Source organism: Musa acuminata, chromosome BXJ2-8 (assembly GCF_036884655.1).
Source record: "Musa acuminata AAA Group cultivar baxijiao chromosome BXJ2-8, Cavendish_Baxijiao_AAA, whole genome shotgun sequence".
In the NCBI taxonomy this organism is placed as follows: Eukaryota; Viridiplantae; Streptophyta; class Magnoliopsida; order Zingiberales; family Musaceae; genus Musa; species Musa acuminata.
Window position 1 is genome coordinate 48587304 of NC_088345.1, and position 121896 is coordinate 48709199.

Consider the following 121896-nt stretch of genomic DNA (forward strand, 5'->3'; position numbering starts at 1 on the left):
GATAAGTTTTGGATTACACTTTTCCTAATTCCAATGATACATATCTAGGAATTCTGATGTTTTCTTTAATCCAATATATATATATTTTAATATAATTGGACTAATTCAATCAGGAAGGAGTATTTAGAAAGTAAGATACTGATTTAAGTTATGGTCCATATAGATTTGGCTGCTTAATTTAGAATAGTATCTGATTATAGTAGATGACAATATCATTCCATTTCTATTTTGCTTAGAGCTTAAATTTCTGCATTATAAATAAGGGTATTTAGTAGATCGGCCGGAAATCAATTGAAGTTTTGAGCCTTTTGATGGCCTACTGACCTTATTATTTCCCTTCTCAGCTAATTATCACTCTTCTTTGCTTTGCCTCCTCTTTCTATCTTATACCACATCTCTGATACACCAACCTTTTTCACCAGAGTTGGTACACTATCCTTAGTTTTCGTATGCAAGTTCTCTACCATGACCAATGCTCTAAACTCCCATATAATCGTGATTAGAATTTTTTTTAATTGTGTATGATTGAATTAAACACAAATGCACATTTTGCATTGCTATCTTTTCAACACAGAAGTAGTAACAAACTAGGAACTAACAAAATACTGGCTGTCTTAGGTTGCCATATTTCAAACAATAGAAGTATAAGCGCAAGGGACCGAAGGCACTAATTGCCTTGAGTTCCATGTAACTGTATCATTTGCTTTAAAGACAAAACATGTTGTGTGTCAAACTTATTTGTTATATGTATGATAGACCACAACAGAGAAAAGCAGAATAGAAGAATAGAACATTAAAGCTAGCACAAGGCAAGCAATTACCATTTGCTTGAAAGGTAAAGCATGTCATACAGCACACTGTATACTTTTGTTTATATATATGATCGACCAGAACTGATAAAGACATAATAGAATAATATAACATACTATTTACCCTCAGACAATCAATTTCAAGATGACTTTGTGTCCTTGTTCTCCAATGCACAGTATGGGGTGCTACTATGGTGATACTGCAAGCTTCTCCAAATAGATAACCATGGTTAGCTATAAAGTTTAGAATTTCTTTTTTAATTTTTGCATATCAGTAGCTAAAATCTTTGATTTGTATAATTATTCCTCATGTTACATATCAATTGCAGGAAAAAAAAAAAAACCAGATCACACATTACAGCTTATAGTAGTCAACCATGGTATGATCAAGAAACGATGGAGATGAAGTTACTTTTACTTCTCAGTTTTGTACCTAATTTTGCATCCTATATGTCCCATTTACCTTCCACAGCTTTAATAATTGTTCAAACAAACTTGAGGAAAAGAAGATATAATACTTTTCCAGACAAGATTGCATTTGAATCCAACTAAGCAACATCACCGGTGCCTTTTCTCCGAATTCAAATATTTTTCTTATCGAATAAACTCTATGAGAAATGAAAGGCCAAAGGATAAAAAGGACAGAACATATCATCAATGATCTGGATGATGAACTCAGTCAAAAAAGAATACCAAAATCCAAATAAAAGAATGAGGAAAGTTCGTACTCGACTTCTCCTGCAGCAAACTCCGCCCGGCCGATCCACGCGATTCGAACACATCGCCTACCCAAACACAAAAAGCCGGAAATATCAGAGCTTCTAAGCTCGAAAAGAGGGAAAAATCGAATCAAAAGTGAGAAACTTTCTTTCAAGATCGAAACCTTCCAGGATCCTACCTGAGATGAAGGTAGAACCGGCCGCCAATCCCGCCAGAACCATAATAAGAACAGCAGGCAAGGAAATATTTGGACTCAACTCCATCTCTTCCTACAGCCTCCGAAACCTCCGCAGCGTGAAACCGACGGGAGAAAAGAGGATAGGTGGAAGCGGAGGGGAGGTAGGAAGAGTAGGAGGAGGAGGAGGAGGAGGAGGAGGAAGAGGAAGAGGGGAAGGAGGATGCTTCTCCGCCGCAGAAGACGGGAAGAGTGGTGGTCACGATCCATTGCGACAGCTCCAGTTCGGGAGAGAGCGCCAAGTCACAGAAATATTTTGAGCAAAATTAATATTAAAACTAAAATTAAAATTATTTTCAGATAAACCCATTATAAACAGATAAGTTGAATTTGATCGTCATCCATTTACTTGGCAGACGATTAAGAAACAATATGATTTGACGTTGTGAGTCAAGAAATTTAACTCAAGAGGATCAAATTGAGTTAGGCTTGGGTTGGATGAGGATGGTTCGATTTTGATCGATCGCCCAATGCCACGGCCATAAATAGATCCTAATAATTCGAATTTGATCGTTAGCGAATGCTAATTGATTTTAGAACCCTAAAACTAGAATTTATATAGGAGTGAAAAGGGAAAAATAGTGATCGAAACAAAAAGAAAAAAGAATAAAAGGCCCCCAACGGTCTCCTTTCCAATGAAAAGACCCTTATGACCCCCCGATCTCCTCGAAACTACTCCAATTCGACCGTTGGGACTTTCCTTCCTTTATACCCCCCTCGAACTGGTCTCTCTGCAACATCTCATCCTGTCTCTCTCCTCTGCCTTCCTTCTTCTCCTCAGTCTCTCCTCCTCCTTTCCATTACCAACTCAAACCTTCTCTCTATCGCTCATTTGTTTCCCAATTAGTCGTCATTCCAATCTCTTCTTGCGGTCGCTCGTTTCCAATTATAATGGCAGAGCCTCGCGACACTCATGTCGTCGAGATCCCTGCGGCCGCCGGCGCAGAACCCCGCCGGCATTCCGACGGAGACGACAACGCCCTCGCCGTCATACAGAACCACCCGTTGACCCAAATCTCCGAGAGCCCCGGCCACCTCCTCCTCCTCAAGCTGTGGCAGCGCGAGGAGGACCTCCACGGCCGCCGCGCGGCCGCCCTCGAGGCCCGCATGGACGGCGCCAAGCGCGAGGCGTTCCACCTGTCATGCCTCTTCCTCGCCTTCCACGGCCTCTCCCTCACCCTCCTCTTCGCCGCCTCCGTCGCCGGCGAAGCCTGCAGGGACTGGTGGGTGCCCTCCTGCCTGTCCCTCCTCACGTCGCTGGTGCTGGTCGGCGCGGTCCACTTCCGGGTCCGCGCCTACTGGGGACTGTCGCGGCTGCTGCAGCGGGAACGGGCCGACGGCCGGGCGCTCGCCAGGTGCGTGCAGGAGCTGCGGATGAGGGGCGCCAGCTTCGACCTGTCCAAGGAGCCGCAGACCTCGAAGCGGATGAAGAGCTCGAGCGTGGAGGTGAAGTGGCGGCCTCTGCAATGGTGCTCGCAGAATCTCGTCACCATTTGCCTTCTTTGCGTTGCCGGGATCGTCTTCCCGGCTTGCCGTTTCATACTCTGCGGCTAAAACTTACGGCCTCCATTTCTTGAAGATTAGATCGAGGCTCAGTCCTTAATTTTTATGTTGGTTTAGCTCGTTCTTTTGTTTCAGCTCTGTTTTCTACTTCTTATGATTACAAGTACACCGAAGAAGAACACCTTTAATCGTGTTCTTGTTTGCTTCGTAGTCTGTACTCGATTCCCCCTCATTCTTCTTCAGTGAAGCACATGTTTCCACTAAACACTCTAATTTATCTGCAAACACTGTTTGTTTCGTCAAACACTTCCTCTCTTACAAATTGTTACTGCCCTCTATCAGGGTAGAATTCTAGTGATGCTGTAGTCTATCAATCCATTTAACACAAGTAATTAGGTGACTCATAAAGTCAAAAACAACTCAATCAAAAAATGAACCACTCAATCACTATTTCAAGCATCGGCATACCACAGAATTGAATCTAAATTAATTCCTGTGCAAAAGGATGGTGCAATATCCACCACAGTGCAACAAACTAGTAACCACAGTATGTTAATTACGAGGAGTCCAATAGCTAATGAGGAAACAATGCCAGCAGCAGGACCTTATTACTCTTGCAGTAACTCTCAGCTGCAGCAGCCACCAGCTTTAGATGAGGACACCTTCCTACCCCCCTTTGGAACCCTCTCCCACTTTGAAAGCCTGACTGGTTCATATCCAACGTTTCTTGCATACTGCAAGAACTACAAATGGGACAATCACTAACAAATAAAGCGTGGAGTCATAATTAGCTGCATGCATGAAAATAAAGATTGTAAGATGAGAGATTATAATATAAAAAAGACAGGACAAATTATGTCATGGAATCATATTGTCACCAATACACCATTATGAACAAGGAAATAAAATGCATAGATTTTTGAAGTCTTAGATCACATCATTGTCATCCAACCTCCGCTTCTCAGGATTACAAGGTTACAAAGGTGGGATGGTACAAAAAAGTCTATATTACAAATTTTCATCATTTTTTTCTGCCTTTCTGAGTCAACAAAAAGAAGGCATCTGGTTTATGCATAATACAATTACAATCATATGGAGTTCAATAAGTGTCTTTTTATTCATGAGGAATAGGAAGTTGATGTGATGAAGCCTATATTTGTTGACTGAATGCAAATTCATGAAACCCACTGTCTTGCTGGTTAGACTTATTACATCCTCAGATTATGGCAGCATGATCTTCATCATTTTAAAACTCAGGCCCAACGTTATCAAACTCACCTCGTCTAATACATCAGACCCTCTATCCTCGATATTTTCGCGTATTGCTGCTGCTGTGTTAATAAATGCCTGCAAGGAAGACAGATAATGTAATGGACACTGGATTAATTGAAGGATGAGAGTACAGTCTGGACAAGGAAACAAGGCTATCTCACCTCCTCAACGTTCTGTGCAGTTTTCGCTGAGGTCTCCATAAAGTACAATCCATGGTCTTCGGCAAATTGTACTCCTTCCTCAGTGCTGACAGCTCTTCTGCGAGCCAGGTCGCATTTGTTACCGATCAGCATAATTGTCACATTAGCACCAGCATGTTCACTTAAATCTTCCAACCAGCTTGCAAGATGATTGAATGTCTCCCTCCTGATATTGGATCATGAATGAACAAAGTTAACACCTCAGCAAAACCTTATAAACAATGCACTCCAAATGTAATCACTACCTAGTGATGTCATAGACAAGCAGTGCACCGGCAGAATCTCTGTAATAGGACCTGGTGATTGATCTAAAAGTTTCCTGGCCAACCTGTAGTTTTCAGACTGCGAGTCAAATGATATATCATTGTGGTTGATGAGGTAAATCTTATATCAAGCGGAAAAAAAAAATCATAGTAAATCTTTTATCAGTAAAAATAATGATATCAGTTATGATCAATGCCACTTCCTGATTGGTTATTGCCATGAACGACTGTCCCGATCAAGCAACTAAACTGATTACAAATTTATTAATCCATATTAATTAAGATAAGTTCAGGTCAATTATATCAATAGATAATTTCCTTTTTCTCTGACTAAACACCACCGTAGTTGCACTTGCCAATTTAATTTTATCAAACATTAGAAAAATTAAGCCATCAAACAGAATTACTTAATATCACTAATTGTCGTGAAACTGTTAAGAGATTATGGTACTATAAAGTTACTAGATATGCGCACAATTTCCTGGGAAGAAATGGCAGTGAAGACAAGTCTCTAAACAGATGTCGGATGGAAGAAGGCGAAAGACAGTTAGGCAACATAGAAACAGGAGAGAGTTCCCTTGTGAAATACACCAAGTGTTCTTATACCAACTCCAAATGACTCCAATAATGCAGAAAAAGACAGTTCAGTAAACAACACTAAACACTAAATGCATTTATAAATAAAAGAGAGAATGCGACTAACCGTGTCCCAGATCTTCAACTTTATCGGCTCATCGTTGATGGTTATCATTTTGGCTGCAAATTCAACATTAGTTGTCGAGCCATTTGCAGGTTGGAAGCGCTTTTCTGTAAACTGCAAAAGAAGAGATGATTTCCCCACTCCTATAAAGATAAAAGCAAAAAATGAGATATCAGCGCAAAAAATGTTATATATGAATCTATCCAATTTGATATGTAACACAAAAAAGAACCATGAAATTCTATAGGACTGATTTATCAAATTTAATTTTGTGAAAAACAATATTGGATCAAAACATGCACTATCTTCCCATGAAACATATCTAGACATGAGATTAGCAGAGTGACAAGTACAAGCTACAAAATATCAGCAAATGCATAGCTTATTGAAACAACGAACTCCAATCTTCTTATGAAACAAATCCGGACGTAAGAGACTAGCAAAGTGACAAGTCCATACAACCAAATATAAGCATATGCATAGCTAATTTGCAACAAGGAACTCCAAGCACCATATCAAAAGGCATTAAGACTTATTATCAAGATAAATCATGATGGAACAAAATCACAAATGCACACAAAAGCAGAGAAGGAAATCGGAAAATTAAAAAGAATTTGCGCTAATTTCACAGATTGCCAACAGTGGACTCGGAAGCCATGAGATATTACCATTCTAGCAAACATATAAAGAGTACTCAAAATATAGATATATACTTCAAGAGAAAGAAAACGTCACAATTAAGTGGAGGAGATATCGTTGAACACAGCAGTTCGCCCTGTTTCTTCTGAAGCTCGCGAACCGAGAAGAACTCACCTGTATCGCCGATGATGATATACTTCAAGGTGGAAGGGCGGGGCATCTCCATCGGATCCCAAATCCCGAAACCTCCCCTCCAGGAATCGGTCGACACGAGGAGGCCACGAACAAAGAGATCGAAAATCGAGAGCTCTCTGAGAGCAAGAGAGATCGAATAGGGTGAGGGAAGAGATGGAAACCGCCAAGGGTTGTTCCTCTCGGTTGCTCTGTGTGTGTGGGTGAGAGAGACAGAGAGAGAGAGAGAGAGAGGTTGACGCGTCCGCCACCCTCGCTTTGTTCAAATATAAGGAGGTCATTCGCGGTCGCCGAAGCCGACCGTAGCGAGAAAAGAGTCTGAATCCCGTCCAGTAAAAGCACGTCCCGTTCTGGATCCCATCTCCCATCTCCCATCTTTACCCTTCATCTTTCCCACAATCAAATCAATACCGTCCGTCTCCTTTTTAGGTGGGTCCCGCCCTGTTTCCTCCCGTAACGTGACCGGTCAGGATATCAAAGATCGGAGACACGGCTGGTAAGATTCCGTCCAACTTGGGCGAGCACAGTATGTGAACCCAACTGGCGACTCTGCACAAGTCGGCAGAGCCCTCTTGAGTTGGCCACCGCAGAGGGACGGGACGGAGCGGTTCTCTGATCGCGACGGGTCTCCTCCTCGACTGACGGCGGCGGAAAAGATCGTCGCCGCCCTCCTGCTCTTTTCACGACTCTCCGTCGTCCCCCTCAAGATCGGTACGCTCATCTGCACACTCCGAGAACTCTTGTGATCTCTAAAGCCCTAATTGCCTCCGCGCATTTTGATTCGGTCCATATCGTTACGAAAATGGGCTTATCATCCGCAACTTGTGTTGCTTCCAAGTTAACATATGCCAACATGTTCCTCTGACTATGCTAATTGTTTAAATATGTTCTTCTCAACTTTCTGCTGGGAAAATTTGACTATTATGATAGTTGTGTTATAGATTTTGAGAGGGGTATCTCCACATCATGAACTCATCATGAAGACACAGAGGCTCATTTGTAATTAACTCAGACTTCTTCAGCCTTGTCAACAGAGCTTCTATTTGTATCTTTTAGGAGTACCTTTTTCTCAAAGCCCTTATTAGAGCTTAAGCAAGGATAGTCTTGCCCAATGTTAATGAAAATTTAATTGAATAAATTGATGGGAGTGATTGCCAGGGAATTTGCATTTATAATTGGATAAATTGTTTTATCGACTAGCATTTATATAGAAAGGGATGAATTATAGAGTTGTCATGGGAAAAAAATGGACATTTATATCTTAACACTTGACATGAATGAAAAAATTCTCATACTATAATAATCTCTTTAGTATATTCAAACACATATGCTTATATAAAATATTAACTCGTAATAGAAGAAAAAAGAAGTTAGCAGCAAAGAACAAGAAATAGAGGTTTAGAACAATCAGAAGCATCCTTTCTAGTGATTGGAGGTCAACAAATATGAGACTTTTCAGAAAAGAAATGCAATATTAAATACAATGGTAAGTTTAGTTCTGTTTTGACTTTTCTGAGCAATTATATACATGGAATGTCAAAATAAGCAAAGGATCTTTTTAAAGGCCAGCAGAGACCTAGAGTGTCAAAGTAGGAATATAGAAAGCTACAGAAACTTGTAAAGAAAGAAGAGCAAAGGCTATTTAGGGCACAAGAGGGGAGGGGTCCTTTCACTTATGGGGTGGTGACTACCCCCTCACACCTCTACGGCTCTACCTCCCTCCTTTCCTGGGCAGTATCTCATCCAATATTTCATGTTATAAGGTGTGCGAACTGAAATAAGGAAGTGGGTTTCTGAAACAAATTGACCTTTTAAAAGAAACATCTTTGTGTGACCTCTTGGTTAAACTTAAGATTCTTGCACTACTTTGAAAGCAATAAGAAACGGCAACATTCATATTTTATAGAAATGATATATTTTTTGTGCAGCTATGAGAGCTCATGATGGAACGATTTAATGCCAAAGCATATGTTACTTTCAATCAAGGTTTTAAGCATTGATCTCTGCAGATACATAATTCTACATATATGAATCAGCCACTAAACCACATAGCATAAACCATATGATACTAGTGATACACATCCACATACTCGGACCGTGTATATTGCAGCAATATGGTTGGTGGAAATGTGCTGACTCAGAAAATACCTTATTGAGATGCTACCATTTGAATCAGCACTTGTGTGATTGTAGAACTTAATTATTTAAATATCAATCTGATACCTAATTTGAGTTACAACAATCTATTAGACTAGGGTGTTACCAAGATGCTGAGCAAGATGCCGGGTTACACCACCTGTTCTCACTGAATAAAACAATAAAAAAATAAAAAATGGTTAGTATACCAAGCAGTACTGGGTTGATGGTTCATTACCAACACATGGAAGGATTGGTGCATACCAATGTTATGTATTGATTCGTCCGTTATTTTAAACCACACTAGAACTAGCATTAGGAGACACCAAAGGATTTACTCTTTTTGACATGTAGCCTAGTATGAGACTTAAAATTGTGGTTTGGATGTTGGTTCCTCAAAAAAATAAATTCATACCCAATCTTAATGCTGTCTATATCTCATTACAGGTTTCTCTAAGAGCCAATATTGCAAAGCATACTCCGAAGTTGTGATTTACAAATTTGAAAATTATAAGCTTGGAATCTCCATGATATTATTATCTAGGCTACTGAAACTTGGTATGTACATCTCATACTATAGTTCTCCCTATTTTGGTTGTAATACTTGCATTTGGTGCTAATTGTTGTTGCCATAAATTTTCTTTTTCCAGTGACAGACCATGCTGAGTATTTATCTTGTCTGCATGGTTTGATGCAGTGTCCATGGTGAAAAGTAGAAGCCAAGGGCATGACACAAGCTCGTGTTACCTGAATAAAATGTACTGGCTTGTATGCCTTGGTACATCTGGTACACATCATTCTTGGTTGATGCAAGAGAAAGTAGCGAAGATAAGCTCAGAATGTTCTACTAAAATGTTATTTCTGCTTGAATAATGGGTCAGTCATGACTTCTATCAAGCTCTATGCCATTTCTTTAGTAGGTTGTATTGCTAGTTACTACCCCTTCAAGAGTAATTTTGATTTCATAATAGTAATTCAAAATTGTTGATTTTCAGTGCATCAAATTAGCGTTAAAATCTTTAATTGGCAGACTTCATTGTACATACTTTGTCAGCGATGCTCCAACTGTGCGTATGTGCAAAGAACCAAAAGAGGATTAATAAGGAATTCCATCTTTTAAAGTTAAATGTGTGTGTTCATTGCCTTTTTTTTCTGAAGTACTCTGATGAAAATTTTCTGTCATTTTCACACTTGATCCCAAGACTGATTATTATTTTATCCCCCTTTGAATATTCCTTGTTAAGTAGCTGAAGTTTGGAGTCTGTACTCTGCACTTGGAAGTCTTGCTTAAACTGTTTGATTTTGCTGAAGAACCAGAAAAAATGCAAGGTTGCTATGCATGCTGCCATAAAAGCCGGCAAGAAGTTTGAATAGAAGTCTACTGCTCTTCTAACCTGATAATGAATGGTCTTGCTCTGGGTTGACATATCTAATTATGTTCAAATTGTGAGAACTGGAACAGATGATGTAGATGTTACGTTAGTTTTTTTCTCAAGGTCAACTTGGTCTGTATATTGATATTGCATTACAATGTACAGACTGCAGAGTTTCTCAAGATCAACTTGGTCTGTATATTGATATTGCATCACAAAGTACAGACTAGAGAATTATTTTTATTGCCTTTCATAACATTTACTTATATTTCTTGCAGCTGTTCTTCAAATCACGATTGGTATTAGCAACTTCAAATTGGAAAGTGCAAGGATTTTTTTCTGAGTGGCTAAAGGATGAACTAATGGAGTAAATTTCCAGATCAGGCTTCCTTTTCTAACAAGATGATCATCAGCAAAAGGCTATCCTGGGGAGTGGAAATTACATAAGCATTTGCTTGATCAGCAGTTGGGTTGGAGTACACTGCTCATCATGTGCTTTGAAGACTACCTTGGCGAAGGAACTATGACTTTAAAGATCCATCAAGTGAAAAAAACTTTAATCCTTAATTTTTTATGTTGGTTCAGCTCTGTTCTTCTTATGATTACAAGTACAGCAAAGAAGAACACCTCTAATCTTGTTCTTGTCTGCTTTGTAATCTGTATTGGATTCCTCCTTCTTAGTGAAGCAAAAACTTTCTACTAAACATTCTAATTTCTCTGACACATTAAGTTGGAGAAGAAAGTGGAAGTTCTAACACAAGCAAGAATCTCTTCCATTTATTTGCCACTATTTGCTTCAGAAGTGTTCTTAATATTGACCGAATGCAACATAATTTTTACTGATTAGAGAATTAGATTAGAGGAAGGAACAAGGTAATTAAAACCGCTATCTTCTTATTGACTCCATAAGTAACATTTGGTTATGGACTTCTCATGTTTGTAACAGCAACAATATTGTTTCCTGCATCAAGCAGTCTTACTACTGGTTGATCACTGTTTGTTATTCTTTATGAACACTTTGATCTCGTCAAACACTTCCTCTCTCACAAATTGTTACTGCCTTCCTCTATCTGGGTAGAATTCTAGTTATGCTGTAGTCTATCAATCCATTTAACACAAGTAATTTGGTGATTCACAAAGTCATAAAAAACTCGATCACTATTTCAGGCATCAGCATATACCATAGAATGAGCCGAAATGAATTCCTGTGCAGAAGGATGATTTTATATCTACCACAGTGCAAAAAACTAGTAACCACAGTGTGTTAATTATGAGGAAGCCAACAGCAAACAAGGAAAAATCAACAACTCAATCACTATTTGATGCATCGGCATACCAAAGAATGATTTGAAATTAATTCCTGTGCAAAAGGATGATGCAATATCTACCACAGTGCAACAAACTAGTAACTACAGTATGTTAATTATGAGGTAAGTCAATAGCTGATAAGGAAACAATGTCAGCAGCAGGACCTGTTTACTCTTGCAGGAGCTCTCTCAGCCGTAGCAACCACCAGCTTTAGATGAGGACTCCTTCCTTCCCCCCTTTGGAGACGTGACTAGTTCAGATCCAACTTTTATTCCAGAAGACTGCAAGAACCACAAATGGGGCAATCACTAATTAAAGAAAGTGTGGTGTCATAATTAGTTGCATGCATGAAAATAAAGATTGTAAGGTGAGAGATTATACTATCAAAAAGACAGCGCAAATTATATCATGGAATCATATTGTCACCAATTCACCATTAAGAACACAGAGATTTCGAAGTCTGAGATAGCATCATTGTCATCCAAGCTCCACTTTCTCAGGGCAAATGTGAGACAGTAAAAAGAAAGTCTATGTTACATATTTTTCATCATTTTCTTTTGGCTTTCTGAGTCAACAAAAAGAAGGCATCTGGTTTCTGCATAATAGAATTACAACTATATGGAGTTTCAATAAATGTACTTTCACTTCATCATGAAACCCACTGAATTATTACATCCTCAATTTATAGCAGTATGATCCTTATTATTTTAAAATTCAGGCCCAACATTACCAAACTCACCTCGTTTGATACATCAAGCATTCCATCCTGGATTTTTTTGTATATCGCTGCTGCTGTGTTAATAAATGCCTGTAAGGAAGACAGATAATGGAATGAACACTGCATTAATTGAAGGATGAAGGTACAAACGGCAGAAGGAAACAAGGCTATCTCACCTCCTCAACGTTCTGTGCAGTTTTTGCCGAGGTCTCCATAAAGATCAATCCATGCTCTTTGGCAAACTGTTCTCCTTCCTCAGTTTCGACAGTTCTTCTGCAAGCCAGGTCGCATTTATTACCAATCAGCATGATTGTCACATTAGCACCAGCATGTTCTCTTGCATCTTCCAACCAGCTTGCAAGATGATTGAATGTCTCCCTCCTGATATTGGATCATGAATGAACAAAGGTAACACCTCAGCAAAACCTTATAAACAATGCACTCCAAATGTAATCGCTACCTAGTGATGTCATAGACAAGCAGTGCACCAGCAGCACCTCTGTAATAGGACCTGGTGATTGATCCAAAAGCTTCCTGGCCAACCTGTAGTTTTCAGGCTTCGAGTCAAATGGTATATCATTGTGGTTGATGAGGCAAATCTTATATCAACCGAAGAAAAAGAAAAATCACAGTAAATCCTTTATCAGTAAAAATAATGATCACAGTTATGATCAATGCCACTTCCTGTGTCCATATCAAGCAACTAAACTGATTACAAATTTATTAATCCACATTAATTAAGGTAACTTCAGGTCAATTATATCAATAGATAATTTCCTTCTTCTCTGACTAAACACCTCCTTAGTTGCACTTCACAATTTAACTTATCAAGCATCAAAAAAACAAAAAAAGGCCATCTAACAGAATTACTTCATATCACTCATTGCCGCAAAACTGTTAAAGATGAAGGTCCTATAAAGCCACCAGATATGCACATAGTTTCCTGGGAACAAATGGCAGTGAAGACAAGTCTTTAAACAGATGTTGGATGGATGAAGGCGAAAGGCAATTAAGAAAAATAGGAAACACATGAGAGTTCCCTTGTGAAATACACCAAAGTGTTCTTATACCATCTCCAAATGACTCCAATTACACAGAAAAAGTCGGTTCGGTGAACAACACTAAATAGTAAATGCATTTATAAATACAATAGAGAATGAGACTAACCGTGTCCCAAATCTGCAACTTTATCGGCTTGCTGTCGATGGTTATCATTCTGGGTACAAATTCAAGACCAAGTATCGAGTCCTGTGAATGCCGGAACCAATTGCTCGTATGCCGCAAAAGAAGAGATGTTTTCCCAACTCCTACCAAGATATATCAGCCCCAAAAATGTTATATATGAATCTATCCAATTTGACATGGAATGACACAAAAAAGAACCAAGAAATTCTCTAGGATCGATTTATCAAATTTGATTTTGTGGAAAACAATATGGGATAAAGACATGCACAATCTTCTCATGAAACATATCCAGACATGAGAGACAAGCAGAGTGACAAGTCCATACTATAAAATATCAGCAAATGCATAGCTTATTAAAACAACGAATTCCAATCTTCTCATGAAACAAATTTGGAGATAAGAGACTAGCAAAGTGACAAGCCCATGCAACCAAATATAAGCATATACATAGCTTATTACAAGGATGAACTCCAAGCACCATATCAGAAGGCATTAAGACTTGTTATTAAGATAAATCATGATGGAAAAATTACAAATGCAAACAAAAGCAGAGAAGGAAATCGAAAAATTCAAAACAATTTGCTCCAATGCCACAGCCTGCCAACAATGGACACAGAAGCCATGAGATATTACCAATCTAGCAAACGTATAAAGAGTACTCAAAATGTAGATACATACTTCAAGAGAAAGAAGATGTTACAATCAAGAGGAGGAGATATCGTCGAACACAGCAGATCGCCGACTTTTTTTCTTAAGCACGAGAACGGAGAAGAAATCACCTGCATAGCCGATGATGATGTATTTGAATTGGTAAGCGTAGCACATCCCCATTAGATCCCAAATCCCGAAACCTCCCCACCTGGAATCGGCAGACACGAGGAGGCCACGAACAAAGAGATCGAAATTCGAGAGCTCTCAGAGAGCAAGAGAGATCGAAGAGGGTGGAGGAAGAGATGGAATCCACCAAGGGTTGTTCCTTTCAGTTTGCTGTGTGTGTATGTGTGTGAGAGAGAGAGAGAGAGAGAGAGAGAGAGGTTGACGCGTCCCGCCTGCCTCGCTCTGTTCAAATACAAGGAGGTCATTCGCGGTCGCTGAAGCCGACCGTAGCGGGAAAGAGTCGGGATCCCGTCCGGTACACGCACGTCCCGTTCTGGCTCCGATCTCCCATCGTCACCCTTCATCTTTCCTACAATCAAATCACTGCCGTCCGTCGTGATCCCAATCTTGTTCCTGGTGGGTCCCGCCGTGTTTCCTCGCGTATCGTCAACGGTCAAGATATCATGATTGGACACATGGATGGTCAGGATGAGACCCCGTTGGGCAACTACCGGAACTGAAGATAACTGGAGACACCGTGTAAGTCCGCAGAGCCCCCACTGAGTTGGTCACCGCGGACAGACGCACGGCTCCTCCGGTCGCGATGGGTCTCCTCCTCGAATGACGGCGTCGGAAAAGATCGTCGCTGCCCCCCTGCTTTTTTCACCCCTCGCCGTCGCCCCCCTCAAGATCGGTACGGTCATCTGCACACTCCGAAAACTCTCGTGATCTCTAAAGCCCTAATTGCCTCCGCGTATTTTGATTCGGTCCATATCGTTACAAAAATGGGCTTATCATCCTCAACTTGTGTTACTTCCAAGTTAACATATGCCACCATGTTCATCAGACTATGCTAATTGTTTGAATATGTTCTTCTCAACTTTTTGCTGGGAACAATGTATGATAGTCATGTTATAGATTTTGAAAGGGATATCTACACATAAATTCATCAGTTAATTTGTTATTAACTCAGACTTCTTCAGCCTAGTCAACAAAGCATCTATTTGGTTGTATATTTTAGATGTATCTTTTTCAGATAGTCTTGCCCTATGTTAATGAAAATCATTGATGGGAGTGATTGCCAAGGAATTAACATTTATAATTGGATACAGTGTTTTATTGACTAGCATTTATTTAGAAAGAGATCAATTATAGAGTTTTCATGGGATAAATATGGACATTTAAAGCTTAACACTTGACATGAATAAAAAAATTCTCATACTATAATAATTTATTTTGTATATTCAAGCACGTATGCTATATCAAATATTAACTCATAACAAAAGAAAAATGATGTTAGCAATAAAGAACAGAAAATAGAGGTTTAAAACAATCATAAGCATACTTTCTAGTGGTTGGAGGTCAACAAATATGAGACTTTTCAGTTTGAAGTGCAATATTAGTTACAATAGTAATTTTAGTTCTCTTTTGACTTTTCCAAGTAATTATATTGAGTGTCAAAACTAGCAAAGGGGACTTTTGAAGGTCAGCATGGACCTAGAATATCAAAGCAGAAATATAGAAGGCTGATGAAACTTGTAAAGAAAGAAGAGCAAAGGCTATTAAGGGCACAAGAGGGGAGGAGTCCTTTCACTTATGGGGTAGTGACTACCCCATCACACCTCCACCTCCTTCCATTCCTGGGCAGTATCTCAACCAATATTTCATGTCATGAGGTGTGTAAATTGAAATAATGAAGTGGGTTTCTGAAACAAATTTACCTTTTAAAAGAAACATCTTGGCGTGACCTGCTGGTGAAACTTAAGATTCTTTTTTTTTTTTTTTGTAAAGGGTAAGTGGTGAAAGCAGGATTTGAGCCCAAGACCTTGCGATATACTGTCAAAGTCTTTACTGGCTAGCTGACACCTTCGAACTTAAGCAAAGATTGTTGCAATGCTTTGAAAGCAACAAGAAACGGTAACTTAGATGATTTTATAGAAACAATATATTTTTTATGCAGCTATGAGACCTCAAAATGAAACCATTTTATGCCAAAGCATATGTTACTTTCAATCAAGGTTTTAAGAGTTGATCTCTGCAGATACATAATTACATATATGAATCAGCCACTAAACCACATAGCATAAACTGTATGATACTCGTGATATGTATCCACATAATCAGACCATGTATATTGCAGCATAATGGTAGGTGGAACTGTGCTGACTCAGAAAATACATTATTGAGATGCTACCATGGGAATCGGGACTTGTGTGATTGTAGAACTTAATTATCTAAATATCAATCTGATACCCATTTTGTGTTATGACAATCTATTAGACTAGGTTGTTATTACCGAGCTGCTGAGCAAGATTCCTGGTTACACCACCTGTTATCACTGAATAAACAATAAAAAAATGTATGTACTGATTTGTCCGGTATTTTAAGCCACACTAGAACTAGCATTAGGAGATACTAAAGGATTTATTCTTTTTGACATGTAGCCAAGTATGGGAATTAAAACTGTGGTTTGGATGTTAAACTTGATGCTGTCTCCATCTCATTACAGGTTTCTTTAATAGCCAATATTGCAAAGTTTACTCTGAAGTTGTAATTTACTAATTTAAAAATGCTAAGTTTGGCATCTCCAAGATATCTAGGCTTCTGAAACTTGATATATACATCTCATACTGTAGTTTTCCCGATTTTGGTTGTAGTACTTGCATTTGATACTAATTGTTGCTGCCAAGAATTTTCTTTTTCCAGTGACATACCATGCTGATAATTTATCTTGTCGGCATAATTTGATGCAGCCCCCACGATGAACAGTAGAAGCCAAGGGCACAGCACAAGCTTGTGTTACCTTAATAAAATGTACTGGCTTGTATGCCTTGGTACATCTGGTACAGATCATTCTTGGTTGATGCAATAAAAAATAGTGAAGATAAGCTCAGAATGCTTTACCAAAATGTTATTTCTGATTGAATCATGGGTCAGTCACGACTTCTACCATGCTCTATGCCATCTCTGCTGTAGTTGTATTGCTGGTTACTATCTCCATTATTATGGCTTCCTATTTTCTTCTCTTTTTATGTCACTGCAAAGAACACTTAACTGAAGATTTCATCTTCTGGTAGGGTGTATGGAGCTTCTGATAATAAATTCATTTAGCATTTTCCAGAAAAAGTGCAACAAAATGAAAATAACATTGAGATTAGTCTTTATTGCTGTTACATTATAATATGTTATTTGTGTTTCTTTTCTCTAATTTGTTGGAAGAGGAATTTTGATTTCATAATAGAAATTCAAAATTGTTGATTTTGAGTGCATCAAATTAGCATTAAAATCTCTAATTCATAGACTTCATCATACATACTTTGTCGGTGATGCTCCAACGGCATGTACGTGCAAAGAGTCAAAAGAGGATTAATAAGGAATTCCATCATTTAAAGTGAAATATGTGTGTTCATTGCCTTTTTTTTTCACCCAAGACTGATTAATAATTTTTCCCCCTCTGAATATTCCTTGGTAACAAGTGGATGTTTGGAGTCTGTACTCTGCACCTGAAGTCTTGCTCACACTGTTTGATTTTGCTGAAGAACCAGAAAGATGCAAGGTTGCCATACACACTGCCATAAAAGCCAGCAAATTCATGATTGGCGGTTCTCGGAAAGCAAATGGAAGTTTGAATAGAAGTCTACTGCTCTTCTAACATGATAATGAATGGTATAGCTCTGAGTTGACATATGTAATTATGTTCAGATTGTCTGAACTGGAACAGATGATGTAGATGATCGGTTTTTTTTTATATTCTCGAGATCAACATGGTCTGTGTATTGATATTGCATTACAATGTACAGACAACAGAATTTCTCAAGATCAACTTGGTATGTATATTGGCATTGCATCACAATGTACAGGCTACAGAATTATTTTTATTTATTTTCACAACCTTTACTTATATTTCTTGCTGCTGTTTTTCAAATCACAATTGGTACTAGCAACTTCAAATTGGAAAGTGGAAGGATTTTTAGAGAAGTAAATGTTAGAATTCTTAGTGTTAATCTGAAGACCAACAATTTTAGGATAAGTGTTAAGAGCATCGATAATATCATCATAGGATTTATCATTAGCTTTGAAGGTAATAATGATGCCATTAATAAACATGCTGAGCTTAACACCCTTAATGTTAAAAGGTGTGAAAATCAACTACTAGCAAAATTAATAGGAATACTATTTATAGGACAGAAAAATTGGGAGAAGAGATATAAGCGTTAATCCAATTGATAAATTTAGAGAAAAAAATTCATTCTATACATAGTGAAAAATATGTTGTCCCAAAAAAAAAGTAGTCAAAAGGCCTTGGAAAGATCAATCTTTAATCGAATTAAAGGATTATGACTATTAAAATTATACATCCAACTCGTAGGTTAGAGAGATATCATCGTATATAGATCAATCAGTCAGGAAAACTGATTGAGATTCGATTATGATATCGGGAAGAACATTTCTAATTCTATTTATAAAAACTTTAATAAGAATCTTATTAGAAACGTTGAAGAGGAAATACCTTTCGAGGTATAAAGATTAAATTGGAGTTCACTTTATTAGATTGAAAAGACATGGGCTCCATCAACTGTTTGAAACGTCTCCTACCCACCACGACTGTGTCACTATTTCAATTAAATTTACCATCACAGTACAGTAATTAATACAACCATTTATCATTAATTAATGTGTAAAATAATATTTATATATTTACTTTTAATATATCACATTTGTCACCACAAGTTCTGGGAATACATAGGTCATATTTGTCATGGAATTGTATGTAGAAGGTATATGCTTGAGACATTCTGTGACATAAATGTTGATCTAAACCTGGCTCTTTTATGAATTTGAAAATTATTTTCTAAACCTTTTTTTTCACATGGAAATAGCAACTATAAGTCTGAAGCGCCGAGTAACATTGAATTTCGACTAGAATGTTAATAAAAATATAAATTATATTTATTTTATGATATGATTTATGTTATTTATTTTTGAATATTACAATAAATAATATACTCATATTTACGATAACTAAAATTTGAATTTAAATATAGAATTTAAATGTTAATATATTATTTCATAATTCGATTGTTAGGATAGATATGAGCTCATTGTAAGTTAAATATAAATATATATGCTTTGAAAATATAAATATATATGGATTATGATGAAAATATTTTTTATGCATGCATATATGTTGTGGTGTGCCGTATGAGAGTACATATATATTTTATGATATGTGATATAGAAGTGCACATATATGTTATAACGTACGGTGTGGGAGTGCACGTATATATTATAGTGTATGATATGAGATTGCATGTATATATTATGATGTACAATGTATGAGTGTATGTATATATTATGAGGACGTGTCATATGGGGTGTGCATATATATGTTATGATATGAGGTGTAGAAATATGTGAATTTGTTATATTTTCTACATGTGTATATTAGTATTTCGAATTATTTCAACATAAACTTTTATACTCTTATGTTGCTCATGCTACGTCTAAGATTAAATGTTTTATGCCATCATTTTGAAATACTATATATATATATATATATGACATGATGCATGCCTACTTAATTAAAGCTTAGGCTTATACTTATTCAGTAAATTACTTATTATAGACTTTATTTTATAAGTAAGGATATTAAAACCTCATTGAAATGATTAGGTAGGAAAATGAGCATGTACAAGTCCATGCCAATATAAATATGGACGATGACCTATGGACAAATTTTGTATAGAGAATTTCTGACATGTTAAACTTGGGTTGTTATGTTTAGTTCAATATTATATAATTTTGTACATGTGTCAAAATGAGTGTGAATAGGAAATCCCATTGTTTTGTTTAAATATTTGTATATTTTAAATTTTAAGATTATATACCTTTTCATTGCATTCATATTAATAGTAATAATAATGTAAATGAAAGAGACATTGATGTCTCACGGCACATAACATATATATATGAAACTATGAGTGAGGTGTTAAAGAATTAAAGAAGATCCAAACTGAGTGTTAATTATATTACAAAGCATAAACATAATGATGGTTATGTTTGATGAAAGAAATTTCTATAATGATTTTATCTTTGATGAACGAAATTTAATCTCCCTAAAGAAGAAGGGAGGAAATAAATCATGTTTTTGTTTGCCTTATTCTCCACATTATGATGGTTAATTGCTACATCCTATAAGAAGCTCTGATGCTCTTATATCTGCCAAAATAAGTTTTAGTATAAATCATATATCCATCCAAAAAATCAGATTCAATTTTCTTTTAATATGAGAAAGTATTTAAAATACTCCTAATTTTTTTAATCTCATAGTAATTTTTCGGAAGGTTTCAATGTAAGTTAGAATTTTAAATAATAATTAACTTATAGTAGCCAATGAAGATTAGTAACAGTGAGATAGGAACAGGGCATATTTAAATGGATGAGTACAACATTTACTGACTTTTGGAAGATTTCAAAAACTAGATAAATAAATTATAAAAAAAATATCAATTTTTTTTTCTAATTGTAATCGTAAATTATCCTTTACGATCCAAATATAGAAATTAAAGCAAGAAAGAAATGAACAGAACAACAGTAATAGAAAAGATGGTTTGAAGTGATGCTGTCGGTCCAAGTCAGTCAAGACATAGATGCATTCCAGCTTCACTCTATCTAAATGATTTTGCCTTCTTACAGTGGATTAGAGTAACTCTGATCAATTACACAGTTCTGATACCAAACCAAAGTGTAAGATCAGAAAGTAATGATCGAGAGTATGTATATTTCCCTTCGAGTGACCACACAATTATCTAGATGACTTCACGTATTTCGAAAAATCAAATTAATCAAGTTCATTTTCCCAAGGAGATGGACTATCATTTTGTCTTTAAGACCATTCCTGTTGTCAATCATGATCATCTTTCATGCCATATTTATGATCCTGTGCACCATGAAAAGACGAGTGAGAGAGAAGTTTGGATTGGGAACAGCGTGTGAATATACATGCATGCATACAGAAGAATCGAAGTTTTAAAGTCTTCTGTACCTTTTCTCTCTCTCTCTCTCTCTCTCTCTCTCTCTCTCTCTATATATATATATATATATATATATATATATATATATATATATATATATGTGCACCTGTCTTTCATGGAAGGAAGTTGGTCCTTCTTCTCAGACTGCCTTGGGAGATCATGAAGGTGTGTATGCATGTTTGTTGCTCTTCTTTGCAGTCGGTTAATTCTCTCCAATCATGCAGCAAAAGATAGTGATCAGAGTGCAGATGAACTGCGACCGGTGCCGATCGAAAGCCATGAAAACTGCTGTGGGGAACCATGGTGAGTGCCCTGAGAATAACTGCTTCGTTCTTGCAGCTTTTCATATGAGAAGCTTCTCATCCCTTGAACCAAATGATCGAGGGATGATGAGAAGCTTGGCATCGATTTAACGATATATGTACTCGGTCTTCATGTATGTTATATACAGGCATTGAAACAGTATCGATCGAAGGAGAGGAGAGGGATCTTTTGGTGATCATCGGGGAGAGAGTCGATTCGGTCGCGCTAGCCTGCTCTTTGAGGAAGAAGCTACACTGTGCAGATATACTGACTGTGGAGGAAGTGAAGGAGAAGGAGAAGGAGAAGGAGAAGGAGGAGGAGAAGCCAAAGGAGAAGCAAGAGGAGGACAAAAAAGATGTTCCACTGCCTCATCCGGTCATTAACCCTTCGTATCTCCCAGCATATTGTGTGATTTTTGACCCTGAACCAAGTACTTGTTCCATCCAGTGACTTCACTGCCTCCGATAGTGCCATGAACACATTGTTCCATCAATTAATAGGCACTGTTAAATTGATGCTTGTGTTGGATATTTTTTTTCTGATGAACTGAAGCTGCTGATGAACCTGCAGTCACTCTTTATCTGTAACTCTCAGTAGTAAGAAGCATATATGAGAAAGATCCTGCTGTAATCAGTAAGGTCTTCCTGGAATAAAACAGTTTTAGCACTAAGTAGAATTTTCCCTGGTCAATCAAGCAACAATGATTATGTTAGCACTACTTAACCCATTTTCCAAAAGCACTAAGTAGCTAAGTAGCAGCTTTCAGAAAGGGATTAAGACAAGGAATCACCTCCAAAAATGATTATGTTACCCTCAACAATGAACTTTCCCTGGTCAAGAGTGTTAACCCATTCTCCAAAAGCACTAAGTAGCTAAGTAGTAGCTTTCAGAAAGGAATCTTGTTATGGAATGTTGTTACCATTACACTTTCTGTGGATCTCTTCAATTTTTGTGGCATTTAAAGCTGTATATTCAAAAGAAAATACAAGCATGTGAGAAGAGAATATAGGAAATCCAAGTAAGGAAATGTTGGAATGTAGCATGTGGCTAAGCATTGGAAGACTATACTGAGAAAGAAGAGAGAAAAGTTGCTTTGAGGATGTGAGATATGAATGATGTCCTCTCTTTGAAGCAAATAATGCACATAGAAGAATTGAAGGATCATGCTCTTTCTATTTTTAAAATTTTTTATTCTCTTAAGTATTCTTTAAATATCAGAAGGGTTTTTATCTGATACATCACAATATAATTTTTACCGAAACATCCATCCAATCTCTCATCTCTTCAATATTTTGTGACTAGCTTTGAGGTTGATCCATCCTGATTGGATCCGAATCGTTGACTCGATCATTTTAACGATATGAATAATCAAAATCAATTAAAGAAAGAGCGAAATAAAGATTTTTTTTATTAGGCAATCATTAATCTCAAAATCTTAAATAAACACTAACAAAGGAGATAGATAGAGAGAGAGAGAGAGAGAGATAAATCGCTCTACATTGACTTGGAGCTGGTCAAGTCAACACAAACCGACATTTCAAATCCAACTCCATACGAGTCCGAGTTGGAGTAAGACAAACTTCAAATAAAAGTTTGGCGATCATCAAATCAATCACATACGATACTAATTTTGTTGTTCCAACCCATTAATAAGTTTGGTTTCGGTCCCTTGCTATCTCCCCCACAGTTTAATTTTCTCAATTTTTGACAAAAAATAAAAAAAATATTGCTTAATATTTTTCAACCATTAACGTAAGAAATTGATTAACTCGAGTTGGAATCCTATTGGGAGGTTCTCTAAAAAGAGAAGATATATATATATATATATATATATATATATATATATATATATATAGCATTTAGTAAAATTTTTCTTAGGCTCCCTCTCATTTAACCTTACTGTTTCTCATTGTACTAATATTAATTATCTCATAATTTTTTAAGATATTATCAAAATCATCTTAAATGTTACCCTCTCAATTTATCCTCTATCTATTATTTATAAATACAAATATTTTTTTTAATTACCTTCATACATCTATAGAAACATATATTTGTGTATATAATTGACACTTCTCAACCGTCTTAACGTATTAATTGGGCCGAAGGTGTTGAGGTTAGAAATGAGGTTTTAAGCCCAATACTTTTCTAAATGGGCCTAATTGACAGGCCCATGAGATCTCATCATACTCCGATTGTGCGGAAGAACGTGTTCAGATCATGGCTAAAGGAAACAGACACCTCTTCTTTTGATCTCCCAGCCAATTGGGGCGATGCTCCATGACAAGTCCTGCGTGAGATGATATGGTTACGAAACGGGTTCTTGCCTCGTAGGCCGCTTAGGTTCTGATGCGGCAGTCAGATTTGGTCTTCGGCCTTGACGTGAAGGTCAGATGCTCGACAAAATGTGGCTGAAGTAAGTGGGAATCCAGTAAAGGAATTGGAGTTGTGACTTGAAACAGCGGGATGAAAGAATGCTGTGAAGCTGAGAATTTCAGAACTAGTTGTGATTCTTTTTAGTCTGTGTAGCAGAACAATCGAAATTATAGCTGAGTCATGGGCTGGACTTCGCAGCACTGTTCTTAATGGCTTTGTTCAGGCAGTGTCGATGAGTGGATTTCTTCTCCAAAGTAGGCTGAGGTACGCAGGAATTTGTTATTGAGTTCTGGTTCATGGTTAATGCAAGGACATATATCATATTAAGCAAACTTTCTTGTATTTGCACTTATATTTTCAACACTTTAATGGGAATAAATTTTTAATTTAAATTTAGAGCACCCTTGATAAACCAAAAACTGCTGAATGTGCTCAAATATTACTAATTAAGATATACTTAGTGAAGAGAGGAAATATTACTTACCATACGAAAATAAGAGTGTAGATAATTCTAGCTTCGTATTCTGTCAAGATGTCTTTGAGCATACCAAACATTTATTCCTCACCTGTAAGTTACTGGGAAAATTTGGGACAAATTCATGGGTTAACGTAAAGAGGATCCCTGTGTGTGAGTATGCATTTCATATTAAGATAAAACTTTATCATCCATAATGTTCGAGATTCCATCAAATCTCATGTAGCCATGTTGTACTTCACGCTTTTGTTTGTTGTTAGAGCCTCTTCTAGTGAAGAGGTGCACCAACCGCTGGGCTAAAACTCACTTGATGAAATGCTATTAATATCAATTATGCATTTTGGAGGCTTTCTTCATTGTTACTCTCCAGTCCTTTTTACTGAATAGACAAGACTCACTAAACATGCTAGTGACAAGGTGGGTTACTTGAATGGTTGTGTTGTGTGCTGACTGATATGTTGAATTAGAGATTGTTATATTAGTTATCAGTCTAGAACAACTCATATATTGAGTCAAGTCCACCTAAATCTTGTATACCTGCACTACATCACTTATGTTCAGCATTTTGTCAGAGTAAATGTATCATTCACAGGCTAGACTTAACCTTAAATCTTTGTAGGTTATGAGCTAAATCTATCAACATGGCTGTTTTGAGGTTATTTAGGAAGGAATCTGCAAATTGGAGTCACATTAGTGGAAAAAACTGGTGGAATGTGTTTAATACATATAAAACTTTTGGTGAACTAACCTTTTGAGTTGAGTGGGTTTATCAGTCTGAGTCTGTCCGACCGAAGCTGAATGAAATCAATCAAAACCAATGAAAAGTAAATCTAATTAGGCAAAACCTGCAGAATCTATGAAACCTTATTCTGAATCTCATATAAAACTGAACCAGACGGCAGGTCTTTTTTGGGATTTGTTATGCCTATGTCACATCTGTTTTGGATGAAATAGTCAGCCACATGACTAAAATTCAAGATATTCAGAGAGTATCAATACAAATCCAAACATTTATATGCTAGATTTACTTTTACAATCTCCAGCATAGATAACTCCATTGTTGAATATGATTTGTGCTTGCAAGTCTTACCTTCGAGCAAGTATGTCATTGATGGAAGTAGTCATGCCAAATTTGTTACAGAATTAATACATGCCACAGCAATGTTTTGGATAACGAGAATATCTTGAAGGTATTACGGTGCAATAGAAAACCAAGTATTGTATCTGAGAGAATAGCATCCAAATAAAAGACGAACAATAACCTCAATGGTTCTCAGACATGATTTTCAAGAAATATCTTTGTTGTGATGCACAGCTAAAGGCAGAAGATTGTCAGATCTGTACAGAAAATTCCTTAAATACCTTTTTGTGCAATCCTGGAATAATAGTACAGTTAAAAGATAGAACTCATTTGATATATTTGTTGAACTAAGACAAGAATAACTAGGAAGCATAAATGTGCATCCAAGATTATGACAAGGTTTATTATATCATGGATTTTTGGTAGAAGGATATGTGCTATGATAACCGTGCCTTTTTCTACCATATCAAACTGGTTTCTTAACGAGACCTTGCATGAGTCTTAAATATTTGATTCGAGCCATAGAAGCATGATTTGGAAGCTTAAATGTGTAGCAAATATAAATCCTAATATTTGGAATTTTGATTCCATCTATCTTGTGCTATATCCATGAAGAATTCGGACTAAACTAGCACTACAAGATCTTACAAAAAAGTAATCCAAAAGCTTTTTGGTCTTGATGCATATTTTTGTTATCAAAGAAAGTCGATCCATTCAAGACAGAACAATATAACAATGTTACCAAAAATTTGAGCTTTTATTATTATCATTTTTGATATAATTGAACTGATAATTTAGGAAGGCCAAAACATTCTAAGCTAAGATACTAAGCAAATTAAGGGATTCAGTGCATATCATGATGCAAAAAGTCCATACCATACTTCCCACATGTGACATATCAAATAAGGCTAAGCGAGCTTCCTTGTATCACACTCATACTACGTATGTCTAAGGCACTTCCCAGTCTTACATTTGTAAATGTTGCCACTTTCTCTAACTGCACGTGTCCAAAGTCATATATACCTACACCAACTTCAGGATTCTTGCATCTCTACTAGTGCTGGTAAATTAGAAACCCTCTTAGTGAAAGCACTATATTTTGGTTTTTTACATCAAAAGTTGGAGATCAATCCACCATGCTCCACATATTCTATGGTTTGTATTCCATCACAGAGAGAATAACATGGAATATCTGCATTTCCAATTGTACATATCTTAATTCTTATTATTCTTCAATGCTTTTTTCATATTTGTTGAGAAAATGAGTATGAGATTTTGTAAAAGTGCATATATTAGTTTTTTGATGTTTCCTTTTCAATAAATTAAATATTCATTTAGGTTCTCAAAATTAGGTTATGATAATTACCATCATCTTAAATGATGTATATTGATGTCAAATTTGGTTTTTAAAGAGCCTTTACTTTATTAGTTTGTCAAACACCATCAAATGTCTTATAATACGTAAAAGAGATGAAATTATAACAGAGCAAATTACTAAATAGGTTAACCTACACATTCAATTAATTTTGATATGTCATAATTGTAACTGTAAATGAATTGGACCAATTCACATCTTATGGATGCTAGAGTTATTTATAAAGAAAGGAAATTAACCATATTGGTAGGAGCATGAGTTTTCAAAGTGACTCACATATAATCAACTATAAGAGAAAATAAGCCTTTTAGCTTGGGCAACTTGGGATCAACTATATTGATCCTTTTTTGTCATTGAGCCATACTAAGGCAACACCATTAGTCAAATAAAGGACAATGAGTTCCTTTTTATAGTTTCTAAAAATTCTTCAGAGATTTTCAACTTACCTCATCCAATCGACACACTTTTAATCTTCTTTAAATATATGTTCCTCGGTTGATTTACACCTAATAGTTCTTGGAGTAAAATAGCATTTTATTGTCCTTGAACGATAACTTGATAGTCAATTTAGTATCCAAATTGTTAATTTTTTACACTTCTAGTCCTGGGTGGTTGGGCCATTAGTTTTGCCTATGTGGCTGATGGATTCTATGGGTTCAAAGTTCAAACTGAAAGCCTTCAAAATAATATGACCTCTATTTGTATTAATTGTCACTAGTCTAACCTGGCAACTTGAGTCATCGGTAACATGGCATAAATTGATAACATGTTCAGTAACCCATGACACTGGTGAAAGAGGTTACATCATCTAAACAAAGCGATGACATTTTCGGTAAGCTAGCATATGTGACTGTCAAAAAAGGTCACATCATCGTTCTTCACAAATCCCTAGGCTAGATATTAAATGACTAGGAAAATGAAGCATCATACTATCTTAAATTTGTTGGAAGGATGATGCCAACCATGTAGGGACAAATTGTAGCTGAAAGGACTTGCAATGGCGGAAGTAATGATACAAGGACAAAATTGACTAAATATTTTGTACATAAAATAAATTTACTCTCAAGACTGCACAGGGACCAATAGTGATATTAGGTTGAATTTGTGTTAAAAAACTCTCTCTCCCTATTCATTCATGAGGGAAAATATTTATTACTATTGCTAAGATCACCTGACAGTCATTAGGATTTTTCAGGTTAATAATTGATCCACAGAATTTCTTGGTTATTATTGGTTAAATAAATTACTTATTTTCTTCATGTCTATTTTTCTTGTGATTTTGAAATGTTTTTACAAGATATCTTTGCTAAAAGCACCTGATATTCATAAGGATTTTTCAGGTTAATAGTTGATCCACAAAATTTCTTGGTTATTGTTTAAATTATTTATGTTCTTCATGTCTATTTTTCTTGTTATTTTGAAAATTTTGTACAAAATTATTTTTGCTCATTCTTGGTTATTATGTATTTCTAAATAAAGTTGATCTGAGTTGATTTAGACTACATATTCACAAAAGATACTGAAATTTACCAAAGGACCTTACAAATATTTTATAAATGACCAGATAAATTTATAGACCACATTTGGCAAGACAACATTAATTAGGTGGCTATAGAGAACTTATAATATGTTTCAAGAAAAAAGGAAAACTAAAATAGCATAAATAATTATTTTTAAAAGCTGAGCTTAGTGGAAGAGAAGACATGGGCACTCACCGAATGATCACTTGAGTTCCTCCTATCGTGCTGGCTGTCAAGTTCTAAATTTCTTCATACATGCGGTTTTCATTATCATAAGATCTTATAATTGGAATGTGACTAACTTTCTGATGATCCATCCCTCCAAGCCTCCGTAACCTTTGCACAAACACCTCAGGCATATCAAATAAATGAAGTTCCTTGAGATTTATTAGTTGCTCAATCCCTGTAGGAACCATTTTTAACTGCATACATGATCTGATGTACATCTTTTGCAGGTTTGGCATTGCACCATCCACAATAACATAGTTCAGGTTGTTCAGCCGTTCTAAATCCAATATCTTAAGCTTTTGAAACCCTCCTTTCTGACAAACTAACTTGAGACCATCGTATGCATGGATTAGTGTGAGTTCAATTAGATTTGGAAGAGCTTCAAGAATTCCAAGCGAGTTCTCTTTCAATCTGGACCACCTAAGCCGCATCCTAACAAGGTACTTTAGTGAGGAAATCCAATTTGGTAAAGTCTCCAAGGGTCCTCGCAAATATAGACGTTGAAGAAGTGGTGGGGGGGATTTCAAAGATTGCAGATTGAGAAACTCATCCATGCCAATAGATGTCACTGAAAACGATCGAAGCAGTTCCATCTTCTCAATGGATGTACAAAGGCCTGGTCCATCTTCTCTTCTTAGTTTCACTATGCCCAACCTCTTTAGTTGGGTTAGGTTTCCTAGCTCACGAACTATGCCACTGTCTTGATCTGTCTCTAAGTATGTGAGCTTCTGTAGTTCTCTTAATCTACCTATTCCTTGGGGCAACTTCACACCGTCTGCATGGTAGAAAGGTGGGTGATTACCAGTATAATAGTGGTAAGCAAGAATGTGGCGCAGTCTCTGGAGATTTATGATAGTTTTTGGTAATTCAGTGACATAAGTACCTTTCAGATCTAAGGTTTCAAGGTTATTAAGCCTTCCAAGAGACTTTGAGAGTTTGTTAATCCTTGTATTTCTGAAGCTCAAGTACCTCAAATGGGGTAGTTTTCCAAATTCCACAGGAAAGCTATCAATTGGTGCACCCTCCAAATCCAAGATTTTCAATAATTTCAGTCTGTTAAAAAGGTTGCCCATAGAAGAGATAGAAAAGCCATTTTCTCCAAACACAAAAAAAGCACGTAGGTGGGACAAGTCTATAGTTTGTAATAGATGCTCACCAGTGTCATGTGTGGATAAACGTCGAATTCTTCCCAGAATTCTTCCCTGAATCTCTCTGTTCTGTCTGATCAGAGCTGTGCTAAAATTCTCCTCCTTTGACTTTAGAACAATAAGATCATGGATAAGATCGTGAACCCGGCAACTTCGGACTCTTCCATAGTCATAATGCTCCGCCACTTGAATCATGCTTCTGTCAATAAGGTCATTAAGATATTCCACTGCAACCCTCTCCATAGTCTCACCTTTCTCACTTTCTATGAATCCTTCAGCAATCCATAGTCGAATTAGAGTGATGCGCTTGACTGAGCACTCTTTAGGAAAAATGCTAAAGTACAAGAAACATGACTTGAGGAAGTAAGGTAAATCATTGTAACTCAATAACAGTATTCTCTTGATAGTTTCAAGTTTAGGATTGTTGGCCAACTCAGCATGAAGATTATCACGCATTGTTCTCCATTCCAAAACACCTTCCTTTTTGGACAAGAGACCAGCTATTGTCACAATTGCTAGAGGTAATCCTTCACAGACTCGTACAATGTCTTCAGAAATTTCCTGCAACTCTGGTGGGCAAACTCTGCCAGGAATGGATCGGAAGGCCTTCTTGCAGAATAAAGACCAAGCTTTTGTTGGAGGCAGTGGTTGAAGTTTGTAGACATGACCAGGTGTTTCTAGGCATGAGATACCCACATCCCCAATTCGTGTGGTGATCAGAATTCTACTACCACAATCATTATTTGGGAGTGCATACTTTAAATCATCCCATGCGTTTATATGCCAAAGATCATCTAACACAACTAGATACCTCTTGTCCTGTAGGAATTGCCGTAGTATATCAATTAACTGAATGTCCCCCATATTTTCAATTCTACCAGGAAGTACCTCATGTCTTTCCTCGTAGAACTGGCTTATGATGCTTTTAAGAAGCTCATTAACTTCGAATGATTGTGTGACTGTAATCCAAGCATGGCTATTGAACCATCCTTTAACTTTTTCATCATCATAGATTTTCCTAACAAGAGTGGTCTTCCCCAAGCCACCCATACCAACAACTGAGATCACCTTCAGATTGGATTCTCCTTTCACTAACCATCTGATGATGTCCTCTTTAGGTTTGTCAATACCCACCAGTTCAGCTTCCTCAATAAAAAGAGCAGCCACATGACGATCATGCAATCTCTCCCTAGATGCAATAGAATTTAAGTTGAAATTGTACATATTTCTTCTCTCTGAGATGTTATGTACCTGGGCTTTAATGTCTTGTATTGCAACACCTATCCTGTGTCGAGTACGCAAATGCTTGAGGTGGTGAATACCTTTACTCAGGAAGCCCAAAAGTCGATACTTATGAGGTTGGCCAAAGTGAATCATGTACTCCTCAAGAAGATCCTCAATGTCATATGCTATTTCTCTTAGTTGTTGCATCCATCCTTTTATTCCATCTCTGTCTTCACTCACATCAGTTTCCCTTAGAAACATTTTTAGACTCTCAAGCTCATCCCTGATATCTTTGATGCCGGTGTTGACCCCTCCGAGCAACTGTTGTTCTCGTATGAGCAAGGAGTCCAACTTCTGGAGAGCAAATTGTAGAGCAGCAGTAGCCATTTTCCTCGATTTTTCTCTCTTCTTCTCTCTTTGAAGATGTCTTTTGAGGGGAATGTTGAACTGTCAGATTGCAAAGATTAAGTAGGTTCTGAATAATCGTGTACTGTTATAATATATAGAATATAGAGACGTATGGTGGCTTCTTTATGCTTATACAAGTCTGATCATAGTCTGTGGCCAGGTCAAATTGCAAAGTTCTGCATCATTATGTACCATAATGTGTATATGATATGGATAAATATGGTGGTTGCTTTGTTATATTGTGGCTCAATTATTCTTTGTTGACCAGCTTTGTTCTTGCTGTGAAGTTTCTTGGACTCAATTAAGATTTGGCATCTTGATATTTCATTCAGATTTGGAACCAGTGAATTAATTTTGATTCCTGCCCATACACAGATTCATCATTCTGCACCTGTATCTCTTGCTATTAGGTGTAGTTCTGAGGAATTGTATTTAGGGGCAGTTGAGAGCACATCCAGAGTAGTATTTTTTGAGTCTCAAAGGCTGTGTTGTTTGTTAGTGGGTATTTATGAGGTTAACTTTTACAGCATTTATCTTATAATTACACTAACATGCAGGAAACTTTGATAGAAATGAAATTTTAAAGAAGCACACTTGACCAAATCATCATATTCATTCCTTTATCTTAATCAATTCTTAATCTTGCCAGTTCAGGTTCTATACACCTGATGTCATCCCTGATATCATACTAGTTTGAATAAGAAAACTTTGAACCATTCAATTTGACCATTCATTTTTGGGTTTCTTAAGCTTGGCTACGCCGCCAGCCAGGATGCAGGTTTGGGCAAAGCTAGAGTTTGGATACTCGTGGTATCTTTTCTTTTGAAAGGGCAGATTCATGCATTATTAGATATGAATATCTTGCTAACTTTGTTTATTCAAGTTTGATGACTTTTGGCAAATAATTTCCACCGAGACAGATCAAACTTGTTATTTATGCAGATTTGGTGATCCAACCTCATGATTGATTCTTACTTGGTGTAGGAGAACCATGATTTCTGGGCATTGAACAACTCAAGTATGTTGTTGTTACCTTCCAGTACACTTGGAGCTCATGGTTGGACCTGTTCCATTTTGCAGCTTAGAAAATGCTTCAGAAGGAAAGAATAGTCAACTGGGATTTGGAACTTGGAACTTGAAGGTAACTATTTTGTCTTGCCTGTTACTTACTTGATGGCTCCAGGCTCGTCTGTTCTTATAGCCATGTTTCTTTTATTGCTTTATCCTGTCATGTTCTTATAAACAAATTAACTGGACTATATAGGATCCACATTCTCATCCAATCAGGAAGTGACAAATCAGCAGAGATAATGCACCTGTGCCCTGTGTCACAGTTGTGCCTGCTTGTTGAGTGCAATTACTTGATATATTACTTCAGAATGGACAACTAGATGGTGCATTTTTTTCCAGACATGTTCAGTCTCTCAATCATATTTAATTGAGTCTGCACTAATTTGTTCTTGAGTGCCTCAGCAAATGAATAGGACCAGAATCATTATATTCCCAGTCAAGTATCTCTTTTCTTCCTTTTGTTTTTGTTTCTGTTTTTTTTTCTCAAATGAAGACTTAAGTTGAGCTATATTTGTCTTCCAACACTCGACTTGATGTAAAACCAACTATATTGTATAAATTTAGCTAAAACTAATAAACAAGTGTCGCCAAAAGATGGAGTTGTAGTGCACAATTAGCTCTTTTGTTCTTCCCTACATTTTATCCTCACTTATAAATGACGTGTCCCAATACTCTTTTGTTTCTCTTTAGTTCTTGCCAAGCATCCAGGATAATATTATAGGATAATATTATGATGATCCTAGAAGTTGCTCATTCCATAAATAAGACCAAGGGGAAAAATCCTTTAGTCATCATTATAGTTGACTTAGAAAAGGTTTATGATAGATTGTCATGGAATGTCATTGACAATGTGTTGAGGGCTTTTAACTTTCCTGAGGTTTTTGTTTCCTGAATTTATGCTTGTGTCTACTCCTGAGCATGCATGTTTGATTAATGGATCTCCTTCCCATTTTTTCAAATATGCTCAAGGTATTAGACAAGGTGATCCACCTTCACCTTATCTTTATATCTTAGTGGCACAATTGTTGTCCCATTAATTGGACAAGGCTACTCGAGATGACAAAAGCTTATCCCTTTTGACTTCAAGCACAAGTATAAGCTTACTCACATGATGCATGCCGATGACATAATTCTGTGTTTTAGAGCAAACAAAAAGTCTTGCAGAACTATTATTGAAAATTTTTGGGATTATGAAATTTTTACAGGCCAGTGTTTGAACCATACTAAATCTGAAATTTTCTTTCCATGTGACATTGATCAAAATACTAAAACTTCAATTTGTAATTTTTTTGAATATTTAAAAAGATAAATTTTATTTTAAATATCTTGGCATCATGATTTTTCCTCATCTGCTACCGATTTCACCTTTTGATGATCGTGTTCATGCTATTCAAAAAAGCTTAGTTCTTGGCATGCAAAGTTTCTGCATTACTCTTATAAAATCTGTCGTGTTGGCTTCTTTCACATGCTTTCGGTGGATGCCTATGCATATTTTGAAAACCATTAATAGAAGTCTACAAATGTCCTTTGGCATAAAGCCTCTTCTTTAAGGAATCTGCATTTGCTTTCTTGGAAACTGTTACTGCTCCCAAAGATCAGGGCGATCTTGGTATCCAAAATATAAATCTCACTTCTGTTGCTTTGCGGGCTAAGAGAGTTTACAATTACTTAAACAAAGCTGACAGTATATGGTGTAAAGTGATTTATGATAAATATGGATAAATATCTCATTGGCAGATTGGACATTGCTCTAATGCAAGTTGATTCTAGCATCTATTTACTCGGGCTATGTGGGATTTGTGTTCTGCATTTTCCTGTGTTATTGGTGATGGTCGTTTTGTTAATGCCTTGGATCATAGTTGGATTTTTTTTTAGATGCCGATTTCTTTCAAGCCAACTTTTCTTAATATGGAATGTTTGCGTGAAATTTCTACAGTTTCAAGCATGATTTCGGATCAAATTGGATTTGTCGAGTTTTTCCTCTGATGACAAGTGGGTTCGGACGCCTGAATCCAAGGGGTAATCATGAACCAAGGCTGCATATGGCTTTTTAGCTTCGCGGTATGCTACTGATCATATTCATCCCATTGTGTGGTCTAATCTTTGGAAAATTCTTGTTTTCCCCATACAATCTTCTTCTGTTGGAAACTTTTGCATGGTAGATTGCCTACTTCTCAGTATCTGGTTAATCTATGTATTAGGAAGGTTGCGACCTGTTATCTATGTGGTTCGAATGATGACAGTTCACCTCATCTTTTGTTTGGATGTTCCTTCACACAATCTATCTTTTCAATTATTAATTAAACATGAGTTAGACTTTTCCTCTAGGTTTTATGATCGGTGGCATACTGGTGCATGGCTGAGGGAAGCAAATGATTTGGTCAAACATACTTGTAGAATATTATTCTGGTTAAGATATTGAGCAATGAAACAGATCCCTCTTGGAACTTAATTGTTAATCATGTTGGTTCTAGCGTCTATACATGGGCTGTATCTTTCACTTATTTTCGACCCAAATCTACCCCCAATATACTGTAATTGGGTCTAGATTTGAGATCCACACCTCTTCTCTGCCGTGGAGGATTCAGGTCAGCCCTTGTATATGGAAACAGGGACTGCTCCATTTGATCTTCCAGCCAATTGAGACGGTGTGCTATAATGAGTCGTGCATGAGAAACTGATGCAGCCGCCATGTTTTGGTCGGAGCATCCACCAGGTGCTCGACAAAATGTGCCTGTGGTGTGAGTTCTTGTTCGTTCGTGGAAGTTAACCAGGTTGAAATAGTATGATTAATGAATGTTGGGAATCCAGAACCGGCTGTGTTCGTGGCAATTGGGCTTTACTGTTGCACCAATTTTACTTGCTAAGTAGTTCTTATTTGATAGTTGATCTTTCTCATGTTTTTAGTTGGGATTGTTTAGGGAATGGTATTTCTTTTATTATCCAAGTATACCCCAGTTGTGGGAAATAACTTTGAGTCGTGGCCTCGAGGCCGACGCGGCTCGGTTCGGGCCCGGATGACGGGGGATCTTCTCGAGACAGTCTTCGAGCCTGTCGAGGTGCTCGGATGCGATGGTCGGGACAGGGTCGTCGTAGCCTCCGGGTAGGAACTCCTCGTCTTCGCGTCCGGCGATGGGGACCTTCAGTTTCGCACCTGCACAAAGGTCGGGTCGAGGTGCTCGGCCCGACCCCTCTGACGATCAAGTCGGATGATAGTTGTTAGGGGCGTCTTTCTTTTTCTTTCTCCTCCTCTCTTTCCCGTTTAGAATGTGAGGGTATTTATAGGGAAGCTTACTATTTCCTGATGTGCCCACTTGTAGGGGGCAGGCTCGTACTCCTGGTAGCGTCTGACACTAGTGTTGGCATGGCGTGAAGGACCGAGCCTGAGCAGGATATTTAATGTGCCTCGGTCGACGTTTTGATCCGTTTGACCAGGTGGTGTCAGGTCAACCGAGGCGTCATCTGGGACAACTGATGTCAACCCGAGTCTTATCGTCATTATTACCCTCATCAACCCCCGAACGTCATTGTGACTTTAAAGACATGTAATATATATATATATATATATATATATATATATATATATATATATATATATATATATATATATATATATATATATATATATATAGTATTTTGTGAAGATATTCAAAATATTATAGAATATTCGAAAAACACCTAAACCAGTAAAGATGCCTATTTGAAATTTTGATGGAGGTATAAAAAATTTTATATTTATTACAAAATAATATAATTGATAATGTAAATCTTATACACTAGGAATTTGAGTGATTCATTCTAATGAAGGTGTTTCAAGAATTATGATAGATAATGAATGAAGGGGCTATCCTTTGTCAAATATTCAAAAAGAGTAGCATAAAACAAATCTAAAAGGATTTTGTATTGTGAAACCTAATTGAAATTATGTTTGTATATATGGTGGCTGTTAATTATAACGAGACAGCAATCCCACAATCCCACCCACCATACACCCTCACGAGAACAGCAGCACATAATTAACGCAAGAGCAAAGTAGAAGCGGAGGTGCCACACGACGGACACCGCGACGTGTGCCGCCCAAATCGATCCCCAACCCCTAAAGCAACTTCAAAGGGAATCCGCTCCCGCTTTTGGACACGTCTCCGCGACGAGCCACGTTGCCTTCCCAACGCTCTCGATCTCTCTCTCTCTCTCTCTCCGCCGTCTACCCTCATCGTCGTCATCTTTCACCGTCTCGGCTTCCTTCCGTGACCTGGAGAAAGCGGCCGCCGCATCAGTAAGGCCGAGATGGAGGTTCCCAGGGGCATCATGGCTACCCTCTGGAGCTTCATCTCCTTCCTCCCTTTCTTCTTCTTACTCCTGGCTCTTGGCGTCGTCAAAGGTGCGCACATAACGTCGTCCCGTGGTTACTTGGGATCATCATCTCATGGTGTAGATGCGTTCATCATCGCATGAAACATCAATAGTTGAAGCATATTGGCAACAAAGCATAGGTTGATATGTAGTTTGGTATGATTAGTTTAGGCGGTTGATGGAGATGATTGGAAGAGACAACCATCATTTAGGTAAAATAATATTATATGGAAATGCAAGGTATATAAATTAAGAGAAAAGCACAACATCATCCTATAGATTATGTTTCTTCTGATTACATGTGATGGCACAATGCATAACCATCTGTAGATGGTAAAACGTTGCATCAGAATTGCAGAGAGAGAGAGAGAGAGAGTGAGAGGACTACACTCAATGAGAATGTCAATTCTGCTGAAATTATTCGTCATTGAATGATTGAAACGTTCTTGCAGCAGCTGCGGTCGGCCCTGTCGTGACTGTTGTAGTTCTTGTCGGGAATTCTTCTGTGGTCATCGGCATGTGGCCAGCACATTTCATCTGGACTTATTACTGCGTGATGAAGTACATCATCTTATCTCTTTATATTTTGGGAATTAGCATCATAAACCAATTAGGCTAGTAGAACAAAGACTAGGTTTATGATTCTTGTATCAGTGATCAACTAATATGCTTGGTAATGTTTTCTTCAAACAGAGATAAATATGCCAGAAGGAATTTTCCTTCCCCCAAAAAAATTGCAGGATATACACAACAATGACATTTTTTATGGGGGTTGTTAATTACTGTAAATTGTTCTTTGTCCATTGTCTACAATTGCAGGACTAAGAGGCTTGGGCTGGTTCTCAAAACATTCTTGTTGGTCATGCTGCCTCTGCCATTGATTCTGTGGCCAATTTTAGGTATTCTGGGCAGTCTTGTGGTGGCGATAGGTTATGGCTTCTTTGCTCCTTTAATTGCAACCTTTGAGGCTGTTGGAGAGGGCTTCGTTGACAAGCTTTATCACTGCTTTTCTGTAAGTATTGCAGGAAGCACCACACGTCTTGTTGTCAATCCACAGTAAAACAGAACATATGTGGTATGAAATAGCATATTTTTGTAATTCCATTTCTTCTATCACATTCGATAAATTTGAGAAGAGACAATTGAAGAATGGATAAACATGGCATCTGCTGTCTGGAGAAACAACACTGTCCTGCCACTTGAAAATAAACATGTAGACATTATGTCTCGTCATTGGAAATATGCTGTGTCAGCAGCAATATGTCTAAACAGTTCATGATGCCTTGACAGGGTGGATGCGTGGACACGATCAAGGGAGCTTGCACACTGGTCGTGGACTTCACGGACTTTTGCTTCCACTCATACTTCTCATATATGGATGACCTTTGTGAGAAAGTCGCAGTTGGTGAAACACCAATGGATGTCAAGTATGAGTTACTAACCCTGCAACTGCTACAAAATGTCAAAATTTTTGTTTTACATTACCAGAATGTATTACAATTTTTAAACTTAATTTGGATCCTATACAAACCAAATTTAAAATTTTGATACTTCAAACAGTAAAATTCACTCAAATTTAGTCAAGTTTCTGAACTCAGATGATGTTTCTTTAAGCTGTGAGCTACAAAAATCATCCAAGTGGTAGATTATATATATATATATATATATATATGTATGTATTTTAAATCTATATATGGGTTTTTTCCCCCCAAATTCTCATTGCATTTTAAAACAAAAAAAAAGTATGTAGAAGAATCTTATGGAGTTGCTGTAAATTCTTATGCTGAGAAATGCAATTCTTATGAATTTTCATAGACCCATATTTTATTTTATTTTATCTTTTACTGCTAGGTTGACAAAGCTACCAAGTTGTTTGCTGGTTTGTCTGCTTGGTGTCCTATTGGATGTGCCCATGATAAGTATTGTGGCACTATGCAAGAGCCCCTACTTGCTACTGAAGGGTTGGCACCGCCTATTTCATGACTTAATCGGAAGGGAAGGACCCTTTTTAGAGACCGTTTGTGTACCCTTTGCTGGCTTAGCTATCCTGTTGTGGCCATTGGCTGTTATCGGGGCACTAGTCTCTGCATTCCTGTGCAGCTTCCTTCTAGGACTTTATGGTGGTGTGGTCGTTCATCAGGTATGTGTTGTTAAGTTATTAACAAATTAAGATTTGTGACAAATGATTTCTGTTCACTTTCGGCTTCCAGAATCCTTGACTTGTTTACATTTGTAGGAGGACTCTCTTCGCATGGGTCTTGCATATATTGTAGCTGTGATCTCAATTTTTGATGAGTACACTAATGACCTACTTTATCTGAGAGAAGGATCTTGGTTGCCAAGGTATCAGATCGAGTTTTTACTCATAAATATTTCCTTTTTTGTAACATATGTTCCTTAGAGCACAAGATCTATGTAATTAACCAACTTGTGGGGCTAGTACAAATGTTTGATGAGATAACTAATGCTCTGATTGCTAATTGAAGGCATTTTTTGTAATATATGTTCCTTGGAGCACGAGATCTATGTAATTAACCAACTCGTGGGGCTAGTACAAATGTTTGATGAGATAACTAATGCTCTGATCGTTATTTGAAGACTTCAAAGATTCTGAAAGTTAATGCTCACTGACAGCCAGGCCCAGGTACCGGAAATCTCAAGTTGATCAAGAGCATCGTGAGCAGAAAAATGAGGTTGAGCAGAACAAGACCAAAAATGGGAAAGTTCTATCTGGCTTGAATAGAACAAAGTTGTCTTCGGAACGATCAAGGACGATGAAAAGGGCAATACAACAGCTGAAGCCCATTCAAGTCAGAAATTCTCTTTCATCAGATATATGCATATACTTATAACAGTAAAAGTATATATGTGTCATCTGCTCTCATCTAAGATATTTCTTTCTTATAGATATGGGACTGGCTCTTCAGATCTTGTGAGATAAATGGAAGGATACTACTTGGTGAGGGTCTCATCACAGTTGCAGACATCGAAGAATGTATTGTCAAAGGAAAATGCAAGAAATTAAGCATAAAATTGCCTTCATGGTGTATTCTGCAATGTCTGCTACGGTCTGCAAAGTCTGACTCGTATGGATTACTTATATGTATGGCATTCGGCTTGCATATTAAAGATTCTCCACTAGCTGTGAGTGCAGGGTACAGACCATCTGACTGATATCTGTTTGAACTTTGAATTCTTCAGCTGATGAAGTGGAAGTTAGTAATTTTAACTGGCCAAATGATAAAGTATTGGATTGGATTCTTGGACCGCTTCTGATCATGAAGGACCAGATAAGAAGACTACAGCTGGATGAGAATGAAGAAGCCTGCTTAAGGAAGCTGATACTGACCAGCAAAACTGAGAAACCCGAGGACTGGGATGGAGAAGGATTTCCATCAGATGACAACATACGAAAGGCTCAATTGCAAGCAATATTTAGAAGGTATGTCCACTATCACTCTGGATAATTTCAATCTCGAAAAGTTTGAGACAATGCATCAGATGCACACTCAGGTGTGCCATCTACTTTTATTTCTGATGACAACTAGAGATTGTTTGAACTCCTGTGGCAGAGTCTGTTGTAAGTCTATAGATTTTCCTCTTAACATTAAGTTTTTAATAGTTCAGTGCCTACCGGATTACAAAAGATTAGAGAGAGGGAAGAAGATAAATTTTGTTTAATCTATTTGAAAGTCTTGACATTTCTTGCATCCTAATCACTCAAAACATAGTGATCCTGATATCAGTTGTCCATTGTCTCCTACAGATCTTATAGCAATTCTTGCCCTCTGGAACTAGTAAACCAACTGTTGGTTGTAGCTCCTATAAAATGCATCTACAAGTAGGAAGAGAAAAAAAGAGAGAACAAAAATCATTCAGATGAGAAAATGAGATAATTTCCAAAGAAGATGTTTTAACGTTGGCAAGTGATGCAAGTAATGAAAGAAAACCTATTTGAAGGGAAGATTTTCTAAACGATTATGACTCGTAGTCTAATTATTTGTTAATAAACATTTGAGGTTTTTTTAAAGTTTGATTGCAATTTCTGGATGAAAATTTGGATCACAAGTGGATAATTTGAGAAGATTTTTGTTTGGTACAAAATGTATACGGTTGTGCATATAACTGAATAAGCCTTGGAATATAAACTTTGTGATGTTATTATGAGAGTCCTATGATCAAGTCTCACTATGTATTGTGAGGTTCACCTTCATTTACTTTTGAGTTCCATATGTTACGCTAGTGAACGAGATTGTTAGAACATATGTGCACAAGCTTAAGACTGGATAAAATGTTGCATAAGAAGCTAGGCACTACTGAGACACCACACTTATCGTCTAAATTATGTAGTGACCAAGACTCATGTGATAGCCAATTATGCATGATCATTTATGAATTGCCCAAAGACAAACTATTTACTTGATATATTGACTTCTTAATTTCAGTAGTCTGCTAAACTGATATTAGCCTATGAAGGCACTTTTTTCTTCAAGATGTATTATGTGTGCAGGTTGCAAGGGATTGTAACAAACATGTCTAGAATTCCAAGTTTCCGACGACGGTTTAAAAGTTTGGTGAAGTCTTTGTATCTGGAGGCAATAGAAACTGGTGCATTGACTGAAGCCCATGGCGGATCTGCTTCTGGAAGCAAGACCAGTGATGGCAGGAAAAGGCAAAACAAAAGCATAGCAAGATGGAGTAGCCTAGATGTTGGTGGTAGCATAGTGTGATGGATTTTGTTTGGGAAAACTAATCACTTCAGTGTAATGTGAGCATTAATATAAAATGTCGAAATGTGGTTATCTTGTCCTTTGTTTCCAAGTCCATTACAGGACTTGAAAATGTGATGCCCCTACAGAAGAAAACTACAATCTCATGGAGTCATCTTCCAATGCTTCTGTTCAGTTCTCTAGAGCAAAAGACAAGGTACAAGTTATCAGCAGCTCCACATTATGCTCAACATGATCACCAATGAAAAGTGTGTTACACTCCACTGAGGTCAGTGGACTTCTTTTGAGTTCCAGTGCTAAATTGCTGATAGTTGCATTTGAGTTTATGCAAGTTTTAGGAGTGTGGTTATTTCTAGATAGCAAGATTTTAATTTATTTTGATATTTCTATGATTTTGACCAAATCAAAATATATCTGATGCCTGTTTTATCCATGTAATGTGGTGCATGTCTTTTGAAAAGACCTAATTGGTTGCACTTATTAGTAGCTCATGGCATTGATTTAAGCTGAGGTCAGTTGTAGATGTGAGACTAAATTGGAGTTTATAATTTTTCATATTTAAAATATTTCAAAATCAATGTTTAGTATGGTGCACCTGAAATTTAACCCAATGTTGATGTTGACTTTTTGAATCCTATATCATAAGGTGATCAAAATAAAATAATTTACTATGAAGGTCAACTAAAAAGTATAAGATGATTAGTTTTTTCATGACATTTTCTTGAGCTATGTGCCTGACAAGTGGACTCCAAAAAAACCACAACACTTTTGGATTAACTTATGAGCTGAATTAATTGATTTGGAATGATATGAATGCACTCAAAATGGCTGCATTTGGTAAGTGGTGGTGTGATGTCACTGTTTTAGCTTTTTTGACCTGTTTTCCAAAGAACACAATGCTTTGGATGTCTGTGTCCTGAATTATCTGAATTAAAATAATCTGAATGCCCTCAAAATGGTTGCTATTAGGTAATGAATGTTAGGTCATTTGACTTGGTGGTGTGATATCACTATTCACTTTCTTGGCTTGTTTCTGTTGCAACTTTGGACTACATACTATTGTGTTTTTTGGCTTCACCACATTTATGATATATGGATGGATCCGAATTTTCCAACCATCCATCATGCACCCAACTTCTTGTAGGTAGGTAATATGTACCTAATTATGCCCTTCTTATTGGTCATGGATTCATCGAACATGACAATACAATAAGCGAGATAGTGCAATTTGCAAGAGCTGAGACACATCAAAGAGTATTTTCTTCATATCATGAGATTATATATATATGCATGTATGGATTTTATGTTCATTAAAGAATCAAAAGTATCCAATGAGCATCCCACCCACTCCATTGGAGCATATGTAGCGAATATGGTGCTTAAGCATCATGCTTATGGATGTAATTAAGTTAGTGATTAAATAGTAGTCTAATAATAAATAGAAAGTTAGTGCTAAAGCATCATCCTCTTTGCTGCTCTCTTTATGGATGAAAATATTGATCATTTACTAATAAATAGCAACATCGATAAACCATCATTTATCACTTGCTTGTATATGAGTCGCAAAAGAAAAATATTATTTATTCGTCTACCATGATAGATTATATCTTTTAGTTCGATTGTGACTATATCTTTATTAAGAATTTATATAAATGTAAGAGGAAATGTAAGCTTTATTAGATTTTTGTATATTAGCTTGTCTTCAATTTATCCAAGCAAGAAATTCTTGTCATAGTGAGATTAAAAAAAATTCTTGCATTGATATTTTTATATAAATAAAAAAATAAGTAGAAAGATAAAGAGGAAAAAAAAATATTATTATGATCATTTATCTAACTGTGGACTAAGAAATATTCAAGAAAACTCATAGTCATAGACTTTGTATATTAGGAATGAGAATTAAAATATTACTCCATATAAGGTTCTCTATTTTTTATTGAAAGTCAAGACCAAGAAAATATGATTATATAATCATATATCCCAATTATTTAATGTCTGATATTTTTATATAAATAAGAAAAATATAAGTAGAAAGATAAAGAGGAAAAAAACAAATATTATTATGATCATTTATCTAACTGTGGACTAAGAAAAATTCAAGAAATAGTGCATCTCATAGTCATAGACTTTTGTATATTAGGAATGAGAATTAAAATATTACTCCATATAAGGTTCTTTATTTTTTTATTGAAAATCAAGATCAAGAAAATATGAATGATAAGAAAAAATAACCAACAAAGTGTCAATTATATAGGACTAATGCGAAGACAAAGTGTCGATTGTATAGTAGAGAGAAAAAGACATGACGAAGAATAAAAACAGAAAAAACCAAGTAAAAGATAGTATTTGATCCAAAATCATCTTAGAAATAACTCGTCACGGTCGCCACCCATGTTTTACACATGCAATTATTGTCTCTATCATACCGGAAGAAAAGAATAAATCGTAGAGTCTTTATTTGAATATTATTAATAAAAAATAAAATTTTAAATTAAAATTAATAATAATGTATTCATCATATTCTTATAAATCAATCTTAATCTTTATCAACGATGTATAACTATTAAATTTTGATCGAAAGATCGACTAATAATGACAAAAATGGCACTAATCTTAACCAATTGATACATTACATAAATATATTCTGAATAGAAAATATTTTCTTTTATCGGTAAACAAATAAATAAAAATTTGAATGAAATTACAGTTTTTAACATGGATCGAAATCGGAGTCAATCAAGCTGATCAACTCACTAAAAGATGATCTCAAAGAACACGAAGAAGACAAATAATAATAATAATAATAATAAAGTCCCACAGTTCGATCCAGAATTCTCTGCAACTCACGCGAAAGATGATCGATCACAAAGGACACGTTTAGCATGTGCGAGCTGTCTCTCGTAACACCAAAATGAGGTCAACCAATACACGTGTTCAAGACCGCCATTGCTCCCACGACAAACAAGCTCGCAGCCTCAACCAAACCCACCCGCAATAAGCACGGCTTCCTCATGGAAACATGGCGTGACCGCCGCGGCAGGACGACTCCTTCGAGGCCATTGCGTGCATGTCCCTCTCTCGCAAGTCGGTCAGAGGCTCCGAATCCCGCGGCCCTCCCACCACTCTCGCGTCTGCTCTCCCCGTCATTGGAGGCAGGTGGCGAACCTTATCATCTTCTTCTCCACCATGCGTCGCGCGAGGAGACCAAGCGGTGGCCACGTAGAAGACAGCATTTGGTGGGAGTCATGGGGATGGGGAGCAGCGAAGTGGCTACAGTTGGAGAAAGGAGAAGCATGATGAGCTCAGAAGAAACAAAACGCATGCAAAGATGACATGGCATATCTCTACCTTCCTCTTTTTTATGCACCAAATCTGGCTTGGGTGCCTTATTTTTCTCATTGGAGACAGTAAGTAAATTATGGTGATTGTTCCACCACAGTATAAACTCGAGATGATTAATAATTAACAAGAAATATATTTTGATGAAGATACTTATTGATGATTACTCCCAATGGCAATAATAGGAGGAGTCATGTAATTATCAAGTCCTAGGAATCATATTTTTGGCCTAAAAAAAGCAGCGGAAAAAAGAGAGGTGCCAGAGTTACCGGTGGTGATCTTAACCGGTAAAGTTGGCGAAGTTCCAGAAGGGCGAGGCGGCTGCGGGAGTAGGGAGTACAGAAAGGCAAAGCGGTAAGCGGATTCCCCGTTGCCTCCGACGAAGGATTAAATCTATAAATGCAGCCACCGGGCTTGTGCTCTCTCCCCCCACTCCGCTTTGTCCCCTCCGGAGCTCGAAGAGGAGCCTCTTCGAAGAAGGAAGGGCGGAGATTCGCAGGTGTGGTTAAGTTAGCTTTCGGATCTATTCTCTTTTGTCATGTTAATCGTTGCAGTTCCACCGATCTGATGGATTTTAGCTCGAAGACGCGATTTTTTTTTTTTTTTTTTTTTTTTCTGAAAGTTTGATTCTGTCGAAAGGTTCGACCTTTTGACAGCGTCCTGTTTGGTTTGTTTTTCGATCAGTTCTTTGACGTGGTAAATTGCAGTCTCTCCTTGTCCTCTGCTATATCTATTCTGGTGCATGTTACGGAAACCGCGAAATTTTCTTGTTCGTCACATCTTTAAAGCTGATCTGAAGGAACTGGGACGAGAGAGTGATTTTTGTCCATGTAAAAGCCCTTTTCTTGTTGTCATTTTTGGACTTCGATTGATGTCTAGTCATTTTAGATTCCTGGTTCTGGTTGTGGAGTTCGACTGCAACTTTTCCCCCAATTTTTTTTGGGCGTCTTATGGACCCCAATGATTATAGTTCGTGCAATCAAATTGCTTGGAGCTCAAAGATGGGGTTTTTTTTTTGTTTGTTTGTTCTGGAAGTCTGTTTCTATCGAGAAGTTCGGTCTTTTCTTGACTGAACTGTACTAAACACTTTGGTCTCAGCGAGTTTGATTGCGGTTGGTGTTCTTCTAGTTCGATAGAAATCCATCGTTCTTGTTGTCATCGGTCTGATTATGGAGTTGGACTGCAACTTTTTCCCCAATTTTTTGGCTTCTTATGGACCCTAATGAATACAGTTCGTGCCATCTAATTGCTCGGAGCTCAAAGATCGGTGGTTTTGTTTTGTTCTGGAAGTTCGTTTCTACAGAAAAGTTCGACTGAACCGTATCAAACACTTAGGTAAGAGTGAGTTTGATTGCGTTGGTGTTCTTCGTGTTCTATAGGGATTTTGGTGTGTCAACAGTGATCATTGGCGTCATAGATCGTTCTTGTTGTCATTAATCTTACCATGGTAGGTCACCTCACATTCTCCGTCCTTTCTTCACTGATTTCGTAGGAATATATGTGGGATTTTGGATTAGTGTGCATTTTGTTTTACTAAAAATTCCATCTTTCGGCAAGAAATCCAAACTCAACTCGAATCTGACGCTATGTTCTCCTGTCGCAGATCGAAACAAACTGCTCGCCTTGGGGACGGAAATCCGACCGTGGGATCCCGCAATCCGACGGACATGGGGCTCTCCAGCCTGCCGACCCCATCCGAGAGCGTGCTCACTCTCGTTCTCGTCAACACCGCCATCACCGTCTCCATCTTGAAGGAGCTCCTCCGCTCCGCCCTCCACCTCCTCCGCCTCCGCGCCACGCCGCGGCCACAGCCGGCACTCGCCTCACCGGGGCCGCCGGAGCCCAGCCTCGCCGACCGGTTCCGCAGCCAGTCCAGCCCGATGCGGTTCGGGTCCGCGCTCGGGCTCCGTCGCCACGCTTCCGCGGACTGCCGGGTCTGCCTCGCCCGCTTCGACGCCGAGTCGGTGGTGAACCGGCTCCCTTGTGGGCACCTTTTCCACGCCGGCTGCCTGGAGACGTGGCTCGACTATAGACATACCACGTGTCCACTCTGTAGGACCCACGTCCTCCAGGAAGAGCGCCCCGCCGTCCCCTCCTCGTCCTTTTTGTCTTGGCTTTAGCTCCGCAAGTTTGGTGTGGCGACCACTGAAAACCTCCTCTCCCCTTTTGATCTTTTGTTTTCCTTTTCCTTTTTCCCTGTAAATATTGAGGTGGTAATATATGTATTTCTATTATGTAATCTAACCTATTTTATCTCACAATCTAGCTTAATGGCATTATTGATTCGTCAGATGGTAACTCCTAGCTTATCAGATTTGATCCAACAAAATGAATTCATTTAAAATTCGCAAATATATCCTCACCATGATCAAGATCAACATATTTTGCCTCTATAAATATTAACATAACATAAATATCTCATAAAAATTCAAAGCTATAATATTAATCATTACTAACTTTGACTACCAGTAGATATTTTTGAATCACAATACATAAAAACATAAAATAATCAAAATATAATATATAGTACTTTAAAATAAGTGGTTTTTGTATTTGCTCTTCCTAATTGAAGTGTGTGTGTATATATATATATATATATATACCAATTGATATTAATATATTTTAAAAAAATATTATATAGATCCTTCCTTAAGTATTTTCTAAATACATTTCCTTAAATAAAATTAAAAATAATATATACAGAAAAAAAAATTAAAAATAGAAATGGGGATGAAGGAAGAAAGAGGCGTGGTGTGGCTGCCTTCCAAGTTCCAACGCACGCCCCTCAAATCGAGCGGGGTAGCTCCAATTCCTTCCCCCCTTCCCCCTTCTCTCACCCCCCTCTCTCACCCACCCATCCCCGAGAAGCTCCAGCTCTCCTGCAGGTAGCCATGCTAAGATGTCGCCCTCCGGTGCTTGGACTCGGAGCCGTCGGCCTTTGCTTCCCTACCAAGCGGTGTTTGATCAAATCTTCCAAAATCCCCAACTCCCCGTTGAAGCCCTTGTCCTCTCGGATTAGCTTTACAAGAGGTCGTTTTTGTTTCGTTGCTTCTTTTAGATTCTCGGTATATAGCATGATGCATTTGGTTGTTTCTTCTGTTTCTGCTGGACTCGTTAACTATTAAGATCTTACATTCTTCTGCGATCCACTGAGAGGGAATTTTTGCTATGGTTTTTATGTTTAGGAAGTCAAACTGGAATTTATTTGCGTATGAAGTTAGTCCATCTTCTCCGAATTTTATCAAGATGGTCTTTTTACGTTCTGTGTATCAAGTTAGTGCCTTGCTCCACAATTTGGAAGATAAATGCTTTACATCGGCTCTCTTATTTCTGATTTCTTCCTTCGGGGGAAAATTTGGAGTACCAAGTGAGTCTGAGGGTGTCAAAACCAATTTTTCCTGGGCGTGATGGAACCTTCTCGTGTTCTTATTGGTTCATCTTGTCCGCCATTTTCTTTCTGGTCTTGCTTTCTTTCCTTGTGAATGATTGATGATGATCTGAAACGTGTCATCGTGTTGGCAATTGGTGTGGTAGTTCTTCAACTGACAGTTGGAAAAGGGCTCTTGTGCTCCCATCAGCATGGAAGGCTACTCTTATTCAGTGTACCTTTGTGTTGCTAAACTTATTGCATTGCCAATGGAATCGAGAAAAATATATTTATTTGCTGTTTGCATTTGTTAAGCACCAAAGTCTGTTGCTTTCTATAATTATCTCCCACTGGAATTGTAGCTTTATGTCAAATGGTCAATCCTCTTTACATCCTCCAGATCTCCCTGGTAGAGCCAGAAGCCAACTCAACACAAGATCGTTGCTGAGTGGAGCAAATCCATCGTCAACTGCAACCTCAGCACCGGCTCAACAGGGGGAGGAAGTTGAAATATTACCAGCGACCAATGATAATCATGGAGGTGTCATTGTTGAAATGAAGGACCCAATGGACTCCAGAACTTTTGCGTTCTCCTTATGAGCATCCTTGGAAATTTGGCGGCAGCAGGTGATGAAGCTATGAGTCATAAACAGTCAAATTTCTTTTCTCCTCACATTTTGCTTGGGCGATCTGACTTGGAGCACACTTTGGTTAGCATAAACACTCATTATTGTTTGATTCAGAGAACAAAAGTAAATGTTTCATGTGTATTAATTTCAGTCTAGTAACTGATGCAGAAAGAGAAAAGTAAAAGAAAACAGAATCAGCAAGGATTTTTAGGTGACAATTCTGTAGATATTGTTTGGTGAAAAGGGCTTTCGTTAGATAATAATGTGTTACAACTTTTGCCCAAAATCACATGGACCATGGCCTCTAAAAGTAGCACTCAGAAGTTGTTCTTTAGGGGTGAGTAATTACATATAATAATCTCAGTCACAGAGCACCTCTAACGTGGGAGTGATTCGACTAGTTGAGGTGTTACAATCTCCACCATTTAGATGCTTAATGTTCTTGTCTGGTCCATGCTTATATCCTACAGGCATTGAGTTAAAGCTTCTAAAATTTGAGGATAAAAATGGACTAAATTGAGGACTAAATTGTTCAAGGTGGTTGAACCATGTTTAGGTAAGACCTACAAATGGGTTGGTAAGATGCGAACAGTCAGTTAAAAATGCAAAGGCACAATTAAGAAAGTGTGATTGGGCAAAAATAAAAGGGAACTCTGCTAGAAAGAATCAGAGAATGAATGTGAATGTTGGATGGTGTAGCGACATTAAAGCTGTATGATCCAGTCATTTGTACCAGCCTGCATGTAATGTGCTTGCAAGGACTAATTATGGTGGCTTATAAATAACACCAAATTATGTCAACATAGTGCAATATGGTGGAGGTTCCAGATCAATTCATGCAAGGTCCCTGCTCATTCATGTTGGTTGGCACAAACTACATGAGCATTATACTATGAAACTGAACACCTTGAGCAGCATGACACGTAATAGATATGAGCAGATCTTGACCCCATATATTTGAGTTTCTGTATTGCTGTGTTGTTCTTTCATTTTCCTACTTCATGCCAGTGTTTGTCATCAGATATGTTTTGTCTTGATAATGGTACATCTATGCATTTTCTTACAATGTTTGACTGCTACCTTTCAGGGAAAGAAAGGTGTTTGGGTTAAATTGCCAATTGAGCTTTCGAATCTTGTTCAACCTACTGTTGAGGTAATTTTTATTATCTAATAACTTTCTTTCTGGAAGGGCCTTCCCTGGGTTACATTTAACAGATATTCATAGTTGCTTAGTGTCAAACACAGTGCTTTTTGAAAATTATGCACACTAGGCTACTAGTTACTCCTCCTCTTTGGTCGAGAATAGATATCACTGTTTGAATGTGTTGCCCATTGAAATTGGTATAAAATTGTAAACTATTTCAAGTTCTGTACATGCAGAGAGTTTTTTTAGTTTTCATTCTGTAACAGAAAAGACTATGATTGTGCTAAATTCCAACTTTAACCTCAAAAAGAAGATTCACCTAAGGTGTATATTTGATTATAAAATATCATAAGATTACGGTGCATTAATGTGAGCATGGTTGATTTAAGATTTTGAGGATCTTTATTATCATTATGGACTTAAAGAGGATCTATCATTTCTTTGTTATGAAGACATGTTTCTATGAAATTTCTAAAGAAACACATGACGAGGAAGGGACGTGTTGGTTTAAGCTACTTTTATACCAAAGATTGTCACTTTGGATTTTATTTTCTGTAGATTAAATATTAAGGCTGCTTCTATATGTAGCAGTTCGCAGACAAGGTAGGCGAACAAGGTTTCTCTGAGCAAATTTACTTTTTCTCTTCACTTTGGAGGACAAGGGACATGTGTTGATTTAAGCTACCTTTATTCCAAGGCTGTCACTTTGGATGTTATTTTCTGTAGATTAAATAATAAGGCTGCTTCTATATCTAGCAGTTTGGAGACAGGATAGGAGAACATGGCTTCACTGAGAAAATCTACCCCTTTTTTTTTTTCTCTTTGGCATATCATCTTGTCTGTTTCTTTTTTTCTTGGTGGGCATGAATAAGGGGTGCAATGGTAATTTGCATTATTTTTCAATTAGGGTGGCCGGTTTATCTTTTAAATATAATAAATGTATATTAAATTATATCTAAAGAAGATTTTCCTATATGGCCACATTGTTTTGCAAATCATGCGTTTCCAATAAGTTGCAAATATATCTTGACACAGTGTGTTAGATAAGGTGGATGCCAGTTTGTTAATTTTGCAAAACCTAATATCATAAAAGAGTAAATTTATTAATAGTTGTAGGGCACTAAGGCATAAATTATTCGAACTCATCCTGATGCATTATAGTGTTTCTATTCTACTCTGATAAAAATATAGTCATTTAAGCTGGAATTTTTATGCAACTTTATCTTGATGCAGGAAGGGTTCCGGTATCACCATGCAGAGCCAAGTTATGTGATGCTTGTATATTGGATCCCTGATACTGAAAATACATTACCAGTGAATGCTACACACCGTGTGGGTGTTGGTGCTTTTGTGATGAATGACAAAAGAGAAGTAAAATTCTTCTTGCATGCATAATTTACTATGTTAAATTTACATTATCCTTAAAACATGAAAAAGAATAGCATCAGGTCATATATTTTGATTGCTAAGATATTCACTCATGGTTAATACTAAAGTAGTTTTGGTTTGTTGTCCATAATCTACATTGTGGTACATTTTACATGCTATAAATCTAGCTTCATATGAAATTGTCATAAAGACAACTGCAATTTAACATCTGCAAATTTCAATATGGTAGGTCTTGGCAGTCCAGGAAAAAAGTGGCAAGTTCCGTGGATCAGGCGTATGGAAGTTTCCTACTGGAGTTGTAGAGCCGGTAGGATTTCCTCTAACAACTAACTGGAAATTGGACTTTCTCTAGTTCACCCATTTTTCCACTTTTCATGAGTCTTTTTCTATCTCAACAGGGTGAAGATATATCTGCTGGGGCAGTAAGGGAAGTCAAAGAAGAGACAGGAGTATGTTCAAAGCTTTAATAGAAGGAATATATCTGTTAGACAGTGTTTTTATTTTTTTTCCAGTCCTGGGTGAAAATTTACAAAAGTAACATATTCATTTCTGTACTATGTTTGGCAGATCAACACCGAGTTCATTGAAGTACTTGCATTCAGGTAGAGCGGTCAACTAAAGTTCCTTCACTGGCAAAGTATTGTTGGTTGTACCTGTTTCTAGTAACTTTGCTTTAATAGGTCTTTGTAACTCATAATTTTGAGCCTAGGCAACAGAAGACAATAATTCCTTAACTAGTCCTAGAATTTTTTTATTTGCTTGAGAAAACCTAAAGACTCCTTTCTAGCTAAGATTGCCAGTATCTTTTCTCTCAAATCTTTTACTGTGTTACCCGATCTTGTCTCCTGTTCTTGTCAGATGTTTCTAACATTTTCTTTTAACTTTTACCCGTGCAACTTTCATAATAAAAATAATAGATACGTTTTCATCGAATGAAGTTCATGTCATGATTCTTTTTTATGTTTTCATATTCGTAGGCAAAGTCACAAATCCTTCTTCAACAAGTCAGATTTGTTCTTCATATGCATGCTGCGACCGCTTTCATTTGATATCCGGAAGCAAGATTCAGAGATTGAGGCTGCTGAGGTAATGCAATGCAGTTCTTATGAAGTAACATTTCATAAGGATTAAAATGAATAAGATACTGATTTGACAAGTAACTGTTACTTGTTCTCGAAGCCTTGACTAAATAGCTCACTAGGTACCTGAAATATGCAGATTACTTGATCATGCCCAGATTGCAAGTGGAACTAGTCTCGAAGGAGTTTTGTTTGTAAAAGAATTATTCACGGAAGAGGTTTTTTTTATCATAGTAACAAGTGTATAGCAACATGCATGTCGTAGTCTATAAAGGGAATTGCTAGGTCTTTTCAAGTATTCTTTTCTAATTGACGAACACCAGGCATATACTCATATTCAATCACTCTATATACTTTATCTTTTCCTCTATGTCATATTTTAGATGGAAAGACGGCCAAAAAAAGGAATGATGTAAATGATAGTTACAAATATGATAATATCATGTAGTCTTGTTGACTACTGTCTCTTTGATATGAGGACGTCAAGTGGTCTTATTCATTCTTTTTCACCATTTGATTCCTCATTGTAACTTGTTGCATTTCTAAACTACTCGATGAAGCTAGCAACTTTTTATATTCATACAATAAATATAACAAACGAACAAAGCTATGTAGAAAGAACATGATTAATTAAAATCAAGGAATGTTGATCCGCATACCGGACCCATCTTGTTGCTTGCTGGACTGGTATGTACCGGTGTCTTGAAGAGGAAGGCGGAGGAGAAGAGGAAGGGGTGGTGGAGGTAGAGGAGGAGGAAGGATGAAAGGAAGAGGAATGCTGTGGAGGAAGGAGGAAGGGGATGGAGGAGGAAGAGAAGGAAGAGGAGATAGAGGATGAGGAGAAAGGAGGAAGAGGTGTCAGCGAAGGACAGTGGTGGGGAGGGATGGCAGTAGCTCGGGAGCGATACTACACTCCCTGTGTACAGAGAAGAGGGCTCGCGTTCGCTAGCTCTAATTGAAAATGTTTTTCATTTTTTTTCAGAAGAGTGCTTTCATTTTTCTGAATGAAGTAACAAAAGGAATGATTATTATAGTTGACTGCCTTTGTCTTACTGGGTGTGATTGGGTTAATAGTTGAAAAGCTCTTCCCTGATTTTCTTTATTGGCATATTTATTTTCATCATGATGTGTAAAATTATATGCATAAACTACTATATAATTTCCCAAAATGTGACATTTAAGAATTTATTCATCTTATGCAGTGGATACCAATCCAGCAATTTGCTGCACAACCTTTTGCTCAGAAGCATGAACTTTTAAAGTATATTATCAATCTTGGCTTAGCAAAGGCTGAAAAGGGTTATGCTGGGTTTTCTCCCATTTGTATAAAATCAGCTTTCACTAGTAGGCGGAGCTGTCTGTATCTGAACACGAGGGACCTGAACCAACCATCATGACCTGGTAATGGCTCTGTGAGAATCTAAATTTCTTTTCATGTTAAATATGATTATAATTGATCCGGCATTTGATTCATCATATGTGATTTCTCACATGGATCTTGAGGTTTGGCAAGACTACCTTTTGGTGACAATATATTAACAGAGTTGTAGACTTGAGTTATGATGATGGGTATATCCCACCTTTAATGCTTGATTTCATTTGTTTATATTTACTTAATTAGGCACCAAGCTGCAATTTTTAAGTATGAACTCATAGTTTCATACTGTCTTCTATATTGTGACCTTAAAGATTGATGGGAACTATAAGCTTTCCTCAATCTTGTTGCAGAAAAAGCCATGAACTTATTATTCTGTGCCGAATTTGAATAAAGTTTTTCTATTTTTTTGATGTGCCCTAGACTTACCACTCACTGCATGAGTAAAGTTGTAAAGTTGATAACCAGGTAACCAGGTAATTTGAATATCTTCAGTGTGTTTATTGTTTACGCAGCATTGATAACCAGGTAAAGTTGTAAAGTTGTGATAAAAATAAAACCTTTCGGTGCTTTTTTTTAATTAGATTTTGTTCTTTGCCTTTCTTGATAAGTTAGCATATGGACAGTTGTAGGAAACAATATCCATTCTTTGACATTTGATTCACCATAAAAGAGGTTTTCTATTATACTTTGTTCTTATCCTCTCATGATAAGTTAGCATATGGAAAGTATAGGAAAATGAAGCCATTGCTTGAGATTTGGTTTACCATAAAAGAGAGGGATAATTAGAAAGGTACAGCTCATTAGTTCTGTTGTGATCATCATCACAAGAAAGGTATGCTGCATCAGATTGCCAACTGGCCATTATTTGGAATAAATTACAGTGACATAGTGATCAACATTTCCAAGATTTTAAGAAAAAATAGTGAGAGAAGGAATAGGTGCAGCATATTTTGATAAGAAGAATGAAAGTCTGTGGCTCTTGCACATTCTCATACATCTTGAATTGAGAAGTTGTAGGTTGAATTTGGAGACAAAATTTTATATTTAAAGAGTAAGAAGAATAGAAGGAAGAAAGTTATTGCTTTTGAAGCCTTCCATCTTTCAACAAAAAAAGGTCAGCTCGACAGGTGTTGTTCCATGTTAAATAGAAATCAAAGCTGTATAAACCTACTTCATGGTTAAGGATGGATCAAATGTATATCTAAACCATTTATACATTTTATGTTTGTCTAACTGCTAGTTCCTGTTCTACCATTTATTTTTCTTGTTGCTGCATTGCCGTGGAAATGAATTGAATCTCATCTTTGCCTGCAGTCAGCTTCATTTGGTGCTCGGGCTGTTTGTTCTCAACTTCAGCTCTGTAGAATCCTGGGAAGTCTGCTGGGTATAATTCTTCAACCTGCTTGTTACAAGTGTTCACTGTGTTGAACTTGTTATTGCGACTCTCCGCCTCCATCCACTTCCCATACAGTATGCAACACAACCATCGCTTCCACCTGCTCAGTTCGAGTGCCAACCAACCACAGTTGTCCAGTGCTGCCAGATTCCTCCTCAAACACAATCTCCTTTTATGCCCTACTTTAATTACTCAGCCTCACACCCCTCGAAGTTGACTAGCAAAATCTGTTGTTCAGTATTACTTCTCTACAGTTGTTCTGTGGTTTCTTTTCGTAAGCTGTTAAGCCTTGTACTCCTGATGAACCGAATTGAGGTTCTAGAATTAAAGCTTGCGGCACATATGGAGAATGTCAGTGAAATTAACATGTGCTTAAGTTGTAAATGTTATTTCTGCTGTCGTATGAATTGTATCATCTTAGTTCTTGAAACAAAAGGAGATTGTGTATTTTCATATTCTGGAAATTTCTTTGGTGATTTTCTTATTTACTTTGAACCAGAATGCTTATGGAATCATCGAGATAAATCTGGGCCACAACACATTATCCAGCATTCAAGGAGTCCATGTTGGCAGTTTCTTTATAGGTACACAAATTCTAGCCTTGATATTGATGTCAGTTTGTTTTCTTCTTACACAGGCAATCGGACTCCAAATAGCAGTGAGCATGAATGGGTGAGGGAGAAACTGTTATGTGAGTTGACTCCAATCCTAATTCTCCATGTTGGACTAAATCACAAATTGAGTTTTATGGTGTCATTGAATAGTGCTTTTGGTTTAAGTCACAGTTGTTTTTTTTTATTATTGGACCAAAAATAACATAATTGAGTGACATCATTCTCGGAAAGAGTCCTTTTTGGGTTTTAAGACAAGCAATCCTTATTTTTAGAATTCTCAAAATAATACCTTCTTATTTTGCTTAATAGATGGAATTCTTTTATTTTTTACACTGTATTATAGTATTTTCAACAATACTAGAAAAATTATAGCCATCAGTGTTTTTATACAAATCTTGTAAAATTATAGTGTTTATAATATTTTTTGTATTATGTTACAGTGTTTTAAAAACACTATACTACAATACAAAATTATTGTAACAAAGTGTTTTTGTTTTCAATAATATTAGAAAAATACTATGACTTAGTATAAAAATAGTATTATTAAAAACACTATAACACAATGTAAAAATATTGTAAGAATTGAGATTCTCTTTAAGTATTTTGAAAATGAGGTTTATCTCGAAAAATCACTCATTGTAATTCTTAATAAAAATATAATAATTACGACGTTAAATGTAGCACAACTACTGCTTATTTAACGAGTCACGAGTCAAACGATGTCGGCGTTCGATCACTAATTCGTGTCTTAGAGCGCGTCCTCGTTTCGGATCCCATCTTGCTTCGTTTGCTTCGTTAAAAATCCAATCTTTGTTCGTTTCTTCCATCGTCCTCTTCCTTCTCGGATCGAGCGGCCATGGATCTGTGGCAGCGGGCGAAGGGCTTCGCCGAGGAGGCGGCGAAGCGGTCGCAGGAGATCTCCAAGGAGGCGGCGAAGCGGTCGCAGGAGTTCACCAAGGGGGCCGCCAGGTTCTCGCAGGAGTTCGTCTCCGAGACGGCCAAGAAATCCAAGGAGATCGCTTCGGAGGCTGCCAAGAAGGCGGACCTGCTCCGGTCCGAGGCCCTCCGCGCCGCCGAACAGATCAAGACCCTCGCGGTCGACATCCCCATCCCGATGCCGCCCGTCCTGGGCCAGGGGTCCAATGCGGCTGTTGTCCCTGAACCCAGGTCGGATCTCGAGAGGTTCGGGGTCACCGAAGAGCTGAGGGAGTTCGTGAAGGGGATCACGATCAGTACTTTCAGGGATTTCCCCATGCAAGGTGCTTCCTAGATCCTTGCTTTTCCCCTGACGTCAATCAGTTTTATTCGTTTATGCATTTCCCTTCTTAATCTATGTTCTGGAGGTCGTCGGATTCTCTCATTTTTCTTGTTTTACAACACTCTTTCTATTGTTTGACTGGAATTCTCGAGTAAAAGAGACAGACTTGATGTTATTTGTTAGATTATCTGATGGATTTTGAGTTTAATTGATAGCTAAAGTGCTCGTTGTTATGCTTTTACAGCGTCTGTTTCAGGGAATTGATGTGGCATTTGAAGTTTGTTCTAACTGACGTGTTTATAACTTTGTGAAGTGATCATTTAGAATTTCCTTGATGTTTCTTTCAGTGATAGTTCTTTGTTGTTGGGTTGTTAAGGAGAAGCACCAATTCGGTCTTCTGTATGATCACAATATCTCTTAGTTCTTTTTTTTCTGAAGTTAGTTCATTGAATAATCTCACTATATTGTTTCTGTAGATGAGCCGGAGACATCAGACGTTCCCACTGTGTCGAATGTGAGGCAGGATCTTAATGAATGGCAAGCAAGACATGCTACCCTTGTTCTGTCAACAGTGAAGGTATTTCCTTGTGTTAGATTTAATTTCTTTTTTCAAACATATTTTACATCTTTGCTTCTCCTTTGGCAGTAGGTTGGCATAAATTTTATCATGATTTGGCATTGTATGATTACTGATCCATCAATCTGCGAGGCCCAAAATCATGTGACCTAAAATACTTAAAAGTCCAAGATAGTGGTAGTAGACTTATCTAGTCCTATAAACCAATTGAAAATTTGCTTCTTATATGCAATGTGACGCACATTAAGCCTAGCCCAACAGAGGCTTCATGCTATGATGTCTCTATCTCCATTCATGGGTAATACTTTCCTATTTAGACCTTTCACCATGTCCAGAACTAGGTTGATTCTGATAGCATAAAAGTTGTCATGTATCAAGTACAATTCCAATATATATACACACAGAAGTGATAACATCTAGAAAAAAAATCATCCAATTTAAATAGTTACAAGCCATTACAAAAAGATTTATTACAACTTCAAATGTTTCATATATGTGCTCAATGCTTGTTTCATATGAGTTGCTAATCCTAGAGATATAGACAACATGGAAATGGAATGAGGTAGTGATGCACTTGAATAGTAAGTACTCCAAATGTAAAGATTATATTCTTGACCAGGACTTGGAAGAGCCCCATATAAGTGAGAGAGGCCTACTCATAGGAGGGTATGATCCATAAGGTTCTATGATCGCGAGGCATACCCCACATATACTTCTTGCTGGGGTTTGTTTAGCAGATGCCAAATTGTGTTAAGCTTTTATTTTTTTTGAACTTTTTTTTTTTAAATTCATGGTTCCAATAATGCCCTAATATAGCTCTGGAGATTGCTGAAGTTAGTTTTTTGGTACTACAATGTGAATAGCACCAGCAACAAAAAGCCATAATCCCCAAATGTTCATAGTTGTATTGTCCTTAAGAATAACAAGCCTGTTGAATATTTTTCAGACAGCTGATGTTGTGTAATTGAATTTTACTGGAATTCATAGCTTCTAGTCTTGCTTTAGTGTTTTTTCAACCCTCACAGAAGCTTTTCATAAAAAAATATATCTCATAATTTACCTCCTTGTGTATGCTAATCTTTTTAAAAAAATGTCAGCAATGACATCTTAACTTATGTTTTCTTTGTTTAACTTGAAGCTCATCAGATAGTTAAATTACTTGATATTTCAGGAAATATCAAATTTCAGGTATGAACTGTGCCCACGATATATGAAGGAAAGAAAATTCTGGCGGATATATTTTATTCTTGTGGATAGTCATGTGGCTCTGTGAGTATCTCTCTCTTGAAACGTAACAATATTATCTAACTATTAAAATATTTATGGTGATAAAGGACTTATGCTGATAATGCATAATCATAAAGCATTTTGGCATATGAATCACGGAATTCAATTTTGGTTATTGGATTGGTATGGGTCTGGTCCATTCTAATGTATCGTTACGTCAGAATGTATCGTGATATGTTAGGGGAGGGAGAGGAGGGGAGGAAGAATAAGAAGAAGAGCAGTGAGCAGTGATGGGCGACGAGTGCGTGGGCAGTGAAATGACAGGTGGAAAGCAGATTTGTGAGGAAATTAGTGAGGAATCACGTCACTGCCATAGTGTGGGGTTAAAAGGAAACAAAAAGGGGTGTTATATATAGTGAACTGGACTGGATCGTCCAGTTTGGGTTGCTATACATACTGGTTGATAGTTGGACTAATAAATATCAGCTGAACTGCATCAAACCATTCGGTTTTTCAATCCTTGATCTATATTTTGTAGTTGTTGTTCGATAGCTAGGCAAATAACATAAAATAGGCATTCTAAAATATGAAATCTGATATTTTCCAATTAAGTTTTGTATCATGTCCATAAAATATGATATGTTCTATGACGTATGTTCATATTTATCTTAAGGAACTAATTTATGTCCAATTCAAGTTTGGCTTTAGCATCAACTTATCTTCTAAAAAATATTGTATGCAAGACTTCATTATATCTCATGCTAAGGCAAAGGTCTTACTGATCTGTCTTATTTATGGTAGTGGATCATGTTTAACCTGCCGTGGCCTCTATTACCTGTACTTCCATGAATGGGCTAAAAACAAGAAGTGGTTATAATTCATGATTGTTCAGTTTCTTCAAGACAAGTTTTGGTGCATACAGCATAGGCTTTACAATAATCTAGCTTCATATTACTTTCATTAGATGGTTCAATTTGTCTTAACTGCAGAGGCTTGTTTACAAGTGTTTTAGCATATGATTAGTCATTGCTTCCTTCAGTTCATTGTTTTACTTGGCATGGAGTTGAACTCCTTCATGCTGAGGTTTGAAACTGGAATGTGCATGTTCAATTAACTACAATATTGTAAATTTATATTATAATTCTGTTGCTTCATATGCATGTGTATTTAGCACTAACTTGAACTCCCCTTGAGGCAATGAAAGCAAAAGATGCAACTCTTTTCATTACTTATTGAACTCTCCTTACAATGAATCAGCTACGAAAAGCAGTACATGGAGGAGTTGAAGAAGAAAGAAGAACAAAAGCAAATTGATAGTGTCAAGGAAAATCCAACAGCTCTCCCACCTACTTTACCAGACGCAAAAGAAACGATACTGCCAAAGTCTTCTACCTCACTAACTGCAGAAGATTTGGATGCATTTCTTCTTGGAGATCTTGGAAGTGATGATGAGGGTCTCGGTAAGCAACATTTCATCTATACATTTTTTGATTTTGGCATTATAGATAAAGGTATAAGAAGAATATTTTTGCAATATTCTAGACTGCTACTTCCATTTTCTTTTTTATACTAATTTTATGCTGGTACAGATGATGGCAAAGATGGTTTGGATGATGATTTTGACAAGATTGGGAGCACCTCGGTAAGAGATCTCGTAAATTTGCAGCACTTGCAAATTTGGAATCTTTTAAATTTCTTATATTTTGTAGTACAACATGTTTTTCTAGTTGCTACAAGAACTTTTGCTCTTTATGATCAAACTAGAATGTTCTTTGTAGCTTTTTTTATCATAGAAGAGATTGTGCTATGATTATACAAGTGATACTATTTGGTTATGCATTCTGCTTCTACTTGATGATGGAAGTTGCCTTTGTAAAGTTGGTTATTATTTTGAGAATCACTACATTGTACTTCTTTTTTGTTTCTTAAAAATGCACTCATTGACTAAGCTTGCCCCACATATTTGGTGTTGTTTCCACGTATTTCATGGTTCTTTGCTAGCTAACAACACCACACCTAAGGTCTTCCATATTGTCACTTCTCTGTATGACCAATGAGCATCTTTTGTTCCCTCCCTTGCTATAGATTTATTGCACATTGCGGACTCTACATCAGATTCTCCTTACAATCTTGTTTCTGTAGAGATAGTGCTGCCCTTTAGGTTGAACATTCTTTCATAACCGTAATTGCCTGAGTCATTGTTTTCCCACTTTTTTCTGTTTTTCTGTTGACAACAAAACTGGTGTACTTACCTGCTTGCTTAGATTTCTTTGGAGGATGAGCTATAGAGAGATTGCTTGTACCCTCTCAGCGAGAGGGAGGACACCAGTTCTTTCTTTTCATGACTGAAAACCACATCATTAATCGACATTTCCATATGCTGCCTATCCCACGATGCTGTGATAAATTTCTGCTGCAATTATACTTAAGTTGTATCATTATCTAAAAGCATCACATGCCAATTATTTCTTTAAAGATAGCAAGATGTAGTAATGGATTTGGCAGCTAAGTCAATATCTTCGTTCTATGCAGGGCTTAGATAGTGATAGTGAGAAAATCTAATCAGCAACTCAGATCGGCCAATGCGGATGGGAACTTGAACATGAGCTTTCTCAGTTTCTACATAGTACAGTGTTTGCTTTCTTAGTCTATAACAGTGCTTCATTGTTGTACATCTAATCTCTTATATGTTATATGTCCTTCAAATTTCTTTCAGCCTGTGTACAATAATTCTGATATTTATCTCCTTTCCTTCCAACCTCGGCTTGTACTGTTCATGAATGATATCAATGTTTCTTGTAATTGTACTGTGAATTGGTAGTAAATGAGTATTCTCTTTCTGCAATGTTCTCATTGCCTCTCTTGCGGCAGTGGGCAACGAGTGTTCTCAATCTATGTTAAGGTTTCTCATGCATTTTTGATCGAAGCTTGGGAGTTGATATCAATCATATCATATTTTTTAATTTGTTTTTACATATGTATCATTTCTAAAATTCGGAAATCATGTTTTTTTTTTCTTTTGCAATGATGTACCTATAAATCTTAAGATTATTCACATATATATACATATATATATTCTCCCCTTAACAACCGTTTAAAATTTTTGGCTCTATCACAACTAATTAATTATAATTAGTTAATTTAAATTGAAAATTTTGCAAAAATATTCATAAAATTATAATGAGTTTTTTAAGATTTATTAATGTCATATCCAAATGATAACATTTGTTTTTTAAATGCGAATGATCTTGTTTTTAAATTATGCCGTGTTAAAATTAATATATGCCCGTGTTCAATTTAAAGGGACATAAAAATCATTTGTTTTTGATGAATATATATATATATATATATATTTACATAAGTTTGTCATCATTAAAATATAAGTTTTATTAAATTAGTCTTTTTTTATCGATCAAAAGAAAACCCTCGCTTTTTTGAACCGTCCTCGTTTCGAAGATTCTTCCTCTCTTTGATGCCTACGCCGCAATGCTTAGGGGAAGAGCGATTCTCTCTTCCCCTTTCCCTTTCCTCTCTTCCCTCTTCTTCTCCGCCTCTGCCTCCTCCGCCTCGTATTCTTTTTGCAAAAGAAAACCCCCTTATCATCCTTCTCTAAAACCCCCAGTAGCCAAGAAGATTCCCTTCACTTGCTCCGCCCATGGAAGAACCTGGGAGGACCCCTATCGTTGGATGTCCGACACCGGCGACCCGGATTTGGTGGACTATCTTGGACGGGAGAACGCCTATGCCGATTCCTTCATGACCGACACCTTTGACCTCCGCCGAAGGCTGGTTGGCGAGATGAAGTCCCGGATGCCGGACAAGGTCTCAACTCCGCCAGAGCATTGGGGACCCTGGTATTGGTCCAAAGCCCTCGAAAATTTTCTTTCCTCGGAAAGATTGCATGTTGTTTGGAAATAGGTCCAAAAGACTTGATTTTTGACATGTATTGTAGCGATAATGCATATATGTTGAAAGAGGTGGAGGGTATGGAAAAAGCCGGATGCTTATTGTCTTCTTGTTTCCTGTGAAAAAGTTAATTTTGTTTCTTGAATGGTTTCCAGCAATACGAAACTGCTGTGTCTCAAACTTTTTTTTTGTTATGTCAATTCTTTGTATATGAACTCCCCATTGCAAATCGTTAGAATCATTGCGAAAGTTCCTGTCGCTCATCCTCTACCGTGAGGGATTGCCGTTTACTTATGGTTTATGTGTTTCCATGGATTGTCCTGAGATCAATTGTGAATCATCATAGCCTCGCTGCACATAATAAAGAATCACTAGACATGTGCTGGTAACTAGAGATTGCTAGGTTCTTTTCGATATAAATAAATGCAATCTTTTGTATAAAATATTCTTTCTGCTTACTTAGCCACCAAAGTTAGTTTTGGCAATTGAGTATACTTCTGGAGGTAGTTCTTTTTTTTTGTAGATTTTAACATGGAGCCTACTTTGCATGGCCTTAATACACTACCAGTTTTGCCCCTGTTCAAGATGGAGAGCACTGACTCTTAATTGAAGATTTACCTAACACTTTCAAATGAACCTTTGATGCATATATACAGGGCTGGTGCTTAATGTTGAAAATATCTTATAACTTAGCATGGGTTGCTAATGTCAATGATAAGTAGGAAAGGTTTCACTGATGTTTATTTGTCTTTTACTTTCAGCACCCTAGTCTTGTTAAATTATGTATGTAATGTAATTAGACCAAGTAATACAGCCATTAAAATTCATTGTATGTTTTGTATTCTCTAATTCAAAGATGTGAATAAGTGAACAAATCAGATTGACAATATGAGGACGTACCACAATATATTTATCACTGGCTTCATTGTGCTTGAATTTAGACAGATATCATACAACTAATCCAAATTACTAATAGTGTCCTACCTAATTTTATGCATGTTAATGAAACTTCTATGATTATGTTAACCAAAGATTAATATATTGGGTCAGGTCTTACTATCAATATATTCCAGAAGGGAGGGAGTATCCAGTCCTGTGCCGGAGGCTGAGGCATCCTGATGGCTATGCAAAAGCACTTTTGCATTATATGAGAGGCTGTCACAGGGAGGAAATTTTGCTTGACTGGAATGAAATTGCAGAACAATTTGGCATGTGTTCATGAATGCTCTGATTTCACTTCATTTACAGTTTTTATTTTTAACTTGATCAGATGCCTGAATTTTGCTGGTGTTCTGTAATCTGTATCCTGTTCTTGTAGTCAGTGCCTTTTTGTTTTTTCCTTTTAATTTTCTGCATTCATTCTGAATTTCTGATTGTCTCACTGTGAATAATTTCTCTCACTGTGATTAATTTTAAGCTTCTTGTTACAGTGCATGTTATCATGATTCATTTATTTACACTTAGAGCTTTTATTTTTAGTTTCTTTGATGGCATTTGCCATTCATTGCTTATTGTTTTCTGAGGAACTAATTTTCTACTTATCCAGAATGCAAAAAAAATTAAATTCTTTGCTTAAATCTTTCGACACATAATATATATTTTCGTGTTACTGCAACTAATTAGCAAATTACTTATTAAACTGATAATTCACACAATGTGCTTCCTTGAGATTTTATAGTGACTGACTGTTTTTTCTTTTTCTCCTACATTTACTTCTTTCTTCCCAGGGGAAGTTTCTATCATCTACATTTTGGGCTTCCATGTCTTTAATTGAGTTAATCAAAGTTACCTTTATAATAAGGTTAGAAATATATGCAGGTTATGTTCACATAGGAACTTGTCGCATTTCTCTGGATCACAAGTTCCTTGCATACACATTGGACATTTCAGGCAATGAATCTTTTACACTTCAAGTTAAGGATCTTCACTCTGGACATGTCATACCAAATTCAAAAGTGGAGGGAGTTGTTAGCTTGGCATGGGCTGGTGACAGCAGCTGTTTACTGTATACCGTTTGTGATGCAACTCAGCGACCTTATAGGCAATGCTCTATTGTCTTCTAAAGTTGCTTGAAAATTTCATTAATGAAATTTTCTGTTTTTTTTCCTTTTCTGTTGTTACTTACAAATATTTGACAGGGTATTCTCCATGGAGCTGGGTTCAGGTTTGGAAGATCATCTGATATTTACAGAAAAAGATATGAGTTGCTGTGTGGATATTACAAGCACAAAAGATGGCAAGTTTATCACTATAAACTCTAACTCAAGGACATCATCCGAGGAAGGTTACTTATCCACATATCTCTGCACTTAAGAGAAACTAGTCATTATAAAAGTTCTCCAGTAATATTCGTTTGGTAGATTCATTCTTCTGAGTATTATTTAATTACAGGTTTATGTAATAGACACTGAGAACATGAAAGATGGATTATGGTTAGTTCGAGAACGAGTGGCTGGTGTCCAGTACTTTTTGGAACATCATTATGGTTTCTTCTACATTCTTACTAATGCTTCTTTAGAAAGCACCAGTTCAGCTGCTGAAGGTTATTATTTAGCTAGATGCATAGCAGAAAAGTCACTGACAGCTGAATGGCAGGTCTCTGTAAGATTAGTTGTAATCTGGAAGTCAGTCCTTTCATGATGATCTTTGTATTACTTTGTGCATGTATTTTATAGTTCATATTGATGCTTGCATATTTCTGTCAGTAAATTTCCAGCAGTAGTAGAGATAGAAAATCACAGTTGCATTCATTTGGCTGACTACACAAGTGATACCATGAACAAGAACCCACACTTTTTTATTTTGGTTTTGTTCCATAGTTAAGAATGTGCTTGTACATTTGGTTTTGGCAATCAGATGCTTTCAGTATGAAAATAACAAAGAAGGGTCAGAAAGTAACTTGAGGGAAGAGCTTATTGTGCATTGACTTTTAGGTATTTAACTTGCCTATAATATACACTTGTGATATATCTATAGATTGAGGCTGAAATGTTTTGTATATATGACCAGTTTGTTTAATTAGAAGTATAGAATGCTGATCACAATAGTACTTCTCATTTATTGCTATATTGGCTAATATGCTGTTGAAGAAATTGATATTCTTGTAAAATTCTTTTTTTATTAAATCTAAGCTCTCTCTTAAGATGCCTAAATCAGTAGGTTTTTTTAGCATGCATCATTTTCAGTTTTAAAGTAGTCTGATATTTGATATAAAAAAATGACAGGAATTAACCAACGGGAAATTTTTGTAAACTTTTGATTCTAGTTTTTTTTCTGCTTTTTACATAATTAGCTATGATTCTGGCGTTCTTGGAAAAGATTACAACTTTGGTGTATGGTTAACTGATGAATCAATAATCTTTGTTCTAGATGCTAGTTCGAAAACTACTAATGCAAAAGAGATATGACCTTTGTGATTGTGCCTTAATAGTGGAATGATAGATATGCAACTTTCAATATCTTATTCTAAAGAATGTTCCTGATGGATCGATGGCAACTGTTAACTTTGAAGTATGATATCCGTCTTCCATTCTAGACACTAAATATTTTGCCAGCTGATATAAAAGTATCCATCTTTTGAGATCTAGATTTTTCTTGTTCTAAATATTCATTTATGAAACTTCAAGCTCCAACTATCTAAAGTTCATCTTTTTTTTTTTTTCTGGATAATTCATGATTCCTCTAAAGCAGCGTTAATCTTTGTCATGTTAGAAGTAGCTCATTTTGATGAAGAAATGTAGTTCATCCTATTGAGTTACGTCTTTTGTCCTTAGGTTATTGTTCTTCCAGGACAAGATATTTCCTTTCAAGATATGGATATTTTTCACGGACATCTGGTTCTCTCTATTCAGCAGAAGGGGCTTCCTTTATTTTGTTCCATAGATATCCCAATGAGTGTTAATTCTGAGGTACATATTGGTAATTGTTTGTCCATATAACTACAAGTTTTTATAATTTAACTTAATCTCTATGAATTGCATTAATAGCTTCTAATCAATCTATTACCTCTATAGTTCAATATACTGTAGCTATCAGTTAGCTATCATTTCGCTTTATATATATTAGAAATTCAAATGCCTGTATTTCTGTATATATATCTAAGCAGAAAAATCAGAATGTACATTTTTTATTCATTTATTTGTAGAGAGTCTGCATCAGATTCCCTATCCAGTTATTTATATGATTTCAAGAGTTTATCAGGCATCAATTTTATTTAGAAGGCAAATTATTAAGTAGAAACAGGCATAGGCCATCGAATAGAATGGTGTTGCTAAAAAGACTATGTATTGCTGGAATCTCATTTGATGGTGATCAAGTAATGTCTATTTGTTTTCTTTATTCACTGGTTGATCTTTCTTTTTCTTTGCAGCAACCAATGGAACTTGAGAACCTCAATCCATGGTTTTTCCCGGTGCCTTCATGTCTTTGCAGCATTGTGGCTGGCTCCAACCACGATTTCATGTCTTCCATCTACCGTGTTGTGATATCATCACCAGTGGTAAAATTATTTGACTACTAGTTTACCTTGAAAACACCTGCCACAATAACAACAATAAGCTGTAATGTCCTAACAGTTGTTGGATACATGAATCTTATCCTGCCATTGAGCTCTTTTTAAAATAATATCATGGTCAAACTAAGCAATTAAATTACTTTTCATTGTTTCTATTATTATTATTTTTTATCTACATCTTATTACTCCATTCATTTGACAAGGGAATAGATCTTTGTGGCCATGTCAGTTACATCTTTAAAAGTGTACCTCGTCTTAGCAACACAGCTCACTGATCTTACAATTGGTTTATAGTTCTTTTTTCTTTTAACACAAGAGGCACACAAAACAAAGAACTCATAATGCTTCTCTTCAATTTAACTATTCCGCTTTAACTCCAAGAGCAATATATCTTCCCTTCTGTTGATTATTAAAAACAAGATATTCAAAATGTGAATTACATCTTTGTGGCCATGTCAATTACATCTTTAAAAGTGTACCTCGTCTTAGCAACACTAATCTCGCTGACCTTACATTTGGTTTATAATTCTTTTTTCTTTTAACATAAGAGGCACACAAAACAAAGAACTCATAATGCTTCTCTTCAATTTAACTATTCTGCTTTAACTACAATAATAATATATCTTCCCTTATGCTGATTAATAAATCCAAGATATTTACAATGTGAAGTCTAAGCATTCAAATTTTAGCACTGACATTCTCAAGCTTAGTATTTTTGTTTTGTGCAATTAAATGTTTTTAATCCTAAGAATCTTGAAGAGCAAGCTGTTTGGCCTATCTTTTTTTATGTTATTCTATCATGTGTGAAAAGTCAGCCTTTGGTTTTTGCCCGTAATAAATGCAGATGCCTGATATCATAGTTGACTATGATATGGGAAAACGAGAGTTTACCATTCTGCATCAAGAAGAAGTAGTAGGTTTGACTGAAAAGGGTGAATCATATTCCTATGGTGTGGCTTTTCCATTTAATTTTACAATCACTAACTCGAAGAAAGATGAGTCTTTGGAGGATGGGCAGCAGCAGTCATGGACTGATCTTTCTGAAGCATTTTCCTGTGAGAGGATTGAAGTTGTTTCACATGATGGTTTCATGGTACCCCTAACCATTGTGTGCTCTCAGAAAGCAAAACATACCAATCAATCACCAGGACTCTTGCATGGATATGGAGCTTATGGGGAGGTATTAGACAAAAGCTGGTGCTCTGATCACATTATCTTGCTCTCACGGGGTTGGGTTCTTGCATTTGCTGATGTGAGGTATGACTTGGTTACTGACACCTACAGACTTGCTTATTATTAATACCTCATAAAGTTGCTTCAACTTCGCAAGTGATTAGATAGTGGGTTGCTTTTGCTTTATAGTATGGTTTGGTAGAATCATAAATGGAAGCTTTTGAACTGTGTGCAAAATTTTCATTTTAGTGCATAATCTGGTTTTAATGACGAACATTATAAATGTGGATGCTAATTAAAAATAATTTGTATGTATCATACATTGGTGGTGTTTTATATGATGGGATCATCAGTGCTTGTTAACTTATTCGATGCTTGACTCTACTAATTTTCATTTGTTACTCCAACAATATTGCCATATTTGGACATTTACAGAGACTTTAATACTATATCTATTGTCTTGGCACAAAGGTTCAGAATTTTTATCTTATTTTGGCCAATTTTTAAAGTTCTAATCCAGTAGTTTTCATTTATAAATTTGTTGACCAATTATCATTGCAATTTTGAAAGATGACAATTTCCATGCATCAAGAAGTAGATTGTGTGAAATATGTTTCTTAAAAAATTAAGGTAAATATATTTATGTTAGCAATTGTTAATTGAAGAAAATCTATTAGTATTTCCTTCATCTGGTTATTGGCTACTCCATTAGCCTCTCCTCACATGCCAAAGTCTCAAGTTTCATGATTATCATACTTGATTTTTCCTAAAAAGGCTCACAAAATTGCATGAAAGTACTTCCATTTCACTATTAACTCATGGTTAAAGATGAAAGCTTTTTTCCCTTTCTCCCAGAGGTAAGAGAAGCAGTCTAAATCAGGTGTTCCAGTTCTGATTCAATGAAAGGAGAGGTCTGTAAGGTAAGAATCTATTCCTTATGATGCGAGGTTAAGTGAATAGAAAAGAAGAAAGAATATGTTTTGGGTTTCATTTGAAGGACTTCAGATTAGCAGTGGTGTCAATTCCTAGTGCTGTGTTGAACTTAGGCATCTTCTCTGTTCTGTAGCAGGCAAGAATATGTTTTGGGTTTCATTTGAAGGACTTCTTTATAATGCTATGGCATGATGAGAAGTTTGTACAAACAAAAGCTAAATTTTCATGTATGTAAAGCCAAAGTTCAAAAAAAACAGTTGGACTGGTATTTATTAATCAGTACGTGTTTAAATGATAATAAAAAATAAAAAATGGTTTTCAGGTAAGCTGCTGCTATTTGCAGCTTTCTATTAGAGTTATATCCTTTGCACAGCTGCAGTAGCACAACTTTCACCTCTGCTGCTGTCTCATCCATCTCCTCGTGTCGTTGCTGTTTTCTCCTTGTGTCATCATTGTTACCACCTCCTTTGGCACCCAAAGCTATCTCCTCCATTTTTTCCTCCTCCACCACCTCCTCCTCCGTCTCATCTCTCTCCTGCATTGGTCCATGCTGACCGTTACAGGGGCATACCATATGTTGGTACACCCTGCATAACCTGATCCATACAGGGACCTGTATGGATGTTGGACCAGAATTTGAAACATTATCTAAAGACTGAGATTACATATGAGACAAATTTTTATCTACTTTTTATGTGACGTAAATAAGTCAACAAATATTGATGCTTACTTAATTTTGACATTGGATGCTGTTTGCTTTTCAAGAGCACACCCAGTTTAGTTCTTATGATTAATCTTGCTTTCACCACATCCAATTGTGTTACTGGCAGTTGCCAACAATCATCTTAAGATGTATTCGTTCTTATAGGGGTGGAGGGGGCGAAGGTTCATTGCATCAGTCTGGAACTCGGGCATGCAAAATGAACTCAATTTATGATTTTACCGCATGTGGCATGTACCTTGTCAATGAGGGCTTTGTTCATAAGAATAAGCTTGCTGCTATTGGTTGCAGTGCAGGAGGTCTTCTTGTTGCTGCAGCTATCAATATCTATCAGAGTTTGTTCTCTGCTGTCATTTTGAAGGTGATACTAATATTTGTTCTGGTCTATATGATCTTATTCACGTCTCAACATATGCATCCAGTATGAAATTGTCCCATCGTGGTTAGATTCTTTGTTCATGTGACTTTCATGGATCTATTAAGGGTTTAGACCTTGGAGTACAACTCAGTATTTTGAATTTTGGCATTAATTCTGTCTATATTCTTGCGAGGATTCTGTAGTTATTGAAAAAAGAGGAAAAGGATAACCTGTTGGAATGAAAAATATGTGTATTCTCAATGATTCTGTTCAATAGGCAGGATATTGCTAGAAGACCTAGAAGATATAGGCTAGTGCTTGAAGATTGAAGATAATTTGCTTATTTCTCAAGCATAACTCAAACTGACGGTATATTGTTGGCTGGATATATTTCAGTTTTTGTAATTTTTATTTACATCTTGAAGCTGATGTGGGTCTTGCATCTCTGTACAGTACATTCCTGATTGTCATGTGGGAAGAATGACAAAGCAAGATCTTTCCCTTTACTTTAGGAAGTGAATCTGGGAGGTTTTGTGCTTAAAATCATAAGCCTTCTCAGTGAATTGGAATTGCATTATTATATTTTTCCCATCGAGGAAACCTGCTTGGTGAATAAGCTATTCATCTTAATAGTGATAGGACAGTATAAGGATATTGCAAATTTTCTATGTTTTGGTAGCTTGAATGTAAACAAACACTTTGCTTTGTGGATTAGTTTGTTTAAAATTAGGCTGAACCTCGCAATTTTTTTAGCTGTAAATTATTACAAACTGTACTATGATGTAAAATAATGAGCTTCTCTCCTAAGATATATGTGTTTCATGACTTGAAGCAGGTCCCATTTCTGGATATTTGCAACACAATGTTGAATCCTTGTTTACCTCTAACCATTTTGGACTATGATGAGTTTGGTGATCCTCGAAACCAAGCTGACTTTGAGATAATTCACCATTATTCTCCATATGACAATATAACTCAGGGTTGTTATCCTTCTGTCCTTGTTACAGCATCATTTGATGACTCAAGGTTTGTCTGTCATTTGGTGTAATGCTGCAGTGTTCTTTCATATAATTATCTAGATTGTTCTTGTAAAATTGATGAGATGATGATTTATCAATCTACTGACGTTTGACTAATCTCACCTAGTTTTAGTATTAAAGAGGTATCAACATAATAGCAGAAGATACAGACTCTCTGCTTTGGTCCCTGTTTTTTTGCTCCTTTCAAGCATGTTTTTCTTTTCTTACTTAACACTAACATGTTTAGGTAGGTAAGCCATGTTAAAAATCTTCGACCGATGTGATCTTGGACTGATATCAGTCAACTAATGATTCATACTGTCAAACTAAGAAATGTAATCATGAACTTATCATACTTGTTTCTTCAAATAGACAAACAATAAAAGGGAAGAGTGAGAGATGAGTGGATTTCTGGTTTTATCTTTCTGTGTCATCTTTCTGTCTGGCAATTGGTGAGAGAGCCACTATCTTGTAAAATGACAGCACATGTAGCAAGTCTTTGGGCTAATTGTGAGCATTTTTGAAAGCTAGGATTAAGATGGGAAAGATGTAAATGTTAACATGGATGGATAACCCAGAATTCCATCATCTCTTCAGGAAAAGTGAAAGCATGCAAAGGATTTTTATTTTATACATTAACATGGTCATAAAGAAAAAAAAAATCTTATTCCATTTATGGCATATTGGTGAATTAAGTTTTTGGCTACAACAAAGAAGAACCCAAATTTTCAAGGCTACATTCTTCGGAGTAGTTTAGGAGACACAACAGATTCTGCTAACTATAAATGCCCTCCATTCAATGGTTCGAGTAGCTTGGATGAAAATTAAGATAGCAAATTGCAGTGGCAGCATTATTATGTACAAAAGACTTGATTTAAGTTATGATAGAGTAAGATGAAAAATATATGGCTTGTAGTTACCATCAGTTTAATAGAGCATTAGAAGATAATCTACATATTTGAACAATAACTAAACAAACAGTTAAAAATGCCTTTATTATCGAAAACAATGTGTTGATTCACTGAAGTCTTGATTCACTTCAACCGATTCTTGGATATACACCGTTCACTGACCTGGGATGTATAATTATTTTTGTCTAAAATTGCAATTCGAAATATGCCTTGATATTAACTATTGGTTGGAAAGATGTCTTATGTCAAGTCCATGCTTTGTTCTTTAGAGTTGGAGTCTGGGAAGCTGCTAAATGGGTGGCACAAGTGAGGGAGAAGACATGCCCTACCTGTTCGCAGTCAGTGATTCTGAAGACAAATATGAGTGGTGGGCACTTTGGTGAGGGTGGCCGCTACATACATTGTGAAGATGTGGCTTTCGAGTATGCATTTTTGATTAAAGCTATGGGGATGCTTGATGATGAGAATCAATCTCATGTTCTCTAGTTTGTCATCAAAATACACTGATCAAGTTAGTTGAAAACATCTTGTTATATGATTGTTTTCATCTCAAAGAAGTTGTAGCTCTTCTAGAACACTGGCAACTAATATTTGCTCCGCCAGACTCACCAAGCGAGGACAGCAATTAAGATTTTACATTTTCTCAACATATTAAGTTTGTAGGCATGACAGTCGTCATCATCCATGCTGCAGCGAAACATTTTGAACTTTGGAAGAGCTGTCAGTTGCTGTACATTTGTACCATCAGCTGTTATATCTAAATGAGATTTTGGCCATAGGCCACATCTTGAGGTGTTTATTTGCTTCATTTTGGTTGGAATTTGACTGAAACACTAAGAGATTTGTCAACCTAGCTGTTTTCTCCTGATTACTTTATTCTGCTTTAGGAGGACAGTGTTATGCCATACATTCTTGCAGATCTTGAAGAACTTCCAAAATTCATGCAGTTTTCATTGTTGTGTAAAAGATCTACTTGAATAACCCTGCAGGACTGATTCTTTCATTTCTATATTTTGCTGGTGATTGCAACTGAGTCTTATTTATTTTCCATTGCCTTTTCCTGTCTGGTCCATGACTTGTCAATTAAAGGAGAGAAGGAAACTGGTTTTCCTTGTTGACAAATTATAGTAACTGCTCTTCACCTACTTTCACTTGTAATTTACATATTGTTCACACAAATCATGCATCTGACTCTGGATTTTATTAGCTTAGGAGACCACAACAATATTCATAAGACTTCTTCCTCATCAACAGGCTGTAATTTTTTGCATCACATGTTCTTTGCCCGCTTTGAAAACAAAACTAATGTTTCCTCATTTCTGCAGGCAAAAATCCCATCCCCCCCAACATTCTCTGTGCAAACTATATTGAATCTTGTTTTTTATACTCTCAAAGACAAAGACAAGCATTTTTCACTCTCAAAGACAACATGTGTTTAGTGAAATCTCATTCTATCTTTCTTACCTTCTTGCAAAAGAAAAAAAAAATCTCACTCGTCAACACAATAGACATGTTTGTATGTAAGGTTATTTTATTCCCACATCTTCTAACATGTGTTATCATCTCACGCGCCCAATTTATTTATTTTGTTTGCTTTGATTTTAAGCAGCAGCTGTCCTTTTGTTTTTGTGTTTTATCGTTCGAAGAACATAAACTTGATGGGATGCTTGAGAAATATATTAATGAACAGCAATAAGACGAGTGAGATGTGGCATGCCACGACATCACGCGAGCGAGTAGGCGTTATTGTCGACTGACGGCGCCATGGCCAGCAACGGTTCGCTAACGTCATATCATAATCGTTCGACTCCCATCTAGACGGTTGTTCTATCGCATCCGTTCGTCTCAACACGGTGTCGATGCATCGAAACCGAAATGACGATATTGTCGGGCAATACATTGATGTCCATAATCTCTCTCAGAAATTTGATGCTCAAAATCAACTTAGATGTTAAAGTGAGAGAAATATGAGAGAGATCAGAGATAAAAGAGAGATTATAAAAAAAATATATATACCGAGAGAAAATCAATGAGAGAGAAAATTATTAGAGAGAAAAACTTTAAAAAAGGAAAAAAATTAAAAAAAGTGAAGAATTACTAAAGATCGAAAACCATCAAAGAATTTTTAGATAAAGAAATTAAAGATTAAGATTTTGATGATATTAACAATATAAAAAAAACTTTTAAATATTACATCAAATAACATACATGATGTTCATATATGCACTCGAACTTAAGACTTATCACTGTGTAATATTATATTAACCAATCTGAATATTTTAATAGATATTCATCAAAAAGAAAAAGATACCAATATCAAAAAGATAATCAATAGATTAGATTATAGTATGAGAAATATGATCGACGGGAGAGTTCACCTTGATTAAAAACGATTCATTTCCATCATTCCTGTTTTATAATTCAAGATCCATTTCATATTTTCGATCACAAATGATCTTTCTCAAAATGCAATCTTTCTTATTGCTGCCTCAGTGAGTACTTAAATCAATTTGCCATGTGTTCAACATCGAGTATGTTTTCTTCATACAATAAATCTGATTTATGATCAGTTTCAAATTTGTATTTTCCTGCTTGTTATGTTAACACAAGTATTTCTCTTCTAAATTTTGGATGCTCTTGTTTCTAGGCATCTACCGAAATAATTGTTTTTAGTGCTCATTTTCTTGGCAGGATTACCAAATGGATTCTTACTGTGAAATTAGCTGAATATATTATATCTATATATTTCTTCCTTCAAATGTTAATATAAGCAGCAGATGATAACCAGCAAGTGCAAGATGAAAAAAGGCAATGATAAGATCTTATGCATGAAACTGTAGGCTTCGAGAGAATGTGAAATTTCAATTCAATTAGGAAAAGGAGTGCAAAGGTATAATCCTCTGATTATGATTAATTACCAAGAAAGCAGACTTCATTCTCGTCCATTAATATGACAACAATAACTAGTAATGGGTTGTGTCTTGAAGGGAGAATGGCCAGAATCAGAATATGATGATATTGTCACTATCATACATCTTGTTAAGAAATTAATAGAAGATACTCCACAGTATTTACAGCCATCTAATACAATATGGACAGACTTCTCAGTGAATAATGGATGAAGATGTCTGATCTTAGATTGGAAATGCTCAATACTAAGCCCATGTCAGAAACCTTTTTGCATATATCTGCCATGACATTTGGTTTTCTGTTGGAATTAACTGGAAGAATTCTCAATATTTTGTTGGATAACAAAGGGATTAAACTCATTTTGATTTTTGTTTTCTCTCCAAACAGTGAACTTTATGATGCCATTTTGAGGGTCAATCAAACTGATATTATTTAGCAAATGAAGACTTTCTGATTCCATTCTGAATCATATCCAGTTTTCAACCTCAATTCTACAAGAAACATATATATAAAGGTTGTTCTTGGCATGCACAGTCTTTAGTCTTCACCCTGCTTCCAAAAAGGATCAATATACACAATCATACTTGTGTATAAACAACAGTTTTATTTCTTGAAAGGAAAGCTTGGAGTGGGGAATGGTGTTTCTCTCTCTTTATCCATCAGCACTGGGGAGTGAGGGAGTAGGAACTGTCAGAGCTTCCTCATGGCCATGAATTCTAGTGGAAGGATATGGTGGTGTGGGGTTCTCCCCATCTTTGAGGGAAGGGTGCCAAACTTGGGAGCCAGTAACAATAAAAAAGATGAAGCCTTTCACTCACAATATCATCTTGTAAAGCAAAACAAAAGAAAGGAGAAAGCTAGCTTTAGCTTTAGCTTTTCCTTTTGGCTGGCATTATTTATACTGCTTGTTTTGGTGGCCAGCAGTCCCACAAAGTGAGCAAGTGTCTATCACTCTCTCTCTCACCTTACATCTATCCTACATGATTTGACAGGGAAATAGTGTGATTTGTATCAAATGCAACTGTTAGGACTCCCAAAGGCATAAAAAAGTGTTCATACATTTTTACAAGTGGACAGGCTGCTCATCACAATGGAAGCTTCCTGAGGTGTTTTATCTTTGTCTGCTTATGAATTCTTGATTCTTGCAGCTGGTTGATTAAATTGGGGACTGAGATTTTAATCATTAATACAACTTATTTTACACCCTTTTTTTTTAATTCAGGAGCACCACCAGAAATTATGAATTATTGGGACTCTAAAAATGTTCTGTAAATTTAGTTATATATAATAAAAATCAATCACTTTCAATAATGTCAGGATGGCCGAGTGGTCTAAGGCGCCAGACTCAAGTTCTGGTCTTCGAGAGAGGGCGTGGGTTCAAATCCCACTTCTGACACCTATAATTTTAATTTTTTTTCCTACTTCTGAGTTTTGTAATTTATAATTTTTCTTTTTTTTCCCTTCAGAAAAACATATTGATAATAATAATTTGCTAATTGAGAAACGCATAACAGATGTTTCTTCAAGAGAAAATTAACTCACTTGTAAGTTCATATCCTATTCTCAAATTAACATTTTTAGTTTTTTATCCTTAACAATAAAAATACTAAAATTTTGCTTATAATTTTAATTTTTTCCCACTTCTGACATTTGTAATTTGTAATTTTCTTTTGCTCTCATATATATATATATATATATATATATATATATATATATATATATATATATATATATATATATATATAAGACCTCCTAGAGATTATTTACTATTTTATATAGAGACTCTCATCTCCCTATTAGTCCCTTTGGTGCTTATTTGAATTAGAGATAAAATTATTTTGGATTAACATCCAATGGTACGTAGTCTTGATCTTAATATATCGTTATTTGATTTGATCTTAATATATCGTTATTTGATTTCAATTCTGATATTAAAAAAATTTTAAATAACAATAATATGATTATAATTTTTATGTTTATAATTGATATCAGAGTCTACTGTACCCTAAATCACAAAAGTATTAGATTTGTTTATGTTATCACCCTTCACTTGGGAAAGGATGATCCAATCTATTTATAAAAGTTTCCTCACCCACATGGGTGGAATCGCGAATGGAACCATATTGCTCGATTTTGGTCGATAGGCCACCATGCGTAGCTTATTGTCCATGACAATATTGTAAAGTTCAATAGCCCTATTGAGGTTTGAGGTTGATGGTTGCGTCGCTAGTCTGACAACACGCAGGCATTGATAGTACCATGAAGCGTAACAACCTTTGTTGGTCGCCAGCCCTACCATGGGCAGTAGCAAGACATAGCAGCAGCAGCAGCCATGGGTGTCATTATGGCATGTGCAGCTTTCTTTGATGCTCATGTTGCAACCTTATACATCTAGAAAGCCAACCCATCCAGTAGAACAACTAGTCAGAGAAACTCAAGTTGGAAGCCAGAAAAGGATTCATCCCGCTTTTCTGAAAGAAATATTCCACTGGAAACAGGATAATGCAAGGAAGATGGACAGACAAACACAGAATTAGAGTGTGATTCATTCACAGGAAAAGGATACTGAACTGGGCAGTCTTCCACATTAGGTTCATGCAAACTGATATGCTCCGAAACAACAGTACAAAGGGTCAAATAAACAGTAGGGGGATAATGGGGATGTAATGATCTTCCTGGTGCAGATGATAGCTTATCACCATCATGGTGCACTTCTAAACAATGGAGAATTTCCTGGCTAAATAATTCGAACAATTCCATCCCTGATCATAATTCTGTTGGAATCCTGCATTCTCTGTTAAGGAAGAAGTAAGCCAAAAATATAAGTACTAGAAGAAAATTTTGACAACTGCTATGTAATGAAAATTTCTATTTTGATGATTTCAAGTGGCTCATGCAAGAAACGCTTCAAACCATCAGTAAGTTCATTTATTTTCAGGCAAAATCATCAAGTTTATTTCAGAATTATCAAAACTACATACCTCCAAGATCAATGATATCTGATGCCTGGTGTAAGGCCTCACTGCTTCCCTGTTGACTATCTGTTCGATTTCAGATATGGAAATTTGATCCAAGTGGTTGGCCAGCACATGCTGGCCTAAGATGGATTCAAATGCTTCAATTCTGCACATTAAAAGGAGGCTTATATGTGCTGCTGATATTATATAAATGGAATTGGAATATCATATTACTGCAGAAAGGATTAAGATTGTCGACCTGTCTGTGGGTAGATTATCCTGATCAGCAGCATGGTGTATATCTACATCCATCTCGTCCATAGTGGTACTGAAGATAAGGCACGACAACAAAAGGTCAGTTCAAACTAATGTGTCACTCTCAAAAAGATAAAAGGATACTAGAATTTAATTGTTAATACTAACTTCTTCAACAGTGAAGACTTCATTCTCATGTATCAGTACCACTTCAACATTATTCTATATCATTTATAACTACCAACAATCCTAATCATAGTGATGTAAAAGGCAGTCTAATTAAAAATAAGAAATGGAGCAAAAGCCAAAGATCTTGCAAATCAAGGTTTAGATGTAAAGCTGCAGCAGATGGTAAAAGCTCAAATTTGGCTTTATTGAATTGTTAGGTGGACATACTTCAGTTTAATCTGATCACTAAGGCCACTTAGTTATTAAAGCAATTAGGACAAATTTTATCATTAGTATAGATCATATTTTAGACATTCTAGACTACTATAGCATAAAGAAGTCTTATGTAAAGTTGTTCGGCATGGGCCATCCTTGTATCCGTTGGATGTCCATCCTAGGATTAGGATTGAAAGAAAAACAATTTTGTTCCAGAATTCACCTTCTACCACCAAGATCACCAATGTTCTGGCCAGCATCATGATCAGCTTTCTGTTTCATCTCGAGTTCTCGTTGTTCACGCTCTTCCATGTCAGTTAGTTCTTTGTGATATATAGCAAAATTTAGGACTTGCAAAGCAGCCTCGACATCAGTTTTCAAAACCTATATCAAAGAAAAACATTACTTGAAGATGTCTACATGAATAGTAGTGACTAAATACTTCAACTATAGCTATTAGATAGGAGGGTCAAAGGCCAGCTTCTCTCAAAAACAAGTTAAAAGGGTGGACTGTTTTTCCACTTCAGATGTAGCTTTCCTTAAACCATGTCAAGTAATAGAGGCATGACAAGTACCTCATTTCTCAACTTCAATTTGGCATGAGCTGTTGAAAGACGGATCATAGTCTCCAAGGTTCTTGCAGTTATAGGAAGTGTACCTCCTCCAGACTGAAAAAAAGAGGAAATATATATCAGACACTCGGGTCATCAGTTCTTGTGGTCACAATCAACTTTTTGAGGACAAAATGGAGCCAGGTAGCCACTTAAGTAAAACACTAGGTTTTTTTGTTTGGAGTGTACCTTTGCATTTGAACTGGCATCCCTAAGCTCCGCATACGAAGTTGCAATATGGTCAGATGCCTGTGGATAGGTATAAGTAGGAATATCATAACACTATCTAAAATAAAGCAAGTTGTACGGTGCTTATACAGTGCAATAGATGATGGAAGCCTATGCATCAGAATGTGTTAACAACTGAAAAGGTGTTTCTTCAAAAACAGGACATGGAGCCTTCAAATAATTGATAGGGGCCAAAGATAGAAGACATTAGTGCAGACAAATGACAGTGAATTTTAGCTAGATTGAATCTGACTCTAAGTCAAATTTTCCATTCCAGTGGACTGGTGTTTACTTCTTCAAGGTCAACCACCAACAGTATATATTAATACTGCCTTGCAAGATAGCTTAGTTATATGTTTTTCAATTTAATATCACCTCATCGGTAAGCTTTGGCTGAATCCTGTTCTTTGCATAATGGATGAACTTCTTAAGAAACTTGATAGTGAGTCTCTCATGTTTTTGCCTTTTACCCCTTCTCTTTTCTTGGCCATGAAGAACGCGATCATACTTGACAAAAGCAGATGCATTTGCATCACCATCATCTTCTTCAGTGTATCTTGAAGATTTATCAAGACTTCCAACTCCTGTACATGTTGAAATGGCTCAGCAAGAGATTCATGTGTGTACACTCATCTACAATCTAAATATCAGTAACAAAGTATGAAGCGCTACAATACCTCTACCGTCTGCACAATATCTATGCATTCGTGAGACATGTTCTGAAATAAGACGGTCAATTTCAGGATCCATTTGGTCAAGGACAATAAATAGCAAGTCAAAACGAGAAAGCAATGAATCTGGGAGTCCAATGTTCTTTGTTGGTGTCAATGAGCGGTCATACTGTTCAAGAAGTACATAGATAAAGATTAGACAGCATCTTATATTCTGATAGCATCAAGAAAAAAAGGAATCAAGAGACTAATTTTGATCCATTTGATTACTCTGAAACAAGTAAAAGAGAGAATTTACAGTTCCATAAATAGGGTTTGCTGCAGCCACAACACTGCATCTAGCATTTAGTGATGCATGAATCCCTGCCTTGGCAATCGTCACAGTCTGTTGTTCCATAACTTCGTGTATGGAAACACGATCTTGATCATTCATCTTATCAAACTCATCAATGCACACAACACCACGATCAGCGAGAACCATTGCACCAGCTTCAAGCCTTCTCTCACCTAGTCATATGAACCATAAAAAAATTTCTAGAGACAGCCATAAAAGAATTTATGCAAGATAATCAATATGATATACCAGTTTCCTGGTCAGAAGTGACAGCAGCTGTCAAACCAACACCAGATGAACCTCGACCAGTTGTTGAGATAGCTAGTGGTGCAATGTTCATGATAGCTCTTAACAGTTGGGATTTGGCAACTGAAGGATCACCAACCATCATCATGTTTATATCTCTGAGATTAAGAAAAAAATCAACAACTACAGGACATTCAAGAAAACAAGCAGATATACACAAGCCAATCGTGTGACTGCCAAAAAGTAATAGAATGATCATGCTCATAGACTGGGATAACCTACCCTCTTAAATGGGTTCCATTTTCCAAATTCTTTTCAACTCCACCAAGCATCAGCAAGATGACTGCCTTTTTAATCCACAAATGACCATATATTGATGGTGCCAGCGAGTTTCCAAGCAAATCAAATGTATCATTTCTCTTTGCTATCTCTTTCATTCTTTTCAGATCTTCAAGAGAATATATTGGTGCATTTGCTTCTTTGTTCAAAAGAGAAACATTGTTGGCTATGAGAACAGTCCTGTAAATAATGGCAATTCTCTCCTTTATAAGAAAAATTAGCTCAACAAATGCTGTATGAATAAACTAGTAGAAAAGCACATCTTTTAATGAATTGAACCTGAAGACTCCATTCAAGCTGCCTTTGCTTTTCCCAGGAAGTGCTTTATATATCCCCACAATTGCTACACGGTCACCAGGTTTGCAACAATCAACTAGATCGTCTTCGATAATGACATCTACAGTCCTGGGAAGCTGACCAGGAGCAGAATTTTCAGGCATTTCTTGCATGGATAGAGTTTGATGATCCTTGTATTCACAAAGACCATATTCAGTAACCAATAGGTTACCATTTTCATCCTGAACAAGTTATCAAAACAACAGATGCATCAGGATAGATATCAGCTATAAGAACTTATAAAGTTGAATCATGCTTTGGAAGTCAGACTTTACCCTGGTTGGATAAACAGAACCTGTGGGCAAGCCCACCATCGATGTAATGTCCCTGTATTCACGAGTTGTAAATTGTTCTGTTGTAGGACAATAGTGAACACTTCTAACAACTTTTGGCCTTACGAGGGAGCCTGCACACAGTTAAAAGGTAAGGATTAGATACATGGAACTGATGGTGTAACACCACATCTCACTGAGCAATGCAAAAGCATCAACTGCCTCAATGTGCCGAAAAAAGCGAATATTACACAGATTCAATTTTTACAAGATAAATAAGAAGTGGAGAAGATAGGAAACATATCAGACAAATAATGTAACCCAGAGAACATATTATTTTGTTGAACAACTAGCAGGAAATCAAAGATGACATTAATTCAATGGTTCAAATCTATTTAAAATACAAAATTTGGATTACTAAAGCTGTTAACCAAATGATGCCCTTTAAGACACAAAACATTGCCAGGTAAGAGAAGAGCAAAACAAGGAAATTGAATGTAAACAAGCAGATAACTTATTTTTCTGGTAATTCTACAAAAATTTTGCTGTGGTAATCAGCGGCACCGACAGTGATAAACCAATTGTTCAATCTGCTGGGAGAATTCTTTTAAAAACATATATTGCAAGTAGCAATACTTCATGTTTTGCATTATATGATCTGCTATCATCTATGCAATCAACTGGTCTAAGCAATTGCTCTAAACAAAACCAATTATAAGTAACAGCTTCAAATCATCATTAAACATAGATACTTGTTACGATAGGGCACAAATGAGAGTACATTTCGTGCTTCAAATCGCCATTAAACATAGATACTTGTTTCGATAGGGCTCAAATGAGAGTACATTTCGTGACGATGCCTTCCACGCAAACCATGGAGCCGATGAAGGAGGACATGAGATCCCTAGGCGTGACCTTACGGGAACCAAACTGCCCGCTGAAACCCACGAGCACGCGCTCCCCTTCCTTCAAATACTTTGGGTCCACGTTGCGCGTGACCTCCGTCAGAGCGTCCGAGATCGGCAGGATATACTCCGCTGGGCTAAGAATCAACCTATAAAAAGAAAGGCGCTAACGCTAATCACCGATTATCTTTTACGGCAAAAAAAATCGGGACGAAATATAACTAATCAGAGAATCGATTAATTAGAGATCTGTTAGGGTAAAGGAAAGAGGATTTATCTTTCGATTTCTTACCTCCGGGCAAGATCAAGACTGTAATTGCGGATGTCATCAACACCGACGATGAGGCGGCGGCGCTTACTCTGGATCATGTCCCTTATGGATTTCATGTAGAAACCCTTGCCCACCTGGAAATCTTACATTAAATCAACTAAAACAAGGTTGATTTTGTCAGGAGATATCGACAAGAAACAACCGGAAATCTTACATCTTGATCGAAGAAGTCCAGGAATGCGCGCCTGTGAGCAGCCATCGCCTCCTCGTTCACGTCCATCTTGCACCGATCGAGAACGAGATCGAGAGGGAGAAAGAGAGAGATGGGGGTCTTCCGACTGCTGCTGAACCCTTTCAATCAAGTCGGCCCTTTCATTTTTAATATGGAATATAACTCTTGGCGGGAAATGAGAGCTGATGCGGTAGGTTTGGCGGGAACACTGATGTGCCTATGGAGGCGGAGAGTAGTTCTCCACCGTTCATCTATGATGGAATCGTGGACACGATCTTGATGATCACAATCAACTAGAGTGAGACAGGACCAGATGAGGCAGCTCTACGGTGGAGGATCGCTCCCGTGGCCCAGGAAAATGGGTGATCAAGATTTCGCCACCCGCATAAGGTTTTACTAAAGTCTTACTCCAGTTGTGAATTAAACGGGGCCCACTTTTTTTCCAATACATAGAAAGGTAGTTTTGTGGCTTGGGGTGCTCTTAAAGTACAGGATCCCAAGGCCGAGGGGAATGGGCGATCATACCTTCTGCACCCGTTTGGTTTACGTGTGTTCCTTACCTTCAATATGAATCGACAAGGGCCCATAGTCTCCTCAATAGACAGGATGGTAAAGCCTCAGATAGTTACAAACGGGTAGAAAAGTTCCCCTCCCTGATTTGGAGCTACAGAGCGAAAAATCCAGATTTACGGACACATTTGCCTGTCGAGAGAAGTGAGAGTGAGGGAAGAGGAGGAGCCATCTTGGGGATTCGTCTTCCTGTTCGGAGCGGTCGCGATGAGCATCCAAACCGCGTTCCCTCGTGTCGTGTTTCCGAGGCTCACCCCCGCCACCTCGTCACGCCGTCGTCCCCGTCGTCTGATGGTCCGTGCAAAAGGTCCGTTCTTTTGCGGTTTCGTTATGTTGAACGCCTTCATGTGGATGAGTTTTCGCCTCCTTTACTTTCTCCTTGATTCAACCGGTAACTTTCGGGAGCTCAAGGACTACCGTGGAGCAATTGATATGGTCAATGAAGTTGATCCGATCTGTCCAACTTTTGGGGGTGTCGTCACGTTGTAAGAGATGACAAAAGTTTGATTTGGATGAGGGAGAATATCACTAAGGGTAAAAAGATATTTATATCTTGTATTCTGCTTCAATCGGATGACTGAGATATTCTCATCTTATTTTAGTCTATTTCTACAAAAAGACTCATTTGAAGATCAAGTTAGTTTCATTAGTCAAGATCGAAAAATATCCGTAAGAAATTTAAAAGCTCAAGCATAGTTCAGTGAGTCTGAATGAAGACATAATTGAAGAAACTGATTCATGTAAAATTAATTATGTAATAGTCAGGTTTTATGAACAAATATTATTTTTAGATGTCATATTGATATAGCTCGTTAGGTGTTGAGTGGACATTACATGTCGAGTCTCGATTGATCGAGAATAATAATCATAATATTTGCCCTCGTTATGCTTTGTGGTACATGTTTTCGAAGGGGATGTTTTGGTCACATCGACCACATTGGATGATTTTTTTTCTCTTAGGTGAATGCATCTCAAACAAAAATATACTTTGGTAAAGTCAAGTGTTTCGTATGTTGTATTTTGAGCGGACGCATCAAGCGCAAAATAATACTCTAATTGTGTCAAGCACTTTAAATATTTTGTTGTCTTGGATGGACGCATCATGTGTAAAGGGATGACTTGAGTGCATTCGACGCCTTAAATGTTTCGAATGTTTTTTTGTCTTAAATGGATGTTTCATGCATAAAGGGATGCTTTGGCCTATTAATGTTGAGCCCTTTTGATTTTTTTCTATTTTAAAAAAATATATCGTAGGGATGCTTTGGACCTATTCATCGATATTACATGCTTTGGATGCTTTTTTTTATCTAAAGTTCACAAGGGTACATTTTGGTTTGATCGATTGCATCAGATACCTTTGATGTTTCTTAATCCTAGGTAAAAACATTTCATGCATGAGGAGAGGTGGTATTGATAAGAGTCATGCTTTGGCTGGGAGTATACCTCTTGTATATTTGCTCTATCAATATAATCACAAGTAGATACTTGTCATAATGTTAGAGGGCATCACTTCCACAAAGGAGCAGACGAAGTAACTCCAGATTGAGCATAGTGTCGACCTGCCATCTGGCTTGTTGTACGGCCAGCTTTCTATGGACTTGAGCAAGTTGGGTGGATCTGGTCGCGTCAAGTAGTAGTCGACTCAAAGGCATGGCATGAGAAATTCGAATGTGTGGTCTGCTTAAGGTTGATTTAAGATAACTTAGAAGATTAGATCATCTTGAATACTCAATCAACTTGAAAACTAGTTAAAGATATGACTGACCTGAAGATGTTATCTTGAAATATATCATATTTTTAAGGATCTCATCAACATGAGGATATGACAATCTCTAAGGATGTGACCGTCTTGAAAATATTTGAAAGGTGCATCCAACTTCATGACACTTACTTGAGGGTGTGATCATCTTGATGGCGTGATTGACTTAGAGACATAGCTGACTTGAGGGTGCGAGTGTCTTGAGGGTGTGACCATCTTGATCTTGCAGCTAACATGAGGAAGTGATGAACCTCGAGGGTGTGTGCATCTCTTTGACTTTGAAACATATTCCGGACTTGGGCATACATTACCCCTCGAGATAGCTTCTTGAGATGATGGAATGTGGGAATACCACTCAAGCATTCCCTTGTGAATTGATTGAAAAAGCTAAGCACATGAGGGTGTCATAACTAACATACATAGTCATGTGCATCCTGAAGTCACAAACATGTTCCACATGATCCAAGGTCGATTGATGAGGTGAAGATCAAGAGAGGGGTCTCTTCATTGATATGCTCTTGTGGAGTTTCATGGGTTCAATTTTCCTACGATATTTTCTCAGGTCTTCTTTATAGTGTCAATCTGATGTGGTTAATTTTGATCGTTGATTCAACATAAGTTGAACCTAGTTGGCCCATTTTTAGTGTGGTTGCATTTAGAAGGACAAAATTTCAATTGGAATGAGGAAGAATTTCACTTAATGCAAAAAATATATGTACCTAGTATTTTGGATCGTACTTCAATCCCAAGACAAAAAACAATTGTATCACATTTTCGTTTGTACCTATAAAGGGTTATGTTAGAGTACGTCAATCAAGATCCCTCTAATTGTCAAGTCAATTTTGATATGTCAGTCATAGATTAAAAAAATGACCATAGGTAGTCTAAGAGGTTAAGTCCAATTCAGCGAGATTTGATGTAGCATATTTAAGGTGTTACTTGTTATCTCCAAAGTTATCATGGCATGTTCATTAAGGCATTGATTAGACTCCACATGTCAAGTGTTGATTAACAAAAAAATAATGATAATATCGGGAAGAATCGATTGTTTCTATTTGAATCTTTGGTGTGTTCACGATTTAATGACAATGTTCAAAAGCCATAAACTATCTTTCTTCAGGAAGGAACAAGTACAAGTTTGATGAAATGTGCCTAATGATACTTTCACAATCTATCATTTTGATAAGAGGGATTTTGGCATAATTTGGAACAAGAAAAAAAATGCCAGCAGCAAAGCTTGTGGGTTGGACTTTGGATTGGTGTGATTCCGCAGGATGAATGTTTGTCATAAAAGGAATCATTCTGGTGTCACTAATATACATCACGAAAATACCTAAGTATCAAATGTTGATTAGAGCATTGTTGTATGAGTAATATGTCTTAAATTCGAACGTGAGTGTCATGTACGTCATTTTATGTAATAGAAAAAACTTTTTTATTTTTTTTTAAGTACCTAAGGACCAAGTGCAAAGTAGACGCAGCATCTGTGAGAATTCTCATCAAATAATATTATAATTGTCTTTACAATCAGCCTCTTAAATGTTATATTTAGTCAATACATCTTGTCATATAAAATAACATTTAAAATTTTTCAGTAGAGCCATCTGATAACTCTGTTGAAGTCATGAGGAAGTTCTCGGAGCCATGGTTTGCAACATCGTACCATATCGCTCGGTATGGGGCAATACATACCGGTCCGATAGAAGACCAATACGAGCGGTATATCGATTCATCTTAGTACATCGTGTGTTGGTACGCTCAATACAGTTCGGTACAACTAGGTACATACCATACCGACAGCTGATCAGTATGCCGGTACGGTATGGTATTCAGGAACACACTTTTGTGTCGACAAAGGAGTTGTAATGGTTAAATTAGGGCCCTATTTGATAAGAATTAAAGCTGCTCTTATTAATTCAACAATGTGAGAACCATCTTTCACATTGGAAACAAGAAAGTATTCTTTGACTTCTGCATAACTTTATTCTTGAGGAAAATTTACTCTTCAGGATTTATTTTCTTCAGCTACTCATAGATACAACAATATATGAGTTTAATGATTTCTTGTCTTTGCCTCTTGCAATTCAATGATGGACATACATATATGGGGAGTTGTCATTCACTCTGGTGGAAAATAGACTACTGCCGACAATACTGTCTCATTCTCTTTTAACTGATCTAAATTTTCTTGAATTGAACTAATGTAGCAAACACACATTGATTTTTCACTTTTCCTTTATTTTCTCTTTGGCCTCTATTACTTGGATTTTGTCAACTGTTTAAGAACTTTGGAACAAAGAAAAAAAATACAATCATTTTGTTGACCTAAGAAGATTGGTTGTCTTCCTTGGGGGCTTTGTTGATCATAGAGACTCAGTGGGAGCACCTTTTATGCCCTTGCAGGTTAAGTCTTTATTATTATGTTAAATATTGTTATCTTAACATAGGTTTTTGGCCTTCCACACACTTGAAATATTTTTGTTTGGCAAAACTTATGCATCAGGCACTATGATGACAAAGCTGCTGAAGCAGCACAAGGATTCTGGAAGAAACCAGGATAGAAGTAGATCATTAAGTTAACAGTATGAGGTGAGTTTTTTTTTTTTCTTTCTTTTAACAAATGGTATTATATTGATCAAGATATAGTTACAATGTATGTGACAAAAGGGTCAGAAGCAGAAAATAAAAAAGAAGCATATTGAGATCTGCCAGTGTCTGCCAAGGAATGACTATGGGAAGATCTAGACAGATGAGAGATGACAGTGCTTGTAACTCTGAGATTATCTAACAGGGATAAAATATCATAAAACCAGTTCTTCAAAAATCAAGGGATGATGGAGAGTCCTTTGGCGTAGTTGATCACTTCAAACGAGTCGTCTCATCCATAGAGGTGAAAGCTGAAGTCACCTCAAAAATATGTTGATCGTCTCAAAGATAGAATTTCTTCCATGTTCATGTGTGTATATATGTGTTCATCAAGAATATGCAAAAAAAAAAAAAGGTACTTCAAATGGTTGATGGGGAGAATGCAGTCAGTAGAGATGAAAGGATGACAATCTCTCCGAATTGAGCTAAATTTGAGTAGAAATATTATTTTTGTTTATGATAGCTTTTTGTTAGAAATAATAATTTACAATCGAAGGTATTACTTAGTTTAGTTGATAAAGAACAGTGGATATTTTCTTTTAGACATGCTTAGTAGTACCATATCATCATCTCACCAACAAGACCATATCTGATTGACTATCAAATATGACTCTATCTCAATCCAATTCAATGAGGTGAGAGGATCAGATCAAATCCGAATAATTAGGATTATTTTTTGTGATCAATATATATCTCATGAATTAAGGCTCTCACTCTCTTCCTCTTCTCTCCACCCACAGCTCCTCTCAAACCAAATGTTATCAAGCTCGATGATTCAGACGCAATCCACAGTCAAGCCATCAATCAATGATTTAAGTGGTGAGGTTGTTGAACACGTCGCACCGCCGCCGGACCTCGCCCTTGCGTCCCGCCTTCACGCCGAGCACGCTGACCTTCTCCATGGCGCGGCTGAAGTCGTTGAAGAAGGCCGTCTGGTTGGCGGCGTAGAGCTGCACGAAGGGCTTCGTCCGCGGGTCTAACGCCAACGCCTGGTCGGAGGCCAGCAGCCCCAGTCCTCGCAGCAGGTTCTGGTAGTACATGTTGTCGAACTTGCCGGGCGTCATCACGTCGTTGAAAGCCGCGATGGTTGGGTTCTTCACGTAGTTGGCGCACGCCTTTTGCAGCGCCTGCGCGAACCGTGGGCTCATGGCCGGGTCGTGGGCGTCGCGCGCTCCGCCGTTGTAGCCGAAGATGCGCGAGGCGAACTGGCTGCAGTGGGAGAAGCCGACGGTGTGGGCGCCGGAAAGGACGACCAGCTCCTGCACGGTGAAGTGCCTGCGCGCGAAGAGGGAGATGAGCTGGTCCACGGTCATGTTGGGGCCGGGGAGGTTGCCTGTGATGGAGGCGGCGGTGGAGGTGAGGGCATCCTTCCGACCGAGGCGGACGCGGTAGAAAGGCCCGCCGAGCATGAGGACAAGTTCGCGGGTGGCGAGGGCGAGGACGTCCGCGCAGGAGACGACACCGGGGCACTGCAGCTCGAGCGCGGTCTTAGCACGGACGATGGCGTCGAAGCCGTCACCGGGGAGGGAGACGTTGTCGTCGGCGTCGCGCTCCGCGCGGTTGAAGGCGTTGCTCGACACGAGCACGGAGGCGTCGCAGCCTCCGACGAAGCAGTCGTGGAAGAACAAGCGGAGGGCGCCGGCGGCGGTGGTGGGGGTGCTGATCTGCTTGGTTGTTACCACATCCGACACGATCTTCTCGACATTGGGACACGTCTTCTGATAGTACAGGGTGGTGAGCTTGGCGGTGGCAGGGGACGCGAGGAGTAGGACCGCGACCAAGGCCGCGAAACTTGCCACCAGGGGATAGCTGGCCATATCAACGAGGTTGGCGTGAAAGTGCTGCTCCCCCCTGGGTTGGCGTGGGTGGAGGAAGCAGAGAAGGAGAAAGAGAGACAGAGACATTTAGAGCGAGGGAAGGGTGCAATTAGAGGATGGGAAGAGGGAAAGAGGGGGAGAGAGAGAGTGGGAAGGAGAGGAGGAGAAGGAATGAGGGAGAGAGAGGAGCGGTGGGGAGGAGTTTGAGGACGACGACCGGAGCCAAGAAATGTGTTGTATTAATAGGCCGTTTGCGTAGTGATATCTTTCAGATGTGTAGAGCCAAATTGATGCACCCAATTGTTCCGCCGAATTGACCTGTTCGGACCAAATAGAAGAAGACCACCTCATCCTTTTGCTGTCCGGCGGTGATTATATATATATATATATAGTCGATTTGATGGACCCAAGTGTGACCCTGATCGACCTAATGTACTCGGTAGACGAAGACCACCTCTTCCATTTCTACACTCCCGAAGTGGCTTTATGCTACTGCTGTACTTGGTCGTTAATGGAGCACTTCACCCTCGTCTCCTCCTACACTCCAGACACGGCCTTCGCCTTCGCATCCCTTGCGGCGCTCCTTTGACGCAAGGGGGCGGGGGTTGTTCGGTTGCGAGACTTGTCCCAAGGCCGGCGCTAATGTGCTCGATGAAAGGCCGAACTGAAGTGGCGCCGCAGGAGGAGGTGGAGGAGCAAGGAGTTTCCAAGGCTGTCCCAGGCTTAGACGGCGGTCCCATCCTTCCCCGTGAGGGAGGATGTGCCGGCTGGTGCGTTCCTCGAGGCATCGGAGTTTGCAAGCATGCTTACCTAATATCTTGTGAGATTTGACTTCTTCCATAGTGTTGCCAATGATCTATGCGAATCAGGAGTTTATTTGTCGCAATGCAATGTAGTGATTATCTTAAAGTTGAAACTTCTATTATGATCAATTGAGAATGGAAGGACGAAGAAAGTTACATATATGAAGTTGGTGAACATATTAAAATTCGCAATTTGTTATATATAGATGTGGTTGATAGCAGAAACTTTCTATCACAAAGAGAGTTTAAAAGCTGAGATAGATATTAGGGTTTTTTCTCAAACTGGTCCACTCATAAAGGGGCAACATGATGTACACAAACAGCTGTAGAGTCGATGGTAATGGTCCAAGAGATTATGATATGACAATGCTGAGTTTTGTCTGGTATTAGGTGCATCAATTTGTTACATTCTGGAGTGAGATGAAAGAACATGTCAACAAACTCCACATTCCTATACTGTACAAATACTTACAGTTAATCTCTTTTATGTGATTAACATTTTGTCTGAACAATTTCCTTTGGTCATGTTTAAGTTCCAATCGGTTTAAAATTTGCATGTCCATAACATTAATATCTTCTTGTTGTGAGTTATGACAAGAATTCAGTTTATGCTGAACTTACTGTTGCTTTAGCATTGTTTCTTTTCTCTAGTAATTTGGACATTGCACTAATCTGCTTTTTCGGTTTGCAGTATTGTGGAAGGTGGTTAAAAAGTGCTTGTGCAAAGTCCCAAGGGTTCAATTTCTGGGGTCAGTAAATCTTCATTACCTGGAATTAAGTGGTCTTTATCTCAGTACTAATCTGCAGCAGGTGCTAGTTTGAAGATTGAAAGAGAGTCCAGGAAAAAAGAAAACTTGATTAATTTGCCAAAGAACACAGGGCAACCATAGTGTCGATATGTCAGGTGAGTGGACTGGACTTCCTATAGCCTAGACATTCAGAACCAAAGCGATTATGTTGGTTCATGATTACTTTCCTTAGTTCATTGCGAGTTTAGCATCTGTGTGACAAACAGGCTGAATTTGTTTCCTCGGAAAATATAAGTTTGCATTTTTGTATGGAGAAATAAACTAAATAGATCTTTAACAAGTTATGATATACAATTCTTTCATGCTAAAAGACTAAAATACAATCAGGTCAAATCTTTTGCTACATCTTCTGCATTCCCAACCTAAGTTGTTACGTTAAATTAGCTGTAAGCCAGGCTTATGGAATGATTGGAGATCACTAAGGCAATACAGTTAAAATGATTTGCTTGAAGGATATTTAGATTGGACAGTTCATGCTGTCTTGTCCAGGCAGCAGAGGAAGTGGATTTTTCTGGAAATGGGATTAAAGCAGCCAAACCAGAGGCATTTGATGATGCTAGTCAAACAAATACGGGCTGAAAACTCTGAACCTCTCCATAAATGAAGAATTTTTTTTAAAAAAAAATTCAATGTTAATGTTTTTTTCCTAATTATATCTTGCAGGGTGCTGTCTGCCTGGCACTTGGTTTGAAGATTGTTGCTGAAGAAGCACTTGATTGGGGTTCCAATGAGATAAAGATTATGTTCATTTTCCAAAGCACAGCTTCAGTTTGTGAATTTCCTCTAGCAACTAGATCTGTACAATTATAGTACCCTGCAAGTTTGAAGCAGGACAAGATCTGACTGCAAGAAACAAGTTGTGATAAGTTGAATGGACTTCCATTGTTTTCCAAATAGTTCCCTGAGGAGCCACAGTCACTATTGGTGTTTCTGAAGCTCCAGCAATACTAAAGAATACAGCCAGGCTCATTAAACAAATGGGTTTCTGATGTGCCATGGACAATACCATGTGCAAGCTGATTAGCTTTGCCGGAAGGGGAAGTATTAGTAGGACACAGACAAATTGGGATAATGCTGATCCACTAGAGCTGATAACAATTTCTATTTGATTCCAACCTTTGGGGTTAATATGACTTGTAATCTGCTGCAGCATGGATCAATTCCTCCCCATCTAAAGCAGAGGATCTGCAATCTACATCCTGTGTAGAATATCCATTGGAGATCACTTTGGTCTACAATTTATCTGGTAAAAGCATCACCTGAAAAAGATTTGCACACAACTAGTTTTAGTCCAATTGTTGATGACAACTCACATCTTACTTCTTGTAATTTATGTGTTATTGTTCATAAATATATTGGGCTCCACAAAAGAACATCCTTATGAAGATATTTAAGTAGGTCATGGATTCAAAACACATATCTATTCATCTTTATTTCATCTGGTACTTAATTATATTTGTACAATGTTCATTTAATCCTGCGTACACTTGCAGGGAGATAAAAGGGCTTCCAATCACCTTAAGCTTTTGGAATTTCTGGTAATCTAGGAGGGGGAAAAAAATCTAATATTATGATGTTAGAGTTGATAAATATTTTAGGTACTTGGTAGAATATATGTATGTATATATATATATATATATGTATATATATATATATATGTATGTATGTATATATATATATATATGATAAGGGATATTTTGGTCCCCAGATGAGTCACCACCCACGTCATGTCGGGTTTCATACCAAGGCGTTATGCGACAAGACTATCCTGAGAGCTCTGGGCGGTGTCGTTTGACGCTGCTCAAGCATCCCCGAAGACGCCAACTCGTCTGAGAGGCCGTCCCATCCCACAAAGATCAGCGGCCACACCGAATCGAGGCACAATCGATTCTCGCACGATAGTATAAAAACTCCCTAGCCGATATCCGACCAAGAGGAGGAAGAAATAACAAAAAAACACTCTAGTGACTTACTCGTCGGAGGGGCCGAAATCGGGGAACACCCAACGAATGCCATTTTTGTAGGAAGGCAATCACCCCCGAGTGGCAAGCGTCTCAACTTGGCAATCGTCATCCAGTGCATGAGGATGCATTGCCATTCACCCCGAAGTCAGAGGGACGTGACCCATCACAAACGACACTCGAGTTAACATATCGAGGAACGCTAATCAACATCCTCTCGCGAGGGCCCAGTTGATCTTGCCAGCCCAACTAACGCCAACCAATATTTCTTCCTGAGGGTACGACTACCTCATCATCCTACTCACCACATCATTCATATATATATATATATATATATATATATATATATACACTTTTACGATGTTAGAGTTTATAAAAGGTTGCATGATCGAAGAAAAAATTATCAATTTGGAAGAAATCAGGGATCAAAAATGTTATTTATGAACGGTATATATATATATGTATATATATATATATGTATACATGTATACATATATATATATATATATATGTATACATGTATACATATATATATATGTACATATATACATATATACTTTTATGATGTTAGAGTTTATAAAAGGTCATATATATACATATGTATACATATGTATACATATGTATACATATGTATACATACATATGTATACATATGTATACATACATATGTATACATATGTATACATACATATGTATACATATGTATACATACATATGTATACATATGTATACATATGTATGTATACATATGTATATATATATATAGATACTTTTATGATGTTAGAGTTTATAAAAGGTCGCATAATCGAAGAACAAATTATCAATTTGGAAGAAATCAGGGATCAAAAATGTTATTTATGAACGGTAGAGCATGGAGAAGAAAAGTTGGGTGGCGGCCCACGGCGGCGCCGTCCATGCGACGGAAAGACAATCCATGAGCAGTTTCGGCCGAAAGGAATCCCACGGCGGTTTGACGACAACGAAAGGTGTCTTGTCGCGGCTAGGGCGGCGATGGCGTGGCAGATGGCGAGGTCATCGTGGATTTAGTAGAATAATGGCAACAACACTACGTTAAAGCACTGAAAGCAGCAATCACTCACCCATCTTCTCATACGGAGAAGCATGTAAACTTTCGTGTAGCACTTCTTGTTGTGCGTCGCTGAGCTGTAATCCTACCGAAGAAAAGGCCAAGCCCAAATGCACAGGCAGACAAGCCTCTGTGCTGGTGTCTCTTGTCATCGGTACACCGGTACAAGAGAATTCCCTTGCTGTTAGTTCCCACTTCCAGTTGCCGTTGAGAGAGAGAGAGAGATGGCATCGATGTTTGGTGGGACGACGCAGAAGTGCCAGGCGTGCCAGAAGACGGTGTACTTAGTGGACCAGCTTGCCGCCGACGGCAGGATCTACCACAGAGCTTGCTTCCGGTGCCACCACTGCAAAGGAACCCTCAAGGTCATCTCGGTGCTCTTCTGACTGCCATCTTGGATGTGTTCTTTGGTTTCCTTGCTGTTTCTGTTCCTGTGTTGGAACCTCTTTCTTCTCCTTGCGTTCAAAATTGAGTATGTACGATTTGATCTTTGGATATTGGACTTGATCATGCATTCAACAAAATTTTTCTAACCTTTTTCATCTCTGGCTAATAAAGAATTATAAACCCAATTCCTTTTTCTTTTGTTTCCTTGCCTTCAACATATCCTAGCCTTTCCAGTTCCTGTTCCTGTGTTGAAACCTAATCTTTCCTCTGTATGAACAGAATTGTGTATACGTTTCTCGGTTGATCTCTGAAAATATTCTTCTAGTGGAGTTTGACTTGATCATTCATTATCTTCTTCAACAAAATTTTCATTCTTCTCGTGTTTCTTGCTAAGAAAAACAAAATCTTATACCTTTTTGTATTTTTTTCCCCCCCTTCTTCTATGTATTCCTTTGTGTTCTTGTCTTGAACATGTTTTCGTCCTGGTTTTTGTTCCTGTGTTTGAAACCATTTTTCTCGGAGTTATGGGTTTCTCGGTTTAATTCATGGATATATACTAGAGGTATTGGCTTGATCATGTATTATTTTTTTCCATTATCAATATATTCTTCCTTTTTGTATTTCTAGCTGAGGAAATATGAGGAAGAGAGATATCATCTGATGTCTGATCATTTTGATTCTTGCATATCATATGATGGTCATTGAATTAGTCATCTCTTTAAGTGGCTTGGAAAACCTTACTCGTGATCTTTCTCTCTCTCTCTCTCTCTCTCTCTCTCTCTCTCTCTCTCTCTCTCTCTCTCGCTTCTTATTTTTCTTTCTTTCTTTTTTTATGATTTATCCCTGTTCCTCTGTGATTAATGTTGTTAGCTGCTCATAATTATACTGCCTTTTTTGTTTACAAAGAAATTGGGGTCTATTACAAGAATTGAGGATCTCACTCTCTTGTCTAGACATCATGTTATCTTTTCTCTGCTCTGTCATGGAACTCTGTTGCCTTTGTGCATGAATCCTCTACTTTTTCACAACTACTCCGAAAGCTGATAAATTGAGTAAATGATGTCCAAAAATCGCATTCATAGCCCTCATGAATTTTCGACTTTGTTATTCTTTATAAGATCCTCACTTGCCTGAAAAATGATCAGTTAGATTGCTCATTTCTCCTGCATGTTTTTTCTTGATAATAGGAATATGTCAGTTGGTAGTGTCTGATGATTACAATCTTTTTTCTTTTCCTCTCTCTTTCCATAGAAAATGTTACAATAATGAATATGATATTGTTGATGGGGGTTAATTCTAGTTGACTCAACATTCATAGCAAAGAAAAATCATATGCTTTTGTATAAATAAGTCATGTGATGAACACAAAGTATCGTAAACAGATTTAGTTCAAAGCATGAAGAGCATTTCGAGACCCGACTTGGAGGAGACCTATTCTTGATAATCCTCTTTTTTTATTTGACCAAGCCTTCAAGGATTCATTAATCCTTGGATCAAAAAATTAAGCCCCCAATTGCATTGATCTGTACTGAATTTTATGCGACATGATTCATGGATGCTAAAGCTAAATAAGTTCATCAAAGTGTGAATGAAATGGAAACCCTCATCTTTGGAGAAATACACGGCTTCCTAAATCTCTGTTAGCTTGTATAAGGTATTTATAAATCTCCTTAACCAATCCATTACTATGAGCCATGTGAGTACATCAGAGGTGTGGACACTGAGACAAATGCATTTGTAGCTACCATAAGGTACCTTATGAGAGTCTTTCAGAGTGTCATTTGTTAGGCATTTTAGTATTGCCATCTGGTTTCTTTCAGGCTTCCTTATATATCCTTATATGTGGTTTATTGTTCATTGGTGCAAGATGTAAACAGAAGGCTCTTGTTTGTGACTGTATATTAAACTGAATTGTTATTCAATAAGGATGGGCAATAAAGATCAGGTCATCAAACGTAAAGTTTGAGTTCTGTGAAATCAGAGTGTCTCGGTGCTACTTAAGTCTTCTTCCTTTCTTCAACAAGGCCTTAATACTCTAATTTAGGTTAAGTTCTTTGTATTTGACATGTAATACATGCGATGAAATTTTCACTTACTGCATGTCATGACATTGGTTATTCAAGATATGCAGCTTTTGATCTTTTAACCTTGTAATTTTGCATATACCGATTGAATAAATCTTGATTTCATATTGCAGTTCAGCAATTATAGCTCCATTGATGGAGTTCTTTACTGCAAGCCTCACTATGACCAACTCTTCAAAATGACCGGCAGCCTGGATAAAATTTTCGAAGGTATACAACACTCTTTTATATGATACGTTGTCATGTTCATATGCTGAAAAGAAACTCTTTCATTTGTGTAGGTGCTCCGAAATCTTCTAAGATAGACAGATCTATCGGTCAACAGGTAGTATAGCTTTGATACGCTTAAACCAAATCGATCCATCGCAATCTTCTTATTTTTCTCATATGCTGCAGGGCATTGCTAATAACCGGTACTCGACTATTTTTCTCGGGACACAAGACAAATGTGTTGAGTGCAAGAAAACAGTGTATCCAATTGAGAAGGTATGTCTGATGTTCATATTATTCTCCTGAAATATGAAGAGAAATTAGATCTGTTAAATCATGTATTTTTCCTCAGTCTATCAATTTTATCCTTCAACTTGAGCCTTTGTGTTTTATCTATGAGATCTAAATGCATAAGCTTAACAGCAAGAATAAAGTTGACTTCAATCTAGTGTTTGATGTATATCTAACTCATTTTATCGAGAGTCACTATTTGTATGTTGAACTGCAAAGTGCAAAATTTGAGGACTTGGTCAAGAAAGTTCTCATACAAATTTGTCTGATTTGCATGAAATTGTGATGCACATTCAGCAACTGTACTGAATAATTTACAGAATATATTTTAGTAGATCATAAATTTGGCATTATTTTCTTGTGTTCAGGTGGCTGTTGATGGAAACTCATACCACAGGCCCTGCTTCAGGTGCAGCCATGGAGGCTGCACCATTAGCCCATCTAACTTCATCACACATGAGGGAAGACTTTACTGCAAGCACCACCATGCTCAGCTATTTATGACCAAGGGCAATTTCAGCAGCTTCAGCAAGGTTGAAGAGAAGCATGAAGAAGTAACATTGCCTGCTGATAAAGTTCTTGTTGAAGGTGTCCAAGTTGCATAAACCTCTCCAGTGTTCTTCAAGGCCTTGTGCTTCAATTTTTCCCAAGCCACTTACATGATAGTGTGACAACCAGTTGCTAGTACTAAGCTTTGGAAGAAGAACTTTGTCTTTGTTCATATTCTTTTGATGTGTGAGTTGCATAAATCAATGTCTGTTTGAGCTGTATTATGGAGTCATAATAGTTGATGGATAGTTTTTTTATGGAGTCACTGAAGTTACTGAATTGAGCAACAAATGTTTCTTCACATGCAGACTAACTGAAGTATGGAAAGCAGGAGGAGCATATGATTCATGTAGAACAGTGCTAACTTGACCTGAGTTGGATTGGCTAAACATTAAGGTTTAGTTAAGCACATTTCTTAGCTCTTACAGGGATAAAAATGTAATTTTACATTTATTTTAGGGGTCGGGTTGGACTTGTATTTAACTACGACTCGACACGAACCGTACGTAATATGTTGGGTTGTGTATTGGACTCCGATGAGCCTTCGCTCTTCATCTCTTCCCTTCTCTTTCTCCCATCCGCCTGTCGCCTCATCTCGGCCTTCTCCTCCTCCGTTCGCGAGACAACCAATCCTCTCCTTCCCGTCTTCGATCCCCATTCCCCTCAGTACCTCCTCCAGGAGTCCTCCCCGGGCGGCATGGCGGCGGCCTGTCTACGTCTACCCCGACCCGATCCCCGAATTCGCCAAAGCTGTAATTTGTCTTCCCCATTTGTTTACGTTATTATGTGCGGGCTTTTTTATATTCAAAACTGCTTGGTTTTGGGAACAAACGTTTTACGGTTGATTTTTTATTTTGCAGGAGACTCGGAAGTTCGAGGATGACCTTCGGAGGAAGCTTCTCAAGAGTAAGGAAATCTTCGGCGACGACGTGGATACCGTAGTGGAACTCTGTAGGGAGGTTGGTGATCGCGTACTCTTCGTCTTTGATGTTGTGCATTTGGTTGCTTTATCACTCTCGTTGTCAAGATTTGATTTTGAGATCACAAAATTTGGGCCTTTTAAGTGGCTAGTTAAGAGTACTGATAAAACCCGTGGATTGGAAACTAAAGTGATGTCACTTATAGCCATTTAGATGGGCAGTTCATTCAATTAAGAAAGGGTTTATGCATCCTATCCAGCAATTGATCTGTGACACTGGCAGTCTTGGGCTATCATACTTGAGTAGAAAAATCAGTTTTCTTGTACAATTCAACAACGCACCCAATCTGCTAAATTTGTCTTCCTTAGCAATGATCGATCAAACCAGTATAGTGGAAACCATTATGAACTGTTTAGATCAAAATTATATGGGATCTTGGGACTGCAATCAGATATTAATAGTTGGACCAACGTATGTTATTTTCATTAACAATATCAAGTCCATAGATTATAATCAAGATCACGGCACACTAATCAACATATTTGGGATCAATGCCTGTATCCAATTTGCCTGAGTAATAGAATCTCCACAGGAAGGACTTGAAGCAGTCAACGTATTTCTGCCTTTGCTGATCTTGGTATATGAGAGATGGTCATTCCTTGCTATACATGGTTTTATGCTATCAATTTTTTCTTCGCAAAGATCATTGAAGAAGCCCCTTCACACAACCTGGCTTTGTTTTATAGATAAATTAAGATCATCGAAGATGTTCATGTTTTGTCTAATATACAAGTGGCATGTGCATGGCTTTGTTTTATAAGAATGTTTATAGGGATATTAATTTACCTAATTATCAAAATCTTAACAGCATCTTTTTTGTGCCCTTTAATCTAGATATTCAGCAACTTCTTACACAAGGAGTATGGAGGCCCTGGGACATTGTTGGTGGAACCTTTCACTGAGATGTTGCTTGCACTAAAGGAGAAGAAACTTCCTGGGGCTCCTGTAGCGGCAAGGGCAGCTCTCTTGTGGGCACAAAACTATGTCGATCAGGACTGGGAGATCTGGACTTTCCAGCAATCTCAGTAACCATCGCACATTCAGGTGACCTTGACAATGCCAGTGTAATCTTTGACTAGTTTCTAGAACATAGCAATTTTAAGAATTAAAAGTATTGAATCAACTATGAGTTTCCACATGCCATGATTCTGCATCTCTATTGTCTTGTTTTCTTTCTAATAAGGTCATATTTAGTCTCATATTGGTTTTGTTCCACATTGATCAAAGAGTTGGAGAATCATGCTATATAAAGAGCCAAAGAGGACTTCTCTTCTCTCATAGAGGCTCCTCAAAATGCAATTTCATGTTCCATAAGTTCCTGGTCATTTATTTTTGTTTCTGAATATTGATTATTGCATCATTATAAGGAGACTCTCTTGACTTTTCTTCTATTCATAACCAGCAACATACTACCATGTCATTCCCTAGATGATTCTCGAACTCTTTCAAGATTTATCTTTTTTCTGCTGTGATTACTGATATTATCTAGATTACTGCACAGAGACTTCTCTAGAATTTTGTTTCTTTCATATCCCCCAGATGCCTACCATCTGAATACCTCCATCATTCTTTCAGTTACTGGGTGATTAGCTGCACGAGTGACTCCTTAGAGAAGTAGGTTGGGGGTTTTAGCTTGGTTCAGGGAAGTCTACTTGTAGTATTTTTTTCTGTCTCACCCGATGGATTTCTCAAGAGATCAGTGTCTTATCGAAACTTGCTATTGGCTACCCCTTCTTGTCGTTGACGATCCTTTACTGAAGCTTGCTATTGAAGTTTGAGCGCAACTTGGTCAAATGTCAAAGTTTTTTTTTTTCTTTTAATCGTCAAACCCGAATTGTCATTTTGGAACCAATGATTCCAGTTTCATAAAACTTGGAATCAAAACCAAATCACCCTCCCTCCGAGGTGTCGTGTCACCACTTTTGCTGCATCCGACTCTCTCTCTCTCTCTCTCTCTCTCTCTCAATAGAACAACTAGCAAAGATGAAGTGGTCATCAAACAGCAACGTGTTGCTGGTGATTACACTAAACCTTGTATTTTCCCATGTCAGTTTTATACATCAGAATGAGAACTACATTCTGATCAAGCTTGGGTTCAGTTTTGGTTGATTCTACATCTTACATCCACTACTAAATCTAATGCCACTGAATCAAGAGATTCAAGTCCTCAAAAACTTGCTTCTCATTAAGGGACATGAATCAACCTTGAACTCTAGTGTCTCTCAGCTGGTTATCAGCGGAGATGCAGTAGTTTACTGTGTCTGCAGAAGTGCTCCTGGGCAAAGTAACAACAGCAAAGAATCCAAAGAGTGCATGTGAGCATGAGAAGTGGGCACACTTGGGCAGATCTGATGATTACACCAATATGATCTGCTTTCTTAGACTAACTGCAACACAAATACAAAACTGTGTCAGGTTTCAGATATGGCTTTCTTGTGATCGACCCATGAGACCTTCGTAATGTCTACCCACAACATTCTTTCCCCCGTCACTCTTTGACCAACAGAAAAGATAATGACTTCAGGCCTCCATAATGCATTGATTTCTGTAAGTAGTGGTACTCTCTGTGCACCTAAAGCTCCATCACTGCGGGCTTGCAGCTGCCACCACAAAGATCTCAAGTGCAAAAGTTGGATTCTTGAATACAAAAGGGTATCTAAATAAATTGAAGAAACATTTTATAACTGTCTCTGTTTACAAGAATAAGACTGGGGAACTAAATATGCAATTTGACTTGTCACATGATTCAGTGGTTGGACCACAGACAAATGATACCTCTCACTGTTCTGGTTGCTAGATCATATCATAGGATTCAATCCACATGCTGACTTGTGAAATGACAGAGAATTAAAAGAAACACAATTGCAAGCAGGAATAAACATATAGATTAACTTGTCAGCCTTTCAAATCAGTAGTTCCTTGAGCAGACCAATCTCCAAAGGCTATTTTAGCTGAAGACCAAAACCAGGTCTTCAGCCTTCAGCTGCAGCAAAAACAAAGTTCATCTGGTTGACAGCATGGTCAACCCTAAAGCAGTCAAAAGAACCACTATCTTGGTCAGCATTCTTTTTTTCCTAACTTGACTTGGATTTGTCATCACATGCAAATTATATTAATATTATGAGCTGAAATTGTTCAACCAACAAAACATATTCAGAATTTAGAGCCAACATGAAAAATAAGGTAGCAACATCTAGCACATATGGATCTGTGTTTACTCTGACATATACAAATTAAACATATATTAAAGGTAAATTTTAACAGGCAAATCCTCAAGGATACATTTATATCATAAGTTTTCCCCTGGACCAAAACAAAGAGAGATCCACTAGAACATGACCCAAAACCTCTCCAAAAGGACAATATGTGATGTATCGCGAACAATTGTTAGTCCATGAAGCTCACACTGATGGAAAGAACTTATTGAGATTACAAGGCAATGAGTAGAATTCCTCACTTCTAGTGTCGCCCATGAAGGATCGGAACTTGTGCCACCAATGAAAACCTCTGTCTTTCCTTACAGCACTGTCATGGCGATGGAGGGTATTGTCCAGGAGAAATGCCACAAAGCCCGCCACAAATGGCTTCGAAGAGAATATCACATTAATGATATCGTTGAACTAGAGAAAAGGAAGGATCATCAGTATACTGGCTACCAGACAAACTAAAGTACGGGAGTGCTAGATGTGGTTTTTAACGTACCCATCTTGCTCCAGTGTGGACCGGACCATAACCAGCAACAGAAGTGTATTCGTTGAAGTACTGTGGAACCGACAAACCCATGAAAACAGAGAATCCTAAGATGAATTTAGTTCGGAAGCTGTTAAGATTGCAGAACTGAAGGAAACTAAGACCTGCAGCACCTGTCAATATATTACACAGTGAATCCAATAATCATCAAAAGTTATCACTAATGGGGATGGCAAGATGTTTAGTACATTGTACTTACCAACATATGCAAAGAAAAGACAGTAAAGAGCTGCAAAAATTGGTGCAGGAATGGATGCAAAAACTGCTCCAAATTTCCCTACCACAAAGACACATGATTAGCTCAGTCGACAGAAGAAAAACAGTCAAATCAGTAATTGAAGACACTTAAACTGAACCGAATTCCCACATTATGTCATCCCTGATCATGCTTCATTAAAATGCATAACTTAATTTCTGCTACCATTTTGAAAGGGAAACTTAAGAAAACAAAACATAGGTTCAGTACAAATTACTTATGTTGCAAACAAAACTAGAAATGTGGAGACAGTTTAAATATAAAAAGTTGTATTACATGTATTCTATGCTGTAAAATTTCACTCAAGGATACCGATTTGATGTAGTAACATGACAGACACCTGGTGAACAGGTATGAATCATGTACCACACTTTGCAAAGCATGGCTATACATGCCAAGGATTAATAATGTTATCTTGGCACAACGAGAAAAGTGAAAGTTCCAATATTTAACAGTTCAAAAGAAAAAGAGAACTCTTATACACCTGTTGCAAGTCTCTAAGGCAACTGACTAGTGCTGCAATACTCGGAGCTTATCAGTGGCTAAAAGAAGCAGCAAATATAGTTGGTAGGGCATTGAGCGAGCTAGAGAGAGAGAGAGAGGATTTGGCCAACAATGCCTATTTGTGGAGGAAGAGAGGAGAGAGAATTGTCAGAGCAAAAGGACATCACAGAGAGGAGGGATTCGAGGGAGATGTGAGACTACCTTACCACACCCCACAAAGAAGATGGCATCATTACTAACTGAAAGCCCAAAGAGTTGATGTTTTGGTCGACATGAAACAAAAATAGGCCAAGAGGAGGTCCGCAGCTTGTGTTGATAGATAAGAAAGGTACACATAGAAAAGGTGTAGATTAATATCAAAGTAGTCTAACAATATTAAAGAATAAAGATGAGGATTAAACAATGACAATTGCTAAAGGTAGACACTATGTTTAGATTGACCAAAAGTATATCCTTTAATACCTATTGCGATGCTTCATCCTACTAAGACATTAATGGTTAAAAGATGTTAGATTTTCTTTTGGATGGCTGGAATGAGTAAAAAGGCCGGGGTACTGATAGATCTTAGTCTACATACCTGGTCCATTTTGGGGAATTTTATTACCAATGTAATTGATTAGGCAACTGACCAAATTCTAAAATGGTTCAAATTATTATCATTGATGTGAATTCATTAGCCGCTATGAGCCTAACATTTATGAACTTTGGTACACATGCAAGACAACATCATCATCTAACTACCATTATGAGTGAATTATTTGTAGAAGCAAATTTATTTAGAGTGAACACCATTGCAGATAGAAACATCACAAATATGAACAATTTACCAAGAATGGAAAAGAAAATCATGAATCCTGCAGATATTTGCACAACCCTCCGACTGCCGACCCGTGTCAATGCCAGCAAACCAGCATTTTCACTGCAGAATTGTGATGAGTTTCAGATTTTTTTTAGACAAAGAAAAGAGATTTCTCAACTGCCATGAAAGCATGCGAGAAAGCTGAATGCCTGAAATAATCCTTACACTGATACTGATGAACCATTTGCAGTTCCAAATAATCCATCCAACAAGATACCGATACCCTAAATAGTAAAATGTGTTATAAATTTCAGAAAACAAGATAGATCGAAGTTCATGTTACTGCATCACAAACAGAGATGATATTCTCACCTGCCAACCAATGCCTCGACTGAGAACTGAAGGAGGAACTGGTGTTGCACTTGCATACCTTGCGACAGCCATAAAAGTACCAGTGGACTGCATAAGCACAGACATAAGAAAAATCGATCAGCCAACTCCACAGCTTTAAAGAATTTTCCAGTAAGATAGAGTTGTGTGCCAACCTCTACAAGGGCCACAAATGAAGCTGCCATCATTGCAAAAGCCTCACCAGCATCGAAAGTTGGTGCTCCCCATTGAAATGGATATGGGACTCTTATCCTATGCATGGAAATAAAATTACAGTCCACTAATGATACAACTCCAGCTACTCCAGGACAACTTCAGTCCAAGTATCAGGTTAAAACTAAAGAAAGAAGGAAATGAAGACTTACCAAGGAGCACCACCAACAAGACCAGAACGATCAGTACGGCAATGCAGTTGTGTCTTTGGCGGGGAATGTCTATATGCCCCACCAACTGTGAGCAAGTATGCATATAGCCATACAATCACAATTGAAAATATGACAGCAAATCTGTCAAAGACATGCCTCTCTGAATGCATAGCGTGAGGAAGATACTGAGGACATAGATAAAAGCAAGCAATCATGATTCTTTTAATTAAAGAACAGTGCATGATATGCATACATTAGTGCAAAGTAGTCGAATGGAAATATGCATTATCATGTGCATTAGTTACATTGCATTCTTCAGACTGAGTTACCTGTGAGAATATCACTAACAGAACAATCACCGGCAGGCCAATCTCGACACATTTGGCAACCTGCATAGCCATGAAAGGTTAGGTCCACTGTCAAGAGCGACGATAGAGCATTCACTGGAAGTAACCAAAAGCACATAAGAAAATACCAATTATCCCAAGATAGCTCACTAATGCAGTATAAATATAATATCATAATCTCCAGCAGAGTAAATCCTTACCCCCGGAAAACCAAGCTCATAGAGCCCAAACCCAGCTAGTGCGACCAGAGGAACCGCCGACAGTGGACTTAAAAATCTAAAAATCAAAAACAAAAGAAAAGAGCAAAAAGAAAAAACACTTAGAATAAAGTCATATGGTATCAGAGGGAAATAACATTAGTACACTGACCTTGTTACATTGCGCCAAAGCCCGCTGAAGCCAATAATAATTTGAAGTGTCGAAGCCACAATTAGTGCACCCTGGGTTCCACGCATGATACGCAGGAATTTCTGCATAGAAACAACACAAAATCATCAACTTTTTGCAGAATGATGAAAAAGAGGTGCCAATCCAACCAATATCTTGTAGCAACCTCATGAGGATCCACGATATCATTGTAACGCCCCGCTAAGATTATAGATATGGTAGGCATGACAAAGGTGTATGACCCTCCCATCACAGCCGGCAAGCGAGTTCCGAAGAACGTTTGGAAAAGAGTGTTAATACCAGCCACAAACAGCGATGTCTGGATTACCCTTGCTTTCTCATCCTAGATTTTGACAAATACAAGATCACATAAGGCATCCACCGTAAGAAGAACCTAAAGAACTGCATAATCGAACTTTATTTTGTGCGTCTGTGTGAATTCTCACATTTCCTCCACCCATCTGGGGAACAAGTGCTGTGGGGATGATAACAGTAGTTCCCAGCATAACCAGGTAATGTTGGAAACCAAGAAGAATCGCTTCAGCTGCATCAAAAAAACCAAAGCTAACATCAGGTTATCATTCTAACATTAGATCATGGTGTTAAAATAAAGAAAAGGAAGATCATTGACCAAGAATCAAACCAGGAAACAACGGAGCACAGATATGGGCACATAAAGCTTTCATGGTAGAACTCCAAAACTGTATTTTAGTATCATCCGGATGAAAACTTAGAAGAACAAAAGTATTTTTTTTTTTGAATTTTAAATGGAGCAAAAAAGGGGAATCAATTAAGTCTTTTTTTTTTCCCTTTTTGCAAGACAATTTACACACTCCACCAACAAAAATTGTGGAAAATTCAGAGAAGCCAAAGTAAAAAACAGAAAAGAAGTGTGCGGAACAGAAATTGCTACAAGAATTTACAAAAATGTTCGACAAGCACCAAAGCTGCAACTAAAATCCATCAAACCGAAGGGGAGTCAATAGCACCCAATGAACAGGAAAACGAGACGGAAAACGAAAAACTTACGCCAAGGAGGAGGACTGGTAATGCAGAAGGAAACATTGGGCAGTTGGTCCTTCACCGGATGTGGCACTAACTCGTCCTGCTTCGGCGGCGGCGCTGCTCCGGCCATATCTGACTTCTTCTCCTAAGTGCTCCTCACAAACCCACTTCGAGAACACTAGAAATCGCCAGAAAACCTCACTCCCCCTGCGCACACTCCCCTCGCCCCTAAAAAAGGCAACTTTTCTCCGAGATGTGAAGGGAAACTTCAATATTTGAAGGACTTACGCGTCAAAATCCAATCTTTCACCAACCAAAACGCCAAAATAGCAGTCGCAATCCCACCAGAAGATCCTTCAAGAAAAAGTAAAGGAAGAAGAATACGCAGCCACCCTCCTCAACTGGAGCAGAAGATAGGGAAAAAGCAGTGAGGAGGCGTCCCCCGGATGACTTAAAAAAGTATCACGAACTCAACAAAATGACTCCTTGCTCTCTCCCTCTCTGTCTCTCGTCTGTGCTCAGAGGAATCTTCTGCAAACTCACCACCGCCCCCGCGGTTTATCTCTACAGGTCTTCTTGCTCAAGAAAACATTGCCACGTCTCTACACCCTCCACTTCGAGGAATGAACGGAAGAGGCCAAAAGGATATGCAATCCAACCAGGTGATAATATTAAAAAAAAGAGAGAGAGAGAGAGAGAGAGAGAACAACCGGAGGAGAAGATTATAGAATATCACCCTTCCAAGTTCTCTACCCTTCGCCACACTCATCCCAAGCCTTCCACAGGAACCACTGTGTTGTGTAGGTACCACCGCAAACAGTCTAAAGGTTGGATTTTTGCCAGAGTTCAATAACCACTTCAATGTGTGACTGAACCATTTGTACTTGCACTGTAATGACCAACTACTCTGCAAACTCCACCTTCAAAGCATTAGAAACATGACAAGCCTCCTTTTTCTGTTCACAATGAGCTTGAAATTTTCCATTGTGTGATGTTATAATAGATGGATCCACATGCAAATGTCTGATGTTATGATCAGGTGTAACTACAACTACATGCATATGTTTAATGTTTCAGGAATGTTCTTTCCCATGTCTGATGAGCTTCAAACTCCTTATTGTGTGGTATTATAACATATGGGCACACATGCAAATGTCCAATGTTGTAATGAATGTGAGCACATTGGGCATGAATGGATTTTACTTTGACAGGGATTAATATGACATGCACTGTCCCAGCAAAATTAAAGCCAAACAGATGATAGAGTTGCATGCTAATTTGTTATATGTACTTAAAGATGATATTTTGCATATGATATCTATCCTTATGAAGTTTGAAAATAGTTCATTGTTCCACTATAAATTGTGATGATATAGTATGTAACCAAAATATTCTTTATGTTCTTCTCATATGATCACTCTATTATAATCATTATTTGAACTCATAGTAGTACTTACTCCTTGTGAACTAATAAATGATGTCTCTCTTAGATTAGGTACTAGCTAAAATATGTTTATGTGTCTTACATTAACATTAATGTGAGCTGTAAATTAAAGTTCTGGTAATTAATGATTGTTACACGGATAAAGAAATTGTAAATGTTGGTTCATCCACTAATATTATTATCCCTATTGATTCATGCAACGTTTTTCGTGATCTACATATCTTCGATGCCTTATTTCATGATTCATGGCTTAATGAAGCAGAGGATTTAGATCCTCATTCAGCATCTCTTCTGTTTTCTTCTAGCAAATTATCTTTGATTCTTATTGAAGCACTGCCTAATGCATCTCTTGCACCTTTGCGTCTCCAACAAGCCATTTCTTTCGGTGCTTTGGTGGTGTTTGGTGGGTCGAAGGAGATGACAATCTAATCTTGTGCTTGTAAGCTTGTGCAAGTTGTTCCCTCGGGCATGTGGGCAATGATGTAGTGAGTCCAAACTTGCACAAGACACCATTCATGAGCACCATGATTGATGCTAATCCATATATAGGAGTGTCAAGTATCAATTCATGTCCACACACTCTAAATTGAATCTCCTATTAGTATGATCTTAACGTTCTCTTATTCTTCTCCCGCAGTGACAAATAGGTTGGCATAATTTGGGAGAGATATGAAGAATCCAAAATTAAGCATAACAGTGATGAGCATACTAATTTGGGGGAGATTGGAAGAAGATGATAGGAGCTCCAAATCTTTGACTTGGGGCAATTAGGATTTGAGGATAGAACCCAAAAAATAAAAATGCAGTCACAAAAATTCTAAATGTTTAGTGGTCATGTTGTTCCTATCTATTAGGCATATATTTTATGAAGCTGAATGGATTGACAGAAATCAAAATCTTGATCTATTTATAAGTGTATTTTCAATTTTACAATTGAACATCAACATCTATCTCATGATCATAATCGATCACATGGATCAACTTATATCAATTATCATCGGAACTCAATGATTTTTAACCTCGATAATAATCAGATTCTAATCGTAACAATTCACTTGAGTCAAATCGTCAGAGATCTAATGATTGGATTGTTTTCTCTCTTATTTCATTCTCCCTCACTCTTTATCCCTGTTTTTTTCTTAATTAAACATCTTAATTGATTATTAAAAGGCATCAAAACTTTAAAATCATGAAAGAACTCTTTAATTAAAGATATTTATGACTTATTAGTACTTTTTTTTATTTTTATTAAAATTATATTAAATTAGGATAAACAATTTAAAAGGATTTTTTTATTTTTTCAAATTTTGTTGACCATTTTATGATTAATCAAATTTCAAAATTTAATATTGACATACAATATATGTTGACACAAAACAATGAACCTAAGTAAAATGATAATTAGTTGATAAAGATTAATCATAATGATATATATAAAATGATTGCCATGCTGGCGTCTTACGTGGCTGCTTACTCCGTTTGGATGTTTGATTGCGGCAGATCAATTTTCGCGAGTCACGACGTTAACGGGTTGGGCGCGGTGTTAACATGCGCGTGCAGCAGCATCCGACCCGATAACGGCGCATGCTCCCACCGGGCCCCGTGTCGAAACGCCTTCGTGAGACCGATCGTAACTCGGTTAGGCCCTCGTCGGACGGTCGGCGCAGTTTAGCACACGTCGCTGTCGGCCAAACTAAACATCACTCTTTTCCTTTTTACCAATATTTACTTTTTTTGTATTTTTCCTCGCTTCGTCACCCGAAGCACGCCCGTTTCTTCTCCCTCTTGCTCTCGTCAGAACGTGAAACCCTTGACCCAAATCGGCCCACCAAATCGCCTCTGATGTATTTCTCGGTCTCTCCTTCCACATCGATACAATTAGGGTTGGTTCTCTTTCGGTTTCTGTTTGCGGGATTCTAACCGGGGTGCGCGTTCCTAGGGTTTGATTCGGTGAAGGTTTTAAGGTTCTTCTTCTATTGGTGGAATTGTTGACGGGTGGAGTGGAGGGGGATTGATGGTTCGTGGCGGAGGAGGGACCGGAGGCACCAAAACAGGGGACGATGAAGGGCTATGCATGGGCCGGAAGGTGAGGAGAGGAAACGACGGTGGCATATGTGGCCGGTCCCTGCGCCCGGGACAGCAACATCAGCAGCAGCAGCTCCTTCTCTTCTAGCTCGTCCTGCGTCGCCCTCGGAGAACCCATCCTTAGAGTTGGAGAATCCACGGTTGCCGTGTGATTCGTTCCTTAAGGTCCCTTTTTTCGTGGGTTTCTTCCTTCTCTGCGTGAGATTCAGGGGAATAGCTTGCCTATGATGATTAAAGCGATCCGCACTTGTCAATTTTAGTTTTTTGAATTTATGATGCTTTTCTTTGGACTGTTTTTGTTAATATTGAAGTTGCCAGGGGGCCTTGTTCGATTCGTAGTCCTTTTGCCTTCATTATTTAACTTGTTGTCTAGATCTCAAGCTGAATACTTCATCTTTTTTGGGTTATTCAAGTGATATGATACGGGGCTTCTGAGATATTTAGCATATGTTCCCTCAAAGAATCTAAATGAAACAGATTTTAATAATTCTAGTGTTTATATGTATTTTCTTGTCTTGCTGTCGACCACAAGTACGTTATTTCTGGTTAAGGACGAACTCACTAGGCACAGTTGGTGTCGCCTAATAAGTGTGCCGAGTGCAAGTGGCTTGTTTTAGATGATGTGAAGTTTCAACTTTGCGGTGAAAAAGTAAGATAACCTTTTATTAAGGGAAAAAGTGTTAAGAGATTTTGCATAGATGGAAGGTAACTGGCTTTTTGGTGTTGGAAATGGACTTGAAATATGATTTGTCGAGTTTTGATGATTCCTTTCTGATGATAGAGTTGGCTTTTGGTCTTTGTGATTATTATTCTGTTACTTATTGTCCTAAACATTCTGTAAACCCTTCAAGTCTCATCTAGGTTTAGAGATGATTGAACCTTTTAGTTAATATTTTTTAAAATTTCACAACACAGTTTTTCTAGGATAAGGTATTTGGACGTATTCCCGCATGATTTAAACATGCATTAGTTGGTTGCAATGGCCTCCTATGCTCTTCGGTTGACTCCATTGATGGGACAATGCCTCTGAGTCAAATTTCTAGTTTCTATATTAAATTCTGTTTTTTCAATTGGAGATCCAATTTGTGACTTGTACGAGTCTGTTTTTATATCTTGTACTGAACCCAGTGGATTTTAGACCTTAAGGGACATTCTTATATTTCTGAATTCTAGATGTAATATTTGTTTGTGTGCTTTGGGTTGAGTTCTGTTTTTTTAATGTTAATTAATGTGTCTTTTTATATAATATACCTAATTTGTTGTTATGTTCTTTTGATAAAAATGCTCTATATTAAGCACAAGATCATATCTGGTATTCACACGTAACTACTGTATTTTGCTATATTATGAGCTGCTCACGGCAACAAATGAAAAGCATTAATTATATTGTCTTAGTCATGACCATTTCAGAATGTCACAAAATCTATTCTTTTGTGTGTGATAGTTTTTATATAGTCTTGTAATACTATTAACCTACTCTATTGAACAGTATGGAACATGTCTTGATCATTTGCTTTGTTTTTCCCTTCAGGATGGGCGAAAAATTCAAGTTGGTGATTGCGCTCTTTTCCAGGCTGGCAGTGCTCCACCTTTCATTGGAATAATTCATTGGATTACATCAGGCAAAGAGGGTCACCTTTGGTTTTGTGTTAATTGGCTTTACCGACCTGCTGATGTTAAGCTTGCAAAAGATGTGTTACTTGAAGCAGCTCCCAATGAAGTATTTTACTCTTTCCACAAGGATGTGATTTCTGCAGCTTCATTGCTTCATCCATGTAAAGTCTCATTTTTAAGGAAGGGTGTTGAGCTTCCAGTAGGAATATCTTCATTTGTATGCAGACGAGTATACGACATTACTAACAAATGTTTATGGTGGTTAACCGATAAAGATTATGTCACTGTGAGTTTTGTGCCCCTTGAGAGTTTTCAATTTCTGTATTGCTCACTCCTTTCTTTGTGGCCCTTTGTTTTGATAAACTGATCACTGTTATCTCTTATGGTTTGTTCTTCTCCTTAGGACCGACAGGAGGAAGTACATCAGCTTTTGAACAAAACTCGACTGGAGATGAACACAGCACCTCAGTCAGGTGGGAATTCACCTACACTCAATGGTCCAACAAGCACACAACAACCAAAATCTGGTTCAGAGAGTGTACATGATACTAACTCCTCTGTCCTGTCTCAGACTAAGGGGAAGAAGAGGGATAAGAGTGATCAGGTTTCTGAGTTTATCAAGAAGGAGCATTCTGCTAAACCAGATGATGGTGGTTCTGTTAGCTTTAAATCTGAGAATATGGTAAAGACAGAAATAGTCAAAATAACAGAAAAAGGCCGGCTTGTAAGCTCTAAAGGGGTTGACAAGTTGTTGAATCTAATGCAGCTTCATAGATCAGAGAGAAAAATAGATGCTTCTGTCCGGATTTTGGTTGCAGATGTGATTGCAGCCACTGATCGATATGATTGCCTTGGGAGGTTTGTGCAGCTTAACGGTGTGCCAATCTTGGATGACTGGCTCCAGGAGGTGTACAAATGGAAGACCAGCGATGGTAGTAGTCCCAAAGAGTGTGATAAAGCTATTGAGGAACTTATTTTAGCTCTCCTTCGAGCACTTGACAAATTGCCTGTGAACCTTAATGCTTTGCAGAGTTGTAATATCGGTAAATCAGTGAACCATTTACGAAATCATAAAAACCCTGAGATCCAGAAAAAAGCTAGGAGTCTTATTGACACCTGGAAGAAACGAGTTGATGCAGAAATTACGAAGATCAATGATGCAAAATCTATCACATCAAGCCAGCCTGTTTGGCAAGTCAAGCCGGAATCTTGTGATGTCTCAAAATCTATCACACCTGCATCCATTGTGGATGTCTCAAAGGACCCACTTTGCAAAGCAGCTACTAACACTGGTGGGGTAGAGATGCCGGCAACCACAGCCAAAGACGAGAAGAGCAGTAGCTCAAGTGAATCTCAGAACAACAGTCAGTCTTGTTCTAGTGATCATGCAAAAACAATTGGTTCTTTGTGGAAGGAAGACAAAAGGAATTCAAGTGCTGGATCAATGAACGCATCTAAGGCTGCTGGTAGTTCAACTTGTCATCGAAGATCAAGCAATGGGTTTTCTGGAGCAAGTATGTCTGCAGTTCATAAGGAAACTCATCTAGGTAAGTCTGGTACTCTCAATAGGATGCCAACATTGGAAAAATCATCACAATCAGATTTGGCATGTGAAAAGCCAATTGATATGTCTGTTGCTAATCGTGGAAATAATCACAGGCTTATTGTAAAACTTCCTAACCATGTTCAAAGCCCTGCTCAAAGTGTAAGTGGAGGTTCCTTTGAAGATCCATCTATTTTGGCCAACAGAGCATCATCTCCTGGGGTCCAGGACAAGCATGAGCACAGTGAGTTCAGAGTGAAACTAAGAGGTGATGTGTTTCGGTCTAATATTGTGGAAAATGATAATACAGAGGCATGGCAAAGCAATGATATCAAAGAACCACCAGTAGGGGCTGGAGATGTCAGATCACTAGCAGCTATCCACGATGAAGAACACATGAGTGCTCAGGATATGCGAAGTGCTACAGAGGCTCCAGGAGCTGTTGGTTCGTCATCTGGAACTGAAAAGGAAGTTTTCTTGACTGAACCAAGCACAAGAAGTTCTTTTAGTTCTATAAATGCCTTAATTGAAAGTTGCATCAAATATTCTGAAGCTAGTGTTCCTTTGGTTGTTGAAGATGATGTTGGGATGAATTTACTTGCAAGTGTGGCAACTGGAGAGATCTCCAATTCTGAGTTAATTTCTCCCACCGTCTCACCTGGAAATTCACCTGCAACAGAGACCAAGTCGAGGTTGTCAAATGATGATGTTGTGGCCCAGAGTCATGTTGAATCTGATGAAGCTGCTTTTGCAGACTCCAAAAAGCAGGTGAAGAGTGTTGGTTCCTTCTTGATTAGTGATGTCTCAAATGAGGATGGGACTGAGCTTTCAGGAAATAATTGTACTGATGTCATTTTGCAGTATAATAAATTAGCAAGCGAGCATGCTGAACAATCTCCCACTGTAGCTATGAGCTCTCATAGGGAGTGTAAACCTGAGGAAGAAAAAGATGGACATCCTTTTGTGTTGAAACCGTCTGAAGTGGAGAAGCAGGGTGATGATGGTACTCCATTTGACGAAAATCCGATGACAGATGGACAGGTCTTGGACCACTATACAGAATACAAGCTTAAAGAAAGAAGCTCATCAGCAGATGAAAACAAACCTCCTATTGAATGTGCCATTCAAAATATTGGAGGTGGCAATATATGCAATTGTGAAATTTCTTGCAAGGATCCTGAGATTTCTGCTTCAGGTATTAAATCAGAAAACCTGATTGTTGAGGAATCTCAATCATGTCCTTCAGCAGAAGAAGCACTTGAGGTTGCAACCTCATCTGACCACCAACGATCTGTGATGATAGATTCTGTGGAGAGGAGTCGTGATGCTGTTATTACATTGGGTGCTTCTGATGTTCCATTTTCTAAGAATGCTGATGAATCAGTTAGACCAGCAACCACCTCCTCTTATGCTGCTGGGCTTGTTGAAGACTTGAAAATGATGGAGACACATGAACGTCATCAAGAGAGATCAGCCAGTGAAGACCAATTGTCCAGTTGTCAAGCCAAGGAAACTGAGAATCAAGCAAAACCTGCGGGTTCGAGGTTATCTGGGGTTGATTCAGATGTGAGGGCAGATCTTGCATTATCTGCAGAGGCTTCTTCATTGGCTGTTAAAACTGAGCCAGATATTGCCAATAAGCTTGACTTTGATTTGAACGAGGGCATCCTTGGAGATGATGGAAACCTAGATGAGACTGCTGTCTCAGTTGCAACAGTGTGTTCGTCTGCAATTTTTTTTCCCGGCCTGTCTTCTTTTGCAAATGCGATGTCTAACAGCTCACCTGCTCCAATCACAGTAGCTGCACCAGCAAAAGGGCCTTTTGTTCCACCTCAAAACTTATTAAAGAGCAAGGGTGAGACTGGATGGAAAGGCTCAGCTGCCACTAGTGCTTTTCGGCCAGCAGAACCACGAAAAGCTCCAGAGATGCCACCATCTGTTTCTGCAGGGAAGCAGTGCCGCCGTCAACTCAATATTGATCTGAATGAACCTGATGAGAGAGTTCTTGAGGACATGGCTGTCCAGAACTGTGCTAAGTCTTCCAGCTCTGAGTTGGGGACGGTAATAAATCGTGAAGCAACCCCACAGATTTCTGGGGGACTTAATCTTGACTTAAATAGAGTCGATGAAGGCACCGAAAATGGGCAGTTATTAGCAAGCACCACCTATGGATTAGAGGTGCCATTCTTGGCTGTAGGACCAGCATCAGGAGAAGTCCCTAATCGGGTGGCCAATATGTCGAGGGAATTAGATTTAAATAGTGGACCAGGTCTTGATGATGCTTGTGCTGCTCCTACAACTGGGAACCAAAATACAAAATGCACTAGAAGCATCCCTTTTGTACCTCCAGTTGCAGGCATCAGAATGAACACTGTTGACTTGGGAAGTTTATCACCATGGTTTCCCCCTGGTAGTTCATATCCTGCTCAGTCTATACCATCTTCCTTGACTGATAGAGGAGAGCAGCCTTGCCCAATTGTTGCAGCTCCAGGAGCCCAAAGAATTTTGGGGCCAGTTACTGCTAGTGGCCCCTTTGGTGGCGATGGTTATAGGGGTCCCATGTTTTCATCCTCCACAGCCATGGCATTTTCTCCTGCTACAGCATTTCCATATGCTGGATTTGCTTTTGGGTCCAATTTTCCACTTGCATCAACTTCTTTTTCAGGTGGGTCGACAACCTTTGTTGATTCTTCATCTGGAGCTGGTTCAGGTTTCCCTACCATTCCTTCACCATTTTTTGGACAAGCTGGAGCCATTTTATCTAGTTATCCAAGGCCTTACGTGATAAGCCTTCCAGAGGGTAATTCTGATAGCACTCGGAAATGGATTGCACCAGGTCTTGATCTCAATGCAGGACCTGGAAACACAGATTTGGAAGGAAAAGATGAGCGATTGCCCTTGGCATCTAGGCAACTCTTAGTTGCAACCTCGCAAGCATTCACGGAGGAGCAGGTGAGAATGTATGGAGTGCCAGGTGGGGGTTTGAAGAGGAAGGAGCCTGAAGGAGGTTGGGATGCAAACAGATCTACTTACAAACAACTCTCTTGGCAGTGATGAGAGATCAGAAGTAGCAAATGGTTAATAGCAGCGTCTGAATGTGGTGAGTGATAGATCCATTGTATATTATGTGACTGTGACCTCATATTGTTTTCTCTGTCCGGGTTTAATATTGAGATTTATTTTACAGGCAGAGTACACAAGGTAACCACAGGATCAGCTTGCACTAAGTTGTATGTGTGAACCCGCCTGCATGCATCCTGATGCTTCTGGGGGGAAACATGGACCTCAGGAAATTCTGAAACTTGCTGTGTTTCATGTAAATGTTGAGACATGATGCCTCCTTGATACATCAAATTCTGCTGATTCAGCAGTTGCTTTGCCCAGCATTTCTTTAGCTTGTTCAAGCATGTTTTCCAAGGACATCCAAGGGGCTTGTGGTGGACGGTGACAGTAGCATGTTGCTCACTCAGATAATTGCAATGCCAATTCATCATCTCTTTCCCCAATGCCACTGCAATCAGGTGCTTATTCCTTTCTCTAAGGTTTTCTGCCCCCAAAGAGTTGACAGATACTGCTACTTGTGTTGATAACATGTTTGCCCAGGCAATTTGCATGCCTTGTATTTATTTCCATGAGCAGAGCAATCAGATATTTGCAATGTCAAGTTTTGTCAATTAACCTCTTAGTTTATCAGCTTGTAACCAACGGCTGCAGTGGCTCGAGTTAGTGAAGCACAGCATGTTTGTTGTTTTTATACTAAATGAGTTACATATATATATACACATATATATATACTATGTGTATATATATATGTATATATATACATGTATATATATACATACATATATATATATATATATATATATATATATATATATATATATTCAATAAAAAAATTAATTCATCAATTGAATTACTTATCATCAAAGTACGGAGTCAACATACATTATTATCTGGCATTATCATATGTTTTTAGATAAGATTCTATAAGTACTATCTTAAATTTCTAGGCCGTATTAGTATATAGTACAGTAGTATAGGATAGAAATACAAGTATGAACACCGATCAAAGATGCCCGAAAATTACAAAGACTATGGGGAATGCATGCACTATGTATGAAGCATATAGTGTCATAGGAAATGCACCTTGGAACCAAATCCTAAATGTAGAATGTCGAATCATACAATGACTTACTTCTCCTATTACATCACAAGAAGAAAAAGGAAGCAAGAAATCACTGGTTGTGACTCGAATAATATTAAGACCTCTTCAATGTTACTAAATTCTTTTAGATTTACTTTCATAAAAAACTTGCATAGATGTCATTATAATTAACTTTGTATCAACTGGTCGTTAACATAGTGATATGGAAACATAAATTGACATCATTGTATTTTCTTAAAAATATCTATAAAATCATGGGTATCGGATGAACCGATGTTTCGAGCAATAAATTAAACAATCAATATTATCAAATAATTTTAATGATGCAAAAACAATATATTATCACATAATTTTTTACATGTGAGTTTTTATTCTCTTCCATCCTTACAATAAAAAACAAAAAATACTTAGAATACTCTTTAAAGGAAAAAAAAAAATCAAAGATATTTGGTAGTGAAAAAGAGATGCACGTACTTAAATCTTTTTAAGGTTCAAACGGTCCATTAGTAAATCGAATTGATTCCTGTATTTTCAGTCTGATCTTCAAACCCTAAGAACAAGAACATGCAGTATTCATTATTCATGGAGGTTTCTCCGTAAGCATGTTGCTATTTTGAATATGATTATGAATAGATACATCTTCCTAAGTTTTAATAGGAAGGGAGACATCCAAGGCAAGCCACCAGCAACAAAATCTCCTCTCCAATCAACATTAATTTACTCACCTTAATTGGATAACACAACATCAACACCATGCCAAGACATGCATTAAATCATGCATCCTCTTCCCCCTTCTCTCTCTTTCCCCACCAGTTCTTCTGCGATCTGCGAACATGGCCTTAACGAGTACTCGGCAGTTGCTGCTGTTGCTTGTCGCGCTTGCGTTTGCCTTCTTCTTTCTCTCCTTGATGTGTTATCCCAGACCCTTCATGGCCATCTCCCGAGGAGACCACCTTGGTTTGCGCCCTGCGAATGAGACCACCATCAGTAAGAACTCCTCTCTAGCCACGTACATGGATTCTTCTTCTAATTCTGCTTTTCTGATGGCGATGCAGCGGACTGCGATTTGGCCGATGGCGAATGGGTGCGGGACTTCGATGGATCGGGTTACACCAATGGGTCGTGCCCGTTGATGCTGGAGCACAACTGTGGGAAGTACGGGAAGGATCAAGATTACGTGAACTGGAGGTGGAAGCCGAAGCAGTGCCAACTGCCGAGGTTTCAGGGGAAGGTGTTCTTGGAGATGATGAGGGGGAAGACGATGGCGTTCGTGGGGGACTCGGTCAGCCGGAACCAGATGAGTTCGCTCATCTGCTTCTTGTCTCAGGCATGAAACCAATCATGCAAGCTCTAATTCTGCATGCATGTTGATTTCACATTGCTCATAGTATTTTTTACTATTAAATATTGAATAGACCATGAACTTATAATTTTAAATTATTTTTTCTTTTTGTTCATACACAATTAATTCTAGCATGAGATAGAAGGAGCAAGTCAAGTATATCTAAAATAATACGAAGATAGACGAGAGAAATTAATTAATATTTTTGATGCTAGAAGAAAAGATAGAGGAAACAATTTTCCTGTACAGAATAATCCTGTACAGAATTCAATAATGAAAGAAAAGATGCATGCAGTCCATCTCACAATGGTTGAGACATAGGCTTCTTAATGTTGAAACTTACATCACTCTAAAAAAAGTTGCTAATTCAATTGCCACAAATCACTAATTATCAGCCAATTTATTGGCTCTCACTCAAGTTCTATCATTGCATCCAAACCTAAGCAAAAAGGAAATTGATTCTCATTCCCTTTCCTAAGGTTCTAATTATAAGCTTTACAAAACTCAAAACACTTTTTTATTTTGTAATATAATACAAAATTTACATAAACATTTACCTCTCAATGGTCTCATTGCTGAATTCAAGCAGAAGAAGATACCTAAAAACTAATGGTTAGGCAATAATATCCTCTTCACAGTATGTGCTTGACAATTATTTGTCATGGTTAATCAACAGGTTGAGATTCCACTCGGTGCAAAAAATGAGGATGAAGACACAGTCAAAACTTGGTATTTCCAGTCCTACGACTTCACCCTCATGCAGTTGTGGACCAAATTTTTAGTAGAAGCAGCAGAACAAGTGATCAATGGAACAGGCACTGGATTTTATGATCTGCACTTGGATAGGATTGATATGAGCTGGTCCGGAAAGCTTCCACTGCTTGACTATCTTATCATCTCCGATGGCCACTGGTTCTTCCGAAAACTTTACCTCCATGAGTATGACAAACTGGTAGGCTGTGTGTACTGTTCGGAGGGCAATCTGACAGACTTTGGCATCAACTTTGCCATCCGAAAGGCCTTCAGAACAGCTTTCCAGTTCATTAACAAGTGTGAGGAGTGCGAAGGGTTGGTGACTGTGGTAAGGACATTCGCACCGGCACATTTTGAGAATGGTACTTGGAATGATGGAGGGGATTGCAGCCGGACGAGGCCATTTGAGGAAGGTGCTATAAGCCTCACTGCCACGGAGTATGATATGAGAAGTGCTCAGGTGGAGGAGCTTGAGAGCATGAGGAGTGCAAAGGGTGGGAAAGGGTTCGGTCTTCTGGATGTGACCAAGGCTATGATGATGAGACCCGATGGTCACCCTAGTTCACACAGGGACTTCATGGGGATGGAGGGCTTCAATGACTGCGTGCATTGGTGCTTACCAGGCCCTGTTGATATGTGGAATGAAATGTTGTTGGCTGTGTTGAAGAAGGGATTGATTGCTACATAAACAATAGGTATCCATCTTTTTCTTACTGTCAGCATTCACTCAGCTCACGCTTGGCATAACAATTAGAGAGAGGAAAGGCAGCTTATTCTGTAAACATGCACAAGGTGCTACATTTTTAGCTGTGGAGCAAAAGCAAAAGAGCTTGTAACAAATACAACATATGTTTCATTCAATTGGCTTTGAAACACAAAATTTCCAAGAGTTTGTATCTGTTAATGTTGCTTTGATGTGCAAAATATTGACTATTAAGTGATGATCTGTAGAAACCCCTCACTACTCTTTTATCTCTACTGTTGTTTTTTTACATGCCTTTGCAACTTACTTCATATCTATGCATTTTTCTTTTTTCGTCACCTCTTGCTTTGGTAAGTAGGTCTGATACATTATCATGAAATCACTTATATTGTCGAAAGAGTTTATGTATATGTTTTAGAATATGAATTCAAAGGTCAAGAAGCAGAGAGTGTATGCATTTCAAGATATCTCGGACTGTTGCTTCGACAATGATTTTTGCTTGTCATGAGGATAACAATGTTGGTAATTTGAACCGGAGGAATGGGGAAGTGATCCCTATGAACTTTGTTGCTTATTGATTGACTGGAGAAAAGAAAAGTAGATATATCAGTAGAGAAAAGAACTTAAATCTCAATTCAATATCAATTTTGGGAATTTTTCGGACTATTATATCGATCCGTAATGCCTCATATCACATAATGAAATAATAAAAGAATTACTAATCACATAGCCTGGTATCAGTCCTTGATATAGTCTGATATCAGTATTTGAGACCATGGTTGAAGGAAGCAGAATTATTTATTTCTTCCTTCTTGTTTGGCTGCATTTTGGTTGATCTGGTTTTCGGTACTTGAATTACTAATAACGATCAGTTTCTAAGAAGTCAAATCTATTTCAACTAATATAAAGGACGAGGAAATCTGATTGGTAATGTGCAGTGTAATCTTACCAAGAAAAAGCAACAAACAAGATAAGAAAGCCTTGAATGGCACTTGAAAGAAGAGAAAAGACAGAAGAAAGCAAAGAAATCCAGGCACAAAGATACAGTAGATAATGTTGTAAGCTTGCATCTTAATGCAACTGCTACTACCTAAGAAGAAAAGTAGATGATACAGAGATGGATAAGCAGTAGTTTGGACAACAGAATAATAAGCTTGTGAAGAACATTGATTTGGACAAGTGAATTGAGAGTCCAAGTAGAAGTAAGCTTATTG

The 121896-nt window shown here is 37.7% G+C and overlaps 17 protein-coding genes, 3 long non-coding RNA genes, 1 other non-coding gene and 1 pseudogene across 32 annotated transcripts in view; 15 read left to right on the top strand and 7 right to left on the bottom strand.

Annotated features, from left to right (window-relative positions):
* LOC135618261 (GPI-anchored protein LLG1-like) overlaps nucleotides 1-1933 on the bottom strand; it is a 2710-nt gene extending 777 nt beyond the window's left edge. The window contains exons 1-2 of the mRNA XM_065119134.1: nucleotides 1708-1933; nucleotides 1538-1594 (exon numbers count right to left, since the gene is read on the bottom strand). Coding sequence (XP_064975206.1) covers nucleotides 1538-1594; nucleotides 1708-1792 — 142 coding nt within the window. The 5' untranslated portion in view covers nucleotides 1793-1933. The remainder of the gene's footprint in view (nucleotides 1-1537; nucleotides 1595-1707) is intronic.
* Nucleotides 1934-2490: 557 nt separating this feature from the next.
* On the top strand, nucleotides 2491-3571 carry LOC135618262 (uncharacterized). Its single transcript, XM_065119135.1, has one exon. The coding sequence runs from the start codon at nucleotides 2656-2658 to the stop codon at nucleotides 3316-3318; it is 663 nt and encodes a 220-aa protein (XP_064975207.1). The 5' UTR covers nucleotides 2491-2655; the 3' UTR covers nucleotides 3319-3571.
* A 116-nt stretch (nucleotides 3572-3687) lies between these two features.
* Nucleotides 3688-6872, bottom strand: LOC135619896 (ras-related protein RABB1c-like). 2 transcript variants are annotated; one of them, XM_065122351.1, is made up of 6 exons: nucleotides 6516-6872; nucleotides 5706-5845; nucleotides 4985-5067; nucleotides 4701-4905; nucleotides 4546-4614; nucleotides 3688-4001 (listed from the first exon to the last, which is right to left on the bottom strand). In XM_065122351.1, the coding sequence occupies exons 1-6, from the start codon at nucleotides 6565-6567 to the stop codon at nucleotides 3894-3896; spliced, it is 657 nt and encodes a 218-aa protein (XP_064978423.1). In that variant the 5' UTR covers nucleotides 6568-6872; the 3' UTR covers nucleotides 3688-3893. The 2 variants fall into 2 exon arrangements, with proteins under 2 accessions (XP_064978423.1, XP_064978422.1); XM_065122350.1 differs by having other exon boundaries at nucleotides 3688-4010.
* LOC135619897 (ras-related protein RABB1c-like) lies at nucleotides 5712-14078 on the bottom strand. Its single transcript, XM_065122352.1, has 7 exons — nucleotides 14033-14078; nucleotides 13236-13375; nucleotides 12529-12611; nucleotides 12245-12449; nucleotides 12090-12158; nucleotides 11515-11631; nucleotides 5712-5845 (listed from the first exon to the last, which is right to left on the bottom strand). Exons 1-6 carry the CDS (start codon nucleotides 14076-14078, stop codon nucleotides 11539-11541), a joined length of 636 nt encoding a protein of 211 aa, XP_064978424.1. The 3' UTR covers nucleotides 5712-5845; nucleotides 11515-11538.
* Nucleotides 7026-10746, top strand: LOC135619898 (uncharacterized). 2 transcript variants are annotated; one of them, XR_010489527.1, is made up of 4 exons: nucleotides 7026-7244; nucleotides 9117-9227; nucleotides 9320-9545; nucleotides 10321-10746. It is a non-coding gene; the product is annotated as an uncharacterized LOC135619898 (long non-coding RNA). The 2 variants fall into 2 exon arrangements; XR_010489526.1 differs by having other exon boundaries at nucleotides 7033-7244; nucleotides 9367-9545.
* A 548-nt stretch (nucleotides 14079-14626) lies between the features above and the next one.
* On the top strand, nucleotides 14627-17903 carry LOC135619900 (uncharacterized). Its single transcript, XR_010489528.1, has 2 exons — nucleotides 14627-15745; nucleotides 15861-17903. It is a non-coding gene; the product is annotated as an uncharacterized LOC135619900 (long non-coding RNA).
* Nucleotides 17904-21209: 3306 nt separating this feature from the next.
* Nucleotides 21210-21970, top strand: LOC103996246 (heavy metal-associated isoprenylated plant protein 47-like). Its single transcript, XM_009417124.3, has 3 exons — nucleotides 21210-21268; nucleotides 21328-21406; nucleotides 21555-21970. The coding sequence occupies exons 1-3, from the start codon at nucleotides 21263-21265 to the stop codon at nucleotides 21854-21856; spliced, it is 387 nt and encodes a 128-aa protein (XP_009415399.2). The 5' UTR covers nucleotides 21210-21262; the 3' UTR covers nucleotides 21857-21970.
* A 1644-nt stretch (nucleotides 21971-23614) lies between these two features.
* LOC135585496 (uncharacterized membrane protein At3g27390-like) lies at nucleotides 23615-41467 on the top strand. Of its 5 annotated transcripts, none has more exons than XM_065122357.1 (11): nucleotides 23615-24046; nucleotides 32184-32382; nucleotides 34249-34373; nucleotides 37485-37677; nucleotides 37956-38092; nucleotides 38517-38805; nucleotides 38902-39008; nucleotides 39304-39475; nucleotides 39573-39768; nucleotides 39867-40107; nucleotides 41176-41467. In XM_065122357.1, exons 4-11 carry the CDS (start codon nucleotides 37528-37530, stop codon nucleotides 41393-41395), a joined length of 1512 nt encoding a protein of 503 aa, XP_064978429.1. In that variant the 5' UTR covers nucleotides 23615-24046; nucleotides 32184-32382; nucleotides 34249-34373; nucleotides 37485-37527; the 3' UTR covers nucleotides 41396-41467. The 5 variants fall into 5 exon arrangements, with proteins under 5 accessions (XP_064978429.1, XP_064978428.1, XP_064978430.1 ...); XM_065122356.1 differs by having other exon boundaries at nucleotides 32226-32382; XM_065122358.1 differs by having other exon boundaries at nucleotides 32322-32382.
* LOC103996243 (disease resistance protein RPM1) lies at nucleotides 25200-31322 on the bottom strand. Of its 2 annotated transcripts, none has more exons than XM_009417123.3 (2): nucleotides 28429-31322; nucleotides 25200-25595 (listed from the first exon to the last, which is right to left on the bottom strand). In XM_009417123.3, the coding sequence occupies exon 1, from the start codon at nucleotides 31218-31220 to the stop codon at nucleotides 28473-28475; it is 2748 nt and encodes a 915-aa protein (XP_009415398.2). In that variant the 5' UTR covers nucleotides 31221-31322; the 3' UTR covers nucleotides 25200-25595; nucleotides 28429-28472. The 2 variants fall into 2 exon arrangements, with proteins under 2 accessions (XP_009415398.2, XP_009415397.2); XM_009417122.3 differs by having other exon boundaries at nucleotides 25201-25633; nucleotides 28429-31321.
* A 3605-nt stretch (nucleotides 41468-45072) lies between the features above and the next one.
* Nucleotides 45073-47024, top strand: LOC103996510 (probable E3 ubiquitin-protein ligase XERICO). Its single transcript, XM_065122360.1, is given in 3 exon segments — nucleotides 45073-45233; nucleotides 46338-46815; nucleotides 46817-47024. Coding segments are annotated over 2 exon segments (534 nt in total). The 5' UTR covers nucleotides 45073-45233; nucleotides 46338-46401; the 3' UTR covers nucleotides 46937-47024.
* A 480-nt stretch (nucleotides 47025-47504) lies between these two features.
* On the top strand, nucleotides 47505-53077 carry LOC135619901 (nudix hydrolase 10-like; annotated as a pseudogene).
* Nucleotides 53078-56411: 3334 nt separating this feature from the next.
* Nucleotides 56412-61637, top strand: LOC135619902 (uncharacterized). Its single transcript, XM_065122359.1, has 6 exons — nucleotides 56412-56989; nucleotides 57465-57565; nucleotides 58737-58834; nucleotides 60050-60252; nucleotides 60382-60434; nucleotides 61325-61637. Exons 1-6 carry the CDS (start codon nucleotides 56587-56589, stop codon nucleotides 61352-61354), a joined length of 888 nt encoding a protein of 295 aa, XP_064978431.1. The 5' UTR covers nucleotides 56412-56586; the 3' UTR covers nucleotides 61355-61637.
* Nucleotides 61638-62227: 590 nt separating this feature from the next.
* On the top strand, nucleotides 62228-73111 carry LOC103996239 (uncharacterized). Of its 2 annotated transcripts, none has more exons than XM_065122361.1 (11): nucleotides 62228-62646; nucleotides 63749-63906; nucleotides 64517-64739; nucleotides 64837-64976; nucleotides 65088-65293; nucleotides 66472-66606; nucleotides 67068-67196; nucleotides 68056-68468; nucleotides 70186-70399; nucleotides 71232-71422; nucleotides 72596-73111. In XM_065122361.1, exons 1-11 carry the CDS (start codon nucleotides 62279-62281, stop codon nucleotides 72810-72812), a joined length of 2394 nt encoding a protein of 797 aa, XP_064978433.1. In that variant the 5' UTR covers nucleotides 62228-62278; the 3' UTR covers nucleotides 72813-73111. The 2 variants fall into 2 exon arrangements, with proteins under 2 accessions (XP_064978433.1, XP_064978434.1); XM_065122362.1 differs by having other exon boundaries at nucleotides 70330-70399.
* A 3437-nt stretch (nucleotides 73112-76548) lies between these two features.
* TRNAL-CAA (transfer RNA leucine (anticodon CAA)) lies at nucleotides 76549-76632 on the top strand. The gene has a single exon. It is a non-coding gene; the product is annotated as a tRNA-Leu (tRNA).
* Nucleotides 76633-77760: 1128 nt separating this feature from the next.
* Nucleotides 77761-83416, bottom strand: LOC103996238 (DNA replication licensing factor MCM3). Its single transcript, XM_009417112.3, has 16 exons — nucleotides 83260-83416; nucleotides 83067-83179; nucleotides 82715-82923; nucleotides 81873-82003; nucleotides 81541-81779; nucleotides 81205-81441; nucleotides 80926-81080; nucleotides 80641-80849; nucleotides 80349-80511; nucleotides 80047-80255; nucleotides 79633-79692; nucleotides 79408-79500; nucleotides 79056-79216; nucleotides 78453-78521; nucleotides 78218-78359; nucleotides 77761-78030 (listed from the first exon to the last, which is right to left on the bottom strand). Exons 1-16 carry the CDS (start codon nucleotides 83323-83325, stop codon nucleotides 77974-77976), a joined length of 2313 nt encoding a protein of 770 aa, XP_009415387.2. The 5' UTR covers nucleotides 83326-83416; the 3' UTR covers nucleotides 77761-77973.
* Nucleotides 83417-83784: 368 nt separating this feature from the next.
* LOC135619904 (uncharacterized) lies at nucleotides 83785-93070 on the top strand. Of its 2 annotated transcripts, XR_010489530.1 has the most exons (4): nucleotides 83785-84154; nucleotides 87976-88009; nucleotides 88110-88195; nucleotides 91564-93070. It is a non-coding gene; the product is annotated as an uncharacterized LOC135619904 (long non-coding RNA). The 2 variants fall into 2 exon arrangements; XR_010489529.1 differs by lacking the exon at nucleotides 87976-88009.
* On the bottom strand, nucleotides 88907-90408 carry LOC135619903 (peroxidase 31-like). The gene has a single exon (XM_065122363.1). The coding sequence runs from the start codon at nucleotides 90154-90156 to the stop codon at nucleotides 89065-89067; it is 1092 nt and encodes a 363-aa protein (XP_064978435.1). The 5' UTR covers nucleotides 90157-90408; the 3' UTR covers nucleotides 88907-89064.
* A 1675-nt stretch (nucleotides 93071-94745) lies between the features above and the next one.
* Nucleotides 94746-98507, top strand: LOC103996237 (LIM domain-containing protein WLIM1). The gene is made up of 5 exons (XM_009417111.3): nucleotides 94746-95094; nucleotides 97314-97410; nucleotides 97482-97525; nucleotides 97597-97686; nucleotides 98070-98507. The coding sequence occupies exons 1-5, from the start codon at nucleotides 94954-94956 to the stop codon at nucleotides 98304-98306; spliced, it is 609 nt and encodes a 202-aa protein (XP_009415386.2). The 5' UTR covers nucleotides 94746-94953; the 3' UTR covers nucleotides 98307-98507.
* A 111-nt stretch (nucleotides 98508-98618) lies between these two features.
* LOC103996235 (protein PLASTID REDOX INSENSITIVE 2, chloroplastic-like) lies at nucleotides 98619-100353 on the top strand. The gene is made up of 3 exons (XM_009417110.3): nucleotides 98619-99002; nucleotides 99111-99209; nucleotides 100065-100353. The coding sequence occupies exons 1-3, from the start codon at nucleotides 98787-98789 to the stop codon at nucleotides 100257-100259; spliced, it is 510 nt and encodes a 169-aa protein (XP_009415385.2). The 5' UTR covers nucleotides 98619-98786; the 3' UTR covers nucleotides 100260-100353.
* Nucleotides 100354-102455: 2102 nt separating this feature from the next.
* LOC135619906 (nucleobase-ascorbate transporter 6-like) lies at nucleotides 102456-107692 on the bottom strand. Its single transcript, XM_065122366.1, has 14 exons — nucleotides 107058-107692; nucleotides 106475-106572; nucleotides 106195-106371; nucleotides 106011-106111; nucleotides 105842-105917; nucleotides 105624-105683; nucleotides 105295-105479; nucleotides 105085-105181; nucleotides 104912-104998; nucleotides 104765-104823; nucleotides 104568-104659; nucleotides 103180-103257; nucleotides 102933-103093; nucleotides 102456-102850 (listed from the first exon to the last, which is right to left on the bottom strand). Exons 1-14 carry the CDS (start codon nucleotides 107161-107163, stop codon nucleotides 102632-102634), a joined length of 1596 nt encoding a protein of 531 aa, XP_064978438.1. The 5' UTR covers nucleotides 107164-107692; the 3' UTR covers nucleotides 102456-102631.
* A 2536-nt stretch (nucleotides 107693-110228) lies between these two features.
* On the top strand, nucleotides 110229-117473 carry LOC103996233 (uncharacterized). Of its 3 annotated transcripts, XM_009417103.3 has the most exons (5): nucleotides 110229-110727; nucleotides 112094-112462; nucleotides 112580-114487; nucleotides 114581-116819; nucleotides 116907-117473. In XM_009417103.3, the coding sequence occupies exons 1-4, from the start codon at nucleotides 110548-110550 to the stop codon at nucleotides 116771-116773; spliced, it is 4650 nt and encodes a 1549-aa protein (XP_009415378.2). In that variant the 5' UTR covers nucleotides 110229-110547; the 3' UTR covers nucleotides 116774-116819; nucleotides 116907-117473. The 3 variants fall into 3 exon arrangements, with proteins under 3 accessions (XP_009415378.2, XP_009415377.2, XP_018686011.2); XM_009417102.3 differs by having other exon boundaries at nucleotides 110230-110727; nucleotides 112580-116819; XM_018830466.2 differs by lacking the exon at nucleotides 110229-110727 and having other exon boundaries at nucleotides 112399-112462; nucleotides 112580-112649; nucleotides 112748-116819.
* A 1244-nt stretch (nucleotides 117474-118717) lies between these two features.
* Nucleotides 118718-120667, top strand: LOC103996508 (xyloglucan O-acetyltransferase 4). The gene is made up of 3 exons (XM_009417426.2): nucleotides 118718-118841; nucleotides 118940-119211; nucleotides 119903-120667. The coding sequence occupies exons 1-3, from the start codon at nucleotides 118718-118720 to the stop codon at nucleotides 120665-120667; spliced, it is 1161 nt and encodes a 386-aa protein (XP_009415701.1).
* Nucleotides 120668-121896: the final 1229 nt, after the last annotated feature.

Excerpts from the sequence above, each read along its gene's own strand:
- LOC135618262 (XM_065119135.1), top strand. The coding sequence starts at position 2,656 with ATGGCAGAGCCTCGCGACACTCATGTCGTCGAGATCCCTGCGGCCGCC.
- LOC135619896 (XM_065122350.1), bottom strand. The coding sequence starts at position 6,567 with ATGGAGATGCCCCGCCCTTCCACCTTGAAGTATATCATCATCGGCGAT. Across the intron at positions 5,068-5,705 it reads AGTTGAAGATCTGGGACACG|GTTGGCCAGGAAACTTTTAG; the intron begins GTTAGTCGCATT and ends TGAAAACTACAG. Across the intron at positions 4,615-4,700 it reads CTGCACAGAACGTTGAGGAG|GCATTTATTAACACAGCAGC; the intron begins GTGAGATAGCCT and ends TCTTCCTTGCAG.
- LOC135619897 (XM_065122352.1), bottom strand. The coding sequence starts at position 14,078 with ATGTGCTACGCTTACCAATTCAAATACATCATCATCGGCTATGCAG. Across the intron at positions 13,376-14,032 it reads CATCATCATCGGCTATGCAG|GAGTTGGGAAAACATCTCTT; the intron begins GTGATTTCTTCT and ends ATATCTTGGTAG. Across the intron at positions 11,632-12,089 it reads TGCTTGATGTATCAAACGAG|TCTTCTGGAATAAAAGTTGG; the intron begins GTGAGTTTGGTA and ends TGGTTCTTGCAG.
- LOC103996246 (XM_009417124.3), top strand. Across the intron at positions 21,407-21,554 it reads AACTGCTGTGGGGAACCATG|GCATTGAAACAGTATCGATC; the intron begins GTGAGTGCCCTG and ends TGTTATATACAG.
- LOC103996243 (XM_009417123.3), bottom strand. The coding sequence starts at position 31,220 with ATGGCTACTGCTGCTCTACAATTTGCTCTCCAGAAGTTGGACTCCTTG.
- LOC135585496 (XM_065122353.1), top strand. The coding sequence starts at position 36,600 with ATGGAGGTTCCCAGGGGCATCATGGCTACCCTCTGGAGCTTCATCTCC. Across the intron at positions 39,009-39,303 it reads GAAGGATCTTGGTTGCCAAG|GCCCAGGTACCGGAAATCTC; the intron begins GTATCAGATCGA and ends ACTGACAGCCAG. Across the intron at positions 39,476-39,572 it reads AACAGCTGAAGCCCATTCAA|ATATGGGACTGGCTCTTCAG; the intron begins GTCAGAAATTCT and ends TCTTTCTTATAG.
- LOC135619902 (XM_065122359.1), top strand. The coding sequence starts at position 56,587 with ATGGATCTGTGGCAGCGGGCGAAGGGCTTCGCCGAGGAGGCGGCGAAG. Across the intron at positions 58,835-60,049 it reads GTGGATAGTCATGTGGCTCT|CTACGAAAAGCAGTACATGG; the intron begins GTGAGTATCTCT and ends ACAATGAATCAG. Across the intron at positions 60,435-61,324 it reads ACAAGATTGGGAGCACCTCG|GGCTTAGATAGTGATAGTGA; the intron begins GTAAGAGATCTC and ends CGTTCTATGCAG.
- LOC103996239 (XM_065122361.1), top strand. The coding sequence starts at position 62,279 with ATGCTTAGGGGAAGAGCGATTCTCTCTTCCCCTTTCCCTTTCCTCTCT. Across the intron at positions 65,294-66,471 it reads CACTGACAGCTGAATGGCAG|GTTATTGTTCTTCCAGGACA; the intron begins GTCTCTGTAAGA and ends TTTTGTCCTTAG. Across the intron at positions 70,400-71,231 it reads TCTCTGCTGTCATTTTGAAG|GTCCCATTTCTGGATATTTG; the intron begins GTGATACTAATA and ends GACTTGAAGCAG.
- LOC103996238 (XM_009417112.3), bottom strand. The coding sequence starts at position 83,325 with ATGGACGTGAACGAGGAGGCGATGGCTGCTCACAGGCGCGCATTCCTG. Across the intron at positions 82,924-83,066 it reads AGTCTTGATCTTGCCCGGAG|GTTGATTCTTAGCCCAGCGG; the intron begins GTAAGAAATCGA and ends TTCTTTTTATAG. Across the intron at positions 81,780-81,872 it reads GTTCTGTTTATCCAACCAGG|GATGAAAATGGTAACCTATT; the intron begins GTAAAGTCTGAC and ends TAACTTGTTCAG.
- LOC135619903 (XM_065122363.1), bottom strand. The coding sequence starts at position 90,156 with ATGTCTCTGTCTCTCTTTCTCCTTCTCTGCTTCCTCCACCCACGCCAA.
- LOC103996237 (XM_009417111.3), top strand. The coding sequence starts at position 94,954 with ATGGCATCGATGTTTGGTGGGACGACGCAGAAGTGCCAGGCGTGCCAG. Across the intron at positions 95,095-97,313 it reads ACTGCAAAGGAACCCTCAAG|TTCAGCAATTATAGCTCCAT; the intron begins GTCATCTCGGTG and ends TTCATATTGCAG. Across the intron at positions 97,411-97,481 it reads CCTGGATAAAATTTTCGAAG|GTGCTCCGAAATCTTCTAAG; the intron begins GTATACAACACT and ends TCATTTGTGTAG.
- LOC103996235 (XM_009417110.3), top strand. The coding sequence starts at position 98,787 with ATGAGCCTTCGCTCTTCATCTCTTCCCTTCTCTTTCTCCCATCCGCCT. Across the intron at positions 99,003-99,110 it reads TCCCCGAATTCGCCAAAGCT|GAGACTCGGAAGTTCGAGGA; the intron begins GTAATTTGTCTT and ends TTTATTTTGCAG. Across the intron at positions 99,210-100,064 it reads TAGTGGAACTCTGTAGGGAG|ATATTCAGCAACTTCTTACA; the intron begins GTTGGTGATCGC and ends CCTTTAATCTAG.
- LOC135619906 (XM_065122366.1), bottom strand. The coding sequence starts at position 107,163 with ATGGCCGGAGCAGCGCCGCCGCCGAAGCAGGACGAGTTAGTGCCACAT. Across the intron at positions 105,918-106,010 it reads CTTTGGCGCAATGTAACAAG|ATTTTTAAGTCCACTGTCGG; the intron begins GTCAGTGTACTA and ends TTTGATTTTTAG. Across the intron at positions 102,851-102,932 it reads TCCACACTGGAGCAAGATGG|TTCAACGATATCATTAATGT; the intron begins GTACGTTAAAAA and ends CCTTTTCTCTAG.
- LOC103996233 (XM_009417102.3), top strand. The coding sequence starts at position 110,548 with ATGCATGGGCCGGAAGGTGAGGAGAGGAAACGACGGTGGCATATGTGG. Across the intron at positions 110,728-112,093 it reads CGTGTGATTCGTTCCTTAAG|GATGGGCGAAAAATTCAAGT; the intron begins GTCCCTTTTTTC and ends TTTTCCCTTCAG. Across the intron at positions 112,463-112,579 it reads CCGATAAAGATTATGTCACT|GACCGACAGGAGGAAGTACA; the intron begins GTGAGTTTTGTG and ends TCTTCTCCTTAG.
- LOC103996508 (XM_009417426.2), top strand. The coding sequence starts at position 118,718 with ATGGCCTTAACGAGTACTCGGCAGTTGCTGCTGTTGCTTGTCGCGCTT. Across the intron at positions 118,842-118,939 it reads CTCCCGAGGAGACCACCTTG|CGGACTGCGATTTGGCCGAT; the intron begins GTTTGCGCCCTG and ends ATGGCGATGCAG. Across the intron at positions 119,212-119,902 it reads TCATCTGCTTCTTGTCTCAG|GTTGAGATTCCACTCGGTGC; the intron begins GCATGAAACCAA and ends GTTAATCAACAG.